The 130,605-nt window shown below is 36.8% G+C and overlaps 11 protein-coding genes across 16 annotated transcripts; 4 read left to right on the top strand and 7 right to left on the bottom strand.

Moving 5' to 3' along the window:
* Positions 1-11,422: 11,422 nt before the first annotated feature.
* On the bottom strand, positions 11,423-47,321 carry LOC108970937. Of its 3 annotated transcripts, none has more exons than XM_018936667.1 (3): positions 46,638-47,321; positions 16,516-17,439; positions 11,423-11,639 (listed from the first exon to the last, which is right to left on the bottom strand). In XM_018936667.1, the coding sequence occupies exons 2-3, from the start codon at positions 17,308-17,310 to the stop codon at positions 11,529-11,531; spliced, it is 906 nt and encodes a 301-aa protein (XP_018792212.1). In that variant the 5' UTR covers positions 17,311-17,439; positions 46,638-47,321; the 3' UTR covers positions 11,423-11,528. The 3 variants fall into 3 exon arrangements, with proteins under 3 accessions (XP_018792212.1, XP_018792214.1, XP_018792213.1); XM_018936669.1 differs by lacking the exon at positions 46,638-47,321 and adding an exon at positions 30,274-30,687; XM_018936668.1 differs by lacking the exon at positions 46,638-47,321 and adding an exon at positions 29,977-30,267.
* On the top strand, positions 30,160-38,149 carry LOC108970912. Its single transcript, XM_018936625.1, has 5 exons — positions 30,160-30,180; positions 36,729-36,893; positions 36,981-37,148; positions 37,205-37,301; positions 38,055-38,149. The coding sequence occupies exons 1-5, from the start codon at positions 30,160-30,162 to the stop codon at positions 38,147-38,149; spliced, it is 546 nt and encodes a 181-aa protein (XP_018792170.1).
* A 356-nt stretch (positions 47,322-47,677) lies between the features above and the next one.
* Positions 47,678-51,000, bottom strand: LOC108970936 (exocyst complex component 1). Its single transcript, XM_018936666.1, has 7 exons — positions 50,246-51,000; positions 49,961-50,188; positions 49,446-49,895; positions 49,024-49,390; positions 48,846-48,972; positions 48,273-48,783; positions 47,678-48,203 (listed from the first exon to the last, which is right to left on the bottom strand). Exons 1-7 carry the CDS (start codon positions 50,888-50,890, stop codon positions 47,856-47,858), a joined length of 2,676 nt encoding a protein of 891 aa, XP_018792211.1. The 5' UTR covers positions 50,891-51,000; the 3' UTR covers positions 47,678-47,855.
* A 318-nt stretch (positions 51,001-51,318) lies between these two features.
* Positions 51,319-52,054, top strand: LOC108970928. Of its 2 annotated transcripts, XM_018936656.1 has the most exons (4): positions 51,319-51,357; positions 51,423-51,488; positions 51,630-51,799; positions 51,855-52,054. In XM_018936656.1, the coding sequence occupies exons 2-4, from the start codon at positions 51,443-51,445 to the stop codon at positions 51,909-51,911; spliced, it is 273 nt and encodes a 90-aa protein (XP_018792201.1). In that variant the 5' UTR covers positions 51,319-51,357; positions 51,423-51,442; the 3' UTR covers positions 51,912-52,054. The 2 variants fall into 2 exon arrangements, with proteins under 2 accessions (XP_018792201.1, XP_018792202.1); XM_018936657.1 differs by lacking the exon at positions 51,319-51,357 and having other exon boundaries at positions 51,364-51,488.
* On the bottom strand, positions 52,041-52,999 carry LOC108970927 (DNA-directed RNA polymerase III subunit RPC7-like). The gene is made up of 4 exons (XM_018936655.1): positions 52,734-52,999; positions 52,535-52,669; positions 52,243-52,476; positions 52,041-52,183 (listed from the first exon to the last, which is right to left on the bottom strand). Exons 1-4 carry the CDS (start codon positions 52,878-52,880, stop codon positions 52,067-52,069), a joined length of 633 nt encoding a protein of 210 aa, XP_018792200.1. The 5' UTR covers positions 52,881-52,999; the 3' UTR covers positions 52,041-52,066.
* Positions 53,000-53,160: 161 nt separating this feature from the next.
* Positions 53,161-54,931, bottom strand: LOC108970925 (RAB6-interacting golgin). Of its 2 annotated transcripts, none has more exons than XM_018936650.1 (5): positions 54,841-54,931; positions 54,613-54,736; positions 53,934-54,483; positions 53,730-53,870; positions 53,161-53,676 (listed from the first exon to the last, which is right to left on the bottom strand). In XM_018936650.1, the coding sequence occupies exons 2-5, from the start codon at positions 54,710-54,712 to the stop codon at positions 53,436-53,438; spliced, it is 1,032 nt and encodes a 343-aa protein (XP_018792195.1). In that variant the 5' UTR covers positions 54,713-54,736; positions 54,841-54,931; the 3' UTR covers positions 53,161-53,435. The 2 variants fall into 2 exon arrangements, with proteins under 2 accessions (XP_018792195.1, XP_018792196.1); XM_018936651.1 differs by having other exon boundaries at positions 54,845-54,893.
* Positions 54,932-55,016: 85 nt separating this feature from the next.
* Positions 55,017-61,280, bottom strand: LOC108970926 (ubiquinone biosynthesis protein COQ4 homolog, mitochondrial). 2 transcript variants are annotated; one of them, XM_018936652.1, is made up of 5 exons: positions 61,192-61,280; positions 55,885-56,152; positions 55,621-55,825; positions 55,324-55,547; positions 55,017-55,254 (listed from the first exon to the last, which is right to left on the bottom strand). In XM_018936652.1, exons 2-5 carry the CDS (start codon positions 56,127-56,129, stop codon positions 55,101-55,103), a joined length of 828 nt encoding a protein of 275 aa, XP_018792197.1. In that variant the 5' UTR covers positions 56,130-56,152; positions 61,192-61,280; the 3' UTR covers positions 55,017-55,100. The 2 variants fall into 2 exon arrangements, with proteins under 2 accessions (XP_018792197.1, XP_018792199.1); XM_018936654.1 differs by lacking the exon at positions 61,192-61,280 and adding an exon at positions 58,814-59,148.
* On the bottom strand, positions 59,162-61,050 carry LOC108970923 (UDP-sugar transporter UST74c). Its single transcript, XM_018936649.1, has one exon. The coding sequence runs from the start codon at positions 60,805-60,807 to the stop codon at positions 59,743-59,745; it is 1,065 nt and encodes a 354-aa protein (XP_018792194.1). The 5' UTR covers positions 60,808-61,050; the 3' UTR covers positions 59,162-59,742.
* Positions 61,281-61,818: 538 nt separating the features above from the next.
* LOC108970938 (glutamic acid-rich protein) lies at positions 61,819-66,252 on the top strand. The gene is made up of 6 exons (XM_018936670.1): positions 61,819-62,097; positions 62,153-62,297; positions 62,358-62,420; positions 64,265-64,342; positions 64,559-65,718; positions 65,800-66,252. The coding sequence occupies exons 1-6, from the start codon at positions 61,903-61,905 to the stop codon at positions 66,034-66,036; spliced, it is 1,878 nt and encodes a 625-aa protein (XP_018792215.1). The 5' UTR covers positions 61,819-61,902; the 3' UTR covers positions 66,037-66,252.
* On the bottom strand, positions 62,462-64,256 carry LOC108970939. The gene has a single exon (XM_018936671.1). The coding sequence runs from the start codon at positions 64,188-64,190 to the stop codon at positions 62,502-62,504; it is 1,689 nt and encodes a 562-aa protein (XP_018792216.1). The 5' UTR covers positions 64,191-64,256; the 3' UTR covers positions 62,462-62,501.
* A 2,260-nt stretch (positions 66,253-68,512) lies between the features above and the next one.
* LOC108970911 lies at positions 68,513-96,489 on the top strand. Its single transcript, XM_018936624.1, has 2 exons — positions 68,513-68,588; positions 91,401-96,489. The coding sequence occupies exon 2, from the start codon at positions 91,412-91,414 to the stop codon at positions 96,026-96,028; it is 4,617 nt and encodes a 1,538-aa protein (XP_018792169.1). The 5' UTR covers positions 68,513-68,588; positions 91,401-91,411; the 3' UTR covers positions 96,029-96,489.
* Positions 96,490-130,605: the final 34,116 nt, after the last annotated feature.

Genomic DNA, 130,605 nt, shown 5'->3' with positions numbered 1-130,605 from the left:
TTTTGTGGCGCTCTTATTGAAAACCCCGTTACTTCTGTGATACTACTCTTTGACAATTCAGTGGTCGAAATTATTCACATACAATGCTTGCCTATTTATTTACATACTTTCATTCATTTATAGAAACCTATAATTAATTATTTAATTATTTTCGTTTTTTTTTATTTTCATTTTCTTAACATTTTGATTTTATGCCATAACTTCGCCACATACTAAATAAATCTCAGACATGAAATAGTTAAGACGACTTTAAATCAATTTGTTGTATTTAATTAGATTATTTCCATTTCGGGTGTTCGGTTTACAGTTCATAACCTTCACAGTCACTGCCAAAATAAGCGAGCTGAGCGCAACGGCTCCCAACTGCCAGCAAAGCGCATTTGTCAAGTGCCATTTTAGTCGTTATTTATGGTATGTTACGTGAGTTAGTTACCGGCGCTTTAAGGTATTTAGTTTGACTTATTATTTCCATTTCACATATTTACACACACATTCACACATATGTATTTCGCGCACGCTTAGTGTTAAGGCACCTTTTCATAAGCCGTCGCCACACGCTACGCACTTATCAGCTAATATTTAACAACAACAATAGCAACAGTAAATGCGTCCGAGCTATCGACTTAAAAGCCGAACTGATTCCATAAATGTAATAAGCACAACAACAAACACCGACTAAATGTTGAGCTTGTAGAGAACTCGCTTATGATCGCATATGCGCATTTAGAATGAGATATTTCATTTTTTATTTGCGGCCCATTCTCAATATTGAGTTGAATTAGACGAGCGTTAATTAAATTCAAGACGTCAGTACGCGCACGACATTTGAACTTACACTTACAACAACAACACACAATAAATTAAACAAACACAGTGCAAAATAAGAACTGGAACAATGAAATGTTTAAAGAATGTTTTATATTTTTTATTTATTTTTTCTTTTTTTTCCAATTGAATTAATTTATATTTAGAATTAAATAGTTCCGTTTGGCGTCAAATCGCGCCGGAGATCGCGTTGATAGGCGCTGTTGTTGCTGATGCCGTCAGCACGGGCATCTGTCCACCACTTYGGCTGAGCAACGCCTGATTGTGGCCGCAACGGCGAAACGCTAGCAAAGGTCCATTGTGTCGCGGCGCAGTGCAAGGTGCTTTTTTCGCGCAGCCGGTTTCGTGGCTGCCTACCTTTTCAGCTGATCATTGCCAAATAACTGTTGATCAACAATAAGAGTATAGTCTTTGTCACGGTCACCGTTGCACTATTGCGCTGCTTTCGGTTTGAACCACAACGCAGCTATTGCGCTCGACGCCGCTGTGCCTAAGGCCAGTCAAAGTCACAATTTCAATTTACGATTTTTTCCGTATTGTCATTAAGAACTCTTTATGAAATTCACCGAATTTTATTTATGCTTTGTGTGCGCTTTCAAGCTTCACAAATGCCGCATGCTTTCCTACACTTTTTGCTGGCTTTTAATGCTTTCAATGGCGGCGCAGCACTTGTGTGTTAGAATTTTCACACACATCAAGTATTTTCATATGTATTTTTGTTATCATTGTTATTGTTATTGTTATTGGCTTTTTTGCGCAGATTTACTGATTTACTATAGTAGACATTACCGCGTCGCTGGAACCGCAAACACTCGCTCTCACCGGGTAAGACCGAACTGACGGCGCGTGCAAGAGCGCTGAAGACCCAAAGCCCGGCAGACAAAAAACTAATGCCTCTTGTGCCACCGACGTAGGTTCACTTGCACGTACACACTGCCAGCCAGCGAGCCACACACATTACAATCCGCGCATTTATATCACCGCACACGCATTCTCCTTAATTGACTGGCTGAAAACTGAAGACAGCGGCAAACAAGAGAGTCGGCACGCGGCTTTACACTTTTGGTAACACAGACCGCCACCAGCAAACTCACTTGGCTTGGCTCGGCTGCCCAAACGCCAGCAACATGTTGTACTGCTGCCTAACACCGCGACGGCGGTGGCGGTGGCTCAAAGTTGCTTGAAGCCTTCATAAATAAAACTCCAATATAATACAATATTGTAAAGAAAAAATTAACAATCGCGGCCTTTTCTCATTCGCTCGCTCACTGCGTCACTCGTTCGAAACGCTACCGCCGACTAAACGACTACTCGGCTGTTCAGCTGGCTGGCGTGCTGTGCCGTGTTGTGTTGTGCCGGCCAACTAATCGCTTGCGTCTACTTTACCATCAGCGCTCCGTTCACACACACACACACACACACATATACATATGTGAATACGAAGTCTCCACATGCTTCGCGCTTTGCTCTATTTTGTTTCCGCTCTTATGGTAAACGCGACCGCAGCGTCGCGCCCCTCTGCCCAACGCTCAGATTCGCCATGCGCCGCCGGCTTGGCTTTCTTACCCACAAGTTTAGTAGTCTCGGGTAAATTTATGAAAAATCATGTCTCACACATGCACACCTTGGTTCTGTACAAGCAGTTCAAACAAATGTATGTGTGTGTGCGTGTGTGTGCTTTCTTTCATTCATACAATTATTGTTTTTCCCTTTACTTTTCACATTCGATAATTAGCCGTTTTGCGATACACTAACTTCTTGCTTCTTTCCCAGCGCACACACAGTGGGAATGAAAAGTGTGATACAAAAGCTATTTAGTGTTATTTTCTTCTAGCAATTTTTGTTAATATTAGATATGTTGAATTTGAACCGGACTGTTTAAGTATTAAATAAGTTTAAGCTTCGACTCCGACACAGCATCCTTCTGAACCGACTTAATACACACAAACGTCAACTTAAACCAAAAAGAGCTGCAATGTTTCTTAAGAAACTTTTACGACTCTTGCGTAATCTTTTTTATCCGACAGCGTTTCGCTGGCATTATCGCCTTTATCAAATGTGCATGATTGATTCGAATGGCTGGCGATCTGCCCTTCGATGATAAGTGAGTTCTGTACCCTTAATGAAGTAGACCCTTACAATATTGTCACAACATTAATAAATATTGATATTATTTCTTATATCACATACTTTCTTGTGAGAAGATAATAGAACACTGCCTTTGTGGTAGCATCTGTTAACCGATATTAGCCATGTTTATTGTGTTTGTTCTTGTATTTGTCGTCTCTACGTCTTAATTGACACTATTGTTTTTGAACTCTTTGACAAAATTAATTCGTTTTCTAATACGAACATAATTTATGCAGAGACATCATAAAAGACCCATAAACAATACTAGTGTACGGCATATAAGGTATATAACCTCAATAAAATTTCGACATAACTGTATCATTGATATCCATATTTTGTGCGCTTCTCTTATGGAAATTAATATTTAATTACGTCATTTCAACTGAGAAAGAAGGTTCATAGTAAACATAGAAAAGGATGACTCGAAAACGGACGATAGAGTTGGTGTGGGAGTATACTGTTCATAGTTAGACATAAGGGCACTGTTGTATATTTTGCGAAAGCTGCGAAGCTGGCCTCTATTGCAAGCTTTTCCAGAGTCAACATCTACCTAGACAGCCAARCAGCAATCAAGGCGATAAAGGTGCCAGGCCATAAGGACATCGAAGGCAATAAAATAGTGAACGAGRTTGCCAAAATCGGTGTACATCCGAAAACGTGATCAACGTTGGGAAACCCATACATCGCCTATACGACAATCTCGACAGAAGCGTGGTAAAGGAAATCAAAACCCGATGGAATGAGCTATCAGGGTGCWAAACTGCAAAAACCATGTGCAAAACGGTAGATCAGAAGTACACAAAAYTCCTATTGGCACTTGATAGAAGAGACTGTAGAAACATGATGAGAATACTAACTGGTCACGCAGAATGCGGCTGACAGATCGAGTAGACTTTAGGAAATGTCTAGAATAGGGCAACAGAGAAACAATGGAGCATCTCTTGTGCACTTGTCTCGCAATGGCAGGAATATGCAGTACACATCTGAGGTCCCCGGAGGAGGTATCGATAGTAAGGCCGCAGAGTCTGCTCAAATTCGCAGCAAGTGCAGGCATCCTAAAAGATCCTCTTGGTCCTAGGAACTGAACTATCTGGTATCGCAAAGGACCAAAATTGGTCTATGCGTGSCTTATTGGCCTAACCTATGATCGATCTATGTGGATAAAAAATTGTGTGATAAATTAAAGTTAAATGCCCTTAAAATTTCTTACCTAAATATTTTTCACTGTACATCGAGGTGTTGTAATGCGACGTTTGCATGTCTGCAACACTGATTCTTCATGTTCGATGCATCCGAGCGCGTCTCTTCAACATTAAAGACACAACACGATGCAACTTGGTCACAATCCACTGATTCTGCTGCAGCCTTCCAAACGCGATTTTTAACTTATTTTTTACGAGTTTACATGAGGCATGCTATTCTGTGCTATGTTTTCATATGCGCATAACTATTGTTGTTAATATCGACGGCTTGATGAAGTCCCCTTATAGCACCACAAATTCTAAAAATCCCAATTTGAAGCTAGGTGTTGCTAGTTCACAATGAGGGTAAGCGCTAAACCGTTGCATAATCTCATCGCAAGCATATATACGCCAGCTGTGCAACCCTTAGTGGGCCTAAAATTATCTCTTATGTGGAGAAAGAACCTTAACCGGTAATAAATGTTCATGCACCAGAAACACGAAAGTACGAAAGCAGCACCTCACGACATTTAGAACTTAAGACATTTATAATCTAACAAAATAATGACTTATAATGGAGCAAGAAGAGGAAGCACAGTTGGCAATTGAAGCTGCCGCTATACCCAACGGTAAATGCGCATTGCGCAGCGCTGCAACAGCGAATTTCCAACTGAGTGGGGTGGCAAGAGGGCGAGGAGGAGCAAGGCCGTCGTCTCACACAGCAATTTGTAATTGTGTTTGTACATATGTATGTAAAGCTTTTGCAGTATTAATTGCATGCATAAATATTTTCACGCAAGTACACCTGTGAGTGTGTATGTGTGAGTGATGGTTAGTACCTAATTGCGCAATCTAAAGCTAGCTAGTTTGTAATTAAACTTATTAAAATGAGCAAATCAGTAGCTTCTTCGCTTTTAAACACTTCTAAGCACGCAAGCGCCAACGGGCGAGTGGTAAAAGTTCATTTGCTTTTGCACGAATACTTTTTGGCGCGCACTGTAACCGCTGGCTGATGCATATAAGTAGGCAATGCTGCAATCATAGAACTAAAAGCGATGGAAATCATGCTTCTTTATACACAAAACATGTTCTTTCCGAAGCCACACGCACACGAGAAAAGTAAAACAAAATTAAAAACAACAAAAACAAAAACTAATGCAATATTAGATTCGTTAATCTGGCTCAAAGACATAACAGATCGTTTCCATATGAAGAACTCAAGCATAGAGAAATGTTTAGAGCATGCAACAACAAGCATAAAATGCTTTGAAGATGAGAAGACAGCATTCAAAATTTAATAGGAAGTAGCGGAAAATTGAATTTATGCTGCATTCACAGCGCCTGAGATGAAGGATACAGTTACGCTCGCTCATTTATTTGGTAGTCGAAAAAGACTGTTCGTATTTATAATCAAACTACAACTTATTTATACTGAACTTTAATGAAACAAATATGTACCATTTTGGTCCACCGTTTTTTGTCATTTTTCTGCTAGAGACATTATTTCATCAGTGTAAAATTTGTCTGGTTTCTCGGCAAAAAACTGCGACAAGTAACTTTCACAGGCTAATCCTGAAGCCAACTTTACTCCATTAAGGGAGTTCTGCATTGACCGAAACAAATGAAGTCAGATGGTGCAAGGTTAGGGTTATATGGTGGAAGCAGCAAAACTTCCCAGCCAAGCTCTCTCAGTTTTTACCGAGTCATTAAAAATGTGTGTGATCTAGCGTTGTTCTGTTGGAAGACAAAGCCCTTTCTGTTGATCAGTTCTGGCCGTTTTTTTCGATTGCTTGCTTCAATCTAATCGGTTGTTGGCAGTAAAATGTAGAATCGTTCGACCAGGCTGGAGCAGCTCATAGTGAATGTTTCCTTTCCAACCCCATCAAACACTCAGCGTAACCGTTCAATCAATCCTGGCGTCAATTCTGGCTTTGCGACTATTTGTTGAACTTCACCACCCTAAACTCTTGCACCCTTACTTTTTTCGCACATTACCACATTGTCGTATTTGATCCACTTTTCGTCTCTTATTACCATTCGCTTCAGAAATGGTTCTACTTCATTTCATTTCAGCAAAGAAAAGCAGATGTTAATTCGGTCCATTAAAATTTTCACACATAATTCATGCGGTGCCCAAAATCGAGCTTCTTTCTGTAGCCAGCCTTTTTTAAATGGTTCAAAACCGTTGGATGATGAATGTTAAGTTCCTTACCGTTCCTTAACGATGTCATGGCAGCTTATATGACGATCCTGGTSAATCTTTTCCATWATTTYTTTTGTCTTTTTCAACGATAGGTCGACCAGGGACGCATCTTTCACATCGAAATTTCCAGAACAGAAGTGAACGAACGTTGTGCTAGAAGAACTGATCCAGCATCGTCTCTGTAAACTTCACAAATTTCATTGATGACTTGCTTTGCATTCTTCCCTTTTTCATAAAAAAAATTCAAAATATAGCGAATTTCTTCATTATTATCATCATTTTAGAACAGCTGTAACTTGTTTTCAACTTCCGCGAATTTAATTTTTGACTAAACGAAACATAAAATCTCACTTTTCCAACAGTATATGACACAATGAGATTGGTAACTCTGGAGATATGCGACTGCTACGACATCTATTGACAAAATATGAAAAGACTTTTTCGACTACCTAACATTATTTTCGTGCAGCACATTTGCTTATTTACCAAATACAAGCAATCTTTACAGTTAGACATGGAAAAAAGAGTACTATAAACTTTCTTTTGGAATTTCTTGAATTTTAGGAAAACAACTTTTAATTTTATAATTGAAATTTTTGAATATAATGACCAGCTAATTTTATGGGTAAGACGTCAGCACATTAATAATTCCACGCACAYGAATTTTTTTTTTTTTGAAATGAGCAGAATTCGAAATGTGTTAAAAGTCTCAAGCAAAAAAGGTAGGCCTTCCTTATTTTTAGGTGTGTTGCGTAATTGGCTAAGCATACTAACTACCCTACAGCAGCATACTTTTACTTATTAATAACTTTAGATAAGTAGAAGAGACAGCTATTAACCTATTTAAAGCGGCTTCAGTAGAACACAAAAATCTCTAGTGAATGTTTGTCTTGGTTCAAATGAATGTACTTTTGGTAAGCATAAAGTCTTTCACAAGTAACCAATCGGACCATAACTATTTAATTAAAAATTTTTAGAAAGAAAAGACCATCGCATTCTAATATTTTACAGAAACAATTTATTAAGAATTTATATAACAAAATAAGGCTAAACATGATTTAATTGAATTGACCACCCTGCTTCATATTATCATTGCCTCAGAGTGCATGTGTGTTCTCCCTTTCACTATCTTTGAAAAATCGGTGACGGATGACCGTTACTATGTAATAAAATACGTGCCAAACCACCTTATAGAAATAGTTCCATATGCAAACCATCAAGGTATCACTGACGCAATGACAAGTACAGCCAAATCGAGAGCAGAGCATAAATTCACACATATTTCCAAATGACAGCAAACAGGGTGATATATGAATGGGCTGCAGTGAATTCATGCACGGATACGCACCGGCGCATATGCAGTTATAATGACAAATCATATTGCAACGTGCTGGTATGTGTGTTTAAGTGGTTATCAACATACCCTGCAGGAAATAAGTTATTTACATCTTCACCAGTAATCGAAGCAAGGTATGCCAATAAGTATATTCCTAAAACTTTTCTATAATTCGCCGTAAGACCCCCACAAATCGACAAATAGTTTTGAGTATATTTTTCAGCTTCGGCTTGGTCTTCTGGTTCACCGAAGATAAGRCTGCGGAAATGTTTCAACATCAGGCTTGCAAATGTTGAATTAAGGATGAGGAAGTGGCTAGAAGCTTCCACCTCTCTTGGCTTGAACAACAACAACAACCAAATGGACAATATCCAGTAAGAACTGTTACGATTACGGCTAGTTGAGATTTGTTAAGGCAAGTAGTTCAGTAGAACTCTTGAAGTCTGCTCTAAGTCGAAAGGATCTCGGAATGGCATAGAAGCGGAAATACAATTATTGATGACAAAGCTTAACAAAAAATAAGGACTTCTTTCAAAAACTCAAGAAGAATCAAGGCAATATGCGACGCGCAACCGACGCACAACACTCAAACAGTATTCCTTGTTCACAATTTGGCCAGTCGGAAGAAATTCGAAGTGCATCACACCACGATAATCGAAGCRAACTGTCAGCATAACCTCGGTTTTTGACCTGCTTCGACGTGTGTTAGCGGCTTCGGCTGACCATTGCCGATTGATAGTCTKGTTGATCATCATTACTTGATGTTGATGGCCGTACTGGACGTGGTTTGTCGTGGACGGGTTCTCAGCCCGTTTTGAATAAACTAAAATTAGCTTCTCAGCTCGAAATTCCATTAATTTTTATATTGGTTATGTATTTTGTCAGCTATTTAGACATCACGCGTAGGGTTTCCTATTCCTACAGCGCTCATTTTAGATATGTATATACGTATACAAGTGTGGAGGTGAGTGTCTCAAAATACGCTACTGTATTAAATAGCGAATTTGTAACGGAGATGAATGTGGCATATTGCGGAATTGCCAGCACAATGTGAAATTAGACCTCACAAACCATTACTAGCTGCTGAGGAGCGATTGAGCAACCAGGACGTATGATGAACAGAGACTAAGTGAAAATTGACGAGGGGCGGGTATGATGAAATTATTGTTAAGTCGTTAAGGTGCCACAAGCGAATGCAACAACTTMGTTGGACTAACACACACRCACACACCTAAATTAGTTTGTTTGTGCAGCAACCTGAATACAGCAGTATAAGGTGTCCGGCAGTTTCACACTCTAATTTCCTACAACAATTCATTTTGATTTACAACAAAAACATATTTCTACACATATGATTACGTATACACAGAAATATGTATATATTTTTTGATATTTTCAGCACAATCAGCACAAGCACAATTACAGAGCTCGGCAAAAAGCAAGAAAAGCTTCAAAAGTTGCACGATGCGGACAGACGGACAGCCAGGTATGGCAAAAAGTCGCCATTAAAGGGAGCGCTGACAATGTGCGACAGAGTCAAATTTCAATGCTGGGGCGCTCGTTTTTGTCCATGCCAAGCGATTCATATGCCACAACAACAACAGAAATACCTCAAAGCACATTCATTTAAGGCAGTAAGGCACGAGTGTTTAGAAACAGTGGCGAATTGGCTGGGTGGACCACTTTATGCCATTTCAAGTCGCCAACAACCATTTTCAAGTCAACAATTACAAAAATCTAAGTTTCAATGAGTGCGAGTCTCGAGCACAAAGAGAAATATGCGTGCGTGCCACAACTCTACACAACATTTTTTAATTGCTGTTTGAAAGCCAGAGAATTCCATAGAAGTGCGGCTTTTTACTGTCAGCTTGGAAAATTAACTGTTTTCAGGCTATCATAGCGATTTTTTTTATAACTTTGCTAGCGTCTTTGTTACCAAAAAGAAAACCTCACAAAAACCTGCTGAACAAAGCTGTGCAGCTATTGAATGCGTGTTGGGCCAGTTTTTGTTGACAATAATTGCTACTCGGGCCATTAAATTGATTAACCCTGGAAAGGTAAACAAAAGCGCATGCCATTTAATTGTTTTTTTTTTTTTTTTTTTTTTAATTGCGAAAGTTGCCATTAAAGCCAGGCTTTTTCGGTCTATCGAGCCATATATCACATATGTATGTAAGTACATTTGTTTTCATATCACTATTTACTAGAAACTTTAACGAATTTTAGAGAAATAAGTCGAATTAATGAGAAATTTTAAACCAGCCAAGAAATCGGCGCATAATTCTCCAGACACTTACACATAAGCACGTTGGTTCACACAGTTTTTAATAACCAGAATAATTCATAAAGACTACAAATTATGGTCTATCTGTTGTCTGCACTCAGCCCGAAATCGCAAACGTATGCTCACGGCGGCAAATAACAATCAGAATTCGTACGCATGCGCACTGACCGCGAAATTTACTGCGATTTTAGCTCTAATTTTGTTTATGTTTTAAAGTGAAACCCAAATAAAAAGTAAACAAAAACAAGTAAGGAACAGCTAAGTTCGGGTGTCACCGAACATTTTATACTCTCGCATGATGAAGTGATAATCGAGATTTCAGGCGTGGTTGTGAACCGATTTCAGCCATATTTGGTACATGTCATCACGGTGTTAAGAAAATATTATATACCGAATTTCATTGAAATCGGTCGAGTACTTCCTGAGATATGATTTTTGGTCAATAAGTGGGCGACGCCACACCCATTTTAAATTTTTAGAAAAAGCCTGGATGCAGCTTGATTCTGACATTTCTTCAGTAAAATTTAGTGTTTCTGACGTTTTTTGTTAGTCGGTTAATGCACTTTTAGTGATTTTCAACATAACCTTTGTATGGGAGGTGAGCGTGGTTACTATCCGATTTCTTCCATTTTTAAACTGTATATAGAAATGCCTAAAAGAAACGACTCTATACAGTTTGGTTGACATAGCTATAGTAGATTTTGAGATATGTACAAAAAAGTTTGTAGGGGGCGGGGCCACGCCCACTTTTCCAAAAAAAATTACGTCCAAATATGCTCCTCCGTAATGCGATCCTTTGTGAAAAATTTCATTTAATATCTTTATTTATGGCTTAGTTATGACACTTTAGAAGTTTTCGGTTTCCGCCATTTTGTSGGCGTGGCAGTGGGCCGATTTTGCCCATATTCGAACTTAACCGYTTTATGGAGCCAAGAAATACGTGTAYCAGGTTTCATCATGATATCTCAATTTTTACTTAAGTTACAGCTTGCACGGACGGACGGACAGACAGACATCCGGATTTCAACTCTACTAGTCACCCTGATCACTTTGGTATATATAACCCTATATATGACTCTTTTAGTTTTAGGACTTACAATCAACCGTTATGTGAACAAAACTATAATACTCTCTTTAGCAACTTTGTTGCGAGAGTATAAAAATATTYTTAAATGGCTKAAAAGCCCACTTTCACGTTKCCAAACATTACCTAATAAAATGTGTTCTGTTAAGTATTGGCGAAAAGATATTATTTTTTTAGAAAACGGTGGCAACTTTARTASAGAATTTCCTTGAAGGTGGTTATTATTAAACATAATTAAGCAAAAAAAATTCCAAATTTTTGTTGTCGAATTATTTTTTATTTTCGTAACATTACTGTTTTAGTTAAGACGACAGTGTTAATGAATAATATTTCCTTTTTCAAACCATAATTTTTTTATTTTTTTATTAAATTGTAGAACACCTCTAGAATACTGTTGGGGAAATGTTCACTGAAATTTTAATTTTTTTGTAAAAATGTCTGCCAAAAATCCAATTTTATGTTCTTTTCCTTCGCCCAGTTATAAGTTAAGGCCTTAAACAAAACGCGTTTTTTTCATTTAAGATGATCCTGTAAAGAGTTATCGTACTAAGGTGGGCGCATCTGCTTTCCGAGGGGTCAACGGAAATGTTGTCTTTCTAAAAAAAAAATAGTTCATTTTTTATAAGAGAAAAATATTTTTGAAAAAAAATTTTAAAAATGCTGCTTTTTACCCCAGAAAACCCATGTARCCTTTAAGCAACAATTTTCATCACAACTAAAATCAAACTTTAGTTTGTTTAAATTGGCAGCAAATGTCAATTATTCTCTCGAAGAACAACAAACTTAACATCGTGTTTACACACACGCACACTCATTGTCTAATTTAAATTTTAGTTGCAGTCATAACGGCAGGTGAAAACTTTTTATTACTCCCTCTACATACAACATTCATGCATTTTATCAAACACTCACCACTTATCGTTGTAACCAAGGCAAACACCCGCAATCTCGGCGATTACGAAAAGCATAAAGCCGATGAAGTAACATCCAACTTAATCGTAATCTCGGCAAAAAACGAAAATTGAMTTGAATTCGATTTGAAAGAGTGGGGGGAGTAAGCCAAGAAGTAACAATWGTGAAAAGGCAGATGARCTCGGCAATGATTTGGCTAATTCAAGCGAACAACAGCGAAGCATCCGCAAATTACTCATCAAAATTACACCATTGTAGTTGTGTGCATGWGTCTGTAACTGCAAAAACAGCTTGCTTTTAATTTCTCACTGAACATTTATCGCTTCTTCTATATGTGCGCGTGTATGTGTATTCATGAGGATTGATAATTACCAGCTCAGTAAGAGGGCGATACTTAAATCGATTGGGTTTATTAAAAGCGATTTGAGTAAAATGCRCAGTTTGAGGAGCTGCCGTTGAAAAGCGAAACCCACACACACACTCATGTATAGRCGAACATTTCATTAACCATTTGTTGTTTGTTTAACTGGCTTTTGCAATTTCGCTACGTCAACGCCGGACCCAGCGCCACTTGCCTAATGTAATAAGCAACAACAGCAACAGCAACAAACGAATAGCTGCTGTGCGCTCAAGTGTTGCCTTGAAACTCGGCGACGGAGCGGGAAGCAAGCGTCGACCACATTCAATGTGTTGGATTACTTTTACTTTGCTTCGCACAGCGAAGTCTTTTGTTTATCTTAACAGTTCGCAAATATATTTAAATAATTATTTACAAATTTATATGGGTTAATTAGCAAAATCGTATGTAAATAGATCGGTCGGCTCATTTTGATTTCTTTTGACTGTTAAAATTTGGTAATTTGCCGCATTACGTTGTGAAAAAACGCACGATTTTGTGTGCACCAATTTCGTTTTATATTGTTTGGAATGTTTCTATTGAATTAGTTTTTTTGTGATTTCATGTATGATATTACATTAACACTTATTAGTGGATTCAAAAGAAATAGTTTAACATATTTTTATCAATTGTTACGCTTCTTTAATTTTTCTTATTCAAAAGTTGTTATGAAATTCTTGAATACCATTAAATCATTATTTTTTACTTTTGATACCTTAATTGGCTTATAAGCATGTGTCTGCTGTTATTAYTTTTCATTTGTAGTTTATTTGCACTTTTCATCCCCGCCTTCCACTTCTGCTGCCATTTACAACACGCCACTTAACACAAAAGACTTAAGCAACGAACTCGTGAACTATATTAGGTACAAATTGAGATATAAGACGTTTTAAGAACAGCTATGCTTTTCACACAGCAAAATACTACGAACAATTTTTATAAGCATAAACAGTAAATAATAATAAGGCATTTAAACTTTGAAATAATCGAAAGATTTCTTGACCACAAGGCTGCTAAAGGGTGCCTATAACTGTGCCAACAACTGCGCCTGAAAGTATGCAACGCTTTTGTTGAAAATTAATTTTTCATTAAGTAAAATAATACACAGTAATTTATGGCCAACTTTTAGGCTGCGGCAGCGCAAAATCAAACGCTGTACCATTAAATGGGTTTAAAAGAATTCAATAGTGTACGTTTCTTCATATTTTTGCTTGCTCTTTAAAATAGTGCATTGATTATGAATACATATGCAAAGTAAAAGTATTTAAAYTGAACAAAACGTTGTATAATTTATGGTCGGTATTTCTAACTTTAGGTTGGCAACGCGCGCACTTACAAAACTTTAATGAAGTGATGATTCAAACTTTCCTATTTTTTTCTTATGTTGTTTACAAAAGTATCATATGTCAAAACACTGAAGTGCAAAAATATCAGCGGAACTCGCTGGTCAAAAATATTCTTAAGACCTTGAATAATTTTGGAAAATTATCATTTGTCCACACGTTGACACTTCTTGCAAATCCACCAATTATATGTTTGCAAGTGCTTCCAAAAACTGGCACATATATTTAGAGTGAATATTTGAAAAAGCTCGTGTAAACAATAAAAACAGTTACGTAATAATGAAGACGAATGCCAAAAATAAACCCGTTATAATTAAGTTCCTCCGTCAAGCGTCCAGATGCAAATTTAACACTCAATTGGAGTTAATTAAAAACGATTGCGATTAATTCAACGCTGACAAACGGTAAGCGAAGAGCACACACATTCAAACGCACAAAGTCATGTATGCAAGTGCATAGTGCGCATACAAAAATAATGCAGTCGAAGTGACTTGAGGCCTGATAAAGCGTGAGAAAATTACATACAAATATACTTACATACACAAATACACTCATACACTCATACACATTTCACTGGCGTAAATGCGGACGTGCTCAACAAGTGGATAGCTTCGGTTTGTGCATTCGTGACTGCTGCAGAGTATTAATTTCTATGTATGTATGTACGCATGTGTACAACGCAATTGCAATTGACTAATTAGCTGTGGCACTCAAAACCAAAACATTTCAATTAACAACGGCGAAGAATACCGAATCAATTGGTTGTCAACACACACACATAACTTAATGGTGCATTAGTGAGCAGATGCTGATATGCGATGGGCCCATTGCGTAGGAGACGGCAAATGAGATGCAGCCAAAGAAAAATTGGGAGCTAATTGAGAGTATGGTTGTGTGAATTTCCATCCCGAGAAGATGGCCAAGCTGCTGAACTGTTATTACTTGATTGCTTCTAAGAGCTTGATGCGGTGGCGTAACTGACTTAGGCCACCAAAGAAGCTAGTAGCCAAGCTCGCTCGTTTATACGAAGCAATAATTGCTTCATTATTTGAAAAATGAACCTGGCGGCGGGTRGTCGATAGCAGTCAAGTGCAGCGTTTGTGCCCCCACCAKTGGCTTGCGCTTACATAAGAGCTTTCAAAGCCGATAWTTTCTCACCGAGCCATTGCGTATAGGTATGTATGGGTGTGTGTAGGGCGGTTGCGTGWATAAATGCGCGCACGAGCGCAACGCCRCATGAGATACGTCGAAAGCCGCAAGCGCACGCAATTGATAGCCCCCGCACACACTCTTATGTATTGATATGMACCACAAATAAACATTTAAAGTGYGCAATAWAAGATTTTTTGGTTGTAAAGYAMACAATGTGAGCACGCAAATTGTTGGAATTRTGGAACCGTTTGGCCGAAATGCGATACCAGCGATGTACGAGCGCTGTAGCTCCGGCTGTGCCTTTGCTAGGTGATGCGGTGGGCTCGGKGCGACAGTAGGCAATGTTGTTTGCGGTGATGGCTTCAAATGCAGTAAACATTTATACAATAAATCTCAAATTGTACGGAAATGTGTGATTTACTTTTTCTTTATTTGCATTCATTTGCATCGTTATCGCCATTATGCGCCGTTTCCTTCTCTCGTTCGGCATCAACACCTTTTGTTTATTTTTATGGTTTGATATTCGATTTTTAATTGCACAATTTTTGTTTTGCCTCCCGCCATTCGCCTTTGTCATAGGAAACTGCTAAGGTGTTCAGTTGTGAAATGTTTTTTTTTTTTTTCCTCCTTTTGTTCAAGTTTATGGCATTTGGTGACCATTATTTCCGCCATTATCATCTCTATTGAGGTAGTGGTTTTCATCACATTTTACTCAAAGATTATGCAAAAGTGTTATAATGAAAATTTCAATTTGTCAAAATGCTATTTCAAATTTGTTGAACGGTGATGAGACCGTTAAAAGAATGATATAATGTTTTGTAAAAATTCATTAGTGACAMATCGACAAATTGCTTAAAGGCTTTAAATTTTCATGMCAAACGCAATAGTCTCAGAGCTATGACTAAATACAACACACTTACAGGCTTTGTCCGGAAGTCCGGATTCCCAGCGACTGGATTCGGTACCTGGCGTGCCTAGCTAACGAACGAGAGGCTAGTCAGTTTTCTTCAAGCACCTGGAGAGTCATGCAAGCCGAAAATGCAACGTTCGTTAGAGCAGAGTAACGCGATTAAATTCTGTGTCAAACTCAGTAAAGATGCGACAGAGATATATGATCAACGTCAAGTTTTACTTGGAAGTCCTTAAGAGGCTCAAACTAAGAGTCAATCGGGTCCGGCAAGACGTCGCAGTCGATTGGCTGACGCCGCGGCTCACACCGACTTTCTTGTGAACAGCTATATAACCAAGGCTACCATCTCAACGCTTCTGCAGCCGCCCTACGGCACAGATGTAGCGCACCCGGGCGATGAAAGTCAAGCATTTTGAGACGACAGAGGGAATCCAAACAGCATGCACCTCGGTTCTCAAGGCTATTCCGGAGAATGCCTTCCGTGACKACTTCAATGCTAGAAAATCGCGCTGCCAACGCTGCATCGGCGCAGAAGGAGTCTATTTTAAAAGTTCTTAARTAATTGTAACGATTGGTTCGATAAATTTTTGAAATCGACTCAGTGCTATTATTTTCCGGACAAACGCTGTTCATGATCCCACTGGAAGTTAATATTCTTCTCATGGCAAACTAACGAAAGCCAAGATGAAACCTTCAAACGTTCGCTCGATTCTCTTTCAATTAATGCTTCCATAAATAGAAAATACATTTTCACTCACCTGTTGATTGGTTTCGTCGTCCATCACCGGCAGCAGCTTCACCGTGCTGCCGTTGGTCATGTTAAAACTGCCGCTGCTGGAGAGCTGCTTCATGTGCGGCGTCGACGCCACAACTGTGTTGTTGTAGTGGAAGTCGCGGCTGCTGGCCGCCTCATGGCTGTGATAATCGGAAATAATATCGTTTAGTGTGTTGTTGCTACCGCTGATGGTAGTGCCACCACTAGTGCTCATGCGCCCCGAAGCGGCTGTGGTGCGTCCACTAATTGTGCCGTTACCGATGTGTACACCTGTGCCAGCGCCCCCGCCAGCGCGGCTTCTTATTGTGTCGCCGCCGTTGCCAATCGTAGCWGTGATTGTGGATACTGTGGATATGTAGCTRCGCGTTGTTTGCGGCGAWGGCGTGATAGTCACCGCGCCGCTGCCACCGCCCTCCAGATGCACCGCGTCTTCGCCACCTCTACGCATATTCACCCAAGACAAACGATTGTGTTGYCTGCGCTCCATTGTTGCCGGATTGCTATCTGTCTGCGCGCCGCCCACACCACCGCCGCCCGTTGCAGCGATGTGTCTGTGGGTGGTGTCTGCGCCGATCACATAGATGCTCGTCGCATTGGAGTCGGTGCGCATGCGCATGCGTTCGGGCGGTGGTGGTGTTGGCGGCACTACTGTGTTSCCGCTCAGCTGTCTACGGGTGGTGCTCATTGTCATCGGCATTGCTTGTTGACGTTGTTGCAGCTTCAAATGCTCATCGAGTGCTTCGTCGCTGGAGCGGCCGCGATATGACGTCGAATTCATGCTGCTTAGGCAGACCGCACGCCTATTATTTTTCACTTATGGCAAGCGCCTGAGTGGAAAACTGTCAAAATGTTGGTAACACTCGGCAACTGTCTACAGAATGACTTCTTTTGTCTCAATCCAAAACAACTGAAAAGAAAAAAGACGAAGGAGACGACAGTCAGTATGCGAATAATAAGAGAAAATGGGCAAAAATAAAGAAGTGATTCATTGACTTTTCAAGGAAGCATGTGTTTCTGCTAACTCATTTTTTTTTTTTTCAAATTAGACTTAAATTCGAAACATTCGTACATCAAACCAGTTTGCGTTCTTCCACAACTCTTTTGAATGATTATTTCAATGAATTTCGCACAATTCACACATATGTATGAATGGGTGTTTATGTATGTCTTATGCTCACATACCAACTCAGATGCTCATCGCGGCGAGTTCAAGACAGCAAGCTTATTTGATTTGCTGATAATCTCCGGGTGCTATCGCTTAGCTCACTGCTGCGATGCTGATAATTAATCACAAGTGGTCTCCTGAACGCAAACACACACACACAAGTAACAAAATGAGTCAGACTCTTTGTTATCGACGCAATGCATATACGTAGATCACTTCAATCTTCAGCCACAACAGCTGCTTATCTGCTTCCGCCGGCACTGGAATGCCGTATGCCAACAACAACGACGACGGTGACAGTACTTTCTGAAAGCAAACTATTTCTGAGTGCCCCATCACTTTTACTATCACTTTATTATCGCTGTTTATCTTTTGATATGACCGCATGCGTTGTGCTAGCACACGGACAGACGGCTCAGAAGAATGTAAATATGTATACGTGTATACATAAGTGTATCATTGTTTGCATTGTGCCCACTTGTTTCACATGCAAATRCAGGGGAGAGTTATCTGGGGAAATTGTCTTGAGCGATTATTGACTTGTGTCGCCGGTGAAAGAAGCCAATGGAGACGAAGCTGTTGGCAAGCATTCAGAAGCGCTTACAAATTGAATAATTATTATATAAATGCAGTTTATTGCGTGTGTTAAGTGAAATGTTTTCTTGTGTGCAGAAAAAGAGTCAAGCTTTTACTTTCTCCTAAGACTTTCAATACCTAGGGGAAACAATCATTTCAGACCAAAATATTTTCAGCGATATCCTACACAAATTTTAAAAATGCATTGTTGAGATAATATTTACTCATCTTTAAAAGAAGCATCCACAATGGATCAATCGTTTACAAATATTCAATTTAAAAAACTAAACAAAAAAATCAATATTAATATTACATTAGAAAATATCTGCCGTCATTGATCTGCATTAAGAATGGATTTAAAGATTTATGTTTATTTTTAAATGCGTAGATGGAAATCCTGAATTAAGCTAAGCTTTAATAACGCGTACTAAAAGTCACAAACAGCGATTGTTTTTTCTTAACCAAACTCAAATATGCGATCTGAAAAAAGATGCAATTGTTTTTAAAAGAAGTTGAAAATTTTGCTTTAACTCCGTTCGATATCCACTTGCAGTTACATTTTCGAATTTTTCTTCAAATTTACATGATTTTCGATATTGAGAGAGTAAAGTTTTAGTCTATGATGAGACTCATTTCTGACTCAATGTGTATGTAAACAAGCCAAATTTTCGGGTTTGGCACGAAGAGCAACCTGAAGAGATTCGARAGCTGCCATTTCTTCCAGAAAAAATAACGGTTTGGTGTGGCTTGTAAGCCGGTGGAATCCGGTCTATATTTCTTCAAAAATGATGCCGATGAGAACGTAACCGTCAATGGCGACCGTTATCGCGCCGTGATAACCGACTATTTGATGTTTGAAATCRAAGCTTGTGATCTCAGCGACATTTGGTTTCAACAAGACGGCAACACTTACCACACACCGCATCAATCAATGGGAGAGAGAAATTGAGAGAACACTTCGGTGAGCAGATAATTTCATGGGCCKSTCGAKCGACCACCAAGATMGTGTGATATCACAACGTTGAACTTTTTTCTGTGGGAATATGTAAAGTGTAAAATCTCTGCGGTCAACTCCGCATCGATTCAGTCCTTGGAGTCGAAATGCTTAAACGAGTCAGCCAAAATTAAACTCAACGGATTGACCATCTGAGACATAGCCGCGGACAAGATTTKAAAGAGATACTCTTCAAAAAATAAATGTCACAAAATGTTCTTTCGAGWGTTAATAAACATTCCCCATTAAATTTTAATTTTCTATGTTTATTCTCTAAAAAGTGAGGCACTTCGAAATGGATCACCCTTTATTAGCAGTTGAATAAAGCTGAATGTCACTATTTATCGGCGAATAGACTTCGCTCAAAAAYATTCGAAAGGTAATGATGGATCTGGAAAATGGCCTCAAGTATTTCTTGTGTAAAACTCACATCAAAGAATCGTTAATAGATTGTGGATTAGAAAGGGTAATGTTTTTCTATATAGAAACTGGTAAAAAAAATATTGCTCCACAAAGCTTAGACATATTATTTGGGATGTTAACGGAATTAATATTTAATAGAGATTGGTTATAGGCGATTTCTTCTGGGTAGTGCTTCGTAGTACAAAATGAAAAGCTAGTAGACAATACTTACACGAAAAAAGCTTCAACTAAAGTACAAAACAACTAAATACAAATATAGCGGCTACTCTGAAATAACGGTAGTTATGAATATAAACAAAAGCACCTGTGAGTGGAGTCAACCCCATTTCCATCAAAACTGTAAAAGCTGGAAACTTATCAGCAGCGTGTTTACGACAACTTGGCAACTGAGTCAGAAGGTAATAATTTTTATATAACGTAATATGAGCATATATATACATACATATGTGCTATATGCATGTGCATTTATAAAAATAGAAGCTTGCTGTTCTAAACCGAATAGCAAAACTAAACATACAGTTAACTGCTTTTAGCAGCAAATTGCAAAATAAAATGGAATTACTGTGAATTGTGACTAATTGACGTCGCTAATGTGCTTGTACTTAGGTATGTACCTCTATTTATAACTAAAATGCACTTACTTTGCACATAGGTTCATATTTATATACAWACACACGAAAACTGTATTTACATAAGTATGTACATATTTGTGCGAGTGCGAATTTTTGCACAGCCACGATTCTTATCATCTAACACATCCGCACTGTGCATATGGCATCTGTATGTATGTTTGTATGTGTATTTGTGTGCGCGCTTAGAAAAATTGTGAGTAGAAATTTGCAATAATCAGCCCCAAGGCTCTCTGTGTCTACTTGAGCATCAATTGTACAATGTTGTGTAATTATTTATCGCCAATTACTGTACCTGAACAACAACAACAAACTTGCATGACGCGCGAGCACAGCAAACAGATATCGACAAATATTTGCCAGCTCTGTGATAATATTATTTCTTCTGCGCTTCAGCGACATTGACTGATGGCGGTCACGGCATTCAATGGAAAATGCTAATGAGCCAGACACTTGCACTGATATTGCACCACAAACGCCATCACGCGTATACATCCATATTAATAAAGCAAACCAATCAACAATCATATCAATTGGGCTKAAATATTTGCTCTAGTTGAAACAACAAATTCTTGTGTGACACCAAAATTCCCAAAATAAAAACAAATTAGGTCTTCAATTTAACGCAATCGCCACTTGCTTGCGAAAAGGTAGACAAATAAAGTTGTAACAATTGTTTCGACGAGTATGTGTGTTAATCCTCTATATGGTCCCTGATTAGAGGGAATTACCGGCACCTTGATGGCGTCACTAATTTATTGATGTGGTCGAAAACGGTAATGAAATTGGATAGGATACTTAATGTTCTTCTACTTCTTGGGGTTCTGTTCTCATTGGTATTATTTCGAATTTTAAAACAAGTCAGACAATCGCTATTGTCTCTGCCTTTTAGTCTGGCCTCAACACATAAACTTTAAGTTTAATGTGAAATGTTTATTATCATTCAAARRAACATTCTTTGGCATTTGTTTTTTGAAGATTATATCTTTCAAATGCCGCGGCTACGTCTCAGATGGTGCATGGATGTTGAGTCCACTATTCGATGGCTCGTTTGAGCATTTCGACTGTTAATTGGCGAATGACACGGGTGATGTTTTGCTCTGAGATCTCAATTGAAGCGGAATGGTCTTCATAGGCTTTAGACTCTACRTATACCCACAGAAAAAAGTCTAACGTCAAGCATAAAACGTGAAATTATCTGCTCRCCGAAGTTTTCTCCCATTAAAATCATTAATGGATGCGATGTGTGTTAAAAGGCGCGATCTTGTTGAAACCAAATATCGCCGAGATCAAGAGCTTCAATGTCACGCATCAAACAATAGGTTATCATGGCGCAATAACGATAGCCATTGACGGTTACGTCCTCACCAGCAACATATTTGAAGAAATATGGACTGAAGATTCCACGGGCCCACAAATCACACTAAACCKTTTTTTTTTACTGGATAAAATGGCAGCTCTTGATTCTCGTCAGGGTGCTCTTCGTTCCAAATGCGGTAATTTTGCTCTTTTACTCGTATATACCTATCGAACTATAAACGGGCCTCATCACTGAATGAAATTTGCCTCGAAAACGTCGGGTGTTTTTAAATCTTTTCAAGAGCCCATTGAGCGATGCCATGTTGCTTGGGAAAGTGGAGTTACTTGAAAAATTACCCCTAATTGGATCACCCATTATAAATGTATACGCGTAAAGCTAACCAGTAATGACCAAAGAAACAGAAAATAACGGCAGTAATTTTTTGACGAAAGGTTGATGCACTTCTCTCAGTCTTATTAAACAGTAGTATTTAATGAGTTAAGCCTTTTTTGAATAAGAATTGAAGAATGATAATAATGAAGACATGCATACTAAGTATGCAAAGTGTATGTATTAGATTGCCCCGTCAAAAGTAAGAAACTTTACCGTCATTCATTACGCCAGTCAACCAAGTGTAACCTAATTAAATTTAAAAAGCAATAATGAAACAAAAGAACAAAGTTTTGAACGAAAATTACTAAGCGTTAACAGGTAGACGCGCTCGACTACGAGCAAAAAGTGCGAGCAACAACTGGAACATAAAAGTTCTTTTCTACATACATACATACAGTGTACTGTAACACTTGCACCACGTGATAGCCAGCTGCACAGCTACTTACTAYAGCCAACTATAAATAGGTTAAAAACGTCCAGTTTCGCGGCGCTGGCGGCTCCCTTACGAATGAAGACTTGAATACAACCCTGTCCGCTGATTGTCTCTGCTCATCTCTACTTGGGAAACCGCAAATAATAGGCATCTCGTATTACTTATCTACCCAATATATTATACTATTAACTTATATAAATTGTAAGCGGCGTCGAGTTGTTTGTAAACATCGGACTCTGTCGGTTCGGTGCGACTTGCGCCCTGCGCACTCAAATTGAACGAATTGTTTTGATAAAAAGTTCTACTAGACAATCGCACAACAAGTGTTCTGCCATAMATAGTAYGTGCCACACAATGCGCCGAACGCAGTCGTGTGTAACCGAAATCGCCGTGTGACTGCCAGGGCCAGTGTCAAGTTGAAAATGCGATACTTATATTTGAAGTGAAAACAAGCGACCGAATGAAAATTGGCAAAAAGAAAATCGTGTGCTTTACTCAAGAAAATAGAAGAGTAAATAAATACATTTGCATGCCATTTTAGTCTATGTTTAAGCTCCCTTATTCACATTAAATATACAAGAATATGCATAGTTGTCCAGACGAACTCACAACAGTAAAAACAAAGTAAATGGATGCCCCTTCAAAGTACTTTAATCACGCGATATTCCTTCTATAAAGTAAATATGTTATTACACCATTAAGTTTACTATACATATAGTATATAGATCCTATTCATCATGGAATCAAATTGAAGGAATTGACAACGCTGTAGTAAGAGGTGTATTGAAGCTGATGACACCGAAGCAGGCAGTGTTGATAAAAGTTTTGGATATCTAGCAGTTGTACTACTGTCACTTGCTTTTTGTGTATCTAACAAATAAACAGTATACGACGAACAACTTATACATACATACATATATACATACCTATCTGAAAACAACCACATGTTCTTAGTTCAGACATTGAGTTCATTACACTTGAGCCTGGCTTTTAATGCCTCAGTAATCGCCTCTCATGTAGCAATACGACAAATTATCAGTGTGTTTCGTATTTAAATGGCAGAATTTTTGCCATTCCTAGAGTTCAACGAACAAAGTTTTAARGTTCAGTAAATCAACCTTTAATCTAGAAATACTTAAATTGCTGTTGCTCTACGATATRACGGCTTCAAATCAAAATTTGCACGTTTTGCTACCACAGTCAACCTTCAGCTACTCAACAACCTTTCTGTACACTTTATCTCACTCAACATTTCTGTCTAACAATACAATAATTCTTAGTAATCGTACTYCACACATTATAAACCAGAACTAGCGATTCCCTATGAGTATGTAAAGTATGGGAGCAATATTTCACCAATGTTTGCTAAAGTGACGTCACGAAAACAAGAAACGCCGCGAATTCTCGACGGCTGGATAGCTGAAATATTTAAATATATAATCATGTATTTAGCTTATATATACATATGTAATTAAATGCAAGTATTCTAGAAAACAAATTACCCGTTATGACTCCGTAAATAACAAGTTTTGTGTTTACGATTGCTTAAAGGTTAGCATGCGATATTTGAACTTCGCATTTTTTGTTTTTGTTTTCGTCGACATACATACAGACAAACTAATGGTGCTTTTACTTTYAAGTGATTACGCAATGCAGGGTAGAGCATATGCAAATACATATGAACAAATACTTATGTGTAYTGAGGCTCTTCACGCTTCATGAAAAKTATTCGCCAATAACGGTGTTACCGTTACACCAAAACTAAAGCTAAGTCTAGTAATCAGCGAGCGACTAACCAATGCGAAGGGTGTGAAGTTGAGCGACCTTTATGAGTACAATAAAATAAGCAACAGTTGGGTTTGCGACGCCACCAATTGCAACAACTTTTCGGTAGGCACCTTAATGGGCACACATACCTACAGATACGYATGCATGTATGTATGTAAATATTACCGATGTACATACAAGCATAGGACGCTGGATGGTAATTGTTTGACTGTGAATAATAAATCGCCAGATGAAATAGAAATAGAAATAGGAAAACAAATGAAATATATAAATAGTAAATTGACGAAATTGAAACTGGGTTAGTAACACGCTAAATACAAAGCTTTTGTAATGCGTTGCTATTGTTCGTGTTACACATTCATACATGTCGATATGTATGTATGTATGTGTGTATGTATTATATAGCAACGGCTCACTGAATTCCGTCTATTGATATGCGGCTTGTTGTTGTTTTCTTTTTTTTAAATATTAGTTAACTTAAATTGATTTATTTTGACAGAAATAAAATCGTCTTTTTATTGCGCTTATTTCGATTACGTTTACTTTACACTCATTTGCTGCGTTCGCTCCAAWTGAGGCTTTACCCAACCGCCTTTTAATTTGAAAATGTGTGAGCCTTTTGAATTAACAAAAGTGCTATTAATTTGCAGTATTTAAGCTCTTTAAAATAGCTCATTTATATGGTATGACACAATGTGATTGGTAGCATTGAAGATATAAGACTGCACCGAAACTATTGACAAAATACGAAAAAACTTTTTCGACTACCCAATCTTGTATAAGAATGGAAATTCATAAGAATTCACAATCTAAACTAAAAATTAAAAATATAKATTAAGAGTACAATTGAGAGTATATCCCACTTTTAAAACTGAGAGTACAAAAGAAAATCCGTGCGAAAGCTGAAATGCTCACCATTTTAATGCCGCAGAGGCGCAAATGTCAAAAAGTTAATTGTCTAAAAGCAAAGTAATTAAAAACGAATTTAATCAGTCAAACTTGTTACATCACAGCGCCGGCCTACTTGTTGGCTAATCATTTAAAAAGTTGGCGCTACTGCTCGTGCTCGTCGCAAATCCACTCACCTAACCAGCTCGTCGGTGGGACTTTCATGCACACATGTGCACTTARCGCTTACATACTGATCCTCTGTAACCCCAGGTAGACATACTTAATGTGTATTACTAGGCTGTTGGAGTTGGCTAAGCGGGTTTGGCGCGACGTGCCGGCTACGTTGCGAGTGTCGCATGTCAAACTGTGYTAATTAATTCGCTGCWATACACAATGCAACATTCCCACTAATTTTTATAAGCCCATCAAACATACMYATATGTACATATCTGTGTATATGCAAGTATKTGTTACGACTTRGCTTRGCACGCATSCGTAAGTAAGAAGCAGAAATTTTTCACTTTTCGTCCATTTTTATGCGAAAGCGTCACACAAGTAAACCAAAGACACCTGGAAAGTGTTGATAAGGTTATGTAAGGTTCAGATATAATTAACAGCTGCGCATAAGTCCAACTATAAAAGTAAAATTAATCGTGCAGAAAATGCACATAAAAATACATTTTCCYACGAGTAAATGAAAACCGTAACAATTTTAATGCTTCATAAATGTTTAGCACCAGCGTAACCGGTTGGGTGAAGAGATATTAATTTMAAAATTATTATTAAGTTATATTTTGCAAAATGAAAATAATAAATAAATTTTTGGTCAGTCTTCGAAAAACATATTAGACAAATATCACGCATAAATTCTAATCTCCGGAAGTTCTTTATAGGATAATTTATGAAATTTTACTTTTTTCTTCCTGACTGCATACTATATTTCAGATAAAGTTATCAAAAATGTGGAACTATTTATAAAATAAAAGCAGGAATTAAAAAAAAACAACCTTAAAACAAAGAAGGAAGGGCTAAATTCGGGTGCAATAGAATATTTTATACTCTTGCTGCTTGAAGCAATCAAAGCCAGGGAAATACCTTAAAAAAAATACCTCAAAAAAAAATTACAGCAATTCAAAAATGGGTGAAAATAATGAAGAAATTCGGTATACATATTTTGAAATTTTTGTATAAAAGAAGGAAGAATGCCACACAAGCCACCAATGAAATCTGTGCAATTTATGCAGGCGCTGCTAAATCAGTTCGTGTAATACAATTACCCTTGAAAAAGTCGATCAAATTATGGAATAGATTGACCAGAACCGTCACATAAGCAGCCATATATCGCTAAGGAACTTAACAAACATCTTCAAACGGTTTTGAACCATTTAAAAAAGCCTGGCTACAAATAGAATCTCGATGATTGTGGGCTTCGTCTTCCATCAAGACAACGCTAAACCACACACATCTTTGATGACTCGGCAAAAACCGGGAGAGCTTGGCTGGGAAGCTTTGATGCAACCACCATATAGCCCTGACCTTGCGTCATGGGACTGAGTTTGCTGCGGTCAGAACTCCCTTAATGGAATAAAGTTGGCTTCAAGAGTAGCCTGTGAAAWTTACTTGTSGCAGTTTTTTTTTGCCGARAAACCARAATAATAATTCACTGATGGAATAATGTCCCTAGCAGAAAAATGGCAAATAAAGGTGGACCAAAATGGTACACAATTGTTTCATTAAAGTTCATTACAAATATAAAAAAATAGGTTGAAGTTTGATTAGAAATTAAAATGCTGGTCTTTGATTTACACAAAAGTTTTAATAATTCATGTATTAAATGATAACAAATGATGACGAAAATAGGCTTTTTTCGGCCGTCAAAACCCATGTAAGCCGTTGATGTCAAAATATATTTGTATAAGGGTCCTCGAAAGTTATAACTGCATATTCTCATTGYCGTGCATTCCAGCGGATAAAGTGCTACACATTAGCAATGACATCTTTAAGTTTTAATTGCGCCAGTTCTTTAACGGCTTTAATCTACAAAACTCAGTGTTAATTACTCAAGTACACAAGTAGACTTTCATACATTCATACATAAGTATATCTATATTAATTGTAAAAATTCAAAAATGTACTTCAAATTACCTTGAGGAGTGAGCAAATAACCGACAGAAAACGTTAAAAATGTCACAGCTGAAACCAGCGTACATATGTACTCATGTATAGCTATACACACACACATGTGTATGCTTTATATACTTCCACACTAATTTACATATTGACAGATGTATGTATGCACATAGGTGTGTGCACACTGACCGCCGTAGATCAGAGTTGAGCTAATTTTATTGCGCTCATGAGCGACAATTTAATTTCCACGCATTTTTTGCCGACGCAAMCGACCAAAGCGCCAGACTGGTGGCGGTCTTCGACTACTGCTGCTGCTCCGCCACTGGGTCAAGATCGTTCATTGCATCAATAACCAGAAAATAGTGGCGAGTGCAAGAGCARCAGCAGCAACAACAACAAAACCACCACGTAGTGCATTGAAAAACAAATTTGAATTGTTAATTTYGATAACTCAATATAACTGGAGTGTCGGCTCGGCCTTTAGCGCAGCAAATTGCAACATTTGCCTGCACATATGGGAGTGTGTGAGTATGTGTGCGTGAAATTAGACGTAATGTTTTTCTTACTTTAAACGCTCSTTGGCGCAATGTAACTTTTGCTTTCATCAAAGCTAAGCAGACATATGTTGACGCAATTAGTTTTCATACTGTGCTTGCAACAAATGCAGCATCCTTGCAGCAAAATCAATGAAATCAAAAAATAATAGTAAACAGGTTATTTTTTTATTCGAATCAGTACACTTTTTGATGTTCAAATAAGGATTCGGAAGCCAATCTCTCTACTGAGGTCTTTGATATTGCAACTTTTGGAATAATTTTTAAAAAACCAAAAAAATGCCAACAGTTCAGTTACATCTGTATACAGATTTTTTCAGAGCTAATGAATGAAAAAGTCCGACATTCTTTACCACACCCACACAATTTTCGTATAAGAAATGAATAAATGAAATAAATTTTCCGAAGCCAGACAAAAGCCGCCTCAAATATTACTCAATGACTAGCAAATGGCGTTTAACTATGCGTACATACATATATCCGATTCATTTGCAACAGATTTAGGTTGTGAATTCCTAGAAAATTGTCTGAACGATAAGAAAATATTTCAAWTACCGCTCACCTTTCGAAGAACTGCACCTTAAATATACGAATGCTTAWCTGTTATGCCGGCAAAAATGTAAGAGCCAAACATGCATACATATTTACAACTGAGGTTCATGTCCTGAAATATATTGCTTTCATGTCACATAAATTGCGTTGATTGAACGAAGCGATTTTTGAGAACAATCGAACTGATAATTGACAATGACGCTGAAACATACCCTGCAGGGAAATTTTTAAGATGTTTTGAAGAGCTTATGAGAAACTAGACATAAACTATTTAATGAGTACATCACACGAATTGCAAAGTTCAACTTTTCATTTTAGCAAATCACTATCTGCTATGTACGTATGTAAAYACATATGTACMTACATAAGTAAGTTCTTACAAAATGTCTAAGTTCTGCTGGAGAAAWGATTGTCATTGCGGCAGCATTGTGTGTTTTATCAAACACGATTCATTTGTTGCTTGGCACCGATTTTCACTCAAAACACATTCATTACATTATTTCTTGTTTTCAATGTTTTTTTCTTACCCTAATAATTATATGATAAGTGCAAAAGCATCAACAATCTGCCCGTACATGTAAATACCTCTACGTGCCTAACTCTTTATGCTTGCAGAAATGCGTACCCAACAGGAAATGCGGATCACAAAGATATTTGCAAAATTAACGTAGATTGGTACGTGATACATTCGTATCCAGCCGAATCAAATCTGGCTCTCCTTTATTTAAGAATTAGAGTTTCAAACTCCAGTAGAACTTGGGTAAAAATACCATTGCTCTCAACAACAAMTAACCAAGGTTAGGTAACGTTAGGTTAGATGGCTGATCGAGAGAAAATAAGAATTACTGACCTCGGACTTACAGCTTGGCAAAACTCTTAGGAGCCAGAATAAATTTGCAAAGGCGCTTAATTTCAACACCTGCAAGTTTGTTGGGATGTCTGAAGGTATGCGCTTACAAGTGTTTAAGCCTTGACCTCCCAAACACCGGGCAGTCAATAAGGACGTGTTGAGTTGTTCCCACCTCACTTTCTTTCAAACAGTTTCAAACTAAGAGAAGGCTAGCCGTTCTACCCTCACTAGATTTCTTAAGATCAATCTTGGGTCAAAAGGCTTTTTAGACTGCGCACGTAYCGATGGTGGCTCTGCGCAGGCCAAGCTTCTGGAAAGTCCAGCTATCCAGTAGTAGAACACAGGAGAATACGGGAGCACCGATCCGCTTCCATTCTACCGATAGCGGTTCTAGGGTGGCTTTCCTTGCTAGGCACCAAAACGCATGGCTCTARACTTCGTGATGAAGGGCTGACACCTCTCAAAGAATCGAAAAGGTGGACTAAAGCAGTTTGAATGCGGAAAAAGTGTCTTTGAGTTTTCCTGCATGGTCTCAAGCGTCGGTCGGTCTGCACTTTCAGACGACCGTCATCATACATATGAACTGGAATTTAAATACACTTGGCTATCCAAACACCTGTTAGACAAATGACCAGCTYGCATATGAAAATATTGCTTTTAATTACTGCAATCTAACTAATTATGCTGGCTATATCGACTTTCTTCTGTAATGGCGCTGCAGCGACGGGCACAGCTGRCCACGACAAGCGTTAGAAGTTTCACTTACTTTATCAAGAACGWATATTTTCCATGTGCACGGCAGCTCCTTCAGTTTATTTTGCGTATTTTATTACTCACTTACTTCATATTCCGCTTATTGCGAAAAGACACAATAACCTAATAAATTCTTCACGAACACGTTGCAATTTTTCGCGTTATTTTTTGCTTTCTTCTAGTGTGCTTACGCTTAATGGGTAAGAATATAGAGAAGGTAAATCGCAATTAAGCACAATGTGCCAAACACCACAACACTTTTTACACAATTTTCTTTAAAAAAGAAGTTAAAGCATTTTTCATTGCGAACCTTTTTCGCTCCGCTTGCCAGAAAGGTGTTTTTTTATATTTTGTACCACTGTAAGTGTTTGCGAATTTATGCTAAATTCCCACATTCACCAACTGTGACACTACAAACGGAAGGTGTAATTTAAGAACGCACAACAAATCTTTRTGTTTRTTTCCTGGAAATCGAGCCGAAATCGTAGTTRAAATAGCGAGAATTAAATTAATATTCACGTAAATATCGCGTTTCACACACTTTTGCTCCGCTCCATATGTTTGAGCTCAACGGCTATTGCATACGTTCTGCCGCTACGTTCGTCCAATTGCACATTGAATCGGTTCGAATTTTATGAGCAATGCCAGTGATTGTTGTTTTGTTTTTATACTCCTATCCTCATCATCATCATTTGCTTTGCTTCACTTATTGTTTGTCGCTTGACACTGACATGCAACGAAAAATCGGAATCCCAAAACAGCACAGAGCGGCGAGCGTACGATCTACCGAATGGCAAACCGGCCGACCGATAACTTCAGCTCTACTATATACTTCACCTGTAGGCCAACGTGACGGCATACACAGTCCGTTTGGCTGACGCACGGCCTGTTTGCTTGTTGGCTGGCTGGCTACCTGTCGTTGGCGACGGTGGTGGTTGCAGCGGAAATGTGAAATATCCCCCAAAATAGCAGCACACGGACAATTCTGGTCGTTTGCTTTCTTTGCTCAGCCRGCAAGCAAGCAGCCAGAACTGAATTGTTGTGTTTTTCCGCTACTTCACTTGGCATTCGTACAYTCTCTCCCTCTCTGTCTTAGCCGCCTTTGCTCATCGGCGCTGCATTTGTGTGGAGTGTAATGTGCCGGCACACTTTACGAGCAGCGCGTTATTTTCCCATTTCGTTTGTTGTTCACCCAATTCGACGCCACTCGCTCGCCTACTTCGGCTTCTACCTGCACGCTGTGTGTTCTACATGTGCACAAGTGTTTGTTGTTGTGTTTTTTCTGCTCTAATATACTACTACTATTGACGCTGTCTAAGAAACGTCTCTGGTTCAAGGGGGTGTCATGTGTCTTGAGAAGCGCGCGGTCATGGTCATTCGAATGTCGCTCTGTCGCTGTACCGGTTTGGCATTTCGCAACTAGTCAAATGGCTTTGTTGTGATTTGTGCAATCCAGTTTGGTTTTGTTGTGCTTTTATAAGAAATGCATGTGGAAATGCCGATGTTGTCACTATTTTTAAATAATAATAATGATGACTCTGATGGACGGTGAAAAGAAAGCTACAGCATTGAGGAGCGCTTTTGAGTGATTGTAAAAACACATGCAATGATTAGACAGAAGACTTGTTGGATTGAAAATAGTCATTGACCAACCCTCTGCGAACACTGGAAATTTAATGTTGTTAGCATGTTTACTTAGCAGTAAAAGATTCAGTCTTAGTCTGTTAAATTGAATATAAGGATCCCTAGTATTCCGAGACTATTTACGCTTTTTCAAAAGTAGTGTTTTTACGCGGCGGGTCCTAAACCCAGCGCACAACCCTGTGAAGAGGATGTTTCGCCTTCTCACTTTAGTTCGCCTTCAAACGGATATTTTTTGGCTACCCAGAGGATATTTGGTCAAAGGCCGAAAATCGTGAGCTGCTTGAGTCATATGTAAAATAATCGTTTTCGCCCACTCTTAAGTGAATGGCAATCAGAGAACTTTCCTCACTTGCGTGAACTTCTACATATGACTCCATTCTCCCTCCCTAGTATTCTTCCTTCAACTCTACCTAAAGGGTTACGCTCTCTGCGAAGGTTACTCTGGTCGCAGGTCACATGACTGTCTAGTGTAACTTTCAATATGGTACGATAACTGAAGATGGCAAAAACTTCGATGAGTAATCATCAATATGTACATTCTGTAGTCATCAAAACATTCCAGAAATTGAGAGCGCGCTCCTTACTTTCAAAGGAGCAAATACTACTAGAAAGCTTTTCTCTACAATTTTACTCATCAGAAATTTTAATAGATATTACGGCCCTTTGTATTAATTAAAAGAATTAAAAATAGTAAGGTATGAATTGTCTCCCTCTTAGCTTAAATATAATGAATACATATAATTTGATTTGGTTTCGTTATGTTCTCTTCAAAGCCAATATTGTCTATAAATAATATTGCGTTACTAATTTCAGAATCCAAATAATATAATACATACTTACATAGAAATATATGGTTAYACGGAGATAGGTACGCGCCTAAAGAGCCGTTAAAGTACCTTAACTTCCAGTGACTTTCTCACATTTCCTCCTCTGTCTTCGTTATCTGATGGCTGATGACTAATTGCAGGCAATAAAGCCTGCCGCCGAACCGTGCAGGGCTCTTTTCTAATTTGTGGGAAAGGGTATGTTGGTCATTCYCCATGCATTGCAATAACAAAGCGATGACCAAAAATCACGAAGGGAAAACGTCACGGCTGGCTATGTAAAGAATTAATCAATCATAGGACCTGCCTTAACAAATCTAAGTATGAAGCATATCACAATATATCTACCTGTGGGTAGATATGTTTGCATGTATACCTGTCATAACGTCGATGAATCTTATTGTAAGCATGCACCTATGCATGAGTACGCACAGGAGTGTGAGAGACAGTCGTTGCGTAGGAAATTTACGCATTACGGAAGTTAATGCTTAGGAAATGTCCACTTTTACGCCGAAGGAATAGCAAAACAAACAATTTGAGCRAGGTGAGCGCTCAGCGTGTGATCACCGTAGTTAATGTCATCTCTTTGTACGGTACGGTGCGGCGTTTCCTGTGACTACTCACTTACTGTCACCAGATTTCTCGCAGATTGCAGACATTTGTGTTTCATTTTTGTTTATTTTTGGATATTCCAGACAAATGTCCTTTCAAGGTTACGACATGTCATCAGCATGGAATTGTCACCTTGTGCATGTCACCGACCGGTTTTCCATTATTATTGTAATTATCATTGCATACGTTCGACGCCCTGTCGTCGCCAAATGACCAAAAAATAGATGTATGCAAAAAACTACATAGAAACGTAACATAACGATGCCTTCGTTAAATCAAATAGCAATCCGATGACTCGTCTCTTTCATTTTGAAAGATTATTGATAATTTTTTCTCCCTCCAAAATGTTGCTTAATCTATTTTTTCTATTTAGTCAATATTTTTATAATAAATTTATACGAAATACCGAAATTTTAGTTAATTCATCTTAGTCGCAAMTTCGTCATAAGTTACTATTTTTTGATAAAGACAATATAATGTAAACAAATATATTAAATTTATTCATGAGTCAGCTCGTGTAATAATTAGTTGTAAACATTTCCTCTTTGAAAAAAAAATGTGCTTAATGTTTGAAACACAGTAATTAATATACACTGTACAAAATACAATGATCATAAAAAATTGATTGCTAATCACAGCATTGATGAAAACGATTGCTGCCTGATGTTGAAGGTCAAACAAAAGTAACAAATTAGCAACATCAGTTCGAAGTCGTGAAATCTGTGTACATACCCTTTACATACTGTGCATACAACAGTAGTTCCCGCTTAATGAAGTATAGGTCAAAATTATACTGCATATGTATATAGTTTAATTCCCAGTTTAACGAAAAGTTGGCATAAAAAATAGTCCGCGATTAAATATGTAAGAGAAAGTAAACAGCCAAGTAAATGTTAACCTGATCTGGGCCTCTATGCTATTCAACAAAAACTTAGTCCTCGAACGGCCGACGATTAAAGGGAAGCTTTTTCATGTCCGATCTTATTTTCTGTGATAGAATCATCATCTGTTTGCGATTTTGAGTTTCCAATAGAAATACGACTGCCTCGTTGAATATGGAGTCTACTTTTCTTCCCCATCACCTTTCTCTCGAAAAACGTAACGTCGCCTCATAGCATATAGCAGGCCGGGAATAATGAGTGACTTATACTTATAGTTTGGGTTTTGTTCGTCGAGAGAYGACTTTACTTCTGAATTGCCTACTTAATCCGAAGTAACTCCTGTTGGCGAGAGCTATTCTGAATTAAATTTCGAAGCTGACATTATTGTTGGTGTTAAATACTGGTTCCAAGATAGTATCTTTGATGTTATGACTGGGAGCCTAGTCGCGAGTGCGACGACTGTTTGTTAGATGACAGGAGACATTTCGTCTTGTCCTCTTTCGCCAACAGACCCATTTTCTTCGCTTTCAGTATACGAGCGAGTGTGTGTAATAAACATGACCCGACAATAATCAACCGAAACTGTTCAACCGAAAAATTCGCTGAAGGACATTCCAGTCGACGCTTACAACAATATATTTAAAAGACGATATTTGTATAAAAAAAACCTGAAGATGTAGTTTACTTTTTCAGTCCGACTCAAATTTGATGGTACTTACATATTGTGCGGTTTAGTCTTTAATTAATGCAATTAATTTTACCAAGGAATAAAACAATAAAGAATCAACCTTCTAGAATATTGCAGGTATGATTACAGGAATATGAGGGAAGGCACTGTTGAGAGCCACACTCGCTTCACAAAGCCCAGCTAAGTAATAGATCTTTAGAGTTATGTTACACATACACTTATTTTGAAACCCTTAGCATTCACCGTCTCATGAATTAAGTCATTATTCAACCATTTAGTGGGAAATTTAAATCAAACAACATCGTTCTCGTCAATTATCCGGCACCAACGGGTAATAAATATAATCAGAGTTTTTATATATTTTTTTTCTAGTTTTTTTATGATGTTTGTTAAAAGTACAAGCCTCACACTCTGCGGAAGCTGAAAACGTAATTAATTTATTCACCGTTTTTATGCATTCACGAGTATGTTTTCCACGCCCATGCATGAATTTATACTTCTTATGCCGTGGTGTTATGTAATGCTATATTTATATGCAATTATTCAAAATATTATAAAATGATTCGTTGAAATTCTCATTTGCGATTTTTCTATTAGTTTTGATTCTCATATTTTTTTTCATTTTTTATAAAATCAGTCTTGTTTAGGCAAATGGAATTTTTTCACTTTATTCCACAAGTGCCTAAGAACAGTTATATACAAGTATATTTAATTAATACTTTTTCTTTATTATCCTAATGACTACATTCAATTTAAACTAATTATTTATTAAATAAATTCTAAGCAAAATATTATTAATTTCACCTCAAAATATATATTTCATTTTGCTCGAACTGTATGAGACCATTACTTTTTTCAGGCACTGTATCATACATATGTACATATAATACGCGCGCTGAGCTTTGCATGCCCTTAGAACTTCTCTTAAACTAAACTTAACATCTCTTTATTATTTAATATTAAATTTAATTGTAGCTGTCCCTTCATCTAAACTTTAGATTCYAAAGAACCCCGATCGTCTTGGATGAATGCGTGGAATAAAAGCGGTTAAGTTATTATTAAGATATTATGTGGAAATTCTCAGCTTACACACTAATGAGTGAACAAATAGATATATACTCAGTACAAACATATCTCTGTACATATGTATATGCGGCTATACTCTACTTCCATTCGATATTTTAGAATGCAGAATGCTAACCTTTGTTAAGGCTAGCAGATTGAAAAGGGCAAAGGGATTATAGCAATTATAATTATATATTATATTATTATAACGAAAGCTTGATTTGTAAATACCGTTTTTTAAATATAATGTTCGCAATATTATCCCTCTAATCGAACTTCAAAACCCCTCATGTTAGACATTTCCCAAATGAACACATTAACACAAAAGCTTTGATTGCTTCGCATACTTCACCCCCTGGAAATGAAGTGATTATCACGCCAAACGTTCACTGTTAATTATTTTGGAACCGTAATGCAAATATCACACAAATTGTCATTTAAATAAATGTTCATAGATTAATGGATGATATATTAATGCTAAATGGAAACGAATAGCCACTTTACGAGCCACAAACAAAATGGCGAGTTATGTATAAATTACTATTAACGCAAAAGGGTCAAAATTTTGGGAGCTGAATTTTATTGAGAATCGGAAAAATATTGATTATTGAGCATGACGTGCAGAAAGTTCTATGATACCTTCGGCCTTTAATTCTATCTTCCGTCGAATGTGGCGCAATGTGAAAACATGCTCGCAACGTCTTGAAGTGTCAAAATGTTTACAAGAAGCTTTTATCAAAATCAGGCAGAAAACAACACATACATACTTATATCGGTGTTTTAAAAGTAGCATTATTGTGACACCCTTTTATTGGAAACGCATTAATGAATAGACCTGACATGGTCTAATAGCCGCTTTACCCGAAGATTTGCTTTGATGCCTTTGTGAGTTTTATTAAGAGTGAGTTGGCAGGGCAGCGAACATGGAGRGAGGCCTATTTTGCGGAATACTCATCAGCAGCCTTTTAATTGCAAGTTCTGCCAAAAGCAACTTTTAAGAAACCGTGAAGTAAAATATATGTGAACTTATACTATTTTCAAACACTTGCAGATCAGTGTGAAGACAAAGGTGGACTTCTATAATGCGGAATGTACTGTCACCGATCCAAGCTATATATACTTCGACACCTGCAAAATAAAAGCGGTCAATCGCACYTACAAATACTTCACGATGACCGCAAAGTTCCCCAGACGTCAGCCACTTTACAATATTTCGGTGCGTATTGCAATATTGCATATCTCCGATTTCACTTAAAGTTACAAAAATATTAATCAAAATAATTTGTCTGCGCGAAAAAATCAGATGACCTTTGCTTTGCTGCGAAGAGCCAACGGCTATAAGCCCTTCTTGTACAACTTCACTATCGATTGCTGTAGATATATGAAGAAACGCAATAATCCCGTTATCAATTATTTTCACAGTTGGTTTGAGAAGTATTCCACGATTAACAGAACTTGCCCATATGGGCCGGTAAGATCATCTAAAGTGTTGATTTCCCACCACACCCGCTCATCCTTTCTTTGCAGCAAGATGAAGTCGTCGATAAACTTCCAGTGAGTCACATCAACCGTATGACCACCGAAATCCTTCCGGTACCACAGGGGCAATATGTGTTCCACACAAGTTGGTTTTTTTACAATACAAAGGTAGCAATTGTTAAATTATTCCTTCAAATAATGTAATCAATCCAAGACCGCACAAATTAAATATTCATATATTTTACGGCAATGAAATTTGGAAACTCATCCTCAGTGGAAATTTGGGGGGATAAATTCTTATACAGGCATAATTCTATTAAGCAACAACAAAGTGATATATTCTATATTGCAAGTCAAGTATTCGSAAGAATCTTCTTAATTTATTCAAGTCCAACGTCAACAATTCAACAAGGAGCAAAAGTAGTACCCAAAAAACCGAATCGAATTTAGTTACCTTGCACTTAGCTTTTCAGCTTATTGGGTGTGTAAGAGGAAGATAAGTAACGTAACAGGTCCCATCAGAATTTGGGACTGTATTAACCTGTATAACACCATTCAAATGGTCTMCACGGCTTCTTTTGCAGAAGAGGATTCGATGAACCCTATTTTCGTATACCTTTTCCAATAAATCAAGTATGTCATGAATTCAAAAAGTAGTATAATGAAGTTAGATACATAACTGAGGAATGCACTGCGACCATAGGTCTATTGTGTCCATAATGAAGTTCAATCACAATTTCTTGGAGACCAGTTAACTTTACAATTTCTTAAAACAATCGAATCTCCAAACTTCTCCCCCAATTATACGGTTGTTGCATGTAGCCCCGTCTTGTAGGAACCAGATGTTTTCAAGATCAACTTCTTCSAATTACGGTCATATACCGCTCTCCATTAACAGTGTCATCAGATTTCTTTCAAAAGAATTACGGACCGATTATTCCACCAGATCAAAAACCACGTCAAATTGACAATTTAGGTGAATGTAATGGTTGATCATGAATAGTTTGTAAATTTTTTTGGCACCAGAATCGAGAGTTTTGTTTATTTAACGCACCACTCAGATGTATGTGAGCCTCATCGGAGAAAATTATTCTCTTGAATTATTGAATACAATGAAAAAAAAACACAGATCTTGACATATTAAAAATGACCGAAGCGACACTTAGAAATCATATTATCCTTTGTCGTTGTCCTCAACAACCGTTTTCTACGACAAGTCTCCCGTAAGTGTTCAATGTAACCATATACCCTCCTTGTTTAAAATGTTTCACAATATGATGAAGTTTGAAAAAAGTTCTTCTAACCAACATCCCGACTTTATGTGAATTTATTACCTTCATTAAATGAAAATTACCAACAATATTACTATTTAATTGGTATTGGCTCTGTTCAGGTGTTTACTCACTTCGTCATTCCAACCTAACCAATAATTTTGAATCTCTGAAATYYKAAAAATAATTTTTTTTGTTAATTTAACCGAAATGTCTATAACATGAATAACAATCTTCGGTAATTAAGTTTTATTTGCGAACTCAAAGCATGTATTAAATATTCGCGGAAACAAAAACGATAAACATTTTAAATATATTCGTATTGAAAGTGAAATAACCAAAAAACGGAAATTCAGCAACGGTTTATAACATAACTTGAAAATGCTGGTGTATTATACCATACATATACATATGTATGTATTTAGAAAATATATGTGCAATATATGGGCTCTTATTCATATTTCTTTTAAAAGCTTTATATAAATGCTAAAATCTTTTGTTCAGAGCAATCGCCATTTTGCGGGTCAAGTTTCAGAAATCCACCATAGAATAATTGCTCTTGCATAAATATAGAGAAAAAATACCGTCTTTGTATACTTCCCTTAAACGCATTTTTCAATAATATGAATAATTATTTAATAACATAATTTCTGAGCGCATATGAGTATGTGTTCATATATGTATAATAGTACCGACTATATGTGTGGTATATGAAAATAAAAAACGAAATTTCGATTTCGAACGATAATCTTCAAAAAACAAATTAAAAAGAATGTTGTTTCGAATGATAATAAACCTTCCTCATTAAAATTGAAGTGTCTGCGTTTTTCCTTTCAAAAATTAGTGAACCTGGATCACCCTTTATTAACAATCACGATGCGGTGAGGGTATTCAAAATAGAACCAATGTTTCCACCAATCTCATACAAAGGCAATTATACATACATATTTACTTCATTCATAGGAATAACTTTTCATATTAACCGGCTTTTTGCGAAGAGCAACTGTTTGACGATTTTTTTTTTTCATTTGTTTTCAAATCCAAGCAAACAAAACAAACCACAAAGTCGTCAACAACTCCGGCAATGCTGTCAATTTCATTTTTTAATTACAACTGTAAACAAGTTTAAGTTATTGCAAATGTTCAACACGAGACACTGAAACTTGTTGAGGCGAAAGACAGGCCGCCGATGAAAGAGTAAGCAATGTTTGACTTTACTAAACCACACAACAACACTCTGACAAACACATGCCAGACAAGAGAATACTAGCGTACATCCATATCCATAAAAAAGCTGCTAGAACGCTCAACTAGTAGAATTCTAGTATTTTTAAGGCGCTTGACAACCATCTTTTCATGGTTTAAATAGAGCAGAAGAACACGCTTCTGAAGTGAAAACTTATATTATATGTATGTAACATGATTCTGAGTATTGAAATAAACTCCTTTAATATTTTAGTTGAACGAGGTGCGTAAAAAGCTGAGGTTAAAAAGTTATGGAAAGTATTCTCTATGAAGTGAAATATTTCTCAGAAAGCTTTTTTTTCCAACATGCYAAGAAAGCTTTCGAAAGTTAAAAAAAAAAGCTTGCACAAAGTGCTTTTCAAGCATTTTTTCTGTGCAACTAGCTTTCTTGGAGATAAGTTTAAATATTTACGCTGAGATATCGGAGAAGAAGAAGATTAACCACTTTCAGACTCGTCTTAAAATTTAACGGTTTCTTACAATATGCCACATTGATCCGATCTGAATCATTTCTTTGGAGACTGCTTTATGGTGTTAGATAACTCGTCAAATGAAAAAGCTTTTCATGCAAGAACAGCTTTTTGGAGAGATGGACGTTTTACAAATCTCAAAAACTGAGGGCAGACTAAATTTATTCAGCTTGTCGTGCTGATCATTTTTATAGCGTTTCCGACCTTTCTTTCTGGGTATTACAAACTTAATAAACTCTCTTCAGTGTATAAATATGCGTCTGAGAAAATATGGAAAAGATGAGCTGTTAGGTTATACACTGAACGTATCGCTTGTTTATGCTCGAGTCCTATTCGAGTTCTATCATATGAGTATTTTTAGATACATCGTCGAATAATGTAGGTCACTATCAGATACGCACAGCGTCGCAGATATGGAAACCGGAATGGATTGCAAGAACACCATGGATACAATTAGAACCACTAGAATAAAAACCCGTTACATTTCCTAAATTATTTCCTTCCCTGCAATTTTTTGCAGTCCATGAAGCCTACGTCCAAAGTAGAGTGGAACTAGACACGGTCACAACTGTCTTAGACGCTTTGATTGTGCTACAAACTTATCAGCTCATCTTGCATTGTTCTTCTTACTTAGAACGGCTTTTTGGTTCGACCATTAAAACACATACACGCAGAGGTATTTATCGCAGGCGTAATTACACTTGAGAATCGTACACCAATTCCATTACCAACTTTGTATCGCACGATTTTAGCCATTCGGTAAAGGTGTACTTTTCACATTTTGTCTTCTGCTTTTAAATCACTTAAGGAATTGTAGAACGGACAGCGTCTCATCCGCCACAGGCAAAGCAGAATTATTGCGCATGCGCGCGCTCACGTAGACCAAGCTAGTCCTCCGGCTAATCTTCCATTTCGAAGTAAGATTGCTGCTTTCATCTGTGGTTTCGATTTTATTATGCACGCTCGACTCGCTGCCATTATAAGATTCTATTTCATTAGCCAATTCCTTGAGTTTTGTTGCATTTTCTTAATTCCTCTTCATTCCKCACTGAACTGTTGTTGCATTGGTATGCGACTAACCTTTTTTGGGATTACACAATAAGTGAGAAAAAACTAAAGCCAAAACCATAGAAACAACARCAACATGAAAGCCGTCATTCTATCTAGCGCGGAAGGGCTTGTGTTCGCGCAGATCGCAGGCGCAGAGTGTGAAGATGCGCTTCAAATGCCTAGCTGGCTTTCGCTGCTAAGCCATTACGGCACTCTCAGGTGTCGCTTAGCGTTTGCTTTTTACCATCCCTCTTATTAGCGTTTTTGTTATTGTGGTTGCGCGATATTCCTATGATCACAGTTATGACTTCATTTTCCCACATACATTTGCGGAGCGAAGCTTCAAATCCATTGGAAGATGAAATATAAATTGTAATTTATTCGAGGTTTTTGTTTATTTTCTTCTGTTTGTTTGGGTGAATCTATGTATGTGTGCTGGTGGGTATTATTAATAGCAGTGATGCTGCGGTTTTCAGTTTTCAAACATTTTGCAATGTATTTCAATGGCGATGCAATCTCTCAACTGTAAAAGATATAAGATAATAACATGTATGCATGTGGGGTATATGTATATGTAGGTATGTTGTCACCCAGCGGGTGTTCAACGTCTTTTATTCCCGGATAAAAAAAAATACTGTAGAGTCAGGGTCAGACGTTGTATAACTCCAGGGCCAGCTTGACAAGCTGGCCGACAGGAGTTATGTATAAAAATTATGTAGGGCAACTTCTCCAGAAGAAAATGAGCTGCGTCTATGCCACGATGTCTGAATTTGGTGTATCCACAAAGCTATTACGGCTGTTTAAACTGCCGTTGAGCAATGCCAAAAGCTTAAACAGGATCGGCAAGGACCTCTTCGAGCCGTTCGATACCAAACGAGGTTTCAGACAAGCCGGCTCCCTATCTTGCGACTTTTTCAATCTACTGCTGGAGAAAATAATTTGAGCTGCAGAACTTAATCGAGCTGGTACCACCTTCTATAAGGGTATACAGCTGCTGGCGTACGCCGATGRTATTGATATATTGATACATATCACTATTGGTAGTCATAACTTCCTAGTCATAGTACATAATTTCGTCAAGAACGTCAGCCTCGAAATCCAACGCAGAATAACTCTTGCCAACAGGTGCTACTTCAGATTGAGTAGGCAATTGAGAAGTAAAGTCCTCTCTCGACGAACAAAGACCAAACTCTATATGTCACTCATCATTCCCGTCCTGCTAGTATATKGTGCACAGGCATGGACGATGACAACATCTGCTGAGTTGGAGTTACGAGTTTTCGAGAGAAAGGTTTTTCGAAAGATGTATGGTATTTTACGCATAGGCAACGGCGACTATCGCATTCGATGGAACGATGAGCTGTACGGGGTATACGACGACATTGACATAGTTCAGTTAGTTTATGTCATCCGCATGGAAACATTTCAGCTCTGAAAGTAATCCCCGCGGGGAGAAGCAGCGGAATTGGAAGATCACCATTCCGTTGGAAATACCAGGAAGGGGGAAGTACCTGGATACACTTGGCATCTCCGATTAGCGCCAAACAGCGAAAAGGAAAAACCACTGGCGCGCTGTTGTAAACTCGGCTATAACCACGGAAGTGGTGTCTACGCCAATAAAGAAGAAGATACAAGAAAGTTGCGCAATCTGTAGAGTCAGTTGGGAGCTGTCTTACAATCCATTTTATGAAAGTATGGTATGGTACAAACAAAATCGTGCCTTACTTTTAACCAAATTTAGGCGAATTCGAACTAATGAGGYCAAAGGACAGACGATACGAAATACACTTTGGTTAACCAATAACGAATAGCAGCCCTGGGCTTATGGGACACACTTTGCTTCACTTTAGAAAGCATTTATGGTCCAATCTTTTCCGGGAATGTGCAGCATTTGTGATTACTGTTATCAGGAACTGACCTATATACGAGTATATTTTCCATTGGTTGCCGATATATTTTATATAAAATTTACTCTATTTCGGTACCTTTAAAAATGATTTATATTCCAACTACAGCGACTAAGGTAATTGTAACTCTTAATGTACAATGGTTGAGGCACTTGTAGAATGTTTGTGCTTTAGCAATGTCTGAAGCCCGTAACAGCGCAAGTTTCAATGAACTTCCGAAGGAAACCCTTCAAATAAACCAGGAACGTGTTTAAAATATATTAAGCTCGTATTACATTTGATGAATGTACATTTGCAAATACGGAGCAGCACATGTTCTAAGTAAGCATGTAGCACATACATACATAGGTATGTATTTAGACCCAGCAGTGCGTGGCACGAGCACAGGTCCTCTTTGGTACTACTTTTTTTATGGTAAATAAGAATTTGTTGCAGACTAAACTTGGACTTCAAAGAAAAGCTTTTAGTTGTTTTCAGGCCARATATAAATGTAYGTATTTATGTAGATATGTCCAACTTATCAGAATGCTAAGAAAATACCGTTCAACGCTTAATGCGCGCCCATCATGTGCATCCGGAGATAAATTGGCAGGAGTCGATTACCATCATTTTTGGTAGTGACACTTTGGAGCAGTGGAGAACCACTACATTTCACTACTTGGTAGCCCACATGACGTATGTATGTATGTATGTACATCGTTGTTTAATTAGAACTGCAGCAGTCGTTTGTTTATAGCTCTTTGCGCCGTCACTGGTCGTCTGCTGCGAAAAGGTGTTAACTTCAATGGTGTTTTTACATTAACGGTGCACCGCAACGTTTTACCTAACTGCCTTTGCGCATGGGTCTGTATGTACACATGCGGATCGCATTTACTTAGTACCGAGTACTCACGCCATAAACTTATTTTAACACTTGACTAAGTACAGACACACACGCACATACCTTGGTAGTACAAATACAGTTTTATAGCGAAACAACTGTGTTTAATGAACAACAAGAAAAGGTGAAAAAAGAAAATACGACGACAACAACAGCAACAAAGCGATAAAATAACGACAACTTAGTAAAACAAACAAACGAGGCATTAGACCTTAGACCTTTTTAACAACCGATCGTGCTTTGCTTTTGCCTACTCCTTGGTTCTTAAGCTGCGCACGACGTCCCAACTGCCCTCACGGCCCAGTTCATTTCGTCACTCATCATTCCAGTTTCGAATGGAATACTTGCGTTGGAGGCAGCCAAGCCAAGCCAAGTTGAAGTTGAAGTTTAAACCGCTTTCGTATAACCTCGAGTTTACGGTTGGTTGTATGCAAAACCCAACAATAAAGGTTGAAGAGACGTCAGTGAAAAAAAAGAGACCGCAACAAAAGCAACAAGGGAAGACCTAAAAGAAAGGAAAGACACACGGACGGAACATTTGCAGTTAAGTGAGTCACAGCTGCGAGCTGTGCAAAAGCCAGAGACAGTTAAATTTTTTGAATTCATCTCGCACCCGCTTGCTATAAACAGGAGGTAGACGCGAAGCTTGTTTAATGTAAAACATGAAAAATACTCGAATTGGGTGCAAGAATACGGCCGATTGTTGAACTGAGTTCGCGAATTCAGCTTTTGGGCAAACAGCTGCGCCAGCTGACGCATGTTATAGTCGAACATGCTTTAGCGTGTTCATAGAAGGGAATAACTGCGATGTCAATAAACGCCGTTGTCGGCTTCCTTGCATGTACAAACAGGCCTACAGTTTTTTTTGAGCAGCCGTGGATAGTTCGGTGTGGTCTGTGGAAGTTTTGCTTGTTTTGTTTCCAATTGGATCGTGAAATGTATTTTCCAAAAGTTGCCACCCAAAGCTTCTGGGTGGCGTGAGAGAGGATACTGCAGAGTCCTGCACCTAAAGATGGATTGAAAAGTTCATAGATTCTATGTGTTTTTTCAAAAAACAAGGTAGCCTGCAGACATTTTTGTTAAAACACAAAACCTTAGACATTTCCAAGAGCAAGTAGTTAATACAATAACAAGAATTAATTCACAGCAGAAACAATTCCACGAAAACAATTTAAATGTGATGGCAAGTTGGTATCCGGGAAAACAGTAAGGCGAATGGTAACCATTCAACAACTTTACAGCCAACCATCAGAAACACTTATCCTCAGCAATCAATGCAAACGAGAGAAAGGTTCTTCAAAAGTTAATAATGCACGAATTTTCTGCACATACATACATACATATGTACTTATGTAATCTTATGTATATCAATGTGTACGGGAAAACAAGTAGGAGCCCAATATACGCCATTAACATGTGTAATTTAATGCACCCATGTTTGTTGTTTTTAAGAATATTGGTTGGAGAATCTTACAAATGGAGACGCGTATATCGACTCTATATATACATACATGTACTACTTTTAATAGTTGCAATAGAGTGGCCCGTTTGGTCTAACACATTACTGGAGTTGAAATTTTAGCCCTTAAGGGTTAACGTGTGCACTAATTGTTAGACAGTTTTATGATCAAATTGTTACAAAAACAGTTTTTTAATCTCTCACAGTACCCTGGTCAATTTTCAACACTACTATGCGTACATGATGATTCAAAAAACATTGATGGTTTTGTCCGATCCGATAATGGAGCGGTTGCTTGGACATGGAAGGAAACACAATCATCGGTGGGCCTTCAAATATCGAAGCTGCAAGGACTCGCCTGCGTCTGTGCTTCGGGGGCAAAGCGCACTTGCCGAACCACAGCACTTGAAGTCATGCTGGAGCTCACAACGCTGTGTCAAGCGATCAAATAGGCAACGAAGCATGCCATGTTGTTCATGGCAGTAGAGGGGCTTGGCAAAGAGAAGATACTGTCGTCTCACCAAACAAAGGCTTTAGGGAAAGACACACCACTAGCACTGCTTCCAAGATCTGGCGTTATGATGAAGTTAAACTTCACAAAGAAGCTTAAAGTTACTCTCGGCAGTAAGGCGAAGTGGAGTGATTCCACGCTCGACTTTCTACTGACGGGCAGCACTATCCAGTGCTATGCTGATGGCTCGAAAACACCGGAAGGCATTGGAGCAGTCATTGCGGGATCCCATACCATGCATCCCTAACTAGTCGGATATATGTAAGTAACCGCAATGAACCCGGATTTTTATCCAGTCGAATACTGTCAACTCGGCACTGTCCCTCGTAATTACTTCAGGAATGTTTTCTGCCGCTGCAACAAAAACAAAGATTGTTTGGCATCTATTGTATAAAATGAGCACCCTACCGCAAGTGCAGTAAAAGTGCGCACAGCCAAACGTGAAACCGTTGCAAGATCCAAAATAAATCGCAAAACGAGTCGAACATGTTTTATGTTTTAGGGAGATTTCCTCTACCATCACTACTGAGCTGGTGCGGACTCGCCGCTCTTTACAAGACCATATACTCACACAGCTTAGGGTTTATAAATGTACATATGTATATTAATGTATACATGAACGACTCGCAATTACTTGGTTGACCCCGCAATAAAAGCAATGTCCGCCGTCTTGGCGCCTCCCTTTTACCTTTTATTGGTTCGTTGTTTTCGCCTGCAATGATTCTGTTTGCCTCAAGCAGGATAGCAAAGGCCTTCCAGTCATGTAGTCACTGAATTAACGCGACTCCAACAACATGCGATCAACCGCACATTCACGTTCAACGCGCAAAAGCAATTTCACTCGAACTCGCATTCGTTGTTGTAATTTATTTAATATTTTTATTATTACTGCTGCTTGGCGATTTTTTATTACTCCACTGATTCACTGATTCTTATTTATTATTAGTTTTCCTCTTCACCGCTGCCACTTGCTAAAATATTCTGACTTCACTTTGGTAAAAGTATAGGACCGAAGCGTTGGCCCGTCTCAATTTTGACGCTTCATTTTAGCTGCTATTCGTTTTTTTTTTTTTTTTTCAAAATTGCATATTCAAACGCTCATATTTCCATATGAATGTACATATGTAAGTATGCGCTCACTAACAAAAAAGGCTGCTGCAAATCAAACGGCATTGGTGACAACAACAATGCCAATGCAGCAATTGTTGGCAAAAGAGGTGTCAAATGCAAATGTTAAACTTTGGAAAGCAATAATTTTTGTTTGTAAATAAAAACACAACGGCACACACACACACGCGCGCAAACTTCGCCAACTCGACTTAACGTTTGAACACTCAGAATCGCACTGAAGCAGAACACGCCGGTGGGGCTCACTTCCAGCCGCTCAGCCGCTCAACGAGACAGCGAAAYCACTTTCGGCGTGTTAAGCGCGCAGGTGAGCAGAGCTGCTACACGAGTACCAACGGGGCTGAGTGAGTGAGCAGCTTTTTTATCACTGCTGCTGCTCCACGATATTGGGCGCTCTTTTGAGTGTGTTTTTGAGACGGGCATGTTTTGAGCGCCACAAATGTGATCGCCTCCAGAGATTCTCAAGCTTGTTGTGATGACAGAAAAAACACACGATCTTTAAAAAAAAAAATCCAATTCGCAACCACAATGCACATTTAACCACATAACCACTTAAACACATATGTACAATATCAGAGTGATATATTCATATTAATATTATATGTGTTTGCTCTATTGCACTTAGAAATAATTTATTATGCACAAAGCTAAGCTTTACATTCGTAATAATAATAATAATACACAATACTCATAAAAATATTTGAAAGTGGCTTTCGTTCCACAAAAAATAACGAAATACTCGGTATCTGCAAACAAAGGTCTCTACCACAACGCGAATTCAATGCGAACGTGCTATGTCCGAGAAGAAGTTCAATATATCTTGTATGTTGAATTCTAAGGTAATCATCGCTCCCGCGTARCATTTCTGTATGCGTTCTTCCAAAAAATTGTACTGCGCAATGAACTCCTCTTGCATGGCGTGCCAAACTACTTGCAGCAGATTCTCCTCCTCGCAGAGGTGTTTTTCCACTTTTTTGTAGAGATTCTCTAAACCTTTCTTAACCTCACGAGCTGGATACTGGCTGATAACTTTGCGCAATTCTTGCTTAGAGAACACCATTTGGTAGCTGATCTCCGTCTCTTTGACACCTTGAGCCACCTTTTGTTGGACACCTTCAAAGAAGAGCTGAAAATAAATGGATTTGTGTGAATATATACAATTCAGTGGTTGCAGTAATAGAATTCAGTAATTTACGTTTAGTTTTTCCAGYGGACGACCAAAATATTGTATGACATAAACTTTCAGCGCATCAGTATAACGCATTTTGGCTTCCTTCTTCATTGCATCCAGACCGGGCACCTTTAGCTGCGCCAGTAACGAGTACATGTGGTGGTAGTTTTCCATGCGCACGACTTGCGACGGCGTTTTCGGGTGCTCTTGCGCATGCACACTGATGCTTTCAAAAATGGAATTCACCAACTGTAAATACCACTTTTCCATATCAGYGCGACGATCCGATTTTCGGAAAATGCCCTCGGAAGTTTGTGCGAAATACTCGAAATTCTCTACGTATGGCAAGATGCCACACTTGGAACGCTTAGGCACTTTAGCTTCTTTGATCGACAGAAGTTGTTGCTGCATAAATCGGTCAAAGTTTCGTTTTACTTGAACCAGCGCCGAGGCGAAGGTCATACTGAGGAAGGAATGTGTATCCTGGGCGGACATGACGTGCTGCGTTAGGCGTACGAGCACGTAAAGTGAATAGCTACAAATAAATGCACGAGTGAAATTAATATTCAACACTTTGAATTTAATAAGAAGACGTACAAACTATCAATGCGTTCAAAGCTTTGTATAAAGCTCACCAGCTCTGGCTCTAGGCAACCAAATAAAGCGATCATCAATTTGCGGACTTCTTCGTTTATTTGGCGATCTATTTTCTTCTGTGGAAATCCTACAGCAAGAACATTAAATATGAACAATGAGAATAAGTCAAAGCACTTACCACTTGCATCGCCTCCTCCACCTGCCGATGTGGGTGAAGTCAGAAGGCTCACGGAGTCWGTGCTTTTTTCTAAAACTTCCAAGGTGGTTTGAGTATTCTTCGATGTTGGGCTAATTACGTCCATTTGGAAGAAGTTTATGCAGAACATCTGCTCTTGTAGCGCGACTGGCTCCAGTTCCGCCAACACTTTTTCGAGTACGGAGTCAAAGCGTTCGCGATCTGCATTCTCCACTCCTGGCCCCCATTGGTCACGATTTACACCCAAAGTACCGTAAGGTGCTGCGGATATAGCGGATTTTTTCGAAGAAGCTGATGTATCAAGGTCTTCACGAGATGTACGCAATTTTTCGGATATTTGTAGTTTAGCCTACATGAAATTTCACTAATTATTCGATAATTTGTAGACAGAATAACTGACATACCAAGGAAAAAAAGTTTCTGATATCACGTTCATAAATCTTACTTAACGATGTGGTATAGACGCGCGTTAAGCCATCATAAGTTTTGCGGTCCATAGCCTTTGCCCAATGCATAAGCTCTGTGTAGGGCGTTAGCTCACGATGTACCGATAGATGGTTGGGTAGTACAAGCTCAGTACTCATTGTCGTATTATCCCCCATCTCATTTCCCAAATGTATAAACAAATTGTTCATAAAGCGACTAACAATTCCCGAGAACTTTGCTTTCCATTTTTCAAATCGTTTACGTTGATCCTGAACTGCTTCTAGACGCAGCAAAGTTGGGTCAATGTCACTGTTCATKGCTTGTTGTAAACTTTGTGCGGCAGCAATGGCAGCTTTTCTACCGCCAACCGTTTTCAAATCGGGTTCATCCAGCGCCTGTTGATGTATGTGTGGCAAATCCAACTGAGACTGTTACAGTTTTATTAATTTTTGCTTTTAAAACTTTGGTTCTATTTCAACAACAAATAACTTACAATTACTTTATTTAATTCTTTCATCAATTTTATGTTGTTGTTGTTCGCRATTTCTATCATAGCATTTTTACCACCAATCTTCTCCATGGTCTCCTTTACATGTCCTAAAATCTCTTCATATGAGTCCAAACGTTTCTCAAAACTATCAGCTTCAGCGATGGCTTTATCAATGTGCTCCATTAAAGCAAATACTTGCTTTTCAGATGCCAATACACTTTGAATGTTTGCCTAGAAAATAATTAATATTATAACCACAGCGAAGATAAATAAATATTTTTTACGTACCCCGTCTAAATCATGAAGTTCTTTAGACAAKTTTTCAATAAGCTGCTCCGCATCCTTCACTGCAAAGTCACATTCAGAAAACAACTTTCCCAATTCAGTAGCTTCTTTATCCGTAAGTGCGGTAAATTCTTGCGCTTCTTCTTCGTCATCTGTATCTTGAATAGTTTTTTGTTCGGCACCTCGCCCAGCAGCTAATTTTTCTGGTGATTTGTCGTTTAGCCACGCATTGGGCACATTTCGAAATTCTGCTCGTTGGGCTCTCACATATTTTTGTATTTGTTTGTATAGCACAGCAAGAAAATTTTGGCGTTCGTGCAAATTTAAGGCATACCATTTATATGTTTTTTCAACTTGTATATCAAACTCATGTGTTTCAAACTGCTCATTGCGGCCATCCACCCATTTAATCTCCTCCAACTGCCAGGTACGTTTCTTTTTATACTCGCCTTCTCTTTGCTCGGACTGCTTCACTATGCATACAGTAACTACGGGCACAGGAGGCGGAGTGGTTACGATACATAAATAACAAGCCTTCTTCTTTTTAAATGTTTTTGTCACCGTTACCACAGACAACACTCGCTCGCCACTTCCATTGAAGAGCTCTTTTTGGAGAATGTGTTTTATATTTGCCAAAGTAGTCAGCATTATAAATACTAAAAACGCCTCCCAATTTTCTATACAAAAGTTAAAAACTATGCAATATCATTGAAATTACAAGAAAATTTCTAATCTCTAYATTCGACGCCCTATTAGCAAAATACCAATTGATGACAGCTTCGAATGCCAAAGCCACCAGCTGATAGCTGCGATAAAAGTGTTGGAAAATTATTTAAATGAATTRTGATGAAGCATTCGATATTCAAATATTTTACATATTCCAATATAAGAATTATTTGTAAAATATAATTAACTGAAATAATGAGTTTATATAAATTTTGATAAGGACTAGCTTCAATAATAATATATGTTAATTTTAATAAAAATGTAGTATATTTATGTGGTGCCGAGTTTCGAAATAATCTCTCGACATCGAAAAGTAATCTTCGAAGATATAAATGTCAAATATTCCAATACATTTTTCTTGCAGTTTTTTCATCGAGCTAACAACTGACGTGAGTGCGAACTAGAAAATAATAAATTATTCTGATMTTTAGACATAATATTTTTATTTCAACAGAAATAAATCAATCTACAAATATGTTGGTGCAACACATTTTGARACAAGGACTTTTGGTTAAAAACGGTAAATACACTTACACAAAAATTCTATTTCTAATAACCCTAGTGGTCATTACATAACCTTTTTCACTTCTTTTCCACCAGTGAAAAAGTTCTACGAACAAAGTTGAGCAAAGTAAATAAGTAATTCATTTTATTATTTTAGCCGGAGCTCTGTCGCGTGCAGCATACCATGGTGGTCATCATCAACAWACTACCTTAAATGATATGCCCGTGCCAGAAGGTGATTGGAAAGAGCAATACTCCCGCCAGAACGCCAAGTACAATGCGTGGTTAGTCAGTGGAGTTCTTCTCTTAGCGGGCACCATTGGTTTCGTAAGTAGACACAGTATATTTCGGAAGCATGATCTTAATTTTTTTTTTATATCAGGTTAAGACATCTGGAATTATCGAATTCAACAGCAAAGCACCAGAATCGCTTGACTAGAGAGTTATATAGCCTAATTCCATGTAATATGTGACTTATTATAGGCGTGCATTAAAATAAGGCTAATGTAACCGACGAAGAGTTGCTTAAGTGAAAATCTTAATGTTGAGAAAAAAATAAAAGTCAATGTGATGTGTAAAAAATGTAMTTTTTCTTTAATAAACAGGACCATCATCAAGATTGTCATCTTCTTCATTATATGATTCACCATTATCGAAATAACTRTTACCATAATCGTTTTCGTCATCCATCTCTTCGTCTGCGGGCGCTTCCTAGAAAATATATAAGATGTCAAATTCGGTTTTATTCGTTTTTTGTCTTTACGACGCACTTCCTCCTCTTCGTGTTCGGAGTCTGAAGAAGCTTTTGTGATATCTTTTTCGTCCTCATTGCGTTCTTTTTCCTCCAGAACTTTTAGGTGATCGTCAATATTTCTAGGCTTTTTGGAAACAATTTTATCGCCTCCTGCAACACGACGTTTTTTCTGTGTAATATGTAATTCAGTTGGCATCATTTGCCAAATAAAATCCGCTTTAGTTTTMGTTTTAGCATTTTCAACCGCGCTCTGCAATAATTAAATGTTAATATGGATATTGTATGTAAATAGAATGTCATAAGCTTACCGCCCATTGGTCAGAATAGCTTTGTAAAGTACTATTTGCATTTGGGATTTTAGGAGCAAGGAAATAGGGGGAATCGCGCATATGATTAAGATAAGCCTCCCTCCAAAGTATTTGATAATTTTGTGCCGCTGTAGTCTATAATAAAATATAGTTAGAATCAACCATAAGCTACATACAATGCGGCTAATAATTTATTTACCTCAAGTTTAACCGGTTTAGACATAAGTGGAGGAAATGTAGGCGGAGGCGCCGTCTGCACTTGTGGAATATCCTTGCCTATACAACCTAAAGTCTGCAATTGCTCTTGAGTAAGTGAGCCAGTTTTGCCTCGTCCTCGACCTGCCATTTTTATTGCCTTGTAATAAAAAAATTTGTCTTACTTTAAAATCACTCTCATTTTCTAACTTATATATGCCTTCTTTAAAATCACATCAAAATAAAGTAATCGAAACTAACCTCACACTTTCATTGTTTTGATTGAATTTAGAGTTGTCGATGCCAATATAAATAWCCGACATAGTTGCCAAATAATGTGAAGTACTTTTAAGTTTTGTTTCGTATATTTCACTATCGTCCGTTTCTATTCCAAATCATTTTTATTTTCAATTTCATACAGAAATTGATWATTTATTGTTATCTATCCGAATGGACATAATATGGTTTTATTTCGAATATTGGCATATGGAAATTGTTTCCATCGTTAATAAATACATAACAACTTTTAATATATATACATCTAATTATGGATAATATATTGTCTACATTTTGTTCAATACAAAGTATGAWATTTAAACTTTTGAATTATTTTAAAAGTTACACATTTGTATATATACTAGTAAAAAATTATTGTAAATATATAAGTAGTTAGTTCTTGAAATATATTACATCATTTTATGAAATTTTACTTCTCTTGACATGCATGATTTTCACCATTCGTTGYATATTTAGTTCCTACGTCCAAGTCTCCCGTTTCGGTTAAACCAACTTTTTGCATAAGTTCCGAGAGCTTTTGCGCTTTGCGATCTTCATTATGAGCAATTACGGTACATAAATGTTCGGTAAGCAATTCCTTTTTCTCTGCCGCRTTATGCAAATCTATTTTTGCTTTCAAGAATTGAGCCTCTATTTTGATATACTGTTTCCTATAAATGTACACTTCTGTATTAGAATCAAATATAAGAAAATTTATACATACTCGACTTGCGAAAAATAGATACAGGCATTATCAATTTGCTTGCGCAGTATTGACACATCAAGAGCTAGGTCATTGTCCAATTTGGCAAGTTCATCTTTGATTTCAGAAATTTTCCGTGCCTCCGCAGCAGTTTTTTGTGAGCTGTAAAATAAAGGATTTAACAATTTGAAACTTGTTTCACATACTTTGCAAATCTATATTTACTGTAATTCTATAGCTTTGTACAATAGCTCCTTCTTTTGTTTATTTTGCTCCTCGATCAATTTACGCTGCGTTTCAAATTCTCTCAGAGACATTCCTCTAAAGGGAGAATCGGTGTTCAGCTGGTCCACAGTGGGTTTAGAGACTTTTGACTCTTGGGCTGTTGGAAGTATTGAAGAATCATTTGCCTCATTTGTAGATGTGGAAGATACATTATTATCTCCTGTTGGCAGCTTCAGTATTGAAGATTCATCTGATTCTGTGGTATGGAGATTGTTGCTTGCACCGTTTGACTTTACAGCTAGYTTACAGATGGGTTGGTAGAACAGCGCTTCCTCAATTGATTTGGACATGCTGCCATCAAGGTTGATGTCTTCCAAGGTATCATTTACCGTTACAATATTTGTTTCTGGTTTATTACTTAGTAAACCCGTAGACACAGATTTCGATGACTGAGAACTTTTCATCTCTTTCCTTTGAGATTCAACTGATCTTGTCCACTTCTCAGGCATACGTCTTATACCTCCATGCTGCCCACGAAATGCTGGCCTTACTGTTATATGTAATAATAAATAAATAATAATTATTCATTTAAATTAATTTAACTTGTATGAAAGATGGTATGTATACTTATATATTCTTACGTCTACAGTATTACTCCATACATGCAAATAATACTTACTTTCATCCGCTATTTGCTGGCCTTGATTACTTCTGCTAGTGGAACCTCCAGAAACTTTCTTTATCTCATCCTGACTGAAGCCGTCGAATTTGTTCGACATTTTAAATTGTGTAAATTAATCTAACTAAAAAATAAGCCGCCTTTCAATATAACAATGCGTGGAGAATTTTTAAACTTAATGCAAACAAAACATCAAAGACCCATAAAATAAAGAATATTAATATTTACCAACCAACACAACGGCGAGAAATGTCAAACACATCATCAACAATTGATGATCTTCGGACAGTGTTGCCGCTTTCATTTGCTTTGCGATCGTTGCACTAAATTCGAAAATGATAAAACTTTTCTTGATCTGTTATTTGTTCGTTCGAATATTATATATGTACATATGTATATGTACATTAGTGAATTTCAGTTTATTTATTGAGTTATTAAAAAGAAATAAAATCATAATGTTTAACAAGTCCACATGTTACGACTTGGGTTCATAATTCTAAGATCGTTATATTTAATTCTTTACGAAGCTCCCCTATATCTTGCTCCCAGCGTTCTTCCCAAAATACAGGCATTAATGGTTGCATTTTCTTTCCATTTTCCAGAGCCCAAGGCAAATAACGAGAAACATACTCCTTCCGTTGTCTATAAGTTGAGAAAATAATTTCGAAATTTTCATTATTCATAATTTACATGATACACGTTTATATTTACTTAGGACGTAGACGCATGGCCCCAAATATTGCACCCCCATAACACATAGGCAGCCCGTTATTCAACGCCTCTACCCACTTAACGGCTACTTCACCCAGCATATTGGTAGGCATTCCCAGCACTGTGTGCACCAGGTCATGACACTCGCGGTAGCGTGTCATCACATATGCCAACATTGGATCAGCAATGAAACGTACTTCCATACGCGAGTCGGGTGTTACTTTCTGTAAAAGTTAACGATTAATTATTCACGTCCATAGCATTAACTGATATAGTGTTTATAATTGTTAAATTTACATTGTCATCCAAGAACTTTACGTAGACCCGACCMAGAGTATTCTCTCCTAAGGTACGTAAATGGTTCATATCTACGGCATGCGTGTTTATACGTGGCTTCTGTTTCAGTATGCGTTCACCCTCAGCAGTGAGTTCCATTATGTGTAAGATATTCCKCAAGGTCGATTCGCCGGTGGTTTCCCCCAAAGCGGCGATCATGTCATGTCTATGAGGGTGAACTAAGACATTAGAGAAATAAGCTACATGTGCAACTTATTGATTCACCTTCGTGGATCAATTAAGGCGGCAATTGATGAACCCGCGCCGAGTAGTATCCTCTGAAAAGGCGACATTTCTATGCGATTTTTAAGAAACTCTTTGGTAAACTCATCCAAGTGTGTGTCATTACCAGGTGGACTATCCCTGTTTTCGGTACCTRTATTGTTGCTTTCTGCTGTGGCTGTGACATATCGACATATAAGAGGACCCCGAAATAAGCGAGTTAACAGATTTGAACGAACGGTCTGCATTATTTTCGATGTGAATAATTCAGCTAATGATAAACGTATAMATTTTTCAATAAAATACACTAATTAACGAAGTATTACAAAATAAATAATTTTCAATTGGATTCATTACTATCAATTCTAAATATATCTTATCTGCATATTCATCAAAATAGCCTTTAGTAAAAGTGTTAAGATAGCAGTTTTTTTTTAATTTTCAAACCTGTGCCTACAAAATAACTTTCATATATGGATATGTACATATACAGTGAAATCGCTCATAATCCAGTATCCGCAGGACCAGTATTTCTGTGTGCTTAGTAGATTGTCCTTAATAAACTTAAAAAATATTGAGACGGACCAAAATGCAGTAATGTTTGTGTTGTTGTTGTTGTTGTAACGGCAGAATTCTGCCGAGTTGMCAGTCCTTGGCCGGATAAAAATCCGGGTCCGTTCCGGTTTTCGTAGACCCGGCTGTCGTGGGAACGGAGTAATGTTCGTGTCGAGATGTCTGCTTAATAGAGCGTCAGATATCACTGATATATTCCATTTTCTTATGTATAAACACATGTATGTTCACAGTATATCAACTGAAAGATCATGGACTTCCCATAATTATCAACCAAGATACATACATACACACAGACGCAAATAGATAGAACGGTAAAGCATTATCTGCTGATTGGCTTCCATTTCAAGACAAATATTATTTTGGTAAAAATCTACAAAATATACATATCCATATGTATGTATTCATAGGCTCAAAAATATTTTTACACTTTCCCTTATCCCTTATATACTGTATTTAATTTTTATTTATAAGCGTTGCAAATGATGAGTAATAGTTGTGAAGCAAGAGGATTTGTATTTCCGCATTATTATTACAAGCTGTAATAATCAATTATAATACGATTTCGATAAATATACCGATAGTTTACAGACTTATTGAAATTTTCAAACAAATATACATACACAAAATGTGAGATGAAAAGTATTTTTATCATTTACCTACCGTAGTTCAAATCTTACATCTTTACTTTGTTAATTTAACAAACATGTTATTAAATTTAATTTTTGTTTTATTTATATAGCCACTTCAAAGCCTTCAATAAAGCGACGTCACTGCTATTTCAGTTATTGTTTTCTCAAAAGCTTCACAGAGCTCGAAAAATATGCTTATATGTATAATAAATCATATATGCCTAAGTAGGTTCATATCTGTATATACACATGTACATAAGTATTTATATAAAACTAAAAAATTTGCACATATGCAAGCAAAGCGTTTTGGACGCTAGTCAAATAAAAAATTATATGTGTATGTATGTATGTAGTTTCAATGCCAGATAATTGCCTTTTGAACAATTGTGCAAACTAAATTCGTCTTAAAAATGTTGTTTTTATATTTAGAGTTTTTTCACGAAGAATACGATTATTATACAATTTTCAAAACTAAGAATATTGAAATTAAAAGCATTATGCAGTAAAGGATACAGTTATCTAATATACATATACAAATGTATATACTATATCTATTTTATATATGGTACATACAATTATGAAGAAATAAGAATTACCTCAACAACAATGTACATACATACATGTGTACATATGTAATGTATTTCGAATTAATTAAAATTACAAGGTTAGTRTTATAATATCAATACGTTTTTGATAATTTCAATTACGTAAATAAATACATAAATACATATGTATGTATACATGTTGTACATACATACATATATCCATAGATAAAATATATTACAAGAATATAAAATGATTCGTCATTTCTCAGCGAGTTTGAAGGCTATCATAGGTGTTTCTCGTATATGTATATATGTATGTGCATTCATCACTTCACAGAACTATTCAACTTAGGTAAKATAAACAAATACATATACATAYACATGTATACTCTTTTTTACAGCATGGATCTGTGGGATTATTTTTTGGGTACAATGAACTCAATTTGCGRGTTATAAAAACAATTAAGCCCATACGTTTGTATGCACTTAGGTGTGTACCGTGGTGTATATATGTACATGACAAGTGTGTATGAACGAAAACAAATTTAAAAAAACTTCAAAAAACTTCGTACTTCTAAGCTAACTTCACCATAATGTTCAGATTGACATCGCTCATTAACAATTGTTATTACTTAAATGTTAATATTTATTAGCTAAAATATTTAATATTTAAGTTTGTTGACTAAAGTCGACTTTAACTTGCCCGCTAAATCCTAACACGCAGGCCCTTATACCTACGGGTAAAATGACATTTACGCATGCGTATAGTTTTTAGATTCAGGTGCATACATAAACAACTTAAAATTACATACATATACATACATACATATGTACATGCGTATATGTTTGTACAAAAATACTTCACGGTTTGGTTTCAAAATTTTAATTCTGCTTTTTGGGAAAGAACTCTTGTTTCTACTAATTGCAGCAAATTACTTACTTAGGGTTATTTCAAAGAAGAAGCTCTCTGTATGTATGTTCATATTAGGTCGCATGTTGGTTAGCATTGAAAATATATTTTATCTGCGACATGACTTGGTTTATTCCCATATCGTGCATACACAGTAATGCAAACAACTTAAATGCTTTAATACATACATATATACATGCATACACATATATAGTTTATATAGTAAGCAACTCAAAAGCAAGTAAACATTAACATTGGCATATACAACTTACGCTAATGATAAGACAGCTCAGCAAATGTAAGACAAGTTGAAGTCGATGGCTACTAATTGCTGGCAAATTTTTAAGCTTATATACGAAACTCCGTGCTAATGAAGAATTTTACGTTAATCAACTAATTACACACACATACAGCTGGAAGTGTTTAAAATTTATCAAATTAATTCTAGTTTATCTACAAGCGTTTTTTAAATATSTAATGTATTTAAAATTGGAAGGGCATTCCGATCCGTTAGGGTGACTCTAATGTTCCATACACATATGTATTTGTGTATGTTCACTTACGTAATATTAAAACACATTATTTTCTTTTAGTAAAATATGTATGAGTTATATATTTATTTTAGATATACAAAATCACAAACAAATTTAGTTTGACTAAAATAAATCTTTTATAATTTTTTTATATCATGTTGTTACTTAAATCAACAGCAAAATTACATACATTGCCCATTGTCGAGCTAGTGACTATGACACTTTAGTTGCATGCAATTTTTAACACCCACAACTTATTTACAAATAAATTGCTACCTCCCCTAAATCGGAACATAAAATTCAATGCTACACATATCAAAGTATAACTATGGCTTTGGCAATTTTTTAAAAACTAAAAGTAATAATATTACGTACATGGCTACTGTTACTTATAATTTATTAAATATACACGCATATTTTTAATGCCCCATCCTAGTATTTACTTCGTACAAACGCTTTGTTTTCCTCTCTACATTTTTGACGTGAAATAACTTTTGGCGTTTAGTTTCGTTTTCCTCTACTCTAGTATAAGCTTCCGAATGCAAATACCTACTCACATATGTGCGTACATATATTTTTGAGAGATAATGCACGTTTTCCATGTAGAATGTGTCGCCAAATACTTTTTATACATCTAATACTTATCTACAAGTAAATTTCTTAGTATACTACACTGCTATTCCTCTTGTTGTTGGTATTAATAGTTCCTTATCAGGTGCTTGCTTCCGCCTGAACGTAATGTATGTGTATAGCAAACTAGCAAATACACTGATATTAATTCCTATACAATTTAGCCATGAGAAGATGTAGTCGCCGCCGATGAACATGCCCAGATATGTTACACATATGTTCTTTAAGCAGCCAACAATTGTTGTTGTAAGCGCGGAATTGTATTGCGTACAAAGTATTGTACTGTATGATAGAATGAAACCCATAAAGCAACTCATTAGGAATTGTATGACAAAGTAAGGATTTTGCCATTGATTGTAGGCTACCGATTTATCCARATCTCCAGTAACATATGTAACAAGCAGTGCAGGTATAACCATAAATAGTGAGTTGTAAAACATTAGTCCATATTTTCCAATTTCCGAAGTGTCCAGCTTCTTTTTAACATACACTCCATTCGATGCAGTAAGCGCATTRGTTATCATTACGAAGGTATATCCCCTCATGTTGAATGACAGATCATCCGAAGCAGCCAGCAGGGCACCAGCTATCATGGCATATACRCTAACTTGTACAGCAAATGAAGGTCGCACTCCCAATATTTTTAATTCCAGTAACATCGTCATTAATATTGAAAAACGACGTAGTGCGGCAAACATGGGCAAGCTAAGTTCTTTTGTGCCACCTAAGCCAAACATCATGTTTCCAAGAAATATTAATGGCAATGGAAAAATTTTCATAAACGTATTTCGTTTTAGTGGAGGATACGATACGAACTTTAACTTCCGACCAAGTCCAAGTACCACAATACTAGCTAACAACTGGCCCAAACTTAGGAACAAAAATGATGGAAAATGATACGATGTAAGAACTGTTTTATTCACAACGGTTATCATGAAGGATGCCATTCCATAGAAAAGGGCACTGCCGACCTTCTTAAAAAACAACGTGCCATCGTCGTTATGGCGCAGCTCCTTTGAATTAAGACTTGTTTTACTATCATTGCTGCTGCTGCTAGACAGGTCCAGTGTAGTATTCTGCTCATCACTGTTATGTGTGGTCATTGCACTGAAGTTAAAAAGCGGCAGGGCGCTTCGTGAAGTATTCCTTCAATTACGAAATCACAGTCTTTTAAACACTTACACTTTCACTACTATTATATTATATTTATAATAATATTTTTATTTGCAACATAACTAATTTTTATGTGGCATAACGTTTGTTAACTAGTAGGTTAGCTTTTATAAGGTAATCAGATTTATAAATTAACAACATCACCATGAAATTTTAGTGACCATTTTGACAGTCGCGAATTGACTAACTTCACAGCTGACAGCACAAACTCATAGCTGTCAAATAAGTAAGCACAATTAGCCGAAAAGGGTAATGACACTTATGCATTAACTATGAAAACTATAACGGAATTCAAAATTATTAAAACAGCTTACCTTATAAAAATAAATAACTATTTTATTATTCAATAATATTATTTAGAAACTTTGCCAACTTTGAACAAATGCTTGATGGCGGAATACTAAATCACCAAAAATCAGCTGTTTAAATGTATAACAGATTTAACAGGTATGATTAATTCCGTAACTTAATATTTTTTTTTAAATTATCTATAAATGATTTATGAAAATGGTAAATCTTATTAAATTATTTACAATAACTCAATATTGAGAGGATTTTCAGCAATTTTTTCGATTTTTTAAGATCAATTATGCCATGTATGAAAATCAAAAAGTAAAATGTTAAAGTATGAATTAAACGAAAAGAAAATAAGTTGGCATAATTTATTTTACACATGAAATAAAACGCATGAAAATTCATCTATAATAAATTTATACCAAAATTGTAAAAGTACAATTCAATTGAAAGATGAACGTAAAATGGATCTATGTGCTGTATAGCGAAAAAAATTCGTATCGATCGAAAACACAAGTGTAACGTGTATAGTTAGTTTTATGAAGTTTAATGAATAAATGAATGAATGATTGAAGTGGAGATTATGACAGTTTCGTCCAGTGCCATGTCTTAATGCATCTCTGATTTTTGTAAAAGGAATGGGCCACCCTAGTTCAGCACAGCTGACTTATTGAGTATTTACAAAAGTAATATATTCTTTTAAATTAGAAAAGAAGTCAATYCACTTAAAAATGCATAAAGCTAAGAAGAAAACCAAGACTGGTAAAATTCCAAAGCCGATTAAAGTAAAGAAGGAAAAAACTGAAGAAGATCGCTCCCTTCACCCCATGTCGCACTACATTGACGACCGGCTTGAATTAGTAAAACAAATCTTTGGATCACTTAAACCGAAAACAATAACCAATCTAGCTCCAGATTTCTTAAAGGTACTAAATGCTTTTTATATTGCAAATATTTTGTAATGGCATCAAATTTACTTAGAAAAAAAGTATGGATGAAATTGAGGAGCTTTGCTTTAATGAATTATTAGGTATATCTACCAAACGGTTGTTATCCATAATTAATGCTACAAAGTGCCCCTCGGATACAGAATCATCCGGCGATTCTGATGTAGAACACCAAGAAGGTATGTTGAACCAAGTTAGTATGGATTTCATTTGTAAATCTATATTATTAATAATTGCAGAACACATCTCACTTGAAGAAATCTCTTCAGATAGTGAAATCGAAGGTACATCTTCCAATGCCGGTAAGCTATGTACATATTTACCCGTATGAAAAGATATACTATTTCGGTTTAATTTTGTAACTTTGTAAATTTTTATTATGTTTAACTGTATTTAAATTTTTCACCAATAGGTATTGGGGGCAAATAGAAAGCTCGAAGTATAACTACGTCCTCGTTAACACCATACTGTACGTCGTCTTCATCTTCCTTGCAGACTTCCAGTGTAATTACAAAATCACCGGTTTCCAATAAGCCACTAACGCGCCCAAATTCGATGCCATATTCAATTGGGCTGAGATTCGCCTCATTCATTTCTTTAGTGTAGAGAATACCACGCAAGTTCCGTCGCAAGTTCAGTGCCTTTGCCAATTTCAACTTGCATTCAAATTCGTTTTCCTCCATAYTTTCTAAAGGCAACATCATTAAGACGGGACAGTAAATTTCTACACGTCCCAGCGCCACAGCAGCCGTTTCGCATTTACTATGCATAACAATCGCTTGGCACTCCACTGAGGTGATTGTCCGTATTATGAAATTAACTATGCTTTGATAAGAGGAGAGAATATTCTTCAAAGCCGTGGAATTCTCTACAACAGCTTTGTGGAAATCCTTCAGAGGCAACAATTTTTTCACTATCAGTGGATATTTGTTGCACCAACTACTCTTCTGTATAAACATCGTATCGATACGCCARAGAAAATCATGATTTTCAAATCGTTTGAAGTCACTACAACGTTCCAATGGTATTGTTCCTATAATAGGCTTTTTCAAACATTTCGCCAACGGTATTAAATCGTTAATTATATGATTTTGCATGGAAGTGCTGGCACAGAACATGTCTTGTATCCAAACATAATCCAGTAATTTAACGATGCCCATTAAATCGAGCATTTTTGTACTGATAAATTCTAGATCGATTGTGCCAATTAATTTGAAATTATACTCGTCTTTTAAACTGTTACGTAACGTACGAAGGAATGGCTTACAGCGGATGCGTGGCAATACGATGAAGTCGGCTTTTGATAGGGCGGCCAACTGAAGGTCGTTCATAAATAAGTCGGGGAAGGTTTCGTTGGACAATGAGTAACATTGATTTGGTAGCTCGATATATTCATACGAATTAATTATGCCAGCATCTTCAATTACCAGCGCTATATTGTTTTTAAGTTTTTTGACTATCTTGCCTTTTACCTCATTTCCGAGCAGGAAAATATCATCAAGCTTTAATGATTTAAAATAATATTTCAAATTTAAGACAAAGGCAATCTCTCGAAAGCTTGAATATCGGTAAGCTTCATCCAGAGTTAGCGTCATAATATCGCCCCGATGTAAAAGCACCGAACAATTGTTTCGCAAACGTCCAATACGACAGCAGTCACCCTGGAACTGCAATGCTATCCCAATTGGAATGCGAATTCTGTGTTCTTCCTCTTGAAATTTATCAATTATGGTTTTAGAGCGAATGAGCAATTGCTCAAATTCGTTGCGYTTACTAGTCACAGTGTCAATGAGAAATGTGCGTGCACCGTTCTTCAACARACTCCTGAGTTCGTCGTCTGTGGTTTCCATTACGATGCGCGCCATCAAACCAAGATTGTAATAGCGACGCTTGCAACGCTTTCGTGCATGCTTTTCATGTTCGTCACATGCGCGTTTGAACTCTTCCAAACGCTTCATTAAACTTTGATTATCATTTAAGAGCACCCTAAATTCTCGCTCATTGTCTTCCTCCTCCTCACCCACTTGGGAAGTGACGGCATCGCGTTCACGGTCCTCAAGAGCGTATTCCATCTTTCATAAAAAAAATTTATAAGTATATATGTATATAATACTTTCCAATTTAACCAGCAAATATTTTATTTTAGGAAAGAAAAAGTCGAACGCATCGGACGCTAAAAACAATACCAAAAAATCAACAAAAAATYCTGCCGAAAAAGATGAAAGTAAGTATCACAAAACAAAATTTAAGAAGTGACAGAAAAAGTCAAACAATATTGAGTGAAACACTCGAGTTTATGTACGAAGAATAAATATATTTTTAAGTAATAAACTTAMAATRGGTTTTAATAAAGTTTGGTTCATCACAACGAAAGCATTATTTTTACAATACCTTTTTTTTGCTTGCATTCTTTTAATCCTGGCAATACTTTAATTTGCAGATAATGGACAAATAAGCGTGTTGGAGCTTCTGGAATTGCAAGCCCGTGCGAGGGCCATACGCTCGCAACTAGCGCTTGAGCCAGTAACAAAAATCGAATTAGACTCTGATCCCGAGAAGAGAGATGGAAAAAAGAGCGGCCTCAAATCCACAAACGGAACCACTCCAAAGGAGCATAAACGTAAACGTAGACGTAAATCTAGCGAGAAAAGTAAAGATGCTGAGAAATCGCAAACTTCCTCTTCGAAGGCGATCAAAGAAACTGCTAGGSCTGATACTAAAACGCCTAGTATATCAAATGTGAAAGTAAAGAGCAAAGAAGATGARTCCCAAACAACAAAAACAACTAAAATGAAGAGAAATTATCGCGTCAGCAACCAGGAGCCCGAATCCGGGGTTAGCGAATCTGAAAATAAATGTAAAAATAAAGAATCCCTGACTGTTGCTAAAGATGTGAAAGCAGAGACAAAGTCCCGTTCGCCAACACCAGATGTTATACCAATAATTCCAGAGCCAGAAACTTTATTCATCAGTGACAGTTCGGACGGCGAGCACAATGAGAAAGATAAAAAGAAAACAACACCAGTTGGGTGTGTTAAAAACGGCACAGAAAATAAGGTTGTTAATGCAACTTCGCGAGAACGWAAACTAACGGAACCAGAAGAAGGTGAACTGATTGAAAGTCAAACGGAAAATGATCAACAAGACGATCATATGGAAGCTAATGAACCCAGTGTGGGTTCATCGGCCACTGAGAATACGGAGTCTGCAACGAAACTACAAAAAATTGATGACGTAACGGCTGAAACAAATAAATCAGAAAACCATAACGCTGGGGAAGTGGGAGAAAAAGTACMTGATTCTGCAGCTATCTCAACCGAAGCAAACATTGCGACCACAAATGCTGAACTGCCGAAAAAGGAGGAACAAAACTTAGCACCTAGTCTCGAAGATGAGGACGATGGCAATGATGACGTCATCTCGCTCGAAGGTGGTGATCTTGAAGAAGAGATGATTGAGCATCTGGAAGAAGACACAAACACAAAATCGTCCTTTGCAACTTCACCAAACAAAGCCAACACAGTCAATGAAGAGCAGGATGCTGACGTAATATCACTAGATTCGAGCGAGGAGGATGAACAAGAAAAAACTAGTTCCGAGGTACATCATTCAATATTATTATATATGATATGTACTTTTCAATTATTGTTTGTCATATTTTATTTTTTATTTTTGTTTTAGTCGTGGCATTCGCGCTATTTGAAGAGTTCTAAAGTAAGCAAAGTGTTGGCGACATCGCGCCTTGGYAAACGTGTGCGTGACAATATCAAGAAGTCCAAACGTTCCAAAAAGGATACGGAGCGTGTAAAAGTTGCCGACGAGAAAGAAAAGCCGAGTCCAAGTTACGCCTCCAAGCACGAGGATGGATCTATCGAGCAGTATAAAGAGTTGCTGGCTATGCGGCAACGCAAAAAGTGAAACTCAAAGTATTTATGTATCACATACATACATATTTATAGTAGGTAGTAGTAAATGCAAATTTAAGTAAATGCAAATTTAAGAAAATGCAATACTTTCGTATCAAAATGTATTTTCTTCTTGCTTAGACAAAGCAAATAGCATAAGTCCATACAAGTTTATGCATAATCATACGCAATCGATTTATTTAATAAAAACCTGAAATGAAATGTAAAACTTTGCATTTTTGCGTGCTCAATCACAATGTATGAAAGTGTGTGTGTGCGTATGTCACCCCTAAACCAACCTCATTTATTCCATCTAAGCAATAAATTTCCTTCAGTTTTGTGATTCTCATTACTTTCACATTTTTATTTGGCATTATTTTTGTTGTTGCAAATTCTTTTTGCTTTCATGACAATATACTGCTATTTTCGTATTAAAAACTACAATAAACTAAATAACGCAAAAATATTTGAATATTTCGTGCCAAGCACAAATTTGAGTGAATTTTAAAAAGTCGAAGTCGAACGCAATGGCTCATAAAGTTTCTCAAACGGTTCCACCACTGTTGAGGCACGATTTGCATTGCGTACATTGCCCGACAATTTCCGGCAATCATTTGAATGCCCTGCGACACACACCCTCATCGCCGCTTAGGAACCCCAAGTCCACTCTCTTTCCGCTCGACACGTTGCCCGCCCAAAAGCAACACAGAAAAGCTTCAAAATGCTGAATTTCTTCTAATAGTGAGTGGGAAAGGAGTGTGACGTGGAAACAATCATGATTGATTAAAATGGGAGGCCTGATTTTTTATAGTGCAGCGTTCAAATGTGTGTTTCGATGGTAACTGGCGCCAGGAATATAATTAAATTCAATTCAATTTTAAATCTAAACAGCTAAATTTAAAAATTCCTTTTTTATTATTTTGATTGAAATGAAAATAGCAACTCACAGCTCCTAACGTTTTGACTACTTAATTGCTGTTCGTGTGTAGACATAAACACCTCCACAAATGTATGTATGTGGCATACATTCACACACACACACTCMCACACAAAMATTTTCTAACCCATTTACAATTTACCGGTCAACGAAGCAGTCAACAACAGACAAGACATCCCACACTGGACTCAATTTGTTTAGCGCGCAACAGACTATCAACAATAACAACAACTAGTCAAATTGTGTTTGGCCTTGTTAATGGCGTTGTCTTCATCATTTTCGCTGATAAAAAACAGCAAGCGCTTGTAAACAGACAGATTATACAGGGTGCAGTAGTTGTGTCGAACACATACATACCTACATCCCCGTGCTGTTTGAATTGTGTATGATCTCTATCTATGTGTGTGCGTATAACAGTGTTTCTCATATTGTGTTAACTTCGGCGCTGGAATGTGAGCGCGCAGGCGCATTGCAATTATAAAATTGACTCGTGTTCTCCAGCGCTTTTTGGTGGTGCTCTACATACTATGACTCTTCCTGATGATTTTATCCATATGTAGATATTTGTACATATATACAAGTGTAAATAATCTAGTACGCAAGTCAACATATTATATATACTATAAAATAATTTTATTTGTTTGTAATTTAAATATTTTACAAATTGTCCTAATTGTCCAAAGAGGACTCACTCTACGGAGTCGAAAGTTTGAAGCAGCTCTGAAGAGGTAAGATTGTAGTTACTCCGGCAAGCTWTTGAAGGAGGTAAAATTTTATTTCAGATAGAAAATTTCCCAGGCAATTGGCCTTCCTTGGGTTTTCCTGCGGCAGATAATCAGCAGTTGATCAAAAGATGGAGTGATTATTAGACAGATTTCAWTTATTTGGCGGAAATATGTGTCAGAGCATTGATTATCAAATATSTATGGCGAGACTACTTATCGACACCATAGAGTCACTATTCTCAAAGTAACCTTTTAAAGGGTTACTCTTTTGGAGGCAGTAATCTACTCTCCATGCGAATACTGTCCATCGTCCCCTTATAACATGCGAAAGAAATGTCGAAACCGCAAAACAAATAAATACAGGTATAATATGAACAAGCGCACACACACTCGTGTACTCCAAGTCCTTTTTTGCGTTTTTTGCTCTTGTCTTTGAGAGCGAAAGTAAATACGACAGTAACAAATGAGCGAATTGAATGGACTTTATATGTAAGTATGAAGCACTTTGTAGGTGCTTAGCTTGTTGATAGTCACAAGCAACGCCGTGCGCTCTTGCAGCAAACGAGCTATCGTGGAGGCACTTAGACGCTTGCGAAAGGAAATGCTTATAAGGGTGGTAACCGCACGATGGAGTCAACACTCACCAATACCAGCACGTTGACATTGTGTGGGAGTCGCTCGGAAAAGCTGGCTCTCTGAAATATCCTTTTGGCCGTGTCGTTGTGTCGGAGTTACGACGGGCTGCTTACTGCCTTTACTATGGTTCGCCATGCTTGAAGATGGAAAATTCGAATCAGTCTACAGAAAACGCGTCCGTGAACAGAAGTGGCCGTGTAAGGCTACACTTTCCGCGTGTAATTTTTGTCGGTATGATAAATAAGTGATACACCCTGTAAAAGTTCTGTAAGTTTGGAAATTAACTGCCAGCAAGTAGAGCAGARGCTCTTGTTCTTCTTCTCCTTCTTCTATACTTTCATTTTTTTTCTGCTCTCTATGTATTTTGGTTCTAATCTGAATGTTGTTGGTGTGTTTCTATATATATTTTTTAAACTAAAAAACAAAATCATAAATAAAATAATAAATAAAAAAGGTAATTTTGAATGTTAAAACAAAACTCAAACAACACTAAACTAACGGGAAACAGTATAATAATAAAGTGATAAGAAAAGATAAATGACGAAAAAGTGTTGAGCGTTCACGTAAAATAGAAAAGAAACAAAAAGGGAAAACGAAAAATTTCTTGCAGTGTGTGTAAGCTCATGAAGTGAATGGCAAACAAAGGATAATCGAATTCGCAAATAATGCACACTCCCACATACATACATACATACGTACGTACATCATATGAATTTGGGCATGTGTGCGTGCCATAGTGGAATTACAGTAAGGCCGTCTCGAACACTTGGTCAATTGTGAAGTGAATATGCAAACGAGTTGAACTTTCAAGTGCTTCCAAGCGAAAACTACTCTTCCAACATTCTTATCGAATGAGAACCGCACAGGTGCCGCGACATCACACTAAACGTAAAACTAATCAGCCCAATAGTCTCATTGATGGTGCCGATAAGAAGGAAAGGCGAATTCTTGCGAAAATCACTGTCGCCAGGCAGTGGAAATCGGAGCGGAGCAGCAACCATATTACATATTTTTAATACGAATTTTCTACAGCAAACACAAATAAAAGATTTAAGCATTTAGCCAAAGACATTGTGAGTTCAATCCACCATGTACATAATATGCCAATGTATATACACGTGTATGCTTGCAACAAAGTGCAGAAACCGTACACTTTCATTACGCTTACGAACTGCAGCGATATCCGAAATCAAACTTCCAATTGGCAATCAAAATTAAAGACATTGGACAAAAAATCGTATCTAGATAATATAGATTGGATTATGAAAAAACTGATTGAATTTTCAAAATATTTATGCATTTTAAAATAACTGCTTCTATCACCCGTACTATGGCAATTGTTCAATTTTTATATGAACTTTGGGTTGTTATTAGCATAGTGTGTAAATAATATTATAGTTTTCGTGAAAATAAATTTATATTTATTATATATGTRCGCTTCATACATTAGTAACTTATACAGATATCACAGAGCATATCTTATTCTTTTTGCTATATATATTCATACCATAGATATGCAAACTTGAGTACTTATCTAATGTGCATGTTTCTAGACTGTATTATTTTTTTTGTTAAATAACTTTTTTTTGATCAGTTGCTAAATGTATGTATGTATATATTTCGAGGGACTTTRGATRCAAGTACCGGTTAACGGTTTTCTARTATTCCTATTCAGGCACAAAATTTAGCCCTCAATGTATTTTTTCAACTTTTTTCTTAAAATCAAATTAAGCTGTTTATTATTAAGGGGTTATACAGTTACAGTTAGAAGGCCGAAAAAAGCGAATTTTTCAGAATATTTTCCGAGGAAACTTTTAAATTTATTGATCCAAAAATGTGTATAAACATTAGGGGCTTCATATAGTCTCATAAAGTTATAAGTTACACGATTTGAAAACAGAGCATTGAAAATTTTAATTGTGTAAACTCATTTTTGTGTGTAATCCAACAACAATTTTTTTTTAAACAAGTGTAAAAATTTAAAATTTTACGATGCTTTAAGAGAGGTTGTGAGTACCCCAATTATGTTATCTTTTAATTGTATTTTAAGACTTAGTATTGGTAAAAAATTGTTTGGAAAGGAACTACAGCTCTCGGGGATCTCCTCTCAAATAATATGTTTTGCGGTGACTACAATATTTCTGAACTATATCCTTTGAAATTAAAAAAAACCAGACAGATTTCATTAAAGTAATGTTAATTGTTGTAATTAATCGAAGGAGTATGGAATAATGATTTTTTGGCAAAATTGTGGGTTTCAAAAAAAATCGATTTTTGACCAAAATTTCGGTCCTAATTGTTTATCTGTTTAGCCGTTTTCGAGTAATATTGGTCATCGACATTGAAAACACCATTTTGGAAAAAAGGCGTTTAAAGGTTGGAATGCTCTGCCAAGCATCTTTGGCGATGTGCGACATAAAAAATATTTAGCAGTCTATTCAATTAATTTTTTAACTCTCTTAAGTTTCTTATTGCTTAAAACCAGGCCTAAGGGTATTCTAGTCTATATGCCTAAGTAAAAATGTCCATATTTCGAACACTTTTGGCAATTGATAAAAAAGCGTTAGATATTTTTAGCATCSGTTCTTTTATCATTTGTTTATTTATATTTGAAGAGAATACAAAATTATTTAAAAGAAATAATGGCTTCCTTTGAGTTATGCGTCCTAGAAGARAGGGAAAAGAACCGTGCCACTACATGAAAACGGCTTGAACTTCGGGAATAATTTGAATATTGAAAAATCCTTTTAGGGAGATAGTTTTGAATATCTAAAGTATCGAGTTTTAAAAAAGTGGCATTTTTTTTTAAATTAAATTTCTAGAGTAGAATAGTCCTTAAAAAAAAAAAGGAGTTGACAGATGGAAGAACGATAGTATTCGTACCTGTGAGCATGAATGGATTAGTATTAATTAGCAGGTGAAAAAGGTCTGAAAAGACTTAAGGTGGCCAATCGACTGGCCCAAAACGTGAAATTATCTGCTCACCGAAGTGTTATCTCAATTAATSCATTGATTGATGCGATGTGTGGGCAGTGGCGCCGCCTTGTTGAAACCAAATGTCACAGAGATTACGAGCATCAACTACAGGGGTCGGCTCTCATGGTGTGGAAACCGTCGCTATTGGTTACGTTCCCATCAGCTTCATTTTTGAAGAAATATGGGCGATGAATCCACCAGCCCACAAACCACACTAGACAGTAGTTTTTTCCTATATAAGATGGCAGTTCTTAAATCTCTTCAGCTTGCTAATCGTGTCAAACGCGGCAATTTTTCTGCTTYACATACTCATAGAGGCAGAAASRGACGTCATYGCTGAACAAAATTTGGGTTCTTGGAGCCTTTCAAGAGCCCATTGAGCGMAGCGATRTTACTAGAGAAGATCGAGCGRCTTTAGTTCTTGCASAAGCTGTATTTTTGATTTMAGATCTCGACGTAAAATGCAYCAAGTCGTTCCTATCTACGAACGTCGCTGAATCGACTCTCCACTATCTTCGTGTGGTGGAATATTATGCAATAATGAATGCTGGGTCTTAAAATGGGTGATGGWGTTGCGTATAGTASGTTCAGTACGGCGATTATGTTGACCATAAGTTGAGCGAAGCGCCCGAAACACATTCTTTAAAGAACGTGAACTTTSGAAATAAAGTTRAACGATAATAAACGTTRTTTATACGTAAATTTCTAGGTGATGAAATRCCAAACGATWCTGAACATAAATAACAAGACAGCTTGACACGACTCACTYGTGATCTGTCAARAAACGCCATCAAAAAAAGWATCTYTWCTTGGATCACCCGTGGATTGRATTCAAATAATTTTGAGTCGATTTGTTAAAATTGTGTTCCCTGACTTTGACCAAGAAAATAAAAGAGACAGGCAGGTCGAAATTTTGTTATATACATACATATATAGTTGGAAACGTTATAAATATCCTTATGCATCATTTGTATTTGAATACTCGATAATGGGGTTACATGGGTTTCCTCGGCTAAAAAACAGCATATTTTCAACAATTTTTTTCTCATATAAAAAATTAAATATTTTATTAGAATATTTTATTATTACGAACATACATATTGAGAAAAAAATTCTGAAATTTTTTGAAAAAAAACTTAAACCCAGTCATTTCCGGCGACTCCTCGGAACAAAGATGCGTCCGCGTTGGCAGGATAACTCCTTATGTGATCGAAAAAATACACGAAGGAAAAAAATTACAAATTGGATTTTTGCCAGACATTTTTATAAAAAATTGAATATTTCAGTGAAAARAGTATTGAAATACTCGTATGTTTCTAAATTAACACTACATTTACGTTCTTGTTTACAAAACTCATAACTCCACATAATAAATTCAATTGTACATATGTGTTATATATATATATACTCATATGTATTATATACTTAATGTGAGTGTATATTTAACACATTTTGCCATACTAAATGTAAAGCTTCTCAATTATTTTTCATTACTGCCACATTTTAATTTTGACGAGGTGGAGAGCTGACGTCAATTCAATAAACGAAATTCTTTTTTCATATTTTCAGTTATTAGCTCGTATAAAAACAAATATTAATAATTTGTCTATAAGTTTAGTATGAGTCCCATTATATACATTTATAAGCGCAATACTCTGACATACATAGTTCATACATATATACACATGTATGTATGTATATATATTTATATATTTTAATAAACTACCGAGTTTTATGATGAAATAATCACACAGTTTCAATACATGGACGACATACACATACACATGCTTAGGACTTTGTTGTCAGCAACAAGATTCGACTAAGCACATTACGGGCTTGTGGGTCGACTGTACTTGGATATATGTATGTACATAGCTTTGCTCATTAAAAATTGTCATTCGCCATTGCTTTATGCACAATTTATCGTATCTCATTTGAATCGAAGCTATCGAAAATAATAAAAAATTTGCGATAAAAATATTGCTGTAAATAAACTCACACATGTACACACATACACACGTAMGCATATATACATACCTATATGCCTTGAAAGCACACAGGCGCACAACCACCCCATATCGTTATACAAAGCCTGCGGAGCCATCGAGCAGTCGAGCTGGTGCTCAACATGGGGCTGAGGGTGGTCGAGCGGTGTCCGCGGCGCTGGTGGAGGCGTGGGGCACATTAAAGTTTGACAGCTGAGTGTACAAAGTGCGATTGGAAATCATGGGTTATCAGCTAACTGTGCTCGAACTGCCGCGCTGACTGAACGACTGCTGTAAAGATTAAATAATTTTAATACCAATGCAAGGCGAAATATTATGAGTACGCAAAGCTTAGAGCCGAAGCTAGCACAACGGTGTGGCACAGCTCAATCTGTCTGTGAATGTGTAGGTGCACATGCACGTCTGGCGGCAATTTCATCGACAGGCGTATTCAGGCTCAAAAGTGGTATCGAACCAAAATGGCATTTTCATAAAAAATCAATAAACTCTCGTATTATGTCAGTGCACACATACAGACACATGCCTGTGTAAACTGTTTAATATTATTTTTTATTTATTTACAATTCACATATACGCAAAATGGCATAGGCTCTTACGCACATACATATATGTAAATATGCATGTATGTACGCATATATTTTGAACATTCCAACGCAATTTACACAGCGTGCACTCCAACGTACAACAACAACAAAACAGCAATTTAGTACCAACTAAGCATTGAAGCTGTGTTTGTTGACTCTGTTTCTAGTTTGCTTTTGCATTCATATATTTGCGGCTTCCTTTATGAAAGTTGTTCGCCACGCACTCTTCCAGCTCTTCCACCTGCCATTGCCCACAATATGTGGCACCATACATACGCCCCCACCCCCGAGAGCACTACATTAAAGTATTTTGCTACAGTTCGACACTTTTTCATTTTCGTATGAGTGGCTTTATGTACAGCTGTACGAGTATATGCCAATGTGTGTATGTATATATGTGTATCAGTATGCATGTGGGCTACATAGTTTGCCTATATGCGGTGATATTACAATTTCTGCCTTTCATTCTTTTGCTGCTTTCCCGCTGTCCTAATACAAGTATTATATTTGCTTTTAAATATTTTGATATACAACACGGTCGGGGCTTATAACTTTTATATTTTCATACACACACTATAATGCTATAAGATACGACCACAAGCATGCTTATACCTACATAGTTCATATTTGCCCAGGGAAACACAATATATTACCCGAATATGTGAACATTCATAGGAAAGCGAGCACAAGGATACTGCATCTCCTTGCAGGAATATTTCTGGCATTTTGTGGAGGATATATTTTCACCGTGGATCATTGGGGTCTTGTAAAAACATACCTCTATAAGTTCTATGCAGTATACTATATATTAACTCCATGCGTCGAGGGGGTCTTGTAAGAACATAACTTAATAAGTACCTACTATTTATAGAAGATCCACAACTATTGGAGTTTTATAAAACTTAGCAGAAAGATATTTTTGTTCACTATATGATCTTAAAATCTAGCTTATTTTTATCTTGGAAACCTTAGCAAGCTGTTACTTTCACGCCAAACTCATTGACAAAATCAAACTATGTAAAATAGTATGATATCCTAAACCAAGAGAGTGTAAACGTCAATAAATCAGACTACATTCTCCCAATACTGGATTTTAATAGACGCTTTCAGGTGAGGATACCCTCTAGACGTGAAGGGGCATAGTAGGGGAGGAAGATACCAACTCAGTCTATACCGACGGGTTCAAAGTGGATTGCGATGTAGGCACGGGAGAWCATTCTGGGTAAGTACTGGGCATAGAGAAGGCCTGCGAAGTACTATTGGATAACTACGAGAGAATATATAAAGCAGCAATATACACGGATAGCCAGGCGGTTCTTCCATGACTAATTCCTGCATAGTCCTTAAGTGCAAGAATGCAATGAGCGCACTAGAAGACAAGCTCCACCTAGACTTGATCTGGGTTCCCGGCGACAGGAACATTTTCTTCAACAAAAAATCAGAAGAGTTGGCAAAGGCAAGAGCTTTCCTAAATGAATCCGCGGMAGAGTGRATACTAAACCCGCTATGATCGATMAGGAGAGAGCTCAATTTACAATTTCAACGATTAGCAAACAATAGACGGAAGAATATAACAAAATGCAATATAGCTAAACAGATAGGACCAACATATCACAAGAAAAGAAAACGACTTATTAAATAGGTTCAGGAACAGTATCTACAGACCAACTGTAAATATARCAGGGCATTGACCATTTGGAGAATAATGAAACGATTTTCCATTTTCTCTGAATGCTCAGCCTTACTAGGACTAGTGCACCAAAATGGCACAGCTAGTTTAACTTGAGCCCGAAATACAACAGAGCTGCACTCCTACCTACCTACTTACCTACATACCTAGTACGTCGACATTGACGAATTATTTTAGAMGGTTCGTCTGGCACTTTGTATAATGTTTCTGGWTCTGATGGTGTCGACTTTTCTAAYTTTACAGAMCTGTAGAACCACAGACCTTCAWTTGCGCTTATAATGGATTAATTTGTCTTTACTTTTGTAACTTTTGTTGTGAAGGTAGAAGGGCACAACTCTAGTATGACAAGCTCATTCTCTTAAGATTAGCAAATGCGAAAAAGCAYCGTGTACACGAGTGTGTTGTAGATCTAAAATAGGATTATAGTTCCTTCAAGAGCGGACTTGCACACGTTTCTCGAGAATATTCATCGACTCCATTGGTAGAAGTGAATCATGTTTTCTATATATAGTCTTTAGTTGTGCTCATAATCCGTCAAAAATAATGCAAARACAGAGTAACTCTTGTTTAATCCTTAAGACTGCACTGCTAAATTCAGTAGCCATAAAAATTTCCAGCCGACCTAATTCACCGTAAACTACAAACAAGTTTCGCTAAATCTTTGTGTACACAGGGGGGTGGAGGAGGAATAAATGGAAGGCGAAAAAATGAAAAACTTCCATCTAAAAGGATAATAAAAGAATAGGCGAATTGTAGACAAACAGTGGGGAAGAGCGGGTGGGCGACTGGTTGCACTGTCGGCCAGAGCATGTCTGTGTAGCAGACCAAGCGTGGAATAACTAGAAAATAATATTTCTCCACATCTTGCACAGTTGTTGTTGTTGCTTTGAGTGTCAGAAATGGAAAAGAAAATAATTTGATGGTTTTATAAAGGCGGGCACGCGCGGGTGAATAGTAAAGAAATTGTACGGGAAGCCTGGCAACAAAAGCAAGCGCACAAAATGTGTACTACGCGGGAAGGGGGTGGGTGGAGACAATAGAAAATAAAGAAAGTTTTCGCTTTGACGCAGGAAAATTGGGAATTTTTCCTTTTACACTCCACGCTCTTTTATTCTCTTTGTGCATTGCCCGCTTCTTACCGAAGAATTTCGCTTATTTTGTGTTCATATTTTGTGAAAAATTTTGCGAGATAATTCTTCCTCTTCGTCTGGACTGGCTCACGTAGGACGGCAACTGTGTTCTTTAGTTTTCCGGATGGGGTAGGAGTTTGCGATTGGGGAATGGTGGCCGATAGCGGAATTTCAATGGCTGCGTTAATAACTTTCCGAAATGTATGTGAGTGTGTGTGTTTGGCAGCGTTGGCTGTTCTTAGATTGATAAAACTGGACTTGTAACTTGTAACGGTGCTGATCACCGCCAAAGGCTGCAATATGCAACAGCACGTGTCAGACGCACTGGACACTGTAGGAAAGGGGACTCAAGCTACGGTCGGTAGGTAGTTACGAGTAGGAAGCTGGCCGGTGCGGCAGGCTGGAGGTGTAGTGACAGTGAATCGGCTGTTCAGCAATCGCTTTAGAATTACTGTTATGAAAACTATACACAGTGTATGTGTGTGTATTTTTCCTTTGAACGCAATGCACAAAACTAAATACTCTTGATACAGATGGCCGCATTAATTATAGACTCACGCCCACACACAAACACACGTAATTACTCATAAATATGCACACTAGTGTGCTGCCATGTTCGCATTGTACATATGTATTTTACACACATACGCACATACGTGTGCATAGTAAACTGTTACAGTTTGGCCAATGTACATTTTCTGTTTTATATTTCATTATTAATATTCTTTCTTTCCATGGAAATTTTYGATTGCGCCACATTCATTATGGCGGAGGTGGGGGTGAAATAAAAACGCTCCCACACACACAGGTCGCTCATGTATGTGTATACGCAGTGGCACACATGTTAACGCCTTTAGCGGGCTTTTTCGCTTGAAAGCCAACAACGGTAACAAGCCTCCGCAGCAACTGAGGGAACAAACAAATTAGTGTTAGACAGAGATGGCGTATGCTTAATGAGACGTCGCCTGAGAAGCAAGGCGAGCTATACGAGTGCGAAAAATATGAAATGAATTAATTTTTCACCAAAAGAGATGAACGAGCAAATGAGAGGAGAAGCCAGCACATGTACACATACATACATATATGTACGTATGTTTATGTTGGTGTGTCTGTCCGATTGTGCGCTTGTACTTGCACAGCGTTGTGGGTGTAGTAAAAATAAAAATATGAGAAAATTAAGAAATCACAAAGATACATACGCATACATATATACATACGTGTATTTGTGCTCGCTTGCTTCAAATTTTAGTGAAAACCTTCGCTCCTTAAGCACTCATGCACGCACACACGGATGTGGTTATTCGCGTCTGTGTGCGTAATTGCGATTATGTGTGTTTGCATTCCTTTTCTGGCGCGTGGCTGCGTATGTAATTATTTTAATATATTTTCGATACAGTGAACCGCATAAAAATACACATATAAATTCGTTGTTCGAAGTATTGTTGTTGTTGTTGTTGATGCGATAATGATGAGTGCGCGTATGCGTGAAATTTTACTTCAATTCAAAGAAGGATGTTGCTTGCCAAGAACCTCGCATACATACATACATMTACATATATTTTGTGTATGTGTGTATTTAAACCAGCATATTTGTATTAGGTACACACATCTGCATGCACTGTTATAWATCGCTGCAGAGTTGTGCTTTCAATATTAATTATTATGAAAAAATGTTAGACGTTTTATTTTCACTAAACATTTTCAATCGGCTATAACTGCCTAAGCGGTGTCTACACCAAGAAGAAGAAGAAACATTTTCAATATTCTTTAAGTCACTTTAGATACATATACATACGTACATAGATTATGCATGATTTCAGAGAAGGGTCAAGCATAAAAGTTTMACAGCAAAAGGAATTGACAAAAACATATACGAGGTGTGTTCAAAAATTATCGCGAATTTTGTGTTTTTTCAAAAATTATTCATGAATATCTATTTTGTCCCCTTCGAAGTAATCCCCATGAGATACTTGTGCSAACGGTTTTTCCAATCTTCGAAGCACTTCAAAAAATCTTTTTTTTTTTTCTTCTTCAGCTCCTCCTTCGATGCCGACTGTATCTCGTCAAGAGAAGCGTAACGTCGTTCATTCATGGGCCTCTTCAGTTTAGGGAACAAGAAAAAGTCACAGGGGTCCAGATCTGGTGAATACGGTGGCTGCGGTATCATTAGTGTGTTGTTTTTGGCCAAAAAGTCGCGCACAAGCAACGATGTGTGAGCGGGGGCGTTATCGTAGTGCAAAAGCTAATTTTTGCCACATCTTCTCGGCCTTCTGAGAACATTTTGTACCACCGATAAACGTTGCTTCGGTCCAAGGCAGCTTCTCCGTATGCCACAGTCAACATTCAGAATGCATCCGCGCACTTAATTCCGTTTTTCACACAAAATTTGATACAGGTTCTTTGATCCATTTTTTTTAATAGGTAAAAATCTAAGACGATCCAAAACACATGCAAGCAAAGCAGCTGTTAACAATTGAATGAACATTCAAAATGGCCGAGCTTGTCGGCATAAGTGAGAGACATGAGTACCAACATAACGCCACAAAAAATTCGAAATTCGATATACATTTTGAACACACCTCGTACACGAACCATTTCAAAATAAGCTTTCAAAGTCGAATATCTCCGACTCATTTCTGAATTTCAGCCTGAAACTAGACTAATATTTAGTTATCAGGTAATGCAGTCAAAATCGCGTGGTTTAAATATATATTGTGTAGTGATTTAGAGTTAATATTCTCTACAGGGGTACTCGGGTAAAAAATAGCCTTTTTYCAACAATTTTTTTYCTCATATAAAAAATTAAATATATTTTTCGAATTTCTATTCCTTAGAGAATCCTCTAAAGTGAACAAATGTACCTGGTTTAGTTAARACCTGAACCTAGAACTTGGGCGACGAAAGAAAACCTGCGAATTAGATTTTCGGCAGACCTTTTTACAACACAAAAAAACAAAATTCAGTGGAAATGATTTATCAAAAAAATCCCTCGTCCAAGGCTTATCTTAAAGACCTATGTGAAAATTTCATGTAAAACGGTTGAGTAGGTTTAGAGAGAAATCTTGCAAACCAACTTCAAAAATACAGTTTCGAGAAAAACGCGTTTAAATACGGCGCACTTAGCCTAGCTAGCCTCGAGGGCACAAGTTCTCAATGCTGTATTTCCGAAATTATAACTCGGATGAACTCGAAAATTCGGGAAAATATTCTTGAGGTGTTGTAGAATTTAATAAGACAATAAAAAAWWRRMYTTTTTTAAACCCGTAACTACTTRAAGSAACGACATAAGAAATATMAAACAAAACTCATGAACCAGAAGGTTTTTGTCTTCTAATTTAGAAAGTATGACATCCTCTAACATGATTAATGAAAAGAATAATATTTAAGTGTGACGCGAGAGCTAAGGATAAGTTTATATTTTTGCWTTTCTTAAATATTCTTCAATTATTTACTTTGACACTACCTTAAACTGAATTTATAGATAAATTATATTACATACATATATATTATTTCAACAACAAGAACGACAAACTTTCTCCGAGTTGATTCCACAATAAACATATTTGATTACCATCCTAGAGACTAGCTTCAAAAATTATGAATTCAAGGAATTTGATTACTTGCTCTTGAAGAAAAATTATCTCTTTGCAGATTCAAGGTCACCGAATACATTTAGTATTAATATAAAGAAAGTTGGAAATAATTATTAATCATCAATGACTTTCTGTAAAACCAGATATTAAACTCCTTTTTTTAAAAAATGCATCAGACAGGCATATTCATACACGCGTACACTGGTACGCTCGTACGAGTTATTTCAAAAGTGTTTTGACTGCGATCAGCTCTATAAACCTTTGCACGGGGGTGACTCTAAATTTTTTTCACTCAATACAGTTTTACTCATGCCAGTATAATTATGTGTATGTGTGTCTGTGTAGTGTTGAGGTACTTTAAAGTACAATCACATACAACCAAAACTAAAATACATATACATACATATATGTGAAATGAGAAAGCAAATTGGGTAGAAGGAAAAACCGTGCCATATGCCACAACGTGACATGTCCTACAACGACCGTTAGCCGCAAGCCGCAAGCACATCAATCATAAACATAACTGAAAAATGTAAGAGCGAATAACCAGCAGTGAGTCAAAGTTAGAATGCGAGCGAAAACAAAGATATAGGGTCATGCTCGAGGAACAAACGCTTACGCTTTCAAAATATTGGTCACAGAGTGCCATACACCAATGCATATRCACCTTCATCTGTGCATAAATATAGAATTTGTGTGCGAGTATGTAATTATAAAATACAATTTTATTTCAATTGAGGGGGTGATTTGCTGGCGCGCAAGTGTAAGTTTGTTTAMGCATAATTATATGCATATGCCCATACGACCAAAGAATATACATGCATACATTCAAACATACTTACAGTTATATCAATGAAATAATAACGTAGTTAGGAGTGTGATGATTTTCGGTTTGTGTGTCAAAAGGGGGATACCTTTCGTCACCACTTTCCCTCCTGCGCATTTCGCTTATTATATTACACCTTTAGCGCCTTTTTCCCTTTCTGTTTAAGTATCCTTTTTAAAAATTCAATGACTGCTTTTAGACATTTGACAAATGACAGAGGCGTTGTTGAGGTGGTTGCAAGCGACATTTTTTAATGCAGTTGTGGACCGTGTTCAAATTGATTTATTTTATAATTGTTTGGTAGTGGATGAATTAGAAATAAAAATTATTTAAAAATATTTTTAACGTASGGCACTTCTCAAATTAGTCATATAAACTGACAGTTTATGATTTCGCATTTACCATGGCCCAAGGCTTTCGCCAGTTTAGGCCAGTTGTCTACCTTCAAAGAGGGTTATACTCGAATTAATAACCAATTGGCACTGTAGACAAGAAAATTATTTAAGAAAACAAGAAAAAACGTTAACTTCGGCTGCACCGAAGCTAATATACCCTTCACAGGTATATTTTCTTAGTAACTATGTGTTCAGTTTGTATAGAAGCTATATGCTATAGTAATCCGATCTGAACAATTTTTTTCGGAGAATGTGTTATAATCTTAAGTAGTAATCCATGTAAAATTTCGTGAAGATACCACATCAAATGCGAAAGTTTTCCATATAAGCCCTTGATTCCGATCGTACGGTTTGTATGGCAGCTATATGCTATAGTGAGCCGACCTGAACAATTTCTTTGGAGATTACAAAGAAAGTAACCTGTGCCAACTTTTGTGAAGATGCATTGTGAAACGTGAAAGTTTTCCATACAAGAACGTATGAGAAAATGAGGTTTACAAAATTACAAAACGATATCTTAAAAACTGAGGGACTAGTTCGTATGTATAGGGTCTCCGATGCTATTTTCTGGGTGTTACAAACTTTGTGACAAACTTAATATACCCTGTTCAGGACATCTACCATTTGAACGACAATGCTGATATGTTAAAATATGAAGGGGTAATTGAATGAAAATCCTTCGTCCAAGTCTTTGTAGACTTGTATATAAAGGCATGTGGAAAATTACATGAAGATCGATTGAAAACGCGTTTAAAGACGCTGCACTTAGCCCAGCCAGCCTCAAGCGCACAAGTTCTCAAKGCTGTATCTCCGAAACTATTACTCGGATCAACTTGAAAATTTAAGACAATATTCTAGAAGTATTATGTAATTTAATAAGATTATCAAAAAAGTCGATTTATAAAGCCATAAACCCATGTAACCCCTTAATAATGGTCTCCGAAGATATTTACTATGTCTCGTTTCAATGTCGCTTCAACACTAAAGGCAATATGTAACAGTGACTAATTGTAGGTGTATCTACCTTCGTGGGATATGAGAAACTATTGATGAACTAGTATAGAAAACTATGAAATGTTTTAGTGAAACTCGAGGGAAGTTATTAGGTCTTTGGTTGTATCCTGCAGAACAGTAAAATAAGGCAGCTGGACAGAAGGCATGTTTTATGAACTATCCAAACGTCCTGACAAGGCAGAAAATTTTTATTTTAAAACAATTTTTTGAAGGAAGCAAAAAACTTCGTTTTAAGTTTACCAATACATATTTAAGTAAATATACATACACACATACATTTTCATATTTAAAAAAAGTATTTTCCAAAAACTCCAAGGATAAAAACTTTGCCTTTAGAAGGTGACAACAAATGCCACCATAATCAGTACAAGTGTTTCTTTTACGATCAAACTAGCAACGCATACATGATAACCRTACATGATAGACACACGTGATTACAAGTGTGCAAGTTTACTATACATACACATGTTATAAAATACACCCTGCAAGACAATTCATTTATTTCGTGCGATTTGTCACTTTAAGGACTCTCCTAACAAAAGCTAGAAACTCGAAACTCGGTTTACATTGATATGTAACTACAAATGCCGTCTAAAGGGTTCTTGCTGGAAGAGTTAAACTACAAGTAATAAACCCTCGACAAAAAAGCCAGATCAAATTCTAAGATCAATAATTAAAAATGTTCCAGTTGGTACGGCTGCTGACCAGTATCATAGTCATGTGTTTGTCTCGCTAAAATGCGAGCGCCAACACTAAACTGCCAAACCACCCTTCCAACCATTTCATTAACAAAAAAAAAAAATAATTTTACTGTTGCTTTCAGCGGCAGCCTTACATGGCAGTCACCCCTTTCCGCTCTCAAGCACACATCATGCTTCAGAAATTCTGCTAAAGTGAATGTGAACTTTGTTGGTGTCCAATGAAAACGAATATACTCACATATGTATGTGTTTACACATGTTTATACACCATATACATACATATATTTTTGTAGTAAGTGAAAGTGAAAGTCAATAGAAAACCTTGACCATTCAGTGACCAACCAATGATTTCGAAAGCCACCCATTCGAACAGAATTCCCCAACGGAAAATCGTTCACCTCCGAATGCTGACACTCTCGTTTTCAACTATTTACTTAAGTATGTATGTATGTGTGATACGAGTATGTTATGAATATGTGTTTCCAATATGACCAAGTCGGACCGGCGATTTGAGTTACTGATTGTATTGAGTTCTCTCAAGCACTGTGTGTAGTAGTAATCGTCGCTTACTAGTTTTGAAGCTTTTCTCTCCTTGTACAAATGCTCACATTATTCTATACACACTGCATATCATTCGCTACACATACATATATTGTACTAGCTTTCTCATTTTGTTGCGTTGCTTCTGCGCACGCTCAGAAACAAAATGAAAGTAAAAGTGACATTTTACTCATACGCACTCGAACACCTTCGACACATGAATGCCGGCTTTTCTATCCTATACTCCGCTTATATATATACATCACTTGCTCATGCATGCATGTGGTTGTTCATTCTAAAATAGTACCATTTGTTTTGAAATACTAGCACATTGATTGATTTGAAAAGTAATAATGGCAGTGTATTGGTGAGCAAATATTAACATAGATTTTTCTTTTTTTAATATGAAGGAAGATTTTCGAACACCTCCCATTAAAATGCTATTAATCTCAACACCAAAGATTCTTTATTTTACTCTTCCACGTTGCTACAGAGTGCAATCATTTTGTTCACCTAACGGTTGTTTTACCACCTAAAAATAATCGAGTTAAATACCATATATTATTATGACATATTAAATAGTATAATTCAGTACAAAAGATCAACGGGCACCTGCGGGCTAAGATTAAAATAATGGGCGTGGCTATTAATTTGTGCCTAAAATGTAAGAAAGCGGCTGAAAGTATTCCCTAGACTGCATATACATAACTAATAAACCTTATGCATATGAAAGTATTCTTCGCCTTTGATCCTTGGAGTTTTTTTTTCCCCTCGTTTCTCAGAACATGCTAAAGGTTCTTTTACTCATAAAACTCTCATCGTAAAGTAAAATGGTACTTTTAGTTAGAGGCGATATCCTACATATATATAGAAACATATAAGCTCATGATCATATTGTAAATTAAATAATCTTATAGGAGGTAGGCTTAATGACAGTACATGTAAAATACATTTGCAACACCACAAGGGTTTGTTCATGAATATCGTTCGCTCATAAAAATGCTCAATATTCGCAATACCTAGCCAAGATTATAGCGAACGATTCGTTTATCAATAAGAGGGATATGATTTCTTAAAAAACACACACCTTAAGTATTTCAAATGTTTTTTATTTAATGTGAAGTACAAGCGATACAGATAAGTGCTAAATATAACATCATTSAAATGGCCTTCACGACTTCTTTTATTTTCGAGTACCTTTTCCACTAAATCAAGTCGTATGTCATGAATAGCAAGTTCAATATTCTGAAGCTTGAAAAGGGTCTRGCTTATTGCTAAAGACCGATAAAAATATATTTTTTTGAAGCTGTTCCAAYGCAAAATCAGCACATTCTCGAAAATTACGTTAGTAAAATGGCTTCAGCTCTTAAGTGAGAACAATTTTTACAGATGCAAGCCCAAACCCTTTCTCAAAATTTGCCATGTTGTGGTTTGAGASAATCCCAATTCTTTAGAAGSKCTTGGAAAAATACGGTCTYTAGCAACACTTGCYTGAACGGCAGCAATATTTTCATTACTTCGGCGGTTCATTATCTTCTTGCCATWTGAACGTTATGTAAAGAAAATGTACGCTCGAAATTTTCAGCAATTCAACGAACAGCGAGCACAGGTGGACGATTACTACGACAATTGCAATTGAAGAACGATTATTTTGAYAATAAAATTGAATAATTTGTAAACGTTTTTCTTGTGTATATCTCTCCGTGATGAAAGAAAACAAGAAAAAACGTTAACTCCGGCTGCACCGAAGCTAATATACCCTTCACAGGTGCATTTCTTTTAGTAACTATGTGTTCAGTTCGGATGGAAGCTATATGCTATAGTAAGCCGACCTGAACAATTTCTTCGTATATTGCATTATTATCTTAGAAAATTACCTTTGCCAACTTTTGTGAAGATACATTGTGAAATGTGAAAGTTTCACATACAAGAACTTGATTCCGATCGAAAGAAATTGACGTTTGCAAAAAACGATATCTTAAAAACCGAGGAACTACTTCGTATATATACAGGCGGACAGACAGACAGACGGACATGGCTAAATCGACTCAGCTCAAGATAAAGATCATTTATATATATATATATTTTATAGGGTCTCCGATGCTTCCTTGTGGGTGTTACAAACTTCGTGGCAAACTTAATATACCCTGCTCAGTGATTAAAMATTACAGATCATGACATATTAAAACTGATCGAAAAAACACTGAGAAATTATATTATCGCTATAGGGAAACGCGGTATTTCTTCCTGATAGCCAGTTGCAGATCCAGAATTTCTTTCTGGAGTTCTTTTTCTAYCCAACATATTTTTAATGTTGAGAATGTTTTCTTCCTCAGTAATAAAATATACTCATATAATAAAATATTTGAACGTTTTCAAATGTTCTTTTCATCCCATTAAGATAGATATTTTTAATTCCTTTTATTCTATAAGAAATGATACTTCATTAACGGGTTTTCTTGTTTTTTTTTTTTACTAAAAATTCGGTTCATTCCAATAACAGACGTTCTACTTTTCACGCAACATGAAGGAACTCGGATTTTACTGTCTCAATGATAGCTCCTCTGTCTGCGATTCTACAGAAATAATTTGGCAAAGTTTTATGTCACAACAACAACTATTGCTTTATTTTTCTGACCTTTCCTGATTCGCTGTCGCCCAATTAAAAATTTTTCTAATTTTTTTTTCATTTTTCACTTTGAACAAAATTTTTTAATTTCATTGAATTGAAAGGCTTGACGGCAACAAAAAATTTGTGTACATCAGCTGTTTGATAAGTCGCTGCCGTCAACAAAATGTTCAAATGCAGATAAAACAAGAAAATTTCGCTGTCACTAGGTCGTATCATGCCGTAGTTTAAGGGTTTCAGTTTTCAACAATACTGAATGTCATGAAGATTTCAACAATTAATATAAATCTTTCAGAATTTCGTTTTTTACTGTAATTCTGAGAGTTGGAACTAAAGTGTAAAGTGATATACGAAAAGATTGGAGCTCTTATGACCTCTATGCATTGATTGCTTACACTTAAGTACAAGTATGTATGTATGCATATATAAAACTTGGACTGTTGGACTGTTACAGTCTTTGCACTAACGACACTACTAAATTCAAAATTGAAAACAACCTTTGTTGCAGCAAGTTCCGGAATASAGTTGATGTTTGGGGTTAATAGCAYGGAAGTCCCTGGAGATCGAATATTTGAATATCATTTATGAATTTTGCTATTGATTTTTCACGAAGTGGTCGTATTCAGGTGCTTGGAAAGCATTCCTATTGTACTGATATGCTTATGTTGAAGTGAATGTGACCTGGTGCTAGTCAGTTTGCATGTTAATAACTTTATTAGTCACTGTCAGCTATGCCAGTATGATCTGCTAAGGGTTGTTTGACGGATTAACTATGACTTGCCAAAGTATGACTGGATCTGTCAATGGCGCTTAGCGACTCTAAGGACAACATCCCATATATGTGGATAAGTGTTGTATAATATTGTAAGGCAACAATCAAAAGCGGTAACAAAAACAAAAAAAGTGATGGGCGAATGGGGGAAGTAAAGTACAGTGCGTTTATGGATAGTGGGATTGTTGCAACAGATTTGAGAATGCGATTGTTCACAGTTTTGCATTGTTGATTTGCATGTCGCATGAACAAGTACTCGAGCCCAAATGCGCACTTTGATTGTGTGTGYGTGTGTAATAGTGTGCCCAACTGCGATGATGCTCACTATAATTGGCCTCAGGGCTCAGTTGAGTTTGATGGGCATGCATGTGACAGACTTGATTAGCTTCCATCCACGCAGACAGACAAACATGTGCGCAATGAGATACAAGATAACTATGCCTCAGAACGTCAAGATGCTGTCAAATTAATGCGGAACATAACTGTTTATACATACATATATATGCAAGTGTTGGTGCACGTTGAACTCGAAGCTGGGAAATTGGAGAAGATGTTGAAAGTGAAATTAGTTGAATGCTGACCAGCCAAGACGGCGAAGCAACAACGCACCCTTAAATATGAATTATGCACATAACGCGCCGTCTTGCTGTCATTTAAACGACAACAACAATGAGCAAATTGAAAAACTATCGCTTAGAGCATCGAACACTGTGCCGGTTGATTAGGAGAAATGTAGTAGCAACAAAACCAACAACAACAACCACAWCAGGCACAATGCTGCACAACAATAGAAAATCGAATGCTAAAAACTGTGAAAGCAAAAAGGGCGGACCAATCAACCGCCTCACAGCCACATGAGCACACGCACAAACACGAACTCTCTACKTACACTGTGACACTGTCGCCTGGTTTACATTGGCGAGCGCACTGCCTGCGTTGCAATTCACTTTTTGAGGGAAATTATGTGATTTTCAATATTTTGGGGTGTTTCAAAGTGGTTTTTTGATGATGAAAACCATTAAATGTGCGCACTTCGCTGTGTATGTATATATATATGTGTGTGTGTATGGCATTCGGAATTTTATTGTGAAAATCGTGTCGCAATAAAAGTGCAACGTTGGCGAGGGGGTAGTTGTTTGTCTGTCCCCTGATTATTTGTGCGGTCGTCGATCGGCGATCGGAAATCGGGAAATCGGTGAATTTAACGAAAAAAGTGCCGAAAATTGTGCACTTTTTTGTTGGATGCTTTTCTGCTGCATCATGCACAGAAGCGCACTGCACAGTACTAAACGGCACGTTCCAAAGGATACAACACCATTGCGCATGCGCGCTTTACTCATTCGATTTTTTTACGCGATTTAAACGACAACCATTCGGCTTGTAAATCAAGTGAATAAATATCAATGACTTAACATTTTGTGTGATAAACTAAAGTGATTGCATTTATTCTATGAGAAGAAGCRAAGAAAATATACTAAAATACAATTTATTTACATCACGAAAACAAACTAAATATTACATATGTGTACGTAAGAAAATGTTTAAGATAAAAAATAAAATAAAAAATAAAAAAAAATTTTTGGAATTAAAAAAAAATTTAAAAAAGCAAAAATAACATACGAAAATAATATTARCGGAATGATACTCAATATTTGTTTAATCAGCAGCCGAGTTCTTCTTTAACAATTTTTTTAGGAGTACCGTGTAGAATATATATTTTAATTGTGTATACGATTTTATTAATTTTTTTTTTCGTTTGTTAATATACAAATTAAAAAAAGTTTAGTTAGTTTGCTCTCTTATTTAACGAAAAAACTCTCCGTTTTTGGAAATCTACTTAATTTTCTGAAAAAACATTGCTTACTCATACCATCGTAAACTAAAATTAGCAAAGAATTAGGCTTAGTGTACCAAATCTCAAGATGACAGATGAATACTGTGACTTATATTAATTYGCTTTATTAATTAAATACTTTTAATTTCAATCATATTCATCTATACTCCACTGAGATATATCGCGTAGTAGAAAATGTCTTTTCGGATTTAGTCAATAGATGTCGTTGCAGGTTAAACTTGTTTATATTCTGCATCTCTTCTTTACTGTCTGTATATAGCATACATTTAGGCGTTGGACCCMTTGAACATCAAAAGCCAAACACACAACTCACCCAGCAGGCGTTGCTGCATTCAGTTTGTCTACTAGCCTCTTCTCCCAGCAATCGACCAGCCACTTACATATCATATTTGGTGTTTGCTTCGACCACCCACTATGGCAGCCACCCAGGCAATTACTTGAGGCTGTCGAAAGAGAAGAGTAGTTTGTTTACATTCTTGCTTTTTTTTCTATTACCTTTCACATTTTTCCTTAAACTCAAACGCGTATCTCGCTAAAATATGTAAAGGCACAATTTATATATAAGAACCAAATATAAATACGACGAATGCTAGAAGAAGGAGATAGCAAGTAACGTGGTGATGCGAAATGAGTGAAGCAGCAATCAGTTACCTATGCACTGCCACAAAACAGATCACACACACTTGTGCGTTAATATTGTTTTCCACACGGTGCTGCCCGCATCGGCATCACACGGGGGGCAGCGGGCGAAGCGATACAATTACCGCCCAACGCCAACAGCCAACGCARCCAACTTTAATTCAACATATCTGCAGCGCCACACGGCAGCAGTGCTAGCAACAACAACACGCGCAAGAGTTTGCTTCTAGCAAAATAGTGAGCGTTGCTTGGCAAAAACGAAAGTCAAGTCGAGCCAACGAAGCGTGCAGGCCCAAGCACCAAGCAGYTGCCAACTACAACTAMAATTACATACAGACACATACATACTTATGTATACTTAAGTATGTTGCCGTCTTTCTAGTCAACCAATTTCAACCATGGAAACTTAATTTATGTTTTCGGCATAGTGGAGAATTCTTTTCGCTTCTCAGTCCCCCCACCGCCCTCCACAGTAGTTTCGTGCGACTGCTGGCTTGCATTTCGACTACTTTTTCACTTTTTTCTCAAGAATGAAATTTATTTTGCCAAGTCAAGTTGAAGAAAATTTTCATAAGTTTTACATGTACGGCTAAACACACAAGCAGGGCTACAATCGAAATTCAGTTGGTGGCGGTGGTCGGGTGTAATGTGAGGGCGTTCTGTTTGCTAATTCGTAACGGCTTRGCCGCCAGCTTTGAGCGCAAGTCGGCAGCGTTGGCAGGCACGGCAAGACGTGGCAACTCAAACCAATTCAAAGGAGATASGAGTATATGAAATAAGAAAAATTTGTATTCCTTAAATCGGATGACTTTGTATAATTTTTTGTACTTTGTTGTTGCTGTYGCTACCGCCACTCAAACTGTGCTAGTGCATGTGTATGAGTATGTATGTGTGAATTGTTGCTTTGGTTATCAGGACGTTATGTGCAGCGGCGTTGGTGGGGATACGGAGGAAATTATGTATAATGGAAAATTTTTCATAGAATTTGCTGGRAAACTGGGKAAAAGAAGTAATATTAGGAAAAATGAAAGAGTGTCTATACAAACTCCAAGTTGGTGTGTGTGTGTGTGTGTGTTTAATAATATTTGTAATTATTTAAGTAACTGTTTTTGTGTACGCACGTGCTGTTAGTTGGCCGATTCGTTCAAGCAATGCTTTAAGCTACAAAATTGAATCGCATGGTCGAAAATTTGGGTYCGGCGGTTGTATTAAGCTTATGTATGTGGATAAATAGTTGGAATTTTCGACTCTACCAAATAAATTGCTAGCAAGTAAGACCACAAGTCGCTTAAATACTATTTAAGGAAATACACAACTGTTACTGTCGCGAAGGTTGAAACTAGAAGAAATATTCAGAAAAAACAAATCTAATATATATGTTAAGTTTTTCAATTTATTTGGGGATTAAATCTCAATAAAAGTTAATTAACCTGCCTTCAAAATATTTCCGTTTCACAAGTTCATAATATTGTTGTAGAACGTGTGCAGTCTTATATTTATTCGAACCGTTTCACAAGTTCATAATATTGTTGTAGAACGCATGCCTCTCATATTTATTCGAACCGTTTCACAAGTTCATAATTATTGTTGTACATGCACTCTAATATTTATTACGAACCATAAAGTTTATAAATTGTGTTCGCACTTTGCAATAATTTAGGGACCATTTGATTCCTTTCTAATTAATATAGTTTCTTCRTTTTTTCTTTTATTCATTTCGCCCMAACAGTAATAACAAAAATGGCCGCGTCTATTTATGCCACTCCACCTCCAGACTTAAGCAGCGAGGACACTGCTCTCTCAGATGTCTCCAATGCATCCTCGCTAAATAATCGCAGCAGCAGCAATAGTAATAGTAACGTAACTACCAATAACAACAGCAGCGCAAGTTGTAACAATACAACCACAAGCAAAAATAACACAACAAATTCGAACCCAGTAGCAAATATACAGAAGCGCTCTATCAACGAAGTTCTAGCAAGCRKTGCGAGTCAAGCGAGCCCATCCAAYCCACACACGCCGAAACAGAGCAGAAGTGTGTCCCCAAAAACATCTAATAGCGGAAGCGTTACAAGTGCCGCAATTACACTGGAGGAGCACGTTGATAGAGCAATACGAGATGAGGGGACACCAGAAGATGACGCCGTCATGTCAACGACACCACTCGCAGATGACGGCGCAGCGGCGGCTATGGCCGCTATGACGGCAGCCGCTAATGCAGCAGCCATGCAACTGCAATTCTTGGAGGCAATAAACGATGCTGCGAAAAAACGACGCAAGCAGAACAATCCCAGTAGGGTTGGCGCACAGGCCGCAGCCGCAGCCGCAGCGGCGGCGGCATTAAGTTTAAATGAAGGCAGCGAAGGCGCACTAATCAATGCGGCTGCAGAAGCCATAATGGCCGATAAGGACCAATTCGGAGCAGGCAGCATGACACCGAMCACACTGCCAATCGATTACGACGACAAGTTATCGAAAATGTTTTTACCAAAATCAATAGAGCAGTTAAAGGAAACGTTTGAATTGCTGCAACAAAAGCAACAACAATTTGGAAACATATCACCRGACACTGGAACGGCTGGRCCCGAAGAAAGTTTTTCCTCGCCACAGTTGGTAAAACCGAAAACAGAGATCGTCTCGGAARTGAAAACAGTAAGTGATGAGCTGGTAAGCGACGAATGTTCACCGAAGTCACACCAGTTGGGAGAAGAGCTGACAAATCCTTATCAGACTTTTTGCAAAACATGTGGCGAAAACTTTGAAACCGAATTTAAACTGGGATTGCACATGYTACAAGAACATCAGAATGATGAAACCGAATATGAAAATACTAACCGTGTCGTAGATGAGAGCCAACAGAAAGCAGAGCTCATACCATACGACATGCTGTCCTCAGTAAGCGTTAAAATGGAACGCCCTGACTATGAGAATTCCACCTCACCGCCCGCTGTCACCACAGCCGGAAATCAAATTGATAACCATAACGTAAATATTCTAGCTAACGGCAAAGAGCCTTGGCTCAACACTATGGCGGGCATGGGATTTCCTTTTCCTCCAGAGGCTGCAGCTGCAGCGGCACTCTCCGCCGGCGGCTATTTGCCGTTGTTAGGTATGCCCGGTTTTCCCACKGTTGATGGAATAAATCGTCCGCCGATTCGTATATTCAATCCTGAAGCCTAYTGCGATCTTTGTAAYAAGGAATTCTGCAACAAATATTTCCTCAAAACACATAGAGCCAACAAGCACGGCATTTACGATCCAGCCGGTTCTGCTGGTGGTGAAGGAGGAGCCAACACTACTGGGGGAAATATGAGCGCCATGACCCAAATGTTGCAGCTGCAAATGCAACAACAGCAACAACAACAATCTATGCAACATTTACAACAGAAACAACAAATGGCGTTGGAAGAAGCTCAGAAACAACAAATTAGTTCGCAACAAGCCAATAACGGAGCATCGGCTCAACAACTGACTCCGCCTGCACCGCCGCCAGTGTACTGCGACGTTTGCTCAAAACGTTTCACCAATGTATTCGCCATGCGCCGTCACCGCGCCAAAGCACACGATCAGCAGCGCAGGAGCCCCAGCGAATCGACAATTCCCACTCCACCGCCACTGCAGTCAAACGTGCCAACATCGAAATCAGACACACCGACCCCAATTGCTCAAAGCGAATCGAAACTTGATTTGTCTAAAATAAGTTCACCAACAGATTCCGAAGCTAAGCAATTTCAAATGCCCGATGGCTTCCGACAGGACTTCACTCTTGAACAGGAAGAAGTGTCTTTCACACCGCAGCCACGAAAGCTRTCGCCACAATCGCAACAGCAAGCACGCGAAGCCAATTTCTCACACGATAAGTTACGTCGTTTGGGTGTGGTCAATCCGGAAGCATTTTGTGAAATCTGTTGCAARGAATATTGCAACAAGTACTTCCTGCGTACACATAAATGGAAGCGGCATGGCATATTCGTACCTCCAGATGATATTAAGGACGAACAGCTTCAGCTTGCTCAAAAGATGGCATGGCCCTTTATGGGTCTACCAGGAATGCCGTTAAATTTGATGATGGCCAATGACAAAGCGTTCATGGCTCAACGCATGTTTGCTGCTGCCACTTCGTCCGTTTCCACCACGCCCAATATTGGCGCCGACGATGTTCCCCAGCACGTAGCTAAACGCATTAAACTTGAACAAGATGATGAAGAGGTTTCGAAAAGAAATGATGAAAACCAGGAAAACAAATGCTTATCGGGTCGTCAGTCGGCGGAACAACAACAACAGCAAACGGGTTCGCACAGTGTGGCCTCTACTCCGGAACCGCAAAAGATTTTAGCGGAATCCTATAATTCGGGTGCCAATATGYCAACTAGTCCTGAGACCGCTGTTGGCCTGCAAAATCTACAAAAACTGCAATCTATGATACAACAACTAAACGACTTGAATGGCAAACGTACGATGGGCTGTCACATCTGTGGCCGCGATATGGAGAACCAATATGCACTACAAGTTCATATGATGACCGACCACGCCGGCCTGTTGGAAGGTAGCGGCACACTACCACTTAACTTTCAGCAGCATCTCTTCCAACAACAGCAACAAATGCAAGCACAGCAGCAACAACAAGTGCTCAAGCATTCTCCCTCAGGTTCCCCTGGTGTCACACCTTCACTCAACGAAATGCGCTGCAATCAGTGCGATCGTGACTTTGCCAATATACAAGAATTCAAACAACATATCGCCGAAGTTCATMTATTACCCGGAAGTCCGCTGAGGGACGGCTTTGCCACACCCGAACGTCCCATAAACCCGAACGCTKCATCGATGGGCTCACGTCCACCCTACACCATAACGCCGACTAGCAGCTATTGCGAAATTTGCAACAAGGAATTGTGCAATAAATACTTCATGAAGACACACATGCAACGTATGCACGGCATTGAAATCGAGAACGGYGCACAAATCGGTGGCGTTGTCTGCAACATTTGCAACAAAGAGCTCTGCAGTAAATATTTTTTGCGCGTACACAAACAAAACACGCATGGCATTGTCGACGAGAGCGCCCCATTGCCACAACCTCGGCAAAATGGGCTAAGCTTTGATTCACAACAACAACAACAGCAACTATCATCCGCAGAAACCGATCTCAACCGCGGTCTCAACTTGAGCCCCTTCGGTAGTGGCAACTCTGGTGACTCCAAATCGGATTACGCCAACTACACAGAAGTCTGTGTCATTTGCACACGTCGATTCCGCAGCGCAAAGTGGCTGCGTGCACATTTGCAAAACGACCATGGCACAGCAGGTATTGAGAAACTGCGCGAAYTGGAMCAACAATGCGGTCCTTTAAGCAAGTCCTCCAGCCCTACGCTCAAAATACCCAATGGTTCAGCTAATACAGGTTCGAATTCAAACAATATGAATACTRCCACTGGAGCGTTGTCGAACCCAGCGAATCTTGCTCAAGCCCTGCAGAACCTGAATGCGCAGCAYCTGCTCGGTAACATGCCCAAAAATATCTTGCCGGGCATGTTTGGAGCTGCAACAGAACAGTCGCACTCTACACCACGTTTACAAGAATACCAATGTTCCATTTGTCCCTTCACCACTCCATACTATGCATTCCTCTTCATACACGAACGTTCACATACACTGCTCGGTGGTGCTGGAGATTTGAAAGCAACTGCTTCAGGGCAATTAATACCCGGCAGTGGCATTAAAGACGAAACAAATGGCAGTAGTGAGAACAAATCGAAGTCAGACTCCACCAATACGGAAATGACGGACAAGTCTTCATTACTGTCGATAGCACAGCCCAATAGCATGACGACGATGGAGTGCGGACGCGTCGAACCAACTAATCTCTCCACACGATCAACCACACCATCTGGTAGTACAAGTAAATCGAAATCAACTAAAGAGAATCAGGCACAACGCAACTCCAAGCAAATAGAAGCAAAAGAAGGCCGCAAGGACATTGTAACTACCAAGTCCTTCGCGCACATCAAGTTGGAGAAAACACGCACAATTGCGACCTCACCCATATCCACAGCCACCACTAACACTTTATCTCAGGTTGCGCTCAATGATWTAGCAGAAAAATGTGGTAAGGTGGCATCCTATGCGGTGCCGAAAGACGTGGCAGGCGACGGTCTGGAGGACGATGAACCTCAAATGCAAGCTTTTGTTTTGGAAATCCAGCGTGAACGTGAAATGGACAYAATGACGGAGGCTGCCAGCGCTGCAGCTAGTGCTGAGGAGTCCAGTAACAGGTTTGTGCCAGCTATAGTTTATTTGCCCGTTAGAAAACGCATCTCAGGGCCTGTAACCGTGTCCTTCAACTTGACACCAGCCTAGAGCGCTGGAGCTTAAGACTAAGGCGCGTAACTTGAGCATATTGTTGCCAGACTGTTGTACAGAAAATCCGTTCAGAAAAATTTAATACATTCTTTTACTAATTGCTTTAAGTTTATCAATGTTTTCTTCATCAACTTAAAACTTCTCTAACTAACCAAAAAGGCAGAGCGCGCTTTTGATTGAGAATTACTCGAAGAAACCGAAACGATAAGATTTATAAATGTCTCKCATTCGAATTTTTTGAAATCTGCTGAATTATATACACAAACGTCTGGCAACATTGGGCTCAAGTGAGCCTGGCTTAGCACTGAGCATTCGGTGATGACAAAAATCATAAGTTCCTAAAATAAAATCAAAATTTGTTTATAGAAATTAACAAAAATTTAGTGAAAATGCAAATTCTATACGTACATACATAGTACATAATTAAGTCGAGGCTCTGCAATTTTAGCAAGCACAGCACACAGTCACTGTTGCAGTATAGCTAAATTTACACATAAATATATACATACAGGAATGCATACGAACATAGGCGTGTGAAGAAACAAGTTTAGTGTGTGAGACATGGTTCGGTGCGCCGAAAGTGTCTGCAATAGTAAACAAACATTTAGAACTATGCTTAAGTATGTAGTTTTGAAATTAAGAACTCCCACATAACAGTTACATACAAACATACATTCTTATACATAAATATACATACATATACATACATATGCATGAAATCCACAAAGGGAAAGGCTTTGCTCAAAAACATACAAGTTTCAGTCAAACTATGGAAATAATGAATTTACTCTTAATTATATTAACAACTAGTTATAAAATATTAGTTATCGATCGAAGCTTAAAGAACACTTGGTAAAAGTTAGTAGCATAACACAAGTTCATACATACATGCAGACAACAATAAATACGTACATACCATACATATTTGCCAAATGTACTACATTCGATAACAGTACTTGCACAAGTACATAGTATATAATATAAATACACATACATATACTAGTATTTACCTAATAAATACCATGTATATACACTTTTCCACACAAATACAACTGCACACACACAGACATACGAGTAAACAAGATAAATTAAAACAGCACAAGAACGTTTTCTCAGGGCAAAAGTACAATTTACTTGGTACTTTCCATTAAACATTAACAAATAATTTTTACTTAAAAGAGTAATGGTAATTAAATATACTATATATATTATAGATATACGTATGTATAATATAAAGTAATAAAAACGCATACGAACACAACCGCGAAATKTATGGCGGCTTGGAGAAAAGTTGARTTAAAAGCGCGTAGAAAAAAATATTAAATACCGCATGACTACCTCATATAACTAATAACAATAAGATTGCCAGGTAAAAAAAACTTCAAGCCATTCATTTGAGCAGACTTTTAGTARAAATTACCTCAAAGTAGTAAAATCAAACGAATTGCACACGTTTTCATTCATTGAAGGATCGTTGGGATCGTCGCAAGTTGTAGAAGTTGTATGTGCTTATGTAATTGTCGTATTTAAATTTAATTTTTACTAAATTATAAATTTTATGCAAATAATTTATTTTGTACTGGAAAACAAAGAAAYGAAAAATATACCAAAATTCACATACAATTTACAAATAAGCCGGTCTGCAAGGGAAGTAAAAAGTTGGGCTCGTACACGTTGCCATACTAATTATATGCCGTTATTAACTAATGACAGTGATTTTATACTGCAAATATTGGGTCGAAAAAGCCTTTCGTATTTTGTCAATTGATGTGAATGAAGAAATTCGCTAAATTTTTAAATTTTTGTACAAAAAAGGAACGCTAGCCACCAATGAAATTTGTTGATTTTACGGAGGCGTTGCTGTATAGATTCATTTAAAAAAGGCTGGATACAAAAAGAAGCTCGATGTTTGSGCACCACAAATTGAATTGTCTGTGAAAAATTATTGGAAAATATTAACATATGATATTCTTTGCTGAAACGAAATAAAATCGAACCATTTCTGAAGCGAWTGGTAACAGGAGTCGAAAAGTGGATAAAATACGACAATAATGTGCGAATATATCATTGTCCAAGTGTAGCGCAGCTCAAAAATGGTCACAAAGCCGGGATTGTCGCCTCGAAAGGTTATGCTGAGTGTTTGCTAGGATTGGGAAGAAATCATCCACTATGAGGCGCTTCAGACTGATCCACATTTGATTCCACATTTGTCGTCAACAACTGATGAGATTGAAGCAAGAAATCGAAAAAAAAAAACGGCCAGAACTGATCAACAGAAAAGGCTTGGTCTTCCATCCGGGCAGTTTGATAAGAAATACGGAAAGACTTTTTCGAAGTCCAATAGAAAATATTAAATAAATAACAAAGTGCATTTGGTAGTTCAGTTAAACAATCCACAAAATTGTGAAATTTTTAGTGTAGGTGCTTCGGTCTGCTTTGGAATATCTTGACTATAAAACCATAATGACACAATGAGAAMATTTTCAACCTAATATATAACCAGATAGGTCTTTGGATAACGGTACGAGCCCAGTTTAGTCTAGTCAACGTATTTTATACAAACAGTCTTGCTGATAGCTTAAAGCTTAGTAGACTTTAGCCATACGCCTTAAGAAAAAGTCAAAAATATATAACAATAGGTTAGCCAWACAAACGTACATACTTATAACGGTAAAAAGTCAAAAGTATATAACAATATGCTAGCCATACAAACATATAACGGCACAGTTGCGACTTTCATTGTTGCGAGTGCATATCGCTGTATATTAATTTTTTAGCATTTAAGGTGAACCTGCGATGTGCAGCCGCAGCAATGAAGTGTTGCAGCTTATAAAAAAAAAGAAAATGAATCAAAAAAATTTATTAATAAAAAATTTAAAGAAATAAATTTGCGAAAACTGAAAATAACCAAAACAAATACATACATACATACATATACGTATGTGAATCGAACAGTACAACGGCAGTTGCTATTTTTGTGAATTTTTTAAGTATTTTAAAAAGCTGCGTGCCTTTTAGCGATTGCCGATTCTTACTGCTTTTACTTAAATTTGGTCAAAAATTATTTATTAATGTAATTATTTAATAAAACGAAATATTTGTAAGAAATTAAATTAATTTATGATTTTAATTTCAATTTTAGATTATTGTTTCAATTGTATAATTATAGCTATAAAAATGCATAAGCCAAATAAATTTATTTGTTAAAATTATTTTCGTTGTTTTTTTCTATAATTTTTTATTCTCATTTTTTTAGCATATTTTTATTCAATTTGTGTTTTGCAAAAGAAAATGTTATTTCTTTATTTAAGATATTTTTCATTATTCATTATCCCGTTCATTYCTTATATTTTCGTTGCTAATTTGAGAACCCGGAGAGCGCATTATTACATAATCAAAACAAATAGAAGTAAGCTCTTTACACTAGAATGGTGTTAATGGGATATTTGCTTTGTAGACGCGTGTTAAACACAATTTCCCAAGCATCAATTTCACAATTCCTTAGCTAAACAACTCGCTCCGTTGCCCAATTTTCCATACCTTCGCATTTTCAATTGGGTTTTTTATTTCCGTTTTTTAAGTAACCCTCCAGCTGACTTTAGAACATTCCATTGATACCCTACTGAGCAAATACTCGTGCTATTTAAACCCAGCGTCAGCAAACTCGCTCCTCTCCCTCTTTCGCACAGTCTCAAACTAGCTACGAAGTGTCGTGTACCCTCGACGGGTATTGATTTCCACTAAAAAACAAACAATTGCACATATATATTCCTTATCCCAATAAATTGTGTGTTATCTACGACATTTGTATGATTATTGTCACCCGATATCAGTGGGGCATTCAAGACGGTTAGGGAAGAGCTCAGACGCAGGCACATTCTACTTTTCTTTTATACATATGTATGTCCTTAAAAAATGTATAAGTAGTCAAGCAGCCTCGATGTGTAAGTTTTTTAACAATAGAATTCTGTTTTCGAGATAAGTGACATAATCAACACTCATTTGCCGCTGAGCAAGTTGCCAGTTTTATTGATTTCTGACTTTGCAACATGCATTAGGGCGTCATTTAATTAAGAGACAGTGCCGCAAGAGCCAATTCCAATATGTGTGAGAAGATTYTCATGTGAGGCAGAAGACAATTTTTATTAGATTATATTTTAATTGATTTTWGTGACAATTTGTGCCCATAGAAATCGGGCTATGCAGCTATTCATGCTCCATACAATTGTTATTAGTAAAGCGCTTGCAGTTTATAACTTGTAATGGGTTATTGTTTCTTAATTGAGTTCACATTAGAGTTTGTAATTGATTGGAAATCGTTCATGGTTTATGTGTAAGGTCAAAAATTTCGTATTAATCATTTGATGATATKTGATTTTTCGTTTCTTCAAATCGCTTTGATGGAAAATTATCATATATTATTAGTTGTACTATGAATTGAATGCCTTAAGATAATAACGAGCTTCGGGATTTTAGAAATTAGTAAAGCTTGCTAAAATCTATTTGTAAGCTATTCTGATTTAAATCATCTGCTTAAGGTTTAGATGGAAATTTGTTGTGGTAGAAAATTTGGTTCCTTAAAAAATATGCAAGTATTCTTCCTCTTCTTTACCAGGTCCTTCTCCTCTTGGTCTTTCCAACGGAGTGAAGGYATTCCTTTGCTTCCCCCCGCGGATGCAGTGTCGAAAACTTTAAGAGCTGGCGTATTTTCGTCCATTCTGTTTTGTTCTATTGTTTTGTTTTCTTTGTGGCCACGTGGCGAGTCCCAAAACCAACRCATAACCCTGGAGAGGAATGGTTCACTTTTCCACTTTAGCTCGCCTTCAAACGAATGTTCATTAGCTACCCAGAGGATACTTGGCCTAAAACCGGAAGCCGTGAGCGGCTTGAGTCAAATGTAAAAGAATCGTTTCTGATCACTCCCAAGTGAATGGCGCTCAGAGAACTTTCCTCACTTGTGTGAACTTCTACACATGACTCCATCCTTCTTGATGCAAATACTTACTCAAGTGAAAATTTCCATTTTATTGATTTTGTATTAAAAATTATAAACTCTACGTAATGCATTACAAGTTGTTATTATCATAATSATATGCAAGTGATATTTCTAAGCGGTTTCTTTTGCTCTTTTAGATAAAATTGCATTTATAAAAAAAACATCCTTCTTTTAGCTAAACACATATGATTTGTGCCTCTCCGCCGAAAAGTAGGCATTCTTTTTCCTACCAAGACTTATAAGGAGTGATAGTGAGGTACTTCAGTATAATAATCATGAATAACTTTTGGAAACAAACTTAGCCGAACTCAAAAAATAGTAAATTTTCTTTGTGATTCTCGTTGTGTCCCCATGTATAATAATTTTGTATGGTAGAAATTTTGTTAGATTAGAAATCGAAGAAAACCGTTGATTCGAATGGATAAATATTTTTGCTAACTGTAAGTTTTTCAACAAWTTCTTTTCTTCTAAGTCCTCGCCTGCATATTTTGCCACAAACGAGGACATATTATATARCAGAGGATATAAACTTAGATCACTTTGATAATCAATATATGTATATGTATTTTGTGTCATAAAGAGACGTCTGTCTGCCCAAAAGTAGCTTATAATATTTTCAACAAAATATAGTAACAAAAAATAAATAAATAAATAAAATAAAACAATTGCCTTCCGGTTTAAAAGCGTCCCCCATGTCTGTTTCCCGTATTTTATTTTTAATGGCAAAACTCCCTTTCTATTGCACTCCCGCTGTGATTGCGATAGTATTTCTGTGAAAATCATTAAAAAAAAGAAAACAATAGAGYGCAGTAACAAAATAGTCAAAAAACGTTACAAAATAAAAAAACGCATCTGCATTTTTGATTCGACCCTCAAAATACCAAAATACGGGAAAAAGTCAGCCGGAAAATGCAGGCCACCACATGACCGCACAACTGGCAGCATTCGAACAYACAGTTATGCCACGCGCTGCATTCTCTGCATATAATATGTATATACAAGTATGTAAAAATATTTCTAAGTATGTGTGTAAATACCGACTGGCACGTGAAGTAAAAAACGGCACGGTCAAACAACTCTATTCAAATTTATGCGCGCGTGTGTTTGTGCGTCATTATTAGAGTATCACCTACATTTAACATTAATGAGGAACGAGCACATTCATACACACATACTTATACGCCCGCGTTGCAGCAATTGCGGAAAATGCACGGCAGCTGCTGGTTGATTTTTTTAAAAATCCTTAATGCAAGCAGAAAATCGGAAAAAATTAATTTCGATCTACACTCATACAGCTGCATGCCTTTTTATGTATTTATGTGTATGTGTGCACATGAGTGGAAAGAAATAATAATGCTTGTGTCCGCTTAAAAACTTACACATGATTTATGCCTAATTTCTTTGTGATYATAAAATGAGAAAATTCTCTCGCCGGTCAGTTGMAGAGCGATAAGCGCGAGATCCTGCCMCAGCTGCGAATCGATGACTAGGGATGTTGTCTGATATAGACATTGACGCTTAGACAAGCTCATTTCAATACATTTCAATGATTTCTTYCAGTTTCAAACTGGGAATATTGAATTCCTTATTTATGGACAGACGAGAAAAATACTTTTAAAATTACTCAAAATATTTTCGAAAAATGGGATACTTTTTGAATTTGCCCTCATCTTGACTTTACKATCTTTGGTAGCAACAGCTGCAGTATGCAATATTTATCGTATTTGGCAAGTATTTTTCGCTATTTCCGGATACTCTCTGCCATCACRCTAGCCCCGCTTGGTCCGCTGATTTTCGCRCACTTACTTTCTACACTTTTGATGAAGTGAGAAAATTAAGGCAGGGYCCTGCCAGCGGCACGACAATTATTTGTCACGTGTCGCACGCACCATGCCGACACTCGTCACTGTGCGAAATTCAGAATTACATACATACATTCCTATGTAGGTTTAGAGCCGGCAATATGTAAATGAAATAGATATGCATGTAGTCGCAGTCACTGAGGCATGCAAATTTTCGCATTGATTTAAGCAGTGCATGACGACGTGGCGCCGCCAAGGGTGAAGTTGTGTACGAGCATAGAATTCAAGGACATTTGATACTTTTCAAAATCTTCCATTCAGCGGCATTGATTGCCGACGCCGGCAATGTTTCCTGGCACATTTTTGATTATTATTACCATTTTTTCCTTTGTTTTTTTTTTTTTTTTGAATACTGCACTTTCACCATAAAATGTCCTGCCAAAGAGCACTTTTCACCCTCCCTGCCGAACTGCAGCAGCTCGCGCGTTGTTTGCACCGATGTGCTTGGCTGATCATAATTCACGTAAGGTATTTAATAAATGGCAAGAACGAAAGGAAATGACTAAATCGTCAATGCAACGTCGATATTTTAATTTTGTATCAAATTAATGGCAATTTATAATAAATTCTGCATTGCTCACAGCTTTGCCGACCAAATGAATGACAGTTGCCTTGCACTGGCAAAGTTTAATCTGCATTTTTATTGCTGTCATTTGGGTGGTTTTGCATGCAGGATTCATATTATCGGCCAGCTCCGCCATGCTCACTTGTATATACATATGTACGTGCACTCACGGTATGCCTTGCGGAAAGAGGGGTGCAAAAAATCGAATAAAATCGAAATACTCAAAGTGCATAGAACGGAATTTGAATTTGCATGTTTAAAAGTGCAATTTTCCGAGCGACTCCGGACACCGCGCACCAGTCTCCCTTATCCCATTTCAATAATGCCTATTTTGCATGTGTTGTGTGCGCATAATGTTTTTGGCAGAAAAATAAATAAGAAAACTTGTGAAAAATGAAAAATGCAATTTAGCAGCAATTGTGCACGAGCGGAAGGTGACAGCAGCGGACACACTCGCATTTACATATGTACATACATACATTCATATGTTCTTACCTAAGAACTGTCACTGCACTAAATAAATAGCAACTAAAAGAATCCCTATTTTTACGTCAGGCGGATGAATGATTTTACAGGYAGAAGGTAAAAATCCACTCAGCACCCTCATATGTGGAACGAATGCATCGGCGGCGGAATATTGATTTGCCTTGACAAAAACCGCATTGAAAAGTAAGGAGCGCACAGCCCATCAGCTTTTTCATCGTTGTACACGATATGTGTTGTTGTAAATTTATATAGTATTTCAATCTATAAATGCTATGCAAATTTTACCGTTACATCATTATGTTAATAACATTAAATCATGCCTTTGACAGTTGTGGCGCGCCGAGGGCGTAAAGTCGTTTGCATATGTGTGTGTGTGCATCTGACGGCAYATTCACGCAGCAATAACGGAGCGATTGCATGTGGTGAAAAACTGCCATAAAAATGTGAATTTTTGCAAATGCAACATTTACAATTGAAAGAAGTAAAAAGTTGTGGGTACAATCTTCGACCCCTACGAAATAAATTTGTACCACGGTGTAGCTCTGTATGTGCAGGAGGGAGAAGGCGACAACAATGCTAAATCAATTCGTTACAAATAACTTCAGTTCTTTCCTTATACTTATATATGTATACATATGTGTGCATGTATACATGTAGCTATGATTTTTATTAATATTCCACTTTCCTTCCGATCATCTCGATATTTGGTTGCGAACCTCGCAAGACTCTTCTGATCAAACTAACCATACGGGTGTCAWTTTAGTTGTGTGAAGCGCATTTCCAGGGTGTTTTTGACTATTTTAATTTTATTTTGGAAACATTTATTTTATCAATTAATTTTTAGAATTCACTTTTTGTCATATTTCATTGTTTTTCCTTGGTCTTAAGTGATTTCATAGCGTTTTTTAGGCTGAACACATACAACTGAGGTGGTAAAATATACAAGCGAAGATTTGAGTGTAGCTTATAAGAGAATTTGAGTTGAAAAAAGGAAATTATTCAAAGCGACATTAATCAAAAGTACGAGTACCTTTTTAAGAGCATAAAATCAAAAGGCTTCAAACCATTTTGGGTTGGCCACCAAATCAAAACTAGTAGACTATATATGTAAGTAAGTGCAAGAAAATTGCAGTTTATATAAATATTATATTATATAATAACAACGCAAACAAAATTATGTAAAGAAATTAAGTTTACAAATTTGTATTTACTCAACACAATTAAAATTGTAATGTGTTTGGTTTTTATTTACAAATATACGTATATACACATATACAAAACTATAAATTTATAGTTTAAACTACCCCCACATATATTGACGTATGTGCTRAAGTAAGTAAATAAGTAATTATTGAATAAGTGAAATGTGAAAGAGCAAAAATCAAAATACAATTTTATTATTGAAATTTAAATTWAAAAAATTTTTTTTTGAATATTGCATAAAAACTTATTAACTAAAAAGGTGAAACAAAAATAAAATTAAATAAATTTTAAAATATGTCACTATAAAGTACATACATGAAACACTAACAAAATATCTGCGTGCATTTGTATTTATACACACATATATTAGCGATAAARGCAGTTTTGAAGAGCAAAAATCAAAAATCAAAAATTGAAATTTATAAAACATATTTATTAACACTTACAGTTACGTATCTACATTCATATTTATGTAAGTCTTTAACTCCACATAGTTTTGAAACGTTTTTCATTTGCGTATTATTATGTGACTTGGTTTATTTTCAGCACTTATCATTGATATTTTTTGTGGTCCACAAGGTGACCACCTAATCTGCGACAATCTTTACTTATATAATATCAGCGTTGCAGAGATTTTTTACAGCCAAACACGCACACAAATTCACTCACACATACACATTAATTTTTCATACTTTGAAGTGGCCCCTGTATGCATTTTGAGTCGGCGGCTTTCCTCCTCCGGCAAATTGCTCAAGCGTCGTAGGACAAAATCAGGCGCACAGTCTTGACCACTTGCGCTCACACAGTCCGTACTTTCTAACTCAGCCGACGACTTGTTTTCGGYTGTTTTTTTATCTCATTTTTTATTTATATTACATTGTATTTTGTTGGGTTTCTTCCTATTTACCCTTAGCAGCACGGGTTCACACAAAAAACTAAACCAACCTAAGAAGATTTGCCACACACTCTTATTTGATCATCGTCGAATAGCGGTAACATTTGCCTGTGTGGCTCAGAGCGGCTTTTAACTTAATCTTATTGTTTGGCATGGAAAATATTTGAAATGTGAAATTTGAGGAAAATATGACAAACAAATAAAAATTGAGACTGACACCATAAAACCACAAATGATAACAATCCGATTGCTAAATGCGGCTTATATTTTCGATTTTGATTTGTACGAATTCCATAATATCAGTAAGACACAATTGTGTTTTCGTATCAATACCAAATTCTATTTTCTTGAATTTAGTGACGAAAAGGGTGATTAGGTTTTATTGTTGAGGACATTAAGGGGCTACTCTAGTCTAGGGGCTCGAATTTCGAGCTTTTTTCAACAATTAATAAAAAACGAAGCACTAGATATTTTTACTATCCGCTTTTTAACATTTGTTTATTAAACTTAGAAGAGTACACAAAATAAATTAAAGAAACAAAATTTTTTTTCAACGAGTTATGCGTATTTGAAGAAAAGGGGGGAAAAAAGAGGCTGTGTTCTCATCGCCTTGATTTCTACCCTTGTCGTCATCTGAAAAATAAAACAATGACAGATTTTGAATGAGTACGAATGTCGCTATGTCATGAAACACCAAAACTAAAAAAAATTTCATAAAATGGCGGATACTCAAAAAACAAGGTAGATTTTTTCACTAATTTTTCAATTTTGTCGATTTTTTTTTAAATATTATAAATTTAAAATTTTTATTTTTTGTTGCATCTAGTGATAGAGATATATTTAAAGAATATTCGTGTCAATTTTCAAATAAATCGATTGATTACAACTTGAGATATTGAGGCTATGGCATCAAAAAAAGGAGTTTTGAGAAAAACGCATTTAAAGTTTTACGTTAAATTTCGGGAGACGTAATAGATAGATAGATAGTTCGCTCAACTGGTCTAGTTGTCACGTCACTAAAATGGCTATAACTTTGAAAACAATTTGATTGGGGAGATATTTTTGAACATCAAAACTATCGAATTATGAAAAAAAAAGTTTGATATATTCAAATTTCTAAGAACACTTGTAGCTTGGATCAACTATAAGGAGAGCAAGCTACAAGTTTTCGATATTTTTATTTTTTATTAAATTTAGTCTAGAGTCTTACTGAGTTTCGCTAAATAGGAGCATTTTTTATCGCGACTGTAGTTGTTCGTGGATGCGAAAGCACCCTTTTGCATTTGCAAAGCCTCTGTGTAGCTTTTTTAGAAAGATAGTGAAGTATTAATTAGTAGGCCGTGTTCGAGAAAACTCAGAAATCTGCGACAAATTATTCCTTTCCATTCCCAAAATCGCGAAGACCTTRCCGTCCAAAATAACATCCAAATTCCCATTGTAATGTAGATTACCCACAATGTGAATTGATCGCTTCTCTTACGGTCATGGCCATATTACTAGAGTCTGATGATGACTTTCRCATTTAAGTATGTCTATATATAACTGCTTAACGAGTTTGCTGATCAAAGTATGAAATACATTCACAGTTATACATATGTATGTGAAATATTTATTCAACGAGACAGACTTAAAGCCCACCCCCACTCACTCCCGCTTCCATAGTGACAGATATTAACACGTCAAAATCACTTGCCTGAAGAGGCCAAATAGTCAATACAACATTTTCAGTTTTCGTTATGTCCGCTTTGACAGTTTTTACATTGAATTAACAAAGTCAATATTTGATACCGAAATATAGAAAAGTTTTTCATCGAAGAAAACCCCCACATATCATGTGCCAAAACGAAATTCACGACAATATGTGAACACACATACCGCCGCCCTAATAGGTATATGTATTCGAAGAAAGTCAAGCGCACGTTTCATAACTAGGGCCACCACCCCCACCTGCTTACCTTCCCAACTACCTATATTTAATGAGAGAAAATGTGTATGTATACAAAAGAAAGCAAAGAAATGAATTTTTCTTTTGCATATGTGTGTGTATGTGGGTGTGCAAATATATGTATGAAGGTGCTTGTGCGGGTATGCAATTGACAGTTTTATGCATGCGTCAAATCTTCAGATATTATTTACTTTCAATTGTGGGGTTATGTCATGTAGCACTCAAACTCACTAGCGCAGACAGGGACGGGGGGACAACAGATAATCYCACCAACACTTCGCGCAGTATACAAAGGCACCTTTCCTTAAAACTATTATTTCTAGTCGGTTGAGTTAGAGTTTAAGTGTGTTCGAAAGTTCACGCAGGTAGGTATACACACACACACACACACATGTTCTAGTAAGTATGTTTGTGTGAGTTAAATAAAAATTTTCCTCTGTTTGTGGCTGTCAGACAAGTGGAAACTTGTGCAAATAGTATATAATTTCTAAAGTGTTCAGTAGTCTCGGCTGACAGGGCGATACCGAAAATTAGTGAATATTCGCATTTCCTTTGTATTTGTGTACATTTGAAGCTGCTGTTTATGTTTGAATAAATGTAGAGATTTCTAACCCAAGTTTTTGCTTGAAAATCAGTTTCGGTTGCCAATATGACAGATGTGTGCAATGGGAATACATGTTAATTGACCTCAAGGCGTGTGGAGTATTATGAAAGTTAAACACTTTTAGGGTAGAAAAGAAAATTTGACATAACTTCTGCTTTTCAAATTTATCAAGATATAATCATGAACTATATACAAATACTATGACGAATTCTTATGAAAAACGACACTCATTTAGAAATTTTCCATACTTGAGAAATTACTTTCTGCCGTCGACGGAAAGTTTTTCTCCTCAAATAAAAGGGCATCCTTGATATATTTTGCCTCCAAATGGAATAGAAATGAGTTGTAATTCAATAACTTTGTTTAAGGCATATCATAGCCTTCAGCTTTTCAAAAGACAAAAAGTAATTAAATTTAACTTAAGTAACTCTCGTCTCCAAGGTTGTTCTCTCTACTGAACTGTATACATATGTACATAATATATATAATTATAAATCGTGTTTAATGTGTATGCACTTAATGACATAGAAAATTGTTTATTTTTGAAAATGGGTTCCTAATCGATTTTACAATTACACGCACAATTTCGAAGCAACCACCAATGAGTTTCCATCAATAAAATATAAACGTCACATTTTACGCCGCCTACGTATTTTACAAAAAACAATCTAGCCGCACACATACATATTTACAATTGTATGCATACATACATACATATGTAGATGTAAAAACTTCGTCGTGTATGGTATACAACTACAAGCAGTAAGGATACATTTCCGTAAGTAATTACAATGGCCCGGTGATACGAAAGTATAAACAAAAAATTCGGTGTCAAACTGTGCACCATTATATAAAAAAAAAATCAACAACAACAACGAAAAAGGAAACTAAAACTGTAATAAAATATTGTTTATGATTTGAAGTCGATTTGGTGGGCTTGAGCCGCTATCGCCGTGCCGCTGCATACTAAATGCTAAGTACATGCTGATTTCGCGGGGAAATTTGTGTGTTCGTGAGTGTGATATTATTTGAACGCGCCTCGTATTGAAAACARTGAACTTCCCCATGACGTTTTAACTTTATGCATATGTATATTGTAACTACACTTGTATGTGTGGTTTTGTTCGTCATAGTGAGCACGCATGCATGTCCTGTGAAAACATTTTAATAATTTAACATTTTCAAAGCGACAGAGTGCATACATACACACATATGCATATATACGCATTTACAGTTACTTAGCTCGTGGTCGTTTTAATAATTCATCTATGCACATACACGCATGCTCGCCTCTATGTGGCACATCGTCAGCCACCACGTGTAGACCTTGTTCGTTGTCCAAAAGTGTSACAATTTAAATATTTGTATGAAAATTGAAACGGTAATATGAGTGCCGTGTCAAATGCTAGAAATGCCGGTRTTATCGAATACCACCTTTTCTAACGCCTAGTCACTAATAATGCAATTTCTTGCAGAGAAAACGTTTTGAAATACCAACTGCCTCGAAACTGCCTGCCTTCAACTACTCAATGAATTTAGTGAAAAATATGTCTGCAGCTGAGATTGATACTGAATGAGTCCATTAATGCCTTTGTTGGTAGTGTCCGAAACTCTCAAAGCTATTGAAGACATGTTTTTTAAGTCTTGAAAGTCTTTGGTCACTGTTTTTTGTTGCTTTCCTCTCCCTGGGCTACTAAAGCCCCCRTATCTCAAAATCGGACTTAGTTCTGTACAGTTAGGTGGACTCGCTTCTCTAAGTACTAAAATCACTCCATTCCATTGCAATCACTCTAACTCTGTTTTGCTATAGTGACATGAAAGGAGTTCAGGCAAAAAAACGTGGACACTTCATGTTGACATTTAAATGGGAGCCATCTCTTTTATAAAAATTTCTTCACAAATATTTCGCTCTTTATTGTAGTGGATGTAAAKAATGAGCTGCTTTCTTTTGCCACAACCACAAATTGCTTGCCATACAAGAAATTTCTTTGAAATTTTTGTCAGCTTTTTAGTTTTGAATTTTTCTGCAATATTTCCTCAAAAATCTGCTGTATACACTTCCTGTCCAAGCTGCTAGAAAAACTCGGGGATCGATGTAGGTCCTATCATCCATTATGCAGCATTCGAATTTCTTAACAAAATCTTTCGTTTCGTTCCTAACGGCGTTCGCATCCGGAACTTTCCTTACCTTGTACATCTTCAGCCCAGCTTCCTTCTTCGCCCTGGKCACAAAAGATTTTGTGCAGCCAGTCTTCCTCGCCAATTTCCTGCCCAAAATGATTGGGTCTCTCTTGAGAATGGTGGCACCTTCTTTTCACCAGAAACTTTCTTCCTGTCAATACGCACATCTTTCTTAACGCGATTAGACCCTACCTCTTTGGCAAGTTTTATTAATTTTTTCGCGCAATTTCTTAAAAATTTTGCTTATTGGTGTTCTCTATGAAGGAAGTTAAGGTTTTGCTAATTTCAATAGCCTTTAAAAGACCTCTGGGCTCTTATGAGACACTCCTTCGAAGGCTCGCCACTATTGTACCTCTTTCTTACTGGTTTATTATGAGAACACGTTTTCGCTATCCATACATGACTTTCCACAGAGCAAAAAATTTTATCCGCTAACTTTGCATGAATATTCATGAAGTCTTCCACCGTTATACAAAAAAAAAAAAAATTGAATTAAATAAAAAAACCATTTTCTAAATAATGTTGGTAAAATGCCTCAGTCTCCTTATTTGCGTTAATGATTTTTCGATAATGACTAACAATGGGGGTGTTTGGCTGGCTTAACTTCACTACAATCACATATACACACACACACTTTTGAAATTTTGCTTTTTTTTGCTCTTTTACTGCCTCTCTCTTCTAAATTTGATAAGRCCGGCATAAAAAATAATAATGCTGATGAGGATAGCAGCAATAATAATAATAATACTAATAATTATAATACATTTTGACCAACGCTACAAAAGCAATAAAAACGTCTGATGTGAAATTAGTGGCTGAAAAGCATTTAATAAACTTAACCGCCGCCCACCCGACGCCCTCACATACATTTAAGCACTTTATCGCATCACATAAATTAACTGAAAAACTGTAATCTACGGCAAGCAGACATGTAGCCGAGCGCATTCAACGCTACGGAATTAATAAATTAATAACAAAAAAGCCAACAATTCAAAAAATTATAAACGAACCTAAAGCCATGCCGAACCGCACACACACACTTGTACATTATGGTGCAACATTTTATGGAATGATAAAGTCGGCGCTGGTGACACAAAATTAGTGCAAACACAAATTTGAAACGGTGCATGTATGAGTGAGATAATATGGCCCATATCTGTATGTTTGTATGTATGYGTCCATTGAAACTCGATCGATAATGTTATGAAAACGGTATTTATTTTGACGCCTTTGTATTTTAATATGTATTTACCATACATTTTCATGGGCACATATGTATGAATAAGTAACATTGTATTATTTCATTTTCGGCTACATCTTTCGCCATTTTCTCACTTTCGCTGAATTTCGTCAATGACTTCGTGATTAATTATTTCAAAGTTGTATTATGCTTTGCGGAAAATTGATGCTCTCAATGTGTTTTTATACCCATTCTGTGTCCACATATACATACATACATATATAAATATGTATGTGTGTGATTTCGTCATATTTCATAGTGATTTTCATAACTCAAATAATGCTTCATTTGATAGAAGCAAKCAGCAATAACAAACATTCATGCAAAAACAAATTGCTGCCTTAAAACGGTAAATTTAATTTTTGTGCGTGGCATGCCACAAATAGTGGCATATGCATGCCTACATCTAATTTTTTCGGAAAATTTCACTTTTGGAAAAACTAAGCTCAAAAGAATAAAACACTTTACACTCACCGCAACGGAGCGTCAAACTGCAAACAGCCGAAAACCGGTTAAAGCCCAAACCCCTGGTTCCCAATAATGTGTTTGTTCGTTTGTATGTGCAAGCGTCAACCCCAAACTTTGGCCAACGCGGCCAGTTAACTGTTTGTGCGCTTGTGAATACCACAATTTTTCTCACTTAAGAACTATTCTTTCATTCTCTTACACCCGCCTCCTACGCTTTTAGGAAAATATAAAAGTCCGTGAGGTTTAAACCCAGCAGTAAATTCGTTTGTATCGCAAGAAGCGCTCTGGTTCTRATAATGRTGGTCGAGTTCTGCTGATTAGARGSTGATCTTAKGTTCGCAGCTTTCGACCAGAAATTCATTTTCCACSTCRACTTCTAMKTCAGTACATATTACAGATATTTATGAAGACTTCTGTTTATTAAAGTATTGGTATCGGGACCAATTATTAACTTTACTCCGCGGATAATGAGTAATATAGTGTTTAAAATAACTGATGATGGGTAAATGACAAAATGGCATAAAAGTGTTCCATAAATTACTAGTAACCCACTCACACAGCTTACTTATGCATCCTCACGTACATTGGCGATTGCAGAGTTTCAAACTCAAAATAAAAGAAAAATCATTTTTTCTTTACTTTTATTACTTTTCTCCTCTTTCACTTTATACTTTTGGTTTGGTTTTGCAGAGCGGCAAAAGATGCAGAAGCCAAAGAGTGGCATTGGCACACATACATATACACATATGTACGCTTACAATCACCTAGGGCATAAGCTGTGTAGCACATGTGAGCATATCAAAGCAGAAATTGTAACCACCTATTTACGAGGGTGGAGGGGATCTGGCCCACATACACACATACACGCATCCATACAAGCATAAGTAGGCAAGCGAACTGCCCACCAGAAATATTTTGAAATTAATTTCAATCTCTTCAAGTTTTATGCGCACACGAATACAAAATCAATGCAAATTTAACTAGTTTTTCTTGAAAAAATCTTTCAAACGTTTCTCCGCATTTCTAATTGTGTATGAAGCATCTCATWTGATTTGCTTTCCTACTGGGTCACCACCAACTCTAGATCGCCTCAGCAKCTTCACTCCTCACAAGTGTTAATGTGCACACGAGTTGGTTGGGTGGGGAGTGGCTGGTCGTCCAAAATATTTGTTGCCATCCATTGTGCACACAACTCGACGCGTGTAMATGTGTGTGTTCGTGTGGCTGATTTTATATGGTTGCGTAGCAGCGTCCTGCAGTTGCCAACGGAAGTGGCCAGCTGCCAGTGGTCTGATTTAGACTTTCAGAAGAGGCGAAATAGAGCTGAGGAAAAAAAATTCGAAAGAAAATTGTAATTTTATCGAATGAAAGCAAGGAAGTTTTCTTCTTTTTGAAACGATTTCTTTTCATTTTATTTCTTCCTGACCTTAAAAGAAAATTAGTAGCATACACACGGGCGCACATGTGCATGGACCCGTGTGAGCTTGTGTGTGCAGCGACAAAATATATGCAGAGAAAGAGAATTTCTAATAAAAGCCTATATGCCTAACAAATCTGCGATTGCACGAGTATGAAGCTTTGTAAATAAGTTTCGGCTTATTAGGAGAGTGCGTGGGGGTGAAAGCAAGGATGTGCGCATAAAATTCGATATGACTGGACGAGAGTTTCTTTGCATTTCTGATTTACTACAGTTTCCGTTGAATATTTGATTTTTTTTTGTTTGGCTTTTGAAATTTTCTATAACGTATGCATATCTACATACATACATATGTGCATATGAGTGCGTTATACTTGTATTTGTATAGTACATATGTATGTGCCAGTTTGCCTTCGTATGTACATTCAACCGTTAGTTTGGTAGCAATGTGTTGAAGAAAGTGTAGCTAGAGCGATGAAGTGGAGCAAGTGACGTTGGAAGAAATGGCATGTCTAATGAAAATGAGAAAAGTAGAATGAGTTGATGTTTTTTATACTTTTCTTTTAATTTGCAACGATATTGTAAGTCACAGCCTCCAAATGCGCCAACTCAGTAGTAAAACGGTTAGCGAACGGGTGTGGAGCGCAGCAAAGTGTGAGATGCGAGTGAGAAAAGTGGTGTTTACTAACACTTTATATTATATATACCTTCTTAGGTGAAATGAAAAGTATATAGTAAAATGGAATTATGCTTTGGGGTATTCAAAATGTATTGCCTTTTGGATTCAGCTGAAATTTAATTAAGTTCTACGTGCTTTATAGAACTTTGAAATTACACTTATATACCGATTAAAAAAAACCTGTTATACTATTTACTGTTCTCTATTCACAAAATATCTTGGAGAGTTTTTTCCTGATAAGCTTCTTTTAAAGTTTTAAAGTCCAAATTTGGAATCCATTAACAGGCAATTAGGTCAACGGTATATATTTTCCGTGATTCCGAGTTCTGGTACCTTTCTTTCCATTTTTCAAATTGTCGCACTATTGCAAATCAATAAAAAAAAGTTTATGCTCCACATGGCTATGTTTGTGTGGGTGATTCGTGTAGGCCTTAGTACACATTAGCGCACACMTACATGCATATACAATAAGCAATAAATGACTGAACGATTTTATGCGTTGGCTCTGGGATGGAAATAGTTGATGTTGGTAATTTTGGTCAGCAATAAAGTGAAAGTAAATTCGTGCGCTCTCTTCAGGGCTTTTCCACTGTGGGCGGAATTTACTCTTCGTCTATTTTGTTTGCCTCTTAAAGAAGCTTCTTTACCTGGTTTAAATTCGTTTCGGCCAACTTCAATTGCAAGTATGTGAGTATATATATATAGGTGCACATCAGCAGAGAGTTGACGCTCGGTGACAGCTTAAAGAATTCGAAAACCAGAAATTGCAGAAAAAGTTCTTCCGCGGCGCAAACTTTACATTAGAAATGGATTTAACCAAAAAATTAATAATATAAATGAAAAGGCAGCTGGCATACACGCGTCCTAATACATTTTTCAGTAGCAAAATCGATGGGTTTTCAATTAAAACGATTTCAATTTCGTTGTGCCGCCAATCAAAGCCACCGGAAAGGGTTAGCGCATGCAGCCTGCATTCTAAAATTTTGTAATAAAATTAAATAAACTCATTRACAACTGCAAGGCTGTAACCGCTTGGCCATGTGGCAATTGAAAGTGTTATCGCGTACATCTGGCGTGCGCAGCCAACGTGCGTAGCGCATGCGYAACATTTCAACTGCCTTAATGGCGCGACGCAATCTCAAGGGGAGCAAACAGCTGAGCTGGGCTGCCTCTTACTTTCACGTGCGTGTGTGTGCATACTTAGTGTGTGTGTGTGTGTGTGTTYAGAGACATGTAATTGATGATAAGGTGCAACGACTTGCGACCGACGTCATAACCCTACCGCACCCTTTCGACCTTTTGTGCTCATCGAGCCACGGCAAATGCAATTTCAAATAAAATTTTCAACATTTTCTCTTAAAATAGATGAAATTTTTCACCTAAAACAGTAGTGATATTTAGGAAAATGTGGAAAAGGGTAACAACATGCAGCCGTCCGTCCGTCCGTGCGCCATGCAACAAATAATTTGAACTCTGCACAATGGCAATAAAACACTAACAAACACACGCAGACTCACACGCATGTGTAAACAATCCGTGGTGTCACCCCGAYCATGTAACCCTTTYAACATGCCACAAAGCAGCCAACACCAAACAGCAAAAGAGCACACAACGAACGAAGGTAAATTTTCCAATTTTTCGGTTTAATGTGAATTTTTCCAACCGAAAGAGTTACACTATTGTTTTGTTCTGCTTTTTTTTTGTTTTTCTTTTCATTTACGTTGCGATTTTCAATTTTGCAATTTTGACATTTTTCGCACAAAATCGCGGGGAAATGTATCGCAATAACAGCAACAATAGATTATCACAATGCGGAATGGCGAAAAGGGTGCTGCAAAGTCCTAAATGTCACTAATCCGCGCACACACACGCRTTGCSACATACACACGCACATGTGGCGCGGTGTGCAGGGTCAGGCTCAAATGTTGTTGTAGTTGGGTAAATAGTGGGATAAAGGATTCGTCGTGCATCAGCGTAATTTAAACACCAGAAAAACTATAAATCCAGCAAAAACGGTAGAAAACGGTAAAAATCACCCAAACCAAACAACACAAGCCAACACACGAACAACAACAAAAACCATACGTATATGCATGTCGGCTCGGTGACAGTTTGGAAAATTAATGAATTGCCATTTTCCGAAATTTTTCGCAATTTTAGAGCATAAAAAACGAAAATTTATTTTAGACATTTTTTGTAAGAAAAAGTGATTTACACTTAGGGTGCGCGAAGCCCAACAACGCCGTGCCGAGCACACGTGCATACATGTGTGTGTGMCATGCGGCACTCGTAAGTATTTATATCGTAGTGATACATTTTGAGTTTTGACACACATTCGSCGCTGGTTGTCCAATTTTTTATTTAATTTTATTTCATTTTTCGTTATTGTTGCTCTTTGTAATTCGTAATTGGCAGTCGAAAGGGGTTAACGCACCAACACTGAACCCATTAACGAGCGTTACAGACCTGTCATGTCACCGGGTCACCAGCCAGAGCAGCGACGCGAATTCTCCGTTGTGAAAGATTATACCTAATAGAGCATACTTCRGATACGCGGCAATAAACCGTAGCCCAACCCTTAAAAATTTATGTGATTTTGCTGTTTTGAGGAAATGCGAAAAATATGCGATTTTCTGCMAAATAAATACGCGAATTATGCTGTGTGTTTTTGTCCTTTTGCAATAATCCTCTTAGCGCTTAGCTGGTTCACTAATTAGTAACGTAATGAAATGAAATTTAAAGTTTTCGAAAGTGAAGATATTCTGCAACGAAGCTGCATAAGCGTACTCATTAGGCAGCTGGCATTTGCGCGAAGCCTTGCTTAGTCAAAGGCAAGACTTGTAACTGAAAAATTGCAGTGAGGAAAAGATCTGATTTGATCAGGATGCATAACTTATTGGGCCGTTTCAGTTTATTACACAACTACATACATATGWAACGCCAGCTAAACAAAGGTTAATTATATAAATTCCGGAAAGGCGGCCTAAGTATTGAGACTTTTGTATTTAGTCGATGAAGGTTGAAGATAGCGAAGATAGAAACATGCTGATTACCTTCTTTTGGTAAGCAGTTTTTAGAAATGCTGTTTCAAGACTTTTGGTTCAAGGGGTTGTATACAGTTTAAAGACCGAAAAAAGTGAATTTTCCAGAACTTTTTCTGAGAAAAATTTTAAATTTATTGCACCAAAAATTTGTACACATATTATGGTAGCCGTTTTCGTGCAATGGTGGTCGCCGACTTTGAAAAYTTCCAAGCACTTTGAMACGCCTTTTYAAACTTGCGTRTAACTGGAAAATATTCATCATACAAAAATAAAATAAATAAATGATTTTTTGAAAATTCTAACTGTATATAACCCCTTAAAGTATTCATAAAAAATCATGTTTAAAATCGCACAAAGATTGTGGCAGATGTTTTGAAAATTATTGTTTCTCACAATATAAGATATTTTATTAAATTTAATGAGAAAATTTGTTTAATAAATTTTTTTTTTTACATATTATTTTATATAAAAAAAAAGTTACAAAATTATTTTTAAAATTAAATAAAAAATCTTACAAAAGGATTTCCAAAATTTTGTTTCACTAAAAAATGAGCTAAAAATCAAAATTTTACTAGTTAGTAATTAAGCATGAGCATGAAATCAAAATATTCACCCATTTGAAATGATGGGTGACAAAAACTCAAAATTATATATCTACATAAAAACATAAATACATACATATACATATAGTATATATGTACAACTAATATTTTCAATTAAAAAATGTCAAACGTTTACATTTACTAAATAAATTCGTTAAGAAATATACATAAATAAATGATAATTAAAATAGCGAAGCAAATATAGACCAAAAACAAAAACAAATAATAACAATACCAAAAGTCTATACAAATACATAGATTTATAGAAGCAACATGTAAAATTGCATGTGTAAAATGTGTCTCCGAAGGACTCAATGAGATTCGGGACTAATTTATTCCGTAATATCTAAAGAGAGAAAAGAGAGTAAAAGAATTATTATCTTTTTGTGAACAAATAACTTGAAAGACACGATGAATATCGGCAATAATGTCGACGGCACAAAATCAAAATTAGCATAAGAAACAACAAAAAAAAACATGTTTTAGTCTTCAAACGTGTGGAAAATGTAAAATTTAAACCTTTTGTTTATATATCAGTTAATATTCCAATGAAGTTTGTGTGAACTTTTGAATGTTTCAAATAAATTTGTTTTCAGTGTCAACAATTGGAAGCTTAAATTTAATTACTAGTATTTAATTAATTTAGTTTCCTTACGTAATTGTATGTGTTGTCTCTATCTACAAAACCAAAACCAAAGCAAACAATTTCATTGGAGAATAATATATATAAATTGATAAAGAAATAATTCAAATTTTTAATGATAATTTCCTGTAACAAATTTAAGAAAATATTATAAATTGAGAAATTAATAAGGATTTAAGGATATCTACCATGTATCCTGAATGTTGGTGAAAATAAATTATGTATAAAAAAAATTCTGTTTCCATACTTTCTTGGCGACCAGGTATGTACACATGTTGATATACATATAGATGTTTAATATACTTATATTATTTGTAAACGCCACACAGTGGACGAAATTACCAGTACAACACGGACTAATTAATAACTTCAGACTGATTAGAATAATCGGCGCTAGGTTTTTCCTTATAATAATTAAAAAATAAGAGATAATCTTTGAATCTATTTTTCTTAAAAAYATGAAAAGTTAAATAAAATAAAATTGACGTCTCCGCCAGTTGCTTCGGAAGCCATTATAGGGTTATGGCATAGGTACTTCAATATCATATTCGATAGATTTTAAAATTTTGATTTCCAGGAAATTTCTTTTTCATTCCAAATGGAAAACAAGGTGAGTATCGAGCATTACATTTTAACTAAAAAGGAGCAGAAGCTCCTAGCTAGCTMAAGCTAGGAAAACCTAGGATGTCGAAAAGATGAATAAAATCATTCACTTCATAAATCGGCGAAAATATCACATTAACTTCGAGATTGAGGTCAATGACGAATCAACACGAATACAAATACGCAAAATGAACAGACGCAATTTATTAAGAATATATGTACATACATGTACATACATATCTTTCAATTAAAACGCTAATATCACCATAAATTTGAGAAAATTATATATTTTTCAAATATACCCTTGTTAGCGAAAAAAGGGGGAAATTGTATGCAAATATTTGTCGTGCCATTCGCCAACTTTGTTAGCTTACATGCTCTGTTTAATTATATAATTATTARTAAATTATATTATATAATAAATATAACCTACATTCTCTAGCTTAAAGTTGTACGAATATTTAAAGCAAAACAAAACAAAAATGATTAATAGTTGCCGTGATGTATGGTGCATCGTCCACTGTGCATCCCGCAAAGAACGTAAAATATTATACGTTCTTTGCTCTCACTCTCTATAATGTCGTAGGAGCGTAAAAACGGTCACAATTCACATTTTCGCTTTTGTGTCTCCACTAAATAAATGGCCCGTTAGGTTTGCATCAGTGATTAACCGTTTCACACGCTAGTGAACACGAGATGTCGCCATCATCGGCTTGGCATCTGCTCATTTCAATCGCACCGGTAGTACTAAACCGGAAGCAGCTCATCCGGGCCACATGACTTCGCCAACTAACACGAGGTCTGGCCGCTTGCAGTTAAAGAAAAAGAACTATTGCTAACGAATGCAACGCACTTTCAAATATGCCGGCAAGTGCATGCATTTGATTTGATGGTTTCAATTCATTGAATAAAAAGTATTCGTGCTGGAATGCCGTTTTTCAATTACAAAGATATTTACAACTGTTCTAATGTGCATGAGTCATATGCAAATCACCCTTTCACTGCATCAACAGCATACACATAATTTTTATTTATGAATGAGTTCATTTTTAACGTAATGATAAGTCATCAATTCGTTTGAAATAGACYCACACGTCATTAGCATGTATGTATGTATGTTGTGTGTAGAGACTGGATTTTTGGCATTTCCGTTCTAAATTCATTTCAAGTGATTTGTGTCACCATTTGTCAACAAAGTAAATACATATGTATGCACACATACACCTTCATCATAGTAACTCTATGTACTATTGATCGACTGTGATTGTTTCATTCCCAGCGAAATAAAAGAAGTTTTTTCGCCAATGATTGGATGTGGCGGTCCTCGCTCCGTATATATATATGACAGCGCTTTCCTATTCGCTAGTAAACTAAGAGCTTTACAGTTGGACGAAGTACATTTTACCACAGGTGATTCCATTTTAACCAAACGGTCAACGGTTGGCTGAGTACCCGTTTAAGAATAATTGAAAACTCGCTGGCGCACTTCCTTCAATTTTTGAATGACTCGCTTGTATGAAGCGCCACGAGTATTACACATCTCTACAGAAGTGTCGAGTTTTGACGATGACTTTTCACGAACTCAACTCGATGCGGCGCCCATTTCATAACTTTTTGGATTTGAATTGAATTTAATCGACACACAAAGCCATGATCGAATAATATGTGTGTATACGCATATGTGATTATGTATGTGTGTACTTAGTGTGAGAATTACTTTTAAGGGCGAGCCCTACTTTACCATACTCAATTGCTCATATATGTACATACATACATACATACATAAGTATTAGATGGGGTGTAACTGGGCGCGCATTTGTTACAGTTTCGATGTGTCGGCAGAGTTTTTCCATTTTAAATTAAATAATAGAAAATTCATATTTCATAATTAACGAATTGAACGCCCGTGGCCATAATGGTTCGCTTTTCTTTAATTTCTCTATCCATAGACATATGTATATACATACAAAGAGCACCAGTCCGTACATAAATAAAATAAAATTGAATCTAGTACTCATTGGCTGTCTGTTGGCGATTTTAAATTGTATAAAAAACGAAAACGACAATAAACAGTTGTTGCTATAGTATATTTATGCTTGCAACATGCTATACAATGTTGGAATTTCCTTTTCAAGATAAGAAAACTGTTCCTATCAGGATACCTGGTACACTGTTTTACACCTATCCCCGTTCCGGAAAAGAGTTATGTCCATTGGCAGGTTTGCTTATATGACAGACTTAACCAAATTTTCGAGAATAAGTTTTTTGTTAAAAAAGCTTCAAATATCTTTTGGAGTACCTTATGAAAGAGTTCTCTTGCCTCAGCTGTCATTATGATGATAATTATGGATGAACCATAAGATAGGTTATTTTTCTAGATAATATTTCCGAAATTTTTGCACAATTCAGAAAAGTAAAATATATTATTTTAAATTTTAGAACTTTGCAAGCCAGCGACCAAAAACCATGATGGGGTAGTTGCAGATCAGCTAGGCATACCATATGACGACCCGGTTCTTCTTGTTTTCCATAATTTAAAAATAATCGGGAATTGTTGGAAAAAGAAATAATTTTTATTGCCGTCAAAATACGAATACCAAATTGTATATACTTGATATGTTTGTGTGCACACACATACAACGCCCATGTATACATACATACATATATATGTTTGTTCACTTAGCGTAGCTTCTTCAATATTAGCGTGGAATGCGTCGTATACGAGTAATAAGTTTAAATTTATGCATACATACTCGTAGTTGATACACATATGCGTATGTGTGTATGTGCATCTTCCCTTTTCATAGCCTCCCATTCATTCTAGGGTGAAATTATAAATGCACACTTCCTATTAAGACACTCAATGTTCATTACGAATGCATCTCCACTGGCGGCGTGTTTTGGGCAATTTTAGGGTGCTTCAAATTCCTCTAAAGTGTATATAGTGTATATGTAGATATGTCCGCATATGAACTATGAATTTTTTTATTATCGTCCATCGTTTAATTGGCTCAGTAAATAGCGCTTGCCGAATGAAATGTTTGTAGCTGAGACGCATTTTCAGCAGTTTCGGCAAAAAGTAGGACCACATTATGTACTAGGACAGGACTWCGCTACGTTATAACCAACACTAGTGACCGAAGTATTCCAAACTTATGGAAAAAAAATATAGTTACATTATCATTGCGTTGTCATTGGACTTGACCACATCAGGTCCAACGCTGCATAACATAGGGACATGCACCAAAGTACTTTGTTTAGTCCGATATATAYTCTACTTACACTAGACCATCAATTGCTGTGGTATTATTAGAGGACGCTTTTGACTAGTGAAATGTAAATTAATAAACATTTTTTTATAGTTATTGATCTTTATTTATTATTATAAATTTTTTATGTAAATTAAACATTCATTATTTAAAGTAATTAATATCTTCTAAGAGGAAATTAAGTAGCTGGAACAATGTACCTCTCGCTTTGAGGCCGCTCTTCAATTGCGCTAGATTGTTGTATGTGGTGCAGTCATCTTTGGAGCTATCTAAATAATAAAATTTACTATAATTAACCAAATAAATAACATACTTTAAAAATTCAATAATTGAAGGAAATACATGGATATTGTTCTAAATTTTCAAGTTGCTCGGAGTAATATTTTCGGAGATACAGCCTTGAGAACTTGTGCGCTTGCTAACTAGGTAGACTAACTGCACCGCCTTTAAACGCCTTTTTCTGGAAACTTTATTTTCGAATTATGAAATTTTACACAGGTCTTTGAAATACAATTCTTAATGACTTGGCCGAAGTAGTTTTTTTTTTTTTTTTTATTTCAAGCATTTGAAAAAAAATTTTATAGAAATATACATTTTTGGTAAAAATGTCTGGCAAAAACCCATTTTTTAAGTTTGTTTTGCTTCGTCCAACTTTAAGTTGTGGCTTCGGAAATGGTCTAGCAATGGCGGAGTTAAAAATTTTTTTTTTCCAAAATTTCAGAAYTTCTTTGTTAATTGTGTATGTTCGTAACAATAAAAAATATTTATTTTTCTTTTTTGTAAAAGACTGTCTTTTACCCGAGCAAACCCATATAACCCCTAAACAACAAATGAKTAGGAGATCCCGGTTCTCTTCCGCAGAAATTTATAAACCTTTCCAATTCTGATATCTTCGTTATTTTACCAGTCGCAGCTTTGAAAATAAAGCAGAGACATATCTAATTCAAAAATTTCTCAATTTTTGTTTAGAAACTCCATGTACATCAACTTACCATATTCTAATCAATTTATTCGGTGGCATCATTACAATTAAAAAAAATCAGGCGCAACAGACGTTAAAGAGACGTTGTTTCCACGAATTTGTAAATGATGCCTCATTTGTAACTAACACCTGTGTTTTTATTTAATGAGAAAATTGAATTCAATAAACTCACTAATCACGCCATAAATATTAAGGTATAAACCCTTTCATAATAATATACACAATCTGCTTACATAATCCACGAAATGAAAAAAATGACGGGTCTCACATTTTGAAAAAAATTCACCCACTCAGTAAAAATCTACGATCGAAATTAGACTGAACCGCACCAAATAGCCCAATAATTACGAAAAAGACAATGTTCAACTCAAACTTCAACTCTTGGCATGGTCCAGTGCGGTTAGGTATGTAACCAGGTCTGCAACCAGGTCTGCTACCAAAGCATAGWCCACATCGACGACGTGGTCCTCAAATTTTTGCAGTGGAACAGCTGCTTTTCGCAAATCTGCCGAACAGCCCACCTAAAGAAATGAGTGTGCGTGTGTGTGCGTGTTCGTACAATACAATCACACGACGATGAATTAAAGAGGGAAAAAGTAAAATAAGAAATCCCATGCCGCTAATTTTGCAAATAAATAGTGCTTGGCAGCGACACCAGCACGGGCATCGCCAACGGCAGAGACGCTAGCGGGGTGGTTGTGTAGAAAATAAGAGAATGAAAATGGAAATAGGCTGTCTGAATGCCTTCGCAAATAACTGTGTCTATGAACTTTGTGGATGAATAGATGGGAAGATGCGCATTCCCTTCTACCTATCTACATATCAGACGAGTGTGTATCTAAGTACATACGTACGTGCGTAATTGCAAAGACGGGTATAATGATGCACGATTGTACAATATATACCATGTATATATACCTATATATATACATGCGTACATGCGTACGTATTATACATATACTTGTACATCAATATAAACTTAAAGACTTGAGATTTTTTAATTATACAAAAAAGTACGCGGAAATTGTAAATAAAACGCAAAATATTGAATTATTTTTCAATATTTATTTTGTCCCCTTCAAAGTAATCCCCACCATATGTAATATATTTATGAATTCCAACGAATTTCCCAGTCCCCGAAACATCTTTTATAAGCACGTTTTGAGATGGCCTTYAGCTCCTCCAGCGAATTTTGTTTTATCTTTTCGATAGGCTGAAAGCAGTTTCAACGGAGCGGAATTTCGGCTGGGGAAACAAGAAAACATCACATGGAGCCAAATCTGGTCAATACGGTGGTTGATCTAAGATGCGCTTTACGTTTTGGCTGTAAATTCGGTCACAATTGTCGCTCAATGCGATAGTGCATATCATTGTGTTCCACAACTCTGGCCATTTCCGACAAATGTTCTCACACAAACGCCTCAATACGGTCAAATAAAACTACTTATTGATCGCCCGTTCCTCCGGAACAAATTCATGATGCACCAAATCATGAATATCGAAAATAATAACAAGTATCACCTTGGTTTTCGAGCGGCTCGTTTTAGTTTGGGCGTTTTTTCACTCAATTCCAGTGATTTTTTGACTTGACTTTTACTTTATGGAAACCCCATAAATAAATSTCTYATCGTCAAATGCACACCATCAAGCATGTCCAAAGAGACYCACTTACAGTACTCTTTTTGAAAAAACTCAAAATCATGGAAGAAAGATACTGTCAAAAGTTGATGGTTCTCTTATGTTTCAGTAGATCACATTTTCCTAATGCAACTTAAGTTCAGTAAGAGAATATGYCGTCGAATAGCCCTTAAGTCGATTAATTCCAATGAGGAACTTTTCCAAGTCCGACGTATTTTGATATGTTTCAACTCATCGATCGATGGATATTTATTATATTCCGATTTTATCGTGGAAAACAGTTAAGTACCGTTTGCAGTTTTGCGTCAGTTTAACTTATTCAATCAAAATTTTGTTGTCAATTAAAGGTACCGAACGGAGTCTTGTTCAAGGTGACGTTTGGGGATCATTAGCTCTCTGAACATCAATTCACAGTTTATTGCAGTGAAAAAGTGAAGGTTCGAAATTTCTTTAAGCTCAAACYTCTTTCTCTTACATAAAAGAATAATACAATAAAATAATATTAATCAAAATATAATATGTTTTATTTTTTTCAATCCAACCACGCATGTGCTYTAAACCATTGAATAACGATAAAATTACACCAGTAAGGAAGGCCTCAGTTCGGGTGTAACCGAACATTTATTACTCTTGTAGCTTGAAGGAATCAAAGTCTGAGAAATTCATTCAGAAAAATATGGGAGTTGGGGGTAGTATTGCCCCAATTGAAAATTTTTGGCCAGTAAYACATGCTATTAAGATGCCACATAATAAAAAATGCTCCCTGGTTTTCTTTAGGGTACCTCACATACAATTACCAATCATRTGGAGWCAGCCAGGTGTTCGAAAATGTTTGTATTAGTCATAKAGTGGCTARATAAAATTTTCGCCCAATTTTATGCACAAAGATWCTTTGTTATGAGTAAAACTCGCTCTCTCACTTTCATCCAGATAGCTCACATTTTGGCCGGTATATCCGTTATGAAGTCACCCGGAACTTCAAAAATCTTGATGTTATGAATATGAGGACTCGGGSAAGTATTGACTCGATTTTGACTATATTATCAGGAGAGGATTTCCCTCATTTTCTACACTTCGAATGCGTTTAAAAAATTGTCGGACCGCGTTGCCGCTCGCTCTGATTGAGGAGTATTCAAGTCATGCGTTCTGAGCGCACCAACCACCTCTTAAGGTTTCCAAAAACGTTGATTCTTAACTTAATTTTTGCTTATGGGAATAAAACGAAAGCATTCGGTGCCAAGTTTGGACTATAAGGTGGAAGACTCATCAAATCGATATTTTGAGTGCTCAAATGGTCATAAAAATGTGCGAACTGTGCCAGGTTTAGTCCAGTGCTTAGTTATGACACTTTATACGTKTTCGGTTAATGACCTTTTGTGAGCATGGCAGCGGTCCGATTACGCCCATTTAAGAACTTCGCCTTACTTTATTTAAAAAAAAAAACATGTATTTCAAGTTTCGTCAAGATATCAACACCTCTCGTCATCCTGATCATTTATATGTATAGCATATGTAACCCTCGCTAGTTTTAGGTGATACATATAGTACAACCGCTAGATGAACAAAATTATTATACTTTGTCGCAACATGTTGCAAGAGTCTAAAAAAATTACTAATGCCTCACTATATCACCCTAAAACTCAGCACCAGAAATTGTAGCAAATTGTAGCAAAGTCGAAAATTTGGAGACTGCAGCKAGTCTAAGACAAATCTGAAATCGACTTGCAAAGCCGCCGCTTGCACAAGAAACAACGAAATTCGTTGACTAGCTAGCTGATTAAATGCACCAGCGAAAGTCGACACTCGCCCCCCACCCCACTGACCYAACCACAACGAATCAGCGCGACTCGTTGTGGCATCCACGATTCCATGGCGGCACAGCAAATGAGTTTATCAGCAAGAAAGTGACGAAAACAAAACACTAACAACAGTATTAGTATTAGTGCAGCGCTATGAGTAGTGGTACTGGCATTAACAATAACGACAACAACAGCGAAACCTAATTTGAAGTGTAATGAAAACATTTCACCATGCCGGATACGCACTGGAATGCGGCGGTCCGGTTGAGCCAATGAAATTCGACGCCGAATTCAAGCGTTAGCTCAAATTTTATAAGCTTTTACACATGGTGCAGACAAATATCTACATACTGACGCATTACATTTATCATATTAAATTAGTTGCATGCCTACCATGTTTGATTTGCATTGCAGGGTATTTCYGAAGTAATTGATTGGTTTCGTAGTGCTTTCCTTGAATCTGTTCGCAGGAAGTATTGGAGGAGAGATAAGTAAAGAAAGGCTTTTACTGTCCTTAGAAGGTTGTATATATTATACAATCACACCCCGAGGGAACACTAAGGTAGAACATTTTTCCAATGCGCTTTGATAATAGATCACACTGTTTTCCTACTCACGTTTGATCCCCCTTGAACGTGGCAGGCCTTTTACATTTCGAGATTAGAAAAAAAAGACGATTACTTATAATCGAAAATCATTTTATTTTTTTTTTTTTTTTAAGTAATCTCAATTAAGATCTATACACTTTCGGGAGCGTTTGGACCAGTTGTCGAATCATTAAGATGTCGACAAACATTGACCTATTAGTTTAATTTTTACCTACGCAAATAAAAAGAATTCATGGTCGGTGCCAAGTCAGGACTATACCGTGGAAGACTCATCAAATCGATGTTTTGAGGGCTCAAAATGCAGTGCTTTCWGTCGATGTGTGAGAGCTTTCATTGCCGTGGTGAAGAGTTATCTGTCTTCGATGGTTGGTTTTACTGATTTCTGGAAAAACAACTAGCAATCCAATACTTAGTACCCGAAAATTTTTTGTTGCATTCGGCTCATCTTGAAATACCCAAACAGTCAACCGCTGGCTACTTAGATGGTATGTATATTATTAAAAAATCTATGAAAATTCCGTACATCCTTACTCAAAAAGCTTAATATCTCGAGAAATATGAATGATAGCGCTGATTTCTTGGACTTTTTTATAGCAAATAAAATTTTCTACAAATTTGTCATGAACATTTTTTCTATAGCTCTTGTCATTTACAAGATACATATATACAAAAGAATGCAAAATTCGTGGGAAAATCGGGTTTAGAGCCCCTTACTGCCTCGTTGGTGTGAGTTACGACTTTGTTGCACTGGGCACTTTTGTAGAGTGAACGATTCTGAGAAATATGCATCTAAAATCAAAGCGATGCCATAAAATACATCTGAGCTGTAGGAATTTAAAGATTAAAAATCACGATTGTAGTGTATTTGCAATGGAAAATTTTTACAGGCCTTGGTCCAGTTCTTAATGWTAATRTTAAGYGCTAAAATTTTAAGGAAATTTTTTAGGGTATTTCCTAGCAAATTTCGTGATGGAAAAATTAATAGTTAAAAAAACGCACCCTAATATATATATATGATCAGGATAACGAGACGAGTTGAAATACCTCCTCCAGGGAAAATATTTATATGTATATATTTCTTACGATAGTGTGAAAATTTGCGAAATCGGATGATTCTTAAAAACTACTAAAAGGGCTTTATAAGAAGCGGTATCAAATTTAGACGATGGCTGTGGCACCGCTCATCTTTCRTTGAAAATCCATATCTCGGAACATACTCGACCGTTACTTGACTTTACTCTGATAATTACGACTTAAGTCACAGAGCTAAGTTGGGGAAAGACTACAATAACGCCTACTTCGCAAATAACACAATTTTTAATTCCATCTTATTATTTCTCGTCGATATAAATTCAGACAAAAAAGTGTCCGTAAATTGTAATTAAATTCCCARTGTAAATRWTATTTCAAAAAAATKTATGCTGCTAAGTTGGCTGAAYTTAAAATGRATAAAAATATTGAACAAAGAATTTGTCGAAAATMTCGTATTTCTAATCAAATTTTGTGTGCGGAATTGTTACGAATGTTGGAAAAGGCTTACGGTGATTCACTTATATCAAAACCACAAGGCTACGTATCCCTCATAGCTTCGAATGACGGTCTAGAGATCGTTGAGGACATGTCTCCTTCTGGACGACCATGGACCTCGTCAACTGATTAAAATATTATAAAAGTGAAGAATATGGTGTGAATGCGTTCTTGCACGACTTGTCCTGATAAAGCTGAATTTTTTTCAAAGTGAGTACCTTAAAGAGATCTCTTTTGACACACTTGGTCGTACGAATTCCGATAGCAAAAAAGTGAAGAGTTATCGGTATGGACGGAAAAAAGCCAAGCGAAACAAAAAACCACGACAAGCTGCTCAAAAACAAGGAAATTTTCATTGTTTTTTTCAATATTCGAGTTTTTCTACATCATGAATTTATTCCAGAGAGACAAATTTGACCGAATTGAGGCATTTTGCGTGACAACATCCGTCGGTAACAGCCGAAATTGTGAAAGAACAATTCATAGATTTTACACGGTGATAATGCACCAGTACAAGKAGCCACGATTGTGACCAAATTTAATGCCGAAAGCAATGAATACTATCGATCAACCACCGTATTGACCAGATTTGGCTCCGTGGGATTTTTTCTTGTCCCCAAACTAAAATTGCCGCTCCATGGAACCCGTTTTTAGTCGATCAAAGAGATAAAACCGAATTCGCTGAAGGAGTCGATAGTCAATAATATTGCCAAAAAAATGACTGTGACCTTGCCAGTTGCAAGAGTATTCATTTCTGCTAGAGTTGAAAATTATGAAATGGGTGCCGAAGAAACTATTTACTGAGATATATATCCGTACCAAATGGCGAAAAAAAACTTAGAATCCATAAGCAATTCTCTCTATTGAACCCTTAGKATGATGCGTTGACTGTAAGCCAACCATTCAAGTGCCCGACACTTATTTATTTATTTAGATAGAATCAATTATGAGGAAAGAAGTGCCTTGCTGAATAAACTGAAATATGTGTACACATGATTAGACTTGAATGTGCAGGCCTAACCTAAGCACACACATTCACTTCTTACAAAAATTTGGAATGACATATTGCGTTTTCAGGCGCATTCATCGTGCTTACAACGCTGGCATGCTATAAATGTAGTTATGTATGCGTCTGCATTTAGGTACATATATATTTTAAGTGAAAGCTTAACGCATGCGCAACGGTCCAAACCAAAAAAGCGTCAAATAATAGCCTTTTCTCATATTCTACATTTTTTCCATTAACAGTCGGCGCATTGCTATGCATTGTTTTGCGCCTATTTGTATGTTATGTGTGAGTGATTGTGTGTAAATGTAA

This window comes from Bactrocera latifrons, unplaced genomic scaffold (genome assembly GCF_001853355.1).
Source record: "Bactrocera latifrons isolate USDA-ARS-PBARC rearing strain unplaced genomic scaffold, ASM185335v1 scaffold_316, whole genome shotgun sequence".
In the NCBI taxonomy this organism is placed as follows: domain Eukaryota; kingdom Metazoa; phylum Arthropoda; class Insecta; order Diptera; family Tephritidae; genus Bactrocera; species Bactrocera latifrons.
This window is presented reverse-complemented; position numbering and strand designations above follow the sequence as displayed.